The sequence below is a fragment of the Anoplolepis gracilipes genome, chromosome 1 (assembly GCF_047496725.1).
Source record: "Anoplolepis gracilipes chromosome 1, ASM4749672v1, whole genome shotgun sequence".
NCBI classification, from domain to species: Eukaryota; Metazoa; Arthropoda; class Insecta; order Hymenoptera; family Formicidae; genus Anoplolepis; species Anoplolepis gracilipes.
The window spans coordinates 16,979,650-17,095,636 of NC_132970.1; the positions used below are offsets into that span (position 1 = coordinate 16,979,650).

Below are 115,987 nucleotides of genomic sequence, written 5' to 3' on the forward strand. Positions count from 1 at the left end.
GCATGTAACTCAACAATGTGCCTAATATTTCGTGTCGCTTGCGCGCTTGCAACATTGTCAGTGCATGTATGTAATCTAATGCAGTGTGTCGAAAACATGATCGAGTGGCCGAAAGGATGTTCGATGTTTCCTCATATTCTGCAGGCCGAGATTTCGGTACTTGAGAGTTTCTATTTAACGCAATATCGAGATCGCCAGAAATTCTTTCAAAGTAATGCCGAGACTCTTTCACTCTTTTGATGTCACTGAAAAAAATAGGCAAGATAAAGGCTCCGTTCTCTTCGAACACATATGCCTTGAAAATATCGTTCTTTTTTTTCCGACATATAATGAGCAACATAGAATGATGCTTTCAGCGTGTAAGCGTCCAAAGGGCACAGTCAAAGTTTGATATAAACTAGTCACGTATCAACTTGAAGTGTTATCACAACAATATGTACAAGGGGTGGGGCTTACCTTCTAATAAAATTATTAAGATCTTTCATCACAGTCCTCGAAGCTTGGTCTAACAAAATAGTATGATACTTATTCATTTCTTGTAAAGCGTGTATCAGTTTATTTAGGAATGCCATTATCTCGGGATCATCGCTAAAGTACACAGATAACTCCCATAAACTATTAGCAAACTGACTGTTGAAGAAAAATAAAATCATTAATATCTATGCTTAAAAATATATAAATGTAGAAATGTATGATTTATAAGAGAATGGTTCTATATTAAACATTAATCATTAAAAATACTGGCGCATTATGTTTACTTGGAATTTTATACATTTAAAAATACAATGAAAAATTATTATTTTAGAGTAATTTTCTATGTAGCACGTAGCAATGTGACAACATGAGCAAGTTTCAAATATATTATGCAAAATAATAATAATAATACATATATCTTTTTCTTCTTCAATATATTATTTATTGATTTTTAATAATTTTCAATCATTAATTTCTTTTTATAAATTTTATATACAATACTTTTTTGCACAGTATTTATATACTAATAATTTCATATACATAAATTTTTCTCATCTTTACTGTTTTTAATTATTTTTGACATATTTTATATATTAAAAATTAATTATAGTATTGATGCAATAATTAAATAAATATATCAAACTTACTTTTGTTGTCCAACAAAAGCTTTCCCAGTGTCGATGGTTAGGCTGCAATTCTTTAATACCTATAAACAAAGAAAAACAGAGCAAACACTATCAAAATATGTATAATAAAAGATAATTATATAAAAAAATACTTTCTCGATACTTATGCATTATTTATAATAATTATGCACTATATACAAATATATATTTTTATTTCCTACATGCATTGACTATATTATTTTTCATCATCTTTCAATAATAAAAAATTTATGCTTCAAAAATTCAACTAATATAGATAAAATACATGCTCGTGCATCATCATATTACACAATACCTTATCTAATTTTTGTTCAAGTTGATCTATATTCTTCTCCACTTCTTCGATGCAAGATCTGTAAAGTTTATATTATTTTTTAAAATATATATGTCTTTTCATCTCGTATGTACATAATCTTATCTAAAAAAAATATATATGTAGATAAAATAAATATAGTTAAAAAATAAGTAATAAATACATAATAATAATAATAATAAAACAAGTAATAAATAATAAATCGAACGATGAGGTATATAATATAAAATCATCAATGTTCCTTTATATAAAAGAAGTTATAATTAGACTGAAGGCACACAAAAGATGTTATACCGAAATTTCGGAGTATCTCGTAAACATTCTTCGAATTCGATCAAAGGCTTCATTTTGTACTTTAGATTTTTCGAGATCTTCCAATGCAGCTTTGTCCGGTGTACTGCAATCTCGAAACGTCGTACGCGCGATATTTTCCATGAAATTAACACGTTGGGTTAACAGTCCAAGTGCAATTAATGAAAAACTATACGCGCGCGCACTCGCGTAGAACAGACTCACTCCTCACTCCTCGTCCTGTCAAACGCTTGTCTGCGTCACGGAAGTAAGAGATACGTAAGAACTGGATGACTGGACCATTAAACTCTATACATATGTATATCGAAATGCGCTCCCACCAGTATATTTGACCTATAAAAAAGCGAGCCGAGAGAAAGAGAGAGAGAGAGAGAGAGAGAGAGAGCCTCCTTGTCCTTTAAGCGCATGCGCATTGAAAATTTTGTGCGCTAAAATTTATTGATACTTCCGGTATTTAAAGTTACTAGAAATTTTCGCTTTATCGATTGATTTGATATTCGTCGCGTGATAATTCAATCATTCTCATTCCGTTTTCAAAATGAGAGAAAAATAAATTTTGAGAACGCATCTTATATACTTACATATTTCATGACATTTCTTTTTCCTCTCTATCATTTCAAGTACTGTCAATTTGTCGGTAGATGGCACTCGATGGCCATTTTAGAACAAAGCGCGAAGTTTGCGTCGAGAATTTTTAACCGCGCATGCGCCGCGTACACATATACGTCGAACCTCGAAATTAATATTTGAATTAAGAAACCTTTTCCTTCGTGAAAATTAATTATGCGTTACACCAAGTGTCTCGTTGGTTCTGTGAACTTTACCACGCTGGCGTATTACATATTCGGAAACGTGGTCGCGGCCGATGACGATTCGAATTACCATCACTTCGGACACGTGTACAAATGGAAAAATCTGTACGAAGGCTTCCAAGAAGCCAGGGTCACCAGGAAACCGATATTCCTTTTAATTCACAAACCGGGCTGTCCCACCTGCGAGAAACTCAAGCCTAAATTCACCAACTCCATCAGACTCCTCGATCTCAGCAAACAGTGAGCGATGCATCTTTCTTGTAAAGTTTATACATTATTTTCTGCAAATATTATTAATGAGCGCGCATCTATTACCGTAAACAGCTTAATCATTATATATTTTGCCTATAAAAAAAAATTTAGAAATACATTTGAAGAAAGTATAGAATGTAAAAATGTATAATATATGAGAATCTTTTTCGAATTTAATATTTTTATCCGAATTTAGTATTCTTATTTAAAAAAAAATGCAAATATCGGCAATCTCGAATTATAAATAAGACAATTTTTTGCAAACCAAACTTTAAAAGTGTATATTTAAAAAAATTGCAACCAAGTAATAGAAAATTAAATAACGAACTGGATCTAGCGCGTATACAAGTAACGTAGAATTTTTTTTATATCGAATTGATGGTACGCGTAACAATGTATAGCTTCGTCATGGTGGATATAAGGAAGGGCGAGATTCCCGCGCAAGACGAAGCGAGATTTCAACCAGACGGAACGTATGTTCCAAGAATTCTTTTCTTCACTCCGGATGGCGAATTTATGGAAGATGTTTATAACCGTCATCCGAAAGCCGACGATAAATATAAATATTTCTACAGTAGTACGAGCCAAATAATAGATAGCATGATTTTAGCGTTGGAACGTTGCTCCAGAGAATCGCTGCTCGGAACTTTTGACGATAAAGCTAAAAAGAAGTAAATTTTAAATTTATTAAATTACAGTCACGACTATATGTCTCACTGTCACTAAAATGATATTTGCAGAAATAAATTCATTTTGCTATATATAAATATATGTAACATTTTGTTAAATTATAATAATAAATAATATTTTAGAATTAAACGGATATAATAAAAATCTATAAAATTTTTTAATTCGTCAACTGAAGCAAACAAATTATACATTTTAATAAAGCCAAAGAAAAAAAAACTTAAATAACGTGTTTTTGTAAATGCATATGTGTATGGTTCATGTAATAATATTAATGATGAATGATTCATTATTTCTCTTTGTCTTTCTTGAATGAGATATACAATTTTTATTAAAAAAAAATTTTACCCATACAGCATAGATGATTGCAATGAAACATTACAAAAACAGTGCAATGATATAAATCCACAAAATATCAGTACAGTTGTTGCAACATAACATAAATATTTCGGAAAAATTTCAAAATCAAAATTCTATAATTATATTTTTTTAGGGTAAAACGTACAGGAAACATAAAATATGAAAAAGTTGAGCTTAAAATAAATGTTTGCAATAATATATTTATCTGAGAAATATTATATTATAAATTTATATATAATATTTTATATATATAATTTTATGCAAATTTATAATATAATATTTTTTAGATAAAAAAAATTATTACAAACATTTAAGTTCAACTTTTTTATTTTTTATGTGTCCATATGCCATATTTATCTGAGAAATATTATATTATAAATTTATATATAATATTTTATATATATAATTTTATGCAAATTTATAATATAATATTTTTTAGATAAAAAAAATTATTACAAACATTTAAGTTCAACTTTTTTATTTTTTATGTGTCCATATGCTTATGATATTTATCTATCAGAAAAATATTATATGCAATGTTAGTCGACGATTGCAGTAACAATGCATTATTGCAAATTCATAACATTGCAATATTGCTATAATATTTTGTTGCAATCCCGTAGCAATGATGCAGCAACATTTCGCAGTGAATTTGCAATATTGCGGTGAAATAAGATTGTTGCAATGTGTTTCCAAACTTTCTGTGCTGTATGGGTTATAAAATTTAAATTATATAATAAATAAAAGTTTAGTTTGAATTTTTATTTGACGAATATAAGAAAAATACTTTTAATATAATTATATAAAGTAAAAATTGAATCGTTGTTTTTAACGTTAAATTTTAAAAAAAAAACGAAACCAATATTTTTAGCGTTACATATTTAATATGTGCAATCGTTAAAATTTATATCAAAAATTTAATTTATGCATCGTATATCTTTCTATTTATACTGTTCATGTAAATAAGCTATTGTATATCTGTATGTCTCAATTGCGTGACAGAATCTTCTCTCTTTTCTTCTTCTTTATACTTCTTTTTCGCTCATTCCCTCTCTCTCTCTCTCTCCCTCCCTCTTGCTCTTTTATTTGTTTTTTTTTTTTTTTTTTTTTTTTTTTTTTTTTTTTAAGACAGCATTCGAGTCTGCGCTTGTACGTCGTCAGATTCGGTGCTGTATCCGATATACGACGGCCTATAGCGAGCTCGCAAAGGTAGGCTTGACGGCGCTTGCGTTTGCAACAGTTGCCAGATGGTAAAGCGGCCCCTCATTGGCCAACGAGATCGTAACCAAGAACTCGCAACCCCTCGTAACCACGCCCATTTCATCCCTCTTCCGTAACACGCGACTATTATATGCATATATATGTAAATACGCATACGCCGTAAATTAAGTCTCGTCATTGTTTTTTTGGCAATAATTGGAAAGTGAAAATCAATTATTAGCAATCGTCGATGTGAATAAAGTCGATAACGCGAGAATGTTAATTTAAAGCCATATCGTGATTGAATGAATCCGAATATCCATCCTCTTGGATGAAAATTTATGGAGACATACAGAATATAGTCTCTTTTTTGAATTTCTATTTTTTTTTAAATCTCCTAAGCAAAATTGTCACAAAAAATAAAAGCCCTTATACGTAATTTTATTACTTTTAATAAGTATCTATTAATAGAAAGATGTATATCATCTCTCTATTCAAAAGAGTGAGAGGAAGAAAGGAGAGAAAAGAGAAAAGAGATTTAATAATAAATTTTTTAATAAAAAGATTCAATAATATAGAGAACTGTGTGAGAGTGAGCAAAATAAGTTCTCGTTATTTTTCAGTATAAAAAATACAAGAGAAATACAGAAAAACAGAAGGGTGAAAATGCGCGAACGATCCGACTGATGCGAGACGCGAGTATTTAAGTAGGGGGGTTTAAGCATATATATGTATATAGGCAACGCGACGAGCGACGACTTCTCCGGACTGGCGATCTCGCAGGACGCGAGCGGAGCTTACGCACACGTTATACGTTATCTATGGATCTCTCCGCGGACGGTGCTCTGTGTTTGAAGGGTTGCAGATAATATATAGCCCGTTTCGGCGGAGAGTGCTTTTTAGCTTTGACCGTTTCACATCCGGCGACGGACCGAACCGGACCCGACCGACCGGCCGGCCACCCTGTGCTGGGCTATTGCGGTATAATATCGCACCCGTGCGCACATCTATATCTCTACGCGTCCGTCACTTTTTTTTTTTTTTTTTTTTTTTTTTTGTTCCCCGCAGAGTCCTGACCACCACTCCGCCGACGAATTCCAGGGGGAAGAAAGGGGAGGGGCGGGGAGGGTTTTAAAAAATGAGCCAGGACATTATTTCTGCTCGCCCCCTCCTGCCGCCAACTCTTCTCGCACAGACTGACCGATCCAGTCGCGCTCGATTCCTCCCTCTTCCCGCCTTTCTGCCCTCCCCTTTACTCTCCCGACGTCGTTTCCGCCGGCGCAGCTTGCAATGTGCCGCATCAGCGAATGTGCAAAAATGAAAAGAGAGAAGAAGAATTCACGCGTCCGCGGAGGGTGGCGGAATTCGACGGAGCGAGCGAAACGGGAGGGGGCGGGAGATGGAGACGGGGTGAGAGAAAGGGGGAGGAAGGGTGGAAGAGAGGAGGGAGGAAGAATTATATATCTTTCTCGCATGTCTCCCTCGTCTGTCCGCTCGGTCGTTTCGGTTCGGATATGGATATGCGCCCGATGGCGGATATATCGGGAGAGAGAGAGCCAGGAAGAGCCATTTTCAATTCAATCTGTTAAAAGCACGTCAAAAAGTCATACGGTATTTCACCGGCGTGGTAGATCGCGACGATGAGGTCGCGCGAGCTTCATCCGGACCCGATAGCGCCGATGTTAAGTGTACATGTTACCTAAATTTCATTTTTACCAATGATTTTGTGATAATTTTAATAAATTTTATGTATATATAATTATAATATAATTGGAATTTGATAAATTTTAGTTGTGTAAAATTTCCGGTAAAAATAATTATTTTTATGAAATTTATATATATATTATATTATTATATTATTTATTTATATTATTATATTGATAATTATGTATTATAATTACCGGTAATGATACATAATAATAAATCATATTATATACAATAACATACACACCGGTATACAAATTGGTATACAAATGTACGAGATTAACAAATCCAATCGTTTTGACAATCACCGAAGAAACCGATGTACTTGATTATATGTATATTTTAATGAAAAAAATCGTCTTCAAAAAGATTATCATTATTTGACAGAAATCGTTGTCTCTCTGAATTAAATTTCATTGTCCAAATATATTCGTTAAATTAATGTTCTAATCGTTAGACGATACATAGCACCGTTTATTTTTAAATTTGCATACACAATAATAATCCTGTACACATGTCTTTGATAATTGAAATCTTACAACGAGCTTTCTATTGTAATATCCACTTTAAAATTATTTGGATTTAATATATTTTTTATCCTTTATTATTTGGATATATTTTGAATTAGCGTTAATGTGAGCTAATTAAATAAATCTGTATCAACAATTTATCATCTTACCGTCCCTTGTAACAGGTGTATTGGAGTTACATAGAATTTCGGATAACCTTCGGGTCTCTCTCTCGAATTATCGTATCCATCGAACAAACAGTTACATTGTAACTCGGTGCACGAGGAAGAAAAGCGGAAAAGATCGAAGTGCCTCGTACAAACGCCTCTTACCTGCGATTTCTTGTACCTGCGGCTCTTACGTGGCGACTATAATCTAATCTCGATTATCCGATCGCGACGCTTTTTATTCGATCGACCGGCCGAGTCTAGTGTCACGGGGTTAACGCGACGTTTGCAAACATCGTAACGCGATATTGCCGCGCGATCTCGATCTCGATCGCCCTATTTACCTAAGGGTAGTAAGTACACAGCCTACGGGGAAATCTCGAGTGCGTGTGGGCGCAACAATACTCCGCATCGAGCCACACTCGAAGATCAAAGATAAATCGGATACTCTCGGAAACGTTTACTTTTTTTTTTTTTTTTTTTTTTTTTTTTTTTGCGAGAGCAAGAATCAAAGACCGTGGGAGAGATCACGATAAATTTTGTCATTTTTCCTTTGCATTTTTTCAAGTGTCAAGGAAACACGAGCTATCTATAGAGACGATGCTCGAGTTTACGCAAGTATCTGTATATGCGTGTAACAATTGTCAGATTATGATTTGTAAAAAAAAAAAACACAAGTTATTTTTTTTTCACATTGATATTATCGCGATTTAATCTGAAGAAAACGATCGCGAATTCCGATAGACGCTTAATGTTTTTTTTTTTTAATTCGCTTCATCCGATGATGGTTTCTCCAGATTTTGCGTTTCGGGTTGTGTACGAAGAGTACCGCGATACTTTAAAAGCGGGCATGTATTGGCGTACCTATTGGTTTATCGATCTTCCCATCGGTGCGTACATTCGCTTTGCGAGTGGCCGAGGTGCGAAAATAAAAAAGGTCCATGTCTGTGCTATATATATTGAATCACGTTAACGAATACGTTCGGAATACTTTTATTATTGCTCGAATTTTGCACGCCGTCAAATGAAAAATACCTTCACGGATGTCATCGAAAAAAAAAAAAAGTGATCCTCGCGATTGTATTTATTACGCACCCTCGTGTGTGACATTTTCGATGACGCTCGCGGCGTGTATTATTCAATTCTATCGATTGCTAAATTACAATGTGGATAATCTGATCGAGTGGAGATTGCGCGTGACGCGTTATGACATGGTGATAAATAACATGTGTATTTTCTCATAATAATTAATTCCGTTCGCCAGAAAAAAGGCGTATGGAAAATGTATTAAACGAAAACGCACACCCATACGTATACGCAAAATTGCGTTTTTATACTTTCTATCTTTCAACTTTATTGTCGAAGAACCAGTTTTGCAAATTATATAGTCTTGATATACATGTATATAAAGCTGCCTTTATAAAGAGAGGGAATGCCACTTTTATTACTTATACGCCCCTTTTTGAACGAACCCCTCAATTTGTACATTCATAAACAAGTATATATCGGAGTACTTATTCGAGATAACCGACACCACCAATTGTTACTTTCTGAATTTAGAGGCACATCGGAAACGAGAGCGCCTTCCACGCTACTTCTACATTACATATATCACGTGTTGGGTAAGTTAGGTTTGGTTAGGCAGAATAGGTAGGTAGAAACGTAGAGAGATACGGGGATCCAAATCATAATGCGTACAATGCTTTTATTCTATTCTCATTGCGGGGTAAATAACATCTGTACATTAGATCACTATAAAATCGACCGCCATTGGTGAAATGACAATAGGACCCTGCTCCTTCCTCCCCCCCCTTCTCCACCCTGTTCTATTCAAATCTCATTGTACAATATGATTCAAAAAAGGTTCGTCACGATGACGGTGTTGGTTGCGGTTTATAGACCGTATCCAGCGAAAGAGAGCCAAGGGGTGGAGGCGGGAGGGAAGGCGAAACAGGGAAGGGGAAGGAGGGGGGAAGAAAGAGAGAGAGAGAGAGAGAGAGAGAGAGAGAACAGAGAGAGGACTACTGAGGTATAGCACGGTGCACGAGAGGGGACGAGAGGAGAAAAGAGAGAAAAAAAAAGGAAAGGTAGGAAAAGAAAGAAAAAAGACACGTTTCTCGAGAGGGAGCGAAACGCGAAAGGCGTGCGTGGTTAAGAACAGTCGGTCGAAACAAAAGGCGGAGCGTGGAGAAACGTCTGAGCATCGCTCTCCGCATTGTGTTTTATGCCAGAACGGGTTTTAAATAAAAGAGTAATGTGTTTGTCCGTTGCCACCACCATCACCACCACCACCATTAACCATCTCGCCACCACCGCCACCACCATCACCGCTACTACTACTATCGCCATACAGTCGCTATCACGATCACCAACATCACCACAATCACCACCATCGCTATACAGAAGATACACACAACCGACGCATACTTACACCCTCTCCGATCTCGGGGTGAGCGGGTGAAGGTAGATAGGTAGGTGGATACGCGGCTAGGTATGTCCCTCTTTCACTCCACGGTAGATATAAACTCTTAACATCTCCGTTTGGTACAGCGCGGGCCTGCCAATCGGCGGTAAACGGGGGCGTGGTCGCATCCCAGCGAGGCCTCGCGTTTGGCCGAGGCCCCGGGGTGGAACACTGTGGCACAGTGTTTTATTTCGCGTTTACGAAGCGTGGAGGGGACCGTTAGTTTCTGCCCTATTCCTCCCCCGGGGGTTTTCGTCTCTCCGTCTCTCGCCCTCCCCGCCCTACAGATTCTCTCTCCTCTGCTCTCTTCCTCACCTGTCTCTCTTTCACTATCGTCGACGAGAGAGAGAGAGAGAGAGTGAGAAAGGGAGAGAACGATCGCCGCCGTCGCCGTCGCCACCGCCGCCGCCACCGCCACCAACTGCGGCCCCCTTGTGAGCTCCCACTTTGCTGCCGCCACCGCCGATACCGCCGCGCTACCGCCTCTCTGTCTATCCGCGCGCGCTACCTGAATCGACTCACCCGGGATGCTGCAATTGTTGACAATGCCGGCGAGCGAGAGGGAGTGAGAGGGGGCGAGAGTGTGTCGCGGGGTTCCGCGCGATTCCGCATTTCGGCCCCCGACAGCCGAACGAGCGGGTGCCGTTCTCCGGATGACACTTTAGCGGTCGCCTCCAACGAAACCTTACGAAAGTGCGGGCGCGTGCGCGCGTTAACCGGGAAGTATCTACCTATCGGTTCTTACCGCCAACGGTTAGCGTCGAATTTCGCAATGTCTCGACGATGGTGCGCGTAGAAACTGCGGGGACGTGACGCGATCGTGGCACCCAGTGTTCGAGCAGTATCGATTCCGCGCCGCCGCCGAACAAATACGTGACAGAGAGGAGGTCGGTTGGAGCGCGATCGCGCCCGGGGAAAAGCCTCAGAATCGCCCAAACCTCTCCGGCATGGGTGCGAGCATCGTCGAGTACGCGGCCCCGCGCCCGGTCCCAATTATTCGCGGTGCCCGGTGATCGCGCGGCCGGTGATCGTCGTCGTCGTCAGCATCATCAGCGTCGGGAGATATACCTCTCGGTGCGGCGTCGCGAGTGCCGTTAACGTCAACTAAGCAGAGCGGACATGTCGCTTCCCCGCGGCGTCGGCCTCGGCGTCGACGTGGGCCAACTGATGCAGCACCAGCAGCAACAACAGCAGCATCACGTGTTGCCGGCCGCGTTTTTCCTGCGCGCCAGTGCCGAGAGATATCAGCGGACCCCCAAGTGCGCGCGTTGTCGCAATCACGGAGTCGTGTCCGCCCTCAAGGGGCACAAACGTTATTGCCGATGGCGGGATTGCGTGTGTGCCAAGTGCACCCTCATAGCCGAGAGACAACGCGTCATGGCTGCTCAGGTAAGATCCTGGGGGAGGTCGTCGAACGCCTTTGTCGCCTTCTGTCCCGCGATCTGTCATTATTTCAGTTCTTAAACGGAGGAATTTATTTTCAAAACATCCCTTTTGGAACTTGTATGTAAGAATTACTGTGTTGATGAATTTCAGAAACGATGCTCAACGAGATTTTACGTGATTGGAGACAAATAATCGGGATGGATATATATATATATATATATATATAGAGAGAGAGAGAGAGAGAGAGAGAGATTGTAATCGATATATGTAGTTTCGATGAATTAAAGTTTGAAGAAAGATTATTTTGTGCTATTTATATATGTTTGTTTTGCTATTATCAGGAATGAATACATAAATTATTTTAAATGTTTGTAGTAACGCGCAAATTTAAATTTATCGAGATTATACTAATCTGTAGTTTTAATAAAATACATGAAAAGTGTGATTGTCAACAAAAAATATAAAGATACTTTGATTTATAATTTTATTAGAATTCTATATTTTTTTAATAATTTGTGCTACAATTTCCGCAAAAATGTGATTATTAAAAGATATCAGTTATAATTACCAGATATCCCTTATAGCGGATTTTTCGGCCAATTTGAAGACGATTGATGATGCCTCAGTAAAAATGTTGAAGTATGAATAATTTTCAAGTTATAAGCGATTGAAAAAGAAGGATCTTTCATAAACTAAACTTTATGGAGTAAAGAGATTAATATAATTACATTCTTCAGTTAATTTCGGAGGGAGTTTACTTTAATAAATTTTTAATTTAGAGCTTATAAAAATATATAATGATAAAAATTAGAAGTTTGCAAAAAATTATGACCTTTTTCAACATTTTCTGAGGAAAAATCGTCTCCAAATTAATCAGAGAATCCCTCTATTAAAAGAATAGTGATTACGATACCTCCTACACAATATTATGTGTGTATATTGAGATAGAATATACTTTATTAAAAAATCAATGTCAATTAATATAACATTATTTATGTCAAGAGAAGTTTCGAGTTTATATCGTAATTATGTCACAACGAGAATAAATAGAATTTTGTAGGATGAATTAAATTATCAATTAAAGGAAAAATTAAATTTGTAAATTACATTTGCGGCTATTTTTATGTTAATTCTATTAATATTACATTTTTGTCTAAAGCAAGAGAAAGAGAGAGTTTGTAACTTTAATTCGTATTATTCTCTCTATAAACTTCTTCTCAGTTTATCGTATTTCATACATGTGTAATATTATACATATATATTGCATTATTTATATTTTTATTTATTGAAAATAATTTAATTTGATATCTCTTTAAGAGCTGTCATTCAGACAGTTTTGCGATTTAACACAAGCGCGGATCGCATTAGGGTAGCTCATAGATCAGATAAAATTACCAGCTCATGTAACATTTCAGGGTCGTAATACTATATATGTACCCGAGATTTCGTTTCGAGCTCCCTCGGTACGATCGACTTATTCGGCCCGATTCGATTTCATTCGAAATTTCAATATTCTATTTCTGTAAGTTCCTAATTTTTTTTTTATATTCTTCGGCTAACAAAATAATCAACGTACATTTATTATGAATTTGTGATACATGACAGAAAATGTTATAGCACGATGGAAAATGCTATGACACGAGATCTAATCGCGGTTTGCAATTACGAGAGTTCCAAGTCATATAATATTGCGACGCGTATTCTCTAGAAATATATTCTATAGAATATTTCATCTACACGCGATATCATTTATTAAGTATATCGTTGCCCGGTTAAGTAAGATCACTGTGAGGATGTGCATTTTATAACCGGAGACTTGCTTATCTTCTAGCAGTTGTCTGGGTGATTCGCCAAGAACGAGAACGGGGGCGAGCGAGATAAAATGACATTTTTCTAAAGTCGACTATCTGGCTGTCCACGCCAGATATAAGTCACGAGACTCACTCGTTCTAGAAATGAACAGAGAGAGGGAGAGAAATAATTCACGATCTCTTTTTTTGCACCAGAATGAAAAGCGTAATCTTACAAATCGGGAAATATCTCACTAGGGAACTCTCCTTCCCTAAAATACATTTTTTTATTTTCAAATAACGAGATAAAATCGTAAAGAATTTTCACGCCATCCCAGGTTTCCCTCTACGTTTTCACAAGCGGCGGACGAATTGTTTCAGGTCGCGCTCAGACGGCAGCAGGCCCAGGAGGAGAGCGAAGCGCGCGAGTTGGGCCTGCAATTGCAATACAATACCGGCAGCTGCACCACCGCTCCCGTTCTACCGGCGACCGCCGGCGCGACGCCAGCTGGTAGCCCGCCCCCGCACCCGGCGCACGTAGCGAGTCCGGCGGGCCTCGCGATACCCGCGGCAGCCGCGGCGGCCGCCGCCGCCGCTGCCGTGCATATCCAGACGCAACTTCAGCATCAACCTGCCGAATGCGGCCTTTTGCCGAGGAAGAGGTCCACCCAGGACGAGTACCGGCAGCCCAAGGTCGAGAAGAGCGAGCCCGTCGTCGGTAAGTGTCAATCGTATTAACTTTTCAGCTTGGATTATAAAAATCTCTCTCTTGTCTTTTTTTTTCTTTTTTTTTTAAGTTGTGTATGTAATTGTAAAAAACGTGCAATTTTCGATATAAACGCAGGCGGAAATACTAGGTTGGAAAGTCGGGCCGAGACCGCAAGAAAGAAAAAAAAAAAAAAAAAAAGAAAAAGAAAGTTAGCGTATCGCTATTTAGCGAGGAGTGCAATAAAACCGCGGGCGTGTAATCGGCGGCACGCGACCAAGAAGCGGGCGCGCATGTGCGTTCGGCACACGCGTGACTTGCGGACGGAGTGCCCATTAGGAGCGTGCGTACCACGCCTTTAAGTAGGCCAAGTGGCCGCCAGGGCCTGTAATGTTGTTAAGTAAATAATGGCCCACAAGCTCGCGGGCCCTTATTATACCACTCGAAGCGAAAGTCGTACTCGTTAACGATGGTCTTTAATTCTCTGCGTTCGACCCTTCCGCTCTCCTTCCGCGAAAGGACTTCTTTTCCACGGCTCATTCTCACCCCATACTTAAGTGGAATGCACACGCGACCTGACATAAGCCCTCTCGGTTCTCTGATTAATACACCTTGCCAGCATCTTTGCATTGGCATCGACGAATCTGATAAAATTGCTAGCTCGCGTTTGATCGACATTCGATACTCGAAAAATATATTTTAGGGTAAACTCGGGTAAGATGGCCATAGTTTTTTAAAATGCAAAAGACATACTTTTATTTTTCTTATTTTTTAATAATGTTTGACATATTATCTTCACTGAAGCTTAAATTACGTAATATTATCGAAATTAAAAGGAAAGTATTTAATAGAAATTTTATATTATCAAAATAGTACAACGTAAGCATTGGCCATCTTACCCAACTTTTAAGGAAAAAATGACCATAGTGGCGGAAAGGTGGCCATAATATTTATAAAAAAATAGTGAAAACGAAAATAAAAATTATAGGTCATGTAACAATTTACATATCTTTATAATATTGTCTAACGTCGATTACGATAGCTTAACTGTAATTTATTCGACGTTATAACAGTTTTTAATGGACAAATGAAAAACTTTGCAGGTAGTGAAAAGTAAAAATATGATATAAGCTTTACAATATCGTTATTTCGAACAATGTATGCACATAAGCTACTGTAAATTTCGATTATCTTTGATAATCAGTAAAAAAGCGCATTATTTAGCGATTATTGAAAAAATTAAAGTCTATGACCATCTTTTCCGTATGGCCATCATATTCTAGTTTACCGTATTCTTAACGTATATTTAGACGTGAATGCCTACATCTTTGAATATTTCGATATTTTGCTTACTTTTCATTAAACAGATAGAGTTGGAATTGTAAATGGATTACGGGTGACATTTAATGTTAAATGCGCAATGAGAATAATCATGTTTGAAACATCTACTCTTGAATATCAGTTCTTTTTTTCTTTTGGCCAGTATCACTTTTTAACAATGCGGTTACAATCGATTATCGGTTTGTAACGACCACTTTATGTAGCACTTTTCTATCGTTCGCAATTGCATTTTATTTGTTATCTCTGGCGGTGACGTCCGGCAAAAGATTGCCCTTCGTTGCGCTCTCGTATCGCGAATAGTTGCGGTTAATAAAATCTACCTGTATCGTGACACATCTCGTTACACGCATGTCCATTCAGCTCGCGCTTGCAACAAAAGTGTACAGAACAATCCATTCAACTGCTCATACATATGGCATTTTATCGGTTACATCTATCTTTTCTCGAATAAATGCCAAAATACTTTTGACGTCTTTTTGATATAAATTCTGAAAAAAAATGATTGACATGTTTTCTAAATAAATTATTGGCGAGAATAAAGAAATAACGAGAATAAAAATCTTATTTAATATATAAAATAAAAACGTTATATATTGTTAAATCTTTAGTTTAGAAATATTGCACAATTTAAACTTTATAAAATATTCACCTTTGTATACGCGCGTACGATTTTATTATTGCATGGAATTTTTATCTGAGCTTCCTGCAATGTATTTCTGATTATATCGCTTAAAGAAAAAAAAAGGAGGAAGAGATGAGAAAAGCACTAAGTCTGATAGCGATCGCCGTGCAGGTGAATCCGAAGCGTGCAAAAAAAGACAAACGGTGTCGACAAAGAATATCAGGAGCGAACATTTTCTTCGAAGTGGAGGTGCTTCTTTACAGAACACGGATTCTGTCGCCGATAGGAAAAAAGGAAAGATTGTGAGGAAGGATGTCCTTTGACTTTCACAAGTAATTAAGGATTAATTGAAAGTGAAATTATTTCTCTCTCGTATTCATCGACGCATAAATTCGCAAATTCGTAAATCTGTCAAGTCCGATATCTAAACCTATAAATTTGTATCTGTAGACCGACAAATTTTTAATAATGATCAGTGAAAATAGATTTACTCACCATTTAGAGAGTTGTGAATCATTAACTGAGATTAACTGTCTCATCATAGCATTATTTTTATTCACTGATGAATTTGAATTTGTCTCAATTTTTTGCTTTTGATATCAAATATGTACATTGATGCAATAAAATTGAAACATAAATTCAATGTCTATTAAAAGAAAATCTTTGAAGAGTAAAAATCTATTATTCTTCGTAGATTACGCTAGTGAAAATAACTTTTCGCGTCATAGTAACTTTTCATTAATCCATTATAAAGTATGCTTTCGCTAGTTTGTTTAATTACACAAAAATTTTAATCATTAATACCGGTATCGTTGAAAACAGTAAAAACCGCGAAGAACGACGAAGACACTGTCCCAGTACGACAAGGATGAGGGAAGCCCTCGGGTGCACCTGGTTTCAATTACGATCCCAAGTGTACCTGCCTGTCTACGTCTTTGCGGGATGAGGGAGAAAATGTAAGATGTCTCTCTGGCCGATCTTCGAAACAGAGTGCTTACAGTAGTATATAGACGCGCCGGGGAGAGTCTTCGGTCGAGAAGTTTAGCAGTAATTGAATTTCTCGGGCCAGTGCCTTCGACCGCGGGGGATTCTGGGTTGGTCGGTAGTATACGCACCCACACACACAACCATACACTCCCCATCTTTTTCTCTCTCTCTCTTTTTGGGTAGGTCGGAGAGATCACGAAGTTGCCCTGCTGCCAAGTGGGTGGGTGGCACTCTCGGTGGCGGAGAGAAACTCGACGAGCCCCCATTATATCGCGAACGGGGAAAGAGATATCCACCTCTTTATACTTAATGTTAAGGGAACGGACACTCGCGCGACTTGGCAAAAAAGGAGAAAAAAAAAGGGATCTCCCTTTCTTCGAACGCGCGGAGAAAACTTTCGACGAGAAACGCCGGGAGGGACTGTGGTTTCTTTATTCCGTTATTCTTTTTTTTCCCCCAGGTTAATGCTACTTTTCCGTTTTGATAATTTTTATCGTCATTGCGATAATGCGAAAAAACCGTGGAATGTCATTAATCCTCTTTGTCCAGAGATATTTCCGCGATTCAAACAGAATGCATTTATCTGATCCGCTTTATTTGTTTCGCAAAATTTAATAATTGTCTGATTCGACATTTTTGTTATTACAAATGTTAATTTAATTAATCCTCCGTTAGTCGCAGTATCCAATAGATACATGTTCAGGCTAAAGTATATCGCTCTTGTTATATCTCTAGGTCAAACTTGTCCTTTTAGGTATTCTCTTATCTCGATCGCCTCCACGCTTTATGACTGTCTAGACTCGGCTAGAATCCAAACGCGAATCTTGCAAAAAAATTTACTTTCTATTTTTTTTTAGTTTTGAATTTGTTATTGTTTCCTTTGTTTTCTCATTTATTTGCTTGTTTTATATATTTTTATAGTAATACTGTTATTTAAGTCTGTTTATTTTTATGTTAGAACTCTGACAAAAATTATTTTGCATTTTTATAAAAATTGTTTAAAAATAAAAGTTATTTTTTTCATCCTATTTATTTTAAGATATTTTACTACTTTAATTTTTTCATTCATCCTAATACTTGTTAATTTGCTCTTCTGTCTTTTATGTACACTTTAGTGTCTGGCTTATTAACCAAGTACTAATAAAAAAAATTATTTCAAGAAGTAGAGGAAAATAATAGAAAAATTAGCACATTTGTGAGATACATACTACCATTCATGGATCGAAAAATATTTCGCTTAATAAAGAATTAAATCGATGATTTACTAATAATTAGAACAGTAAAATAGATAATAAAGATCATGTATTTTAGTCATAATGTGCATATATCTTTAATATTTTTAATATTTGTAATTTTGAAGATTTCTTATTCATATTCTCCGATTCAATTTTTCAAAATATATAAAATATATCTATATATTTCATATATAGCGACATTTATCTTTTAAATAAAATTATTTAAATAAAATTAGACTCCCTTCTCTTACACATGTACATAAATAATATTCGACCTAACACTTAATTGTACTTTATACAATATAGTCTATAATAATTAATCGCTACAATGTGTAGGATAGTTCCAAGTGTTATTTATCCTTGATCGTATCAACTGACATTTACTGAGGGATTAAAGTGCACGAGTCGTGGATTTTGCGTAGCAAAGGGCTAAACGCCGCGTGGCAGTCATTATGTCAAAAAGGATGTGGATGTAGAGATTTGGTCTTTCCGCTGAAATTCTCTCCGTATGGAGGAGCAGGGAGGATATACCGCGGCGTCTTTGTAGGAATACGCGCAATGACACACACGCACACGCGGCAGGCGCCTTTTGTACGTACGTGTGCGACACACCCTTTATCCCGTAAGGATCACTTGGTCGCTCCGTCTACCGGAGACCATTATCCGGCAGTTTCTCCAGCAAAAGAGAGAGAGAGAGAGAGGGAGAGAGATAGAAGGTTCTTCGAGTGTCCAAGAAACTTTGTGAAAGACCAGTTCGCTTCCGTTCTTCGTCCTTCGCGGCTGCGGAGGACACCAGGAAATTATTTCGTTCCCGTTGTAATACGGTCGGTCCCCTTGGATCGTCCGCAGTCCGCACCCGCGCTCGTGTGAATTCACGCGGTGTGGAATAAGCGACGCAAGAAAGATTCCGATCGCATGACTGGATTTCTCTCAGAGATGTCGAAAGCTTCTTCACCTGTCTGTCCGTATTTTGGAATTTAATCCCTCGTGTTGCGGGTAGATCAATTTAAAAGCCGAATTCTTTCCGGACAAAAAGTCAAATTATTCTCACAAAGGGGTATGACGGCCATACGGAAAAGATGGTTGTAATTTTTTCAATAATCGCTTTTTTAGTCATTATCAAAGATAATCAATATTTACAGTAGTTTATGTGCTTTTCATTATTCGAAATAACGATATTGTGAATCTTATATATTTTTACTTTTGACTACCTGCAAAGTTTTTCATTTGTCCACTAAAAACTGTTATAACGTCGAATAAATTACAGTTAAGTAATCGACGTTAGACATATTATAAAGATATGTAAATTGTTACATGACTTATAATTTTTATTTTCGTTTTCACTATTTCTTTATAAATATTATGGCCATCTTTCCGTCACTATGGTCATCTTTTCCTTAAAAGTTGGGTAAGATGGCCAATGCTTACGTTGTACTATTTTGATAATATAAAATTTCTGTTAAATATTTTCCTTTTAATTTCGATAATATTACGTAATTTAAGCTTTAGTGAAGATAATATGCTAAACACTATTAAAAAAATAAGAAAAATAAAAGTATGTTTTTTGTATTTTAAAAAACTATGGTCATCTTACCCGAGTTTACCCTATATATAAATTCCATTAACCATACACGCGATTTTCGTATAAATTAAAAGTAGAAATTAAAAATTTATAAATTTAATAAATAAATAGATAAATCTTGCTTTTCTAATATAAAATAAACTAGATAAAAGAAAGATATATCATCGCTCTAAAGTATTTAATTGTAAAATGTGCAGCAAAGAGAATTAGTAACGGCGAGAGCCGATGCCGTTAATCGATCGCGCATTTACATCAGCTTGTGGTACATCGAAGTACACGCTGCGCAGGAGAGAGAGAACTCGGCAAGACAAACACATGGATTTAAGTAATCAAATCCGAAGCCGGATAAGGCAGGATCGCGCGGCACGCTCGCACGGCTACTTATGCTCTTACGACGTGCCTGGCAACATTGTTTGCAAAGAGTCAGCGGGACTTCGGGGAACACAAACGCGGACAGATAGGTAAGGCCTGGCCCGACCTTACCTATTTGCATAGGTGTACCCGCTCTTCGGGGTCGAATGCATGTACACGTGCAACGCCGCCGAAGGAGCACGTCTCTAAGAGTGTTTGAACAAAACTTCTGCCAGCGTTCTCCGACTACGCGTTTTTCCCCTCCTTCCTCCCCCGTCGCTCTCCCCGTCTGCGATTCCCCCAGGATCTTGGCAGCTCGATCTCTGTTGATCGATATGAGATTTGCGGGAATGTCGCTAAATACCATCTTGCGAAGACGTGATTTCAATGCCGGTAACTCGGCGTGAATGCAAAGCGAGTAAGAGAGCTGATCCTCTTCACATACAAAATGATATGGAGATGCGCTGCGAGCGGCTGTGAAGTTGTTGCTCGGCGTTTCAAAATGTTTGAAAATTTGGTATGAAGCTTCTGAGGAGAAAAAAAGGTCTTAAGACTGTTGTAACAGTGTGTACAGATAATAATCGAACGCGTTCTCTTACAGCAACCTGCTGGATTAAATTCTCTTCTCTTTGCATATTTCGTTGTAAGATTTTCCCTCTTTTTAATTCAATTTTCTAAAAAGGTGCACGCGTCCTTCAAAATTTCAGAAGTATTATCATATCACGCATACATGATGTATGATTGACTCGATGCAACCTAGTTTCGACGAAGACCGGTTAAAATAATCTTCGGAAGCCGTATCAGCCCTCTCGAAAAGAAAAAAAGAGCGGTGGAGAAATCAGACACTTAACGGCAGCAGAGGCTTCGCTCTTCTGCTACTTCCGCGAGCATAAAAGAATCATTCCATTCAATCAATCGACTGAATTAATTTAACAGAAGGACGTTCAATTATTTGATTCGATTCGTAAAAAAATATTTGCACAATATGTTACATTTATTATAACGAATATAATTATTATTACAGCTTTAATGAAAAGAAGTCTTAACAAAGATTCTGCGTAATAATATTTTTTCTCAACCAATAATAATTTTAAAGAAAAATTTTTATATAAATTTATTTATAAAATATATAAATTTATATATAATGAAAAAATTAAATAATAATGTGACCTCTTAATCGAATAATAAAAAAAAAAAAAAAGAAAAAAAAAACAATTGTATAAATGTAACTCACCAGAGTCGATGGCAAGGCAAATCTTTCCCTTCACGCGACAACATGGCGGTTTAGCCTGGCGTACGTAACGCATTGGCGAGCATCCAGCCGAGCGTGAAAGCCATCGTTGTAGAACCGGCACGGCGGGTAGGAAGGAAAAACTAACGATCACGTTATATTCCTCGGGAAATAAAAAGAAGTGAGACGCGACGCGCGGAAGGACGAACTCTCGAAGGAACCCCTGTGGGGCGGGGAATGGAAGCGCGACAGCGCAGGAAGGGCGAATCGCGCCCCCTCTCTCCCGGAGGAAGCCGTTGGAGAGAGAGAGAGAGGCTCGGGCAAACGTTTACGAGGCATAAACGCCAAAACAAAAGGTGGCTGGGTGCGAAACAATTAAAAACGTTACGCCCGATCGCTCTCCAACGTTTCTCCTCTCCTACCCTCGGTTGTCTCTCTCTCTCTCTCTCTCTCTTTCTTTTTCTCTTTTTGCCTCCCATCTTTTTCCACCTTCTTCTCTCTCTCTCTCTCTCTCTGTCTCTCTTCATCTTTCGACTCTCACCCTATCCATCATACACCCTGTGGTGTATACACAACCATCCCGTATTCACCCCTTTCACCGCGACACACAACGAAAACACACGGACGTTATAAAGCGTTGCTCCCACGCGCATACATACACACACATATATTCAGACACGCGACCACATACATACACGTGTGTACATACATGTATACAGGCTTGGAAATAAAAGGGAATCGCGACGATTTAATGACTGATCGGGCTGTTGCTCGCTGTTGCTGTCGCTGCAAGCTGAAGGGCTCTTCCTCCCCCACCCATCTCGTTCCTGCTTTTTCTCTCTTTCTCTCTCTCTCTCTCTTTTTCTCTTGGTATGCCTGATAAGGAACTTGCCTTTTCTTCGAGCCTTCTCTCACCGGCCTCCCGAATCAATTGCGTCATTTCTGCGCGGCAGATCGGGCGGTGCTATTTTCCGGGCGTATCGATACGTAATAATGAGAATCTTTTCTCGTTGCTCAGATCCCGTTCCGGGGTTGAAGTCGAACTGCTGCTGCAGCACGTGTATATCGCGGTATCCTACTGGCTGTGCAATTCTCTCCCTTTCTTTCTCTGACTATTGTGTTTTCTCTTCCTTCCAAGCCACCCTGTTTCATAAATTTAATTGATATCTTGTATGAAAACACATATGATCGGTTTTCGAATTAATTATTTTCAACCTAGATTCTCTATTTACTCCGATTTTGATTAGAGTCAAGATTCAGTATACATATATATTTGACATATTATAGATAAATAAATTATGGAAAGAAAAGAAAAAAATCTCGCTTTTAAATTAATATTTTATTATGGTCTTGACTGTGGATTTTTTTTACGTGATAACAAAGCAAATTGCGAATTATTGGGAAAGCAAGTTTACGATAGCTATATTTATTATATATACAATATATATATATATATATATGTATACAATTTTTTTGCATGTACATATATATAATTACAATTTGATTCTTCTGTCAAAAATTCTTTTTTTAAATTATTCAATTTAAGCATCTATTTTTGTACATATACATATATGTATATATCTATAAATTTTCGTACCTTGGTCGATAAATATTAAATCGCTAGCAGGATTTCAGTTTATAATAGGAAAACTTTCGGCGTAAATTATCTTCAGCTGTAATTTAATAGACCCCTTCCTGAAATTAACATCATTTACAAAGGCCGTTTATCAATCGCATGCGCGGTCAAAGAAAGAGAAAGCGTTTCCGAGTTTCACGTACACACTCCAGTCACTTTACGGTCTCTTACGAACAATAGAAACTGATAATTCATTCAGTCATCGTCTCCCTCGCAAAATTTCGGGGTCTGAACTGGCAAATTCGAAATTCATGCCGTTACAGGATTATATTCGAAGAATAGTGACAGAAGACTAGAGGGCTAACTAAAAATAAGATATCTTTTCGCAACATATATATATATATATATATATATAAAATACACATGTATTTTTTAATAAAAAATATAGCCAGATTTTAAAGACAATCATATTTCCAGCTTGTTGAAAACTTTTAGTTTTCTTTCTTTATAATAGCTAAAGGATGATGATGACAGTACAAGTGCACTCCGTTTCCACGACAAACGATTTGATATAACGCTCCAAAGTGGAATTACCTACTGTAGAGGTATCCTTACAGAATCTTGAATCGTCTTGCCCAGAAGCAAGGAGACGGGTTTGTATCAAGGAAGGCGAGCGAGCGCGCGGACTCGGGCTCGGGCTCGTTTCGCCTAAGCCTAATTTATAGGGATGTTTCGTGTCCTCCACAGTTGCCCCGCCAGGCTCTGTGTCCTATTACTCCTATTCTCTATTATGCGCCGCCGGCGCCGCCGTAGGCCGCCGGGAGCCTCTCCCGATATCTATGTGCCATTCTAAATTATTCGGTATTGTCCTCGCATGATTCCATTGTCCGCGTCTGTCTCCACCGTGCGCTGATACGCCACGCCGCCGCAGGTTAGGGCGTAGACCTACAACAACACCCGGCCGCCGTCCGGGTCCGGGTTGTGTGAGCGTGTATCTGCTTCGAGTGCGCGTCTTGTCATCGCGTCGCGTCGGTCAAGAGAGAGATCCGCACCCGCTCTCTCGTATGTACATTGTCGAACACGTCTAATTAATCGCCGCCACCGATCTCGCCGTCGTAAGAATGTGCGGGCCGGCAGGACCTGTCCGTGACGGCTGCGTGATCGGTGATCGCGAATGACATAATCGTCGCTCGTGTGCCAAAGGCTACTGTGTAGAAACATAGATAAGTTTTCTCGATATCGTGCATGTTTGCTTTGAAGCGACAGCCTCTGATGGCTGATAAGAATCGGAGACTCTCGGCTGAAGAAATGAATGAGTTTTAACCATGTGATTATAATGAGCTTATAGTTAAATGTTAGATTAATATCAATTTACAAATTATAATTAACATTTAGTTTCTGATATTAGGGTAAAGTAGGGTACGATGGCCATAGGCTGTAATTTTTTCAATAATCATAGTGCGCTTTTTTAGTCATTATCAAAGATAATCGATATTTACATTAGTTTATGTGCATACATTGTTCGAAATAACGATATTGTGAATCTTATATCATTTTATTTTTGACTAGCTGCTAAAGTTTTTCATTTGTCCACTAAAAACTGTTATAACGTCGAATAAATTACAATTAAGCTATCGTATCACTATTTTTTGATAAATATTATGGTCATCTTTTCCTTAAAAGTTGGGTAAGATGGCTATGTACTATTTTGATAATATAAAATTTCTATTTTAATCATTTTCCTTTAAATTTCGATAATCTTACATAATTTAAGCTTCAGTGAAGATAATATGTTAAACACTATTAAAAAATAAGAAAAATAAAAGTATGTTTTTTGCATTTTAAAAAACTATGGCCATCTTCCATCACTCGAATTTACCCTTATCATTTTTAGCAACAAGTTGCTTTCGTAATTTTTACGGCGTACAGAAGAATTTGAAAAAAATCCAGTTTCTTGTTTAAAAAAAATAAATATGATAAAATCGACATTTTTATTTAACGAAAGACACTTGATTATCCAATGATATTTCTCAATATTTACCGTCACGTTTACGCTATTCGATTTAACATCGACGTTTCTTTGCCAAGTCGTGGATGAGTATCTGTGCTGGCGCTTCTCTCTTCTTCACGGCGCGAAACGAGTTTTATTAACTTCCCTGCGTCTCAAAATACACGCTAGGTATACATATACGGTCGTCCTGCGTCGAAAGACACACCCAAGAGAAGTTAGATCTCTCATTCGTGTATGTATGTGTATGCGTATGTGTGTGCTCGGGACGGGAGAGATTACAATAAATTGCACACGCACCCTTCTCGAAATTCAAGACAAGTACCGGGAGAAAAAGGAAAGAAGGAGGGAGAAGAAAAAGATTCCTGTTCGCGATACTGTGTTCTCTATATTGCCGTTGCTTTGCCTCGCACAGAAGGGCGTTTTTTCACAACGTGTTCTCGTTTTTCTCATCTCTTCCGCCATTGATTAGACGCGCACTTTCTAAGGAGAAGGATACTGGACATTTTGAAACATATATATATATATCGCATTCTCGCGGTATTCTCAGTGATTATTTTCATCTACGAATTCATGGATCAACTTGCTATATTTTGCAATTCAAGAATTATTATACATGTTTCCGAACGAATGTTTTTGAATAGTAAATAAAGAGGGATCCGTCGAGAGAACTCTCGAGTTACTCATCCATACGACATCTCTAAAAGTACACATTAAAGGATAACTCTTAAGTTGCATTTAAAAGATCGGGCATAAATCACCGGTAATTTCGCTGTCATTGTGAATCATGATACAGGATCGTAACAGTGTTTGCACCGGGCGTTACCTGAGACACCCTGTGTACATTCGAGGAACGCAGCACCGACACTTGACACCCTCAAGGACCCGGCAGACATGCACTTCGTTACGCCGCCGGGACTTTATGAAGGTTACGGATAGATATAGGGATATATATGAGTTTCAACGTCGTGTTAGAGCATCGTGTGGCACGCACGAAGAGAGCCGGAGGGGTTGATCCTGCCGGGGGTATAGTGGTATAGGTCTCCCTGCGAGAGAATGATATTTTAATAACCGCTGGTAATATCTACCAGCGATTTTCTCTACCCGGTGTCCGCGGACACGTGTTCGTGTATATCGGTGTACGCGACACTTAGCTTCGAGGCATGTCGGAAAGGGTGGGGGAGGGGGTGGGGAGCTTAAGAGGCTTCTCTTGGTGCGCCAGCAGCTACATTAACACCGGCCCTCGATATTGCATTCCTTTCCTTTGACGTCGGCCGGATGTCAATTATTAATGTTATTATCTGGATGCCGGAAGGGCGGGAGGAGGGAGGGAAGAGAAGCTGTATCCCGCTGTGGAATTTTTCCCTCGAGAGAAAAACCCGTTCGCGCTCGATATTACCTGGATTTATTCAGCGTCGCCGACAAATTGATGAATCGCGAACGGATTAAAGATTGATTAGCGGCACAATTAATGAAAATAATTCGTGAACGCATTTAAATGAAATAGCGAAAAATGTTTTCGATGGAAAAGAGAATGTTATCCCGTGAAAGTTTATTATGCTTACTCTCCGATTAGGAGAACCCGAGAGAAACGGAGCAAATAAAAACAGATTAAAATGTATACCGTAAATAAGATTAAGTAATTGCTACTAATCGATAAATCACATCGTATTCATCGGCCCATATCGCGTCGAGGAACGTAATTCACCGTACACGGGGAAATCGCGGTTAAGCACACGCTAAAGAGTCCCGCGTGCTTGAACGGCACGAGCGAAGGGGCGCTCTAATAAAAGGGAGGGTCGATAAGGGTGGGGGCGGAAGAGGGGAGACGAAAGCTGTAGACGTTCGCGTAGCCGCTCCTCTGGCTACATATTTCCCCGGTCTATCAATCTCCTCTCCCTTGCTAATAAACGAACGGTTAAACTTTTTAACGAGCGGTCAGAGACTTGCACCACGCGCGGGATTCTTTCACGCATTTCACCCACGCGATGCTCGTGTGCGCGCGTGCATACGGTAAACTAGGGTACGATGGCCATGGGCTGTAATTTTTTCAATAATCGCTACGTAGTGCGCTTTTTTAGTCATTACCAAAGATAATCGATGTTTACAGTAGTTTATGTGCATACATTGTTCGAAATAACGATATTGTGAATCTTACATCTTATTTTTGCTTTTAACTACCTGCAAAGTTTTTCATTTGTCTACTAAAAATTGTTATAACGTCGAATAAATTACAGTTAAGCTATCGTAATCGACGTTAGACAATATTATAAAGATATGTAAATTGTTACATGACCTATAATTTTTATTTTCGTTTTCACTATTTTTTTATAAATATTATGGTCGTCTTTTCATTAAAAGTTGGGTAAGATGGCCAATGCTTACGTTGTACTATTTTGATGATATAAAATTTCTATTAATCATTTTCCTTTTATTTTCGATAATCTTACATAATTTAAGCTTCAGTGAAGATAATATGTTAAACACTATTAAAAAATAAATAAAATAAAAGTATGTTTTTTGCATTTTAAAAAACGATGGCCATTTTACCCGAGTTTACCCTACACGAATGCTGGCAGCTCGAAGGTGCCGTGCCCTGCTTTACTTTTCGCCGGAATAAAGCGTCGGAGAGACGCGTCTCTTCGCGTTTTGCGCGACCTCCATCAATTATTTTCTAATAATCTCGATTGATAAGAACAAGAGAAATTGCGATACTCTCGAGTTTTTCTTCGCTGAGGAAATTATTGTCAAAGACGCATACTGAGAGAAGCGACGCTGTTCTATTTGCAGGATCGAAGCGATCCAGAGTCTCCGAGAGCACGACGGCAACGATCCTGTCGACCAGCGATATCGGTAACGAGGACGATCGTGATTCCGATTCTGGTGGCGAGCTACGAGTCGATCATTCATTAGGTAAATTAAGATCATTAATACGTATACGGTCCGATAATATAAATATATATTAACAAAGGCATACTTGGAACATTCTGGCCATAAATATTCACTAACAAAAAACTTAAAAATAATTTTTAATCACCCTGGCTATTTCATTCACTTGCCAAACTACGACCAGTTGATAGAAGACAACAACGTTTGCATTATTATTCTCTTCCCGTGTAAGAATACACGATGATTTCGAGATTACGTATAGAGATTATTTTATAATCAACGCTTATATTCCTTTATTATTGGTCCATACAAATGTAAATACATTTAAAAATTACACATTTTATCTTGCTTCTTTCTTTAATCTGGAATCTCCTACATCTTTGGCTCTCGTAGAGGTCAAATATAAAAAGATTATCTTTTCATTTGCACATTGTATGATAGAAGAGAATGTAGAAATTACAGTTAAATTAAACGCTAATCACATCAAAGAATATATTAGAATTTTAATATCTTATAAAAAAATATATCTCATTACTTAACCATTTCTTTCCATTTCCGTCCATCAATTGTAAGTCCGCTGCACGTAACGTCAAATATTCGAAATACCCCTCGTTGCAATTAACTTCAAGTTCCCCTCGCATTCCGACACGTCAATAAGCTGTTGAGTTCCCCGTATAAAGTTCTCCCGCAAAGTGGCGAATGTTACAGTGGTGCCGACTTCTTCGGGGATACCAGAATCCGGCGAGGCGACGCTGAGGAAGCGCACCAGCAGTCTCAACGACTCCGAGGACGGCAGCCCCGAAGCGGGCTCGCAGAGCCCGACGCACACGCCGCCGTTGACGCCGGCCTTGACGCCCCAGAGGGAGGACACCCCGGCGCCGGAGAACCTCAGCTTACGCAAGAGCGACAGCCCCCCGCAGCAACAGACGCAGCAAACCTCCCTACAACCGGTGGACCTGGTGCAGCCTAGGCCCAGTCCCCCGCTTCCCCCGTTAGCTGTGAGTTCTACTCCTTATACCGAGTGTATCTTTGTTAAATCTAATGATTGATCTATCGAAGCAATATTTTAGTTTTATAGTTGAGTTCTATTCAGAGATGAAAGACGCATACAATTTTCTTATTATGAGTTATTAAAGTTTTCTTCTTTATTTATTATGAACAAGATTTTCTTCTTTAATTGGGTATCTACTCTTTCAAAAAAAAGAAGAAACCTGAAGGTTTTCTTTTGTACCTAGAAAAATTAGGGAATTTTATTGGGACTCGGAGGATTTTTTTTTTTTTAATTCTTTCTTTAATAATTTTATTCTCATATTATATACAGTCGGCAACGTAAGTAAATTATGTATTTAAATATATATTATAAACATATATTTGTTTATATATTTAATGTAATAATTTCAATAAAATATATATTGGATACGCAATACATATTCTTTATTATAAGTGATTTTTAGTGATGAAAAAATGAAAATGTTTACGAAAGCTATTCAATTTTTTCAGTACATTTGCAAATCTAACACTTGAAACTTGCGGCTTGAAAGTGGCTGTGTATTTTTTTTTTGTATGAGTAAGAACATTAGAAAACACATGCAATAAAAAAAATTACTTTAGAAAGTTGTACGACCAAAAAATCTGTAAGATATTTATTTTATCTGGAATTTTATGAACAAAAATACCTGAGGAAAGATTAGAGAATTTTTTTCACAAGATTCGAGTAGACCTGTTGAAAGAAAAACGCGCGGTGTAACATCAAAAGGGGGGAGAGAAGGAAGGAATTATTATTTTTTTTTTTTTTTGATCTTCAAACGTAAGATCTGATTCGCGACAATTCACAAACTAGTTCTTGCGATTGCAGGCCGCGGCGACGGTGCACTTTCCTCCGTACGCGCCTCTTTACGGACCGACGGCGAGCCCGCTGGCGTACTGCACACCGGCGCTGTATCAGCATCAGCACCACCATCACATACCCGAGCCGCGAGAGATTCAGATGCAGATGCAGATGCAGAATCTCCAGCAGACCTGCGGGTTGCAGCTACAGCAACAACAGCAGCAACAGCAGCAGCAACGTTCGCCGGTGGACGTCCTGCTACGAGTGTTTCCCGGAAGACGTCGCGCCGACGTCGAAGCGCTTCTCCATCGTTGCAAAGGTAGGTCCTTTTAGTTTTGAAGCATCTCCGATGAGAGCGAGTTTCACTTTTCGAATAATCATGCAAAAGTGTATTTTAAAACGATATGACGATGATTATTAAATGTTTTTTTTTTTTTTACGATGCGTGATGTAATCTAAGCACTTTTAAGATCTTAAAGAAAATTTCAAGCTGCCTTTTAAAATTGAATATACATTTTGATCATTTTTTCGCCAGAATAATTAGGGTAAACTCGGGTAAGATGGCCATAGTTTTTTAAAATGCAAAAAACATACTTTTATTTCTGTTATTTTTTAATAGCGTTTGGCATATTATCTTCACTGAAGCTTAAATTACGTAATATTATCGAAAATAAAAGGAAAATGATTAATAGAAATTTTATATCATCAAAATAGTACAACGTAAGCATTGGCCATCTTTACCCAACTTTTAAGGAAAAGATGACCATAGTGACGGGAAGATGGCCATAATATTTATAAAAAGATAGTGAAAACGAAAATAAAAATTATTGGTCATATAACAATTTACATATCTTTATAATATATCTAACGTCGATTACGATAGCTTAACTATAATTTATTCGTCGTTATAACAGTTTTTAGTGGACAAATGAAAAACTTTGCAGGTAGTTAAAAGTAAAAATATATAAGATTCACAATATCGTTATTTCGAATAATGGTATGCACATAAACTACTGTAAATATCGATTATCTTTGATAATGACTAAAAAAGCGATTATTGAAAAAATTACAGCCATCTTTTCCGTATGGCCATCATACCCTAGTTTACCCTATATTTAATTATTCAAAAAACTGCGCAAATGCAATAATGTTGGACGATTTTAGAAAACTCACAAGTTGGTGCTCGTTATTTAATTTCTACCTCAATCGTTCTTTTTTTTTTTTTTTTTTTTTTTTAATTTTCTTGACACGCGAGCTGCTTTCTTTTCAAATAAATTACAAGCTCCTAACTCGTACTAAATTCTCTCCTCTCTTCGCGACGATATTATCTCCTGGTGATTAAACTTAATCGACAACGACGGATAATAACGTGATCGCGATGCCAGAAAGAGAAAACGAGAATCTGCCTGTTTGTCGGCAGGCGACGTGGTGTCCGCCATGGAAGTGCTGGTCTGCGAGGACAGCCTGCAGCCCAAGTCGGCGTTCTCGCCGCTGGCGGGCGCCCTGGCGTCGGCCGCCGCGGCATCCGCCGCATCCGTCTCGGCGTACGCGAGCCGCGCCGCTTACTGCACCACCCCGATACCGTCGACGCGACATCGGTTCCTGGCCGCGCCGTACACCGGCACGGGTTACCTGCCAACTGTCATCAAGCCGCCTAACCAGAGCCTGCACGCCAACGGCACCGCCGGGGACGCCTACCGGGAGACCAGTCCCGACGACGCCAGCGACAAGACCAGTTACTCCGAGTGACCGGACGAAAGCCATGCCGCCGTCTGGTCGTATCCCTCGATAGTCCCATAACGGACGACGACGTGTGTTCCTGTCGGATAAACGGCCGCGCCGCTGCCGTTAAGAGAGAAGCTTCGACGCGATATCCGGTGGTCTCGGCTCATCTTTTGGTCAATGAGCGAAAGATTGTTTAAAATCGCTGGTAATCGCGACGACAATAACGCGATCGTGAAAATTTCACGTTGATCGATCGTTGGATCGGAAGTTATATACACTGGCGGAATCGACAATCCTCCTATCGAGAAACCAACTGCTTGGAATAATCGATCGGCGAGTCTTCCAGCATCTCCTAGCAAACGACGTTGAATATTCCGGGGATAATGTATCCACGAATTTCTCAATACGCGAAATAGACGAAAGTTTGCAGTGGTGAGAAAATACGGAATACCTTAATAAATATATCTACGAAGCGAAAGAGATTCTTTTCCGATTCCTTGGACTGGACATCGTTTTTAAATCATCTTTACACGGCGGATAATTTTAGTGACTGGCCGTCCTTTCGCTAGCAAGAATATACGTAATTTCGATGGTTAGCAAAATATGTGTCAAGGAGAGAAGTTTCTACTTCGAAAAGGAAACTATGATTTTGAGAGACCGATAAACTGTCGTCTTGAGGAAAAACTCTAGATAATCGAAGAATCGGAAAACTCATTATCATTATCGACGCTTACGGGCAATATGTAAGTCAAATGACGGTCGCAAATGAATGAAGCTGTTCCAGTAGACAATAAATGAATAAATATCGTCGCTTTTTGCATCTTTGCGAGGGCGTCGAGGACTTGGCGAGGGTGTCTGACAATCCGTTTTAATATCCATACACGTATACATTTCTCTACACGCGAAAAAGATGCTCGGATTAATCAGATATCTCCGCGTTAGAAATTTCCGCGCCGATTCCGTACACGATTTCGTACACGACGATACGAGGAACGAAGCGTCGGAAGATAAAGGGATCTGCAGTCTGCGTTCATCTCCAGAGTATACTTTATACATGTGTAGATAAAGACGAAAAAAATATAGACAGAGATATGTGTGTGCGTATGTAGGTAACAAGTTCTCGACAAGTATATCAACCAAACGAAGAGGGAGGTGAGTCTGTAAATACAACGTCTATATAGCTAATTTTATCTTGCATTAATCTCGAGATTTGCCGGAATATGTTAAACGCGTACACACGTAATATACATGTAAGTGTTTGCCTGTAAGTAAATAACGCCTGCAAGATATTTAGATTTTAGCCGCTAGCGGACCGGAAGCATCGTTTTACCGTAGTTACCACAAATGACATGTTACTCGAAAAAAATGTATAGACCGAAGATACATCCAATAAATAAGATATTGATATTCCATTTTACGTCTTCACTCACATTCGCGCCCCATTTTTTTCGATCTATTAAATTAATTTTCATTTCGTGAGAATTATGGCTATTGGGTGTGGAAAAATATCTTTCGATAAATGACGCGCTAATTTATCTCGCCTTAATCTACATTTCGATACAGATGACTTATTGTTAGTGTGAAATTTTTCTCTCTTCTATTAATATGTAATTAATAATTTAAAACTATTTAATTATTTAAAACGAATGCTAATTTAAAATGCTTAAGAAAATGCGCTATCATTAAATCTTGACAATAATATCTTCTCACAGGTTTCGTAATTCAGATTACAAGTGAAACGTTGTTGCGCTAACGTAATTCGTTATGACAGAAGGAGATGCGGAACACGTGTCTTTTCCAGATGCGGGGGATAAAGAACAAGGACTGATTTGACGAAAGACAGGTCTTCCAGCTGAATGAAAATTTCACAGCGACCTTCGATCAACGAAAGGAAAAGGTATCGGATGACGAGCGCCGTTCGCAGGTGAAGAAATGGGATATGCGACGTCGTTGAATTCCCGAAATCGTTTCACGGTCGATCGATCTCAAATCGCGCTGCGCCGTTTCCAATAAACCAATCTCGGTCAATGTGCGAGTAGTCAATTCTGCCGCTCGATTTACGCGGATACAGTCGCAGAGGGGTACGTCATAAAATTTCCCACACTTGCATATCGGAGAATATTTTTGGACAATTTTATATCCTCGTATTAAATTGTGCATAATAATCTCTCTCCAATTCAAGTCGAGTAAATTATAGTAAAACAAAATAAAATCCAAAAATTCCTTTCATACTTTATATATTTTTAAAACTTAAACTAACGTAATGTAACTGTATAATCTTTAAAAAAATCGTTGAACAAACAACGTGTTTTGAAAACACGTGCAATTGGACCGATCGAATTTTGTTCAATTAATGTTTCTTCGGCCGGTTCTCTGACGGAGGAGAAAAGTCCACCCACACGTCGCGAATACTTCGGCAATTACGTCGGCGGCGTGTTCCAGCACGCTTAGGTACACGGTATCGATGGAATACCGATAATCGACTGGCCTCTACAAGGCGCATATCCGGATAGGTCGATGCCTGAACACGCGCCCAGCGTTATATAACCCCGGCAATTTGTGCCCGCGCGCCGGTGCACATAATGCCCCGGTTATTATTTACGAGGCATGGCCGCCTGGTTTTCCAGGGATGGCAATATATCGACACCCCACGGAGTTTCCCTTCCTTTGGCTACTGGTTACCATTCATAATAGAGCATAATAGCACTCTCCCCACCTCCCTCCACTCTCCCCCGTTCCCCTCTCCTGGCCCCTTTCCGTTCGCTCCCACCTATCTGCCCTTACCTCTGCCGACCGGGCTTAATTCGCAGTCGGAGAGTGCAACAACCCTCCCCTCTTCGCCTTCCTTCGTCGCGTCTCGCGTTCACATCCAGGAATTTTAAGCCACGGGGATGGGGAAAGGGGTTGTTAGAGTTGGAAACCGATCCGATTGTTGCGAAAGGGGGTGCGCCGGATGATAGGAGCGAAGTAATTTCAGGTACTCCCTCGAGAGTGAAGGTGAGGAGGTGAGGTCGAGGTGCCGAGATTTTGTTCATCGAATTACGCTTGCGTCGATGATCGGCTTTTAAAATTCTTTTACCACGCTATTCAATTTCCTTTTATTAATTTCTCTTGATCCTGGCAAACTCGATTCGATCTGTAAGAAACGCACAGTCAAAGATCATTTTAATATTCTCAAGTATATCATTCAATCAAAAGAAATTATTTTTATGTTTTGTCATAAAAAAAATGTAAAACTGCAAATATGTAAAAAATTTAAAACTTTGTACAAGATGTGAGAATATCTCGGACTGAAGCGAAAATATTGCGGTGTCTTTTATTGGGCATTTTAAAATACAAATCTAGCAGGGAGTAAAAATGATTCGATGATTGGCTTTAAAATCCTTTTACCACGCTATTCAATTTCCTTTTATTAATTTCTCTTGATCCTAGCAAACTCGATTCGATCTGCAAGAAACGCACAGTCAAAGATCATTTTAATATTCTCAAGTATATCATTCAATCAAAAGAAATTATTTTTATGTTTTATCAAAAAAAAAACGTAAAGCTGCAACTATGTAGAAAATTTAAAACTTTGTATAAGATGTGAGAATATCTTGGACTAAAACGAAAATATTGCGGTGTCTTTTATTGAGCATTCTAAAATACAAATCTAGCAGGGAGTAAAAATGATTCGAGAAACGAGATATGACGACGTTACATAATACCAATGAGGATTTTTACTTCCTCGACTGCTTGTTCCTTTTTTTCTCTTTTTTTTTCATCGGACCATGAATTTTCGTCCTCGACTATAGCTGACCGAATAACGAGTCGAATGGCTTTTAACATTTTTTCGACTTCCATCAATATTTGCTTCCTCGCTCGCTATTTCTTTTTCATATTCTTCTCCGTATGGGAACCGAGAGTTCCTCTACCCTATGCGTGGATCCACACGCTCACCCACACGCGTGTTTTTATGACATACACACCGGCTCGCTTAAATATACATACGTACGAATGCGTGGAAGCCAATCAAAGAGAGACAGAGAGAGAGAGATATTTTTGGGCCTTTTCTACGGATCGTGCGGAAGAGAGAATAAAGTGTTGCCGAACGTCGGCAAACATGGCGTCGTGTTTGCTCGCCCTGTGAAGCGATCGCTCTCGGTTGGTACCACCAACCTGTATGCACACATACACATAAAGAAGTGTCTCTGTGTGCGTGATTCAATGTGTGCGAAGGATGACACCGGAGATCACATGTCTCTTTGCCGCGCGGCAACTGTCAACTTGGTAACTATAATAAAATATTCCATTAACTTTCTTTGCACGGTTCCGAGTAATCCGTAGAAATTATTAATATATTACGAATTTTTTTCTCTCTTTTACGTTATCAGTTTTTTACTTAATTCTTTTATTTCTTCTATTATTATTATTTCTTTGCCGATTATAATATTTGATAATATTTTTAACAATACTTTATATCAGTATTCATATAAATGTTGTGTCATAATAATTATTAATGTACTCCATTTTTTACTTAATAACATATAATGACGATAAAATTCAATAATATATAATAATAGAAATAATAATTACTATTATACAGTTATTCTTTGTATTCATATTAGTTTTCACGTAACTTTAACAAAAAAAAAAAAATCATCTGATTATATTATTCATACATAAAACCGGAAAGTATTTGTAACGAAAAAGTTTAATACAAGAAACGAATGAGTTGATCAAACTAATCTGCGTACTCTTAATAAAGCATTCCTCTCGAGCATTTTTATTATATAGGTATCGAGAGCATTTTATCGAGTCGACTATTCTTTCGACGTTGGGCAGAATCATTCGCGAGAATAGGAAGGACGGAGTAATAGAGTCCAGGGGACTCACCGCGTCGGTGCAAATCGAGACCCTTTCTTTCCCCTTCTTCCCCCGAGGGGCGTCGCGAAACAATTCCCAACTGAATAATATTAGTATCTAACAATGGACGTGCTAAATTGAAATACAGAGAGCACCACGCTGTTTCACGGTAGCTCGCGCCGCCCCGCATTCTCCGCGCTGTTATAAACGTCCGCTCCCCGGTGATGTGTATATGTATATACGTGTATATATATATATATATATATATATATATATATGTGTGTGTGTGTGTGTATGTGTATCAATGTCGAGGTGCACGTAGATAGATCACGTAGCGGCTGATACTCCCTTCACGCGTCCGGGTGTTAGTTCTGTAGCCTGGTGGCGGGGATCATACTTGGCGTTACGAAGCTGCTCAAGGCGAGAAATAGCATGCAAATGAAATATTAATTAAATCTAGGAAAATTTGTCATCCCTCTCTCTCTCTCTCTCTCTCTCTCTCTCTCTCTCTCTCTCTCTCTCTCTCTCTCTCTCTATCTTCTTCTTCCTCCTGGCCGGCGGACCGTTCCTCGACAAGCAACCTTTTCAGTTTCCCGTATACTATCCAGTCTCCTTAACCACTCGCGTCCGTCGTTTACTCGCAGACGTTGTCTTGAAAAATCTGTCTGCTTCTTACATACCTTGTCCATCATTGTTTTACAATACGAATCTTGACGTACAGGCAAATATTTATATATCGTTCATATATCAATTTATAATATTTAATATATCTTTATTACTGAATTTACAAAAATTTAAAGCATTACTTTATAAATTAAAATGATTACATTCATAATTTTTAATTTTTATTCAGATTAGTGAAATATGCATACTTCTTCTGTGCTTGTAGTATTTTTTTTTTTTTTTCACTAATTAAAAACTAAAAAATTTCCGCTTGTACGTTTTACCCTTCCTCGTATCGTTACTGCATCTCTCCGCACACTTGACTCATTCCAATTTTCTTCCCGCTTTTCCTCTCCGCTTCATTCTCATTTGTTCTACGCACAATTCTCACCGTTTCTCCACCTCTCCGACCTCTCCTACGACGCTCACTCGCGCTTCGCGCTCTTTAGAAACGTCCAGGGGCCACCCACCCTTCGTTCTCACCCCCTTAGTATAGGTACGTGTATCTCGCTCCGCGGCGACAATGGCGCCAGGCATCGAATTCACTCTATCGCTCGGACGTATTCCATTAATTACTTTCACTTTGCGTCAATGGCATTTCCATTTCAATGATCGTCTCGTCCTGCCCTCAGTATCCGGCGGCTCCACCGCGAACATTGCCGCCTCGATCCCTGCGAGTCACCTCATCTCGCCCCCACCGCCCCCTTCTCATCCCTTCTCCCTGCCCATTCCAACGCCGGATTCCATCGCCGCCCGTTCATTGAAATACGTTTCGCATTGTAGGCGGAATACAACGCTTGCGCGTATTGCCTGTAATTGTTGGCATCAAGTCGCCAGAAGCCGAAGCCATTCGCGAGTTTGACGAGGAATCTCGACTCTACGACAGCGAAAGCTCAGTCAGTAGTTTCCGCGATATTCCGTTTGCAATGGTTTTTTTTTTTTTTTTTTTTTTTTTTCTAATTGTAAGTACGACGAACAATCGGAAAGTGTAATCTTTATTTTTCAGACGTATTCCATAAATGCTTTTTGCAACGTAACAAATTGCGTTGTAGCAATAAATTAAAACAGATATTTAAATTTGTACAAATACAAAGTATGTGTATGTGTATGCGCTAGAAATTAGTTTGAACAAATATAAAACATTGAATTTTATAGGACTTGTAATCTTAAGAATTGTAAAGAGAAAAGCTCTGTTTGCATGTACTCAATATATAATTTGGCCTCTTCATTTCTTTCGTAATAATTCTCTCCGGAATTTCGTTCTTTTTTTCCTTTTACATGACTCATATCCATATCAATGCGACGTTAAAGTTAAAAACCCTTGGCTTCAAGTTCGTTACTGTCACATGTCACCCCGTGGAGGCTCTCGGAACGTCGAGATTCCAGCTAACGAAATAAATATTTGCTCGTGAAAGGCATCGCGGATCTGCCTGCTACTCGGACGATTAATTATTCGTACGTATTCACGAAGTGGACGTTAACCGCGCCCGCGCGCGCGAGCGCGCGCGAGCGAGCGAGCGAGCAACCCCGTACGCAGGGCGACGGCAAAACCATTTTTTTATTTTCCGCGTCACGACGACGAGTTGAGTAACGTTCGACAAAACATCGGCACGAAATAATGCGCAATATTTGCCGAGTAATCGGACTCGGTGCGGGTACACGCGGGCCCGTGTGGGCCCGTTTTACCTGCGGCTTCCGCCGCGTGTGTGTCGCTATGTTTGCCCATCCATTATGGCTACAATAACAAGGAGCGTCCACTCCGTCAGCTTCTTTCTATGCCTCCCACGCCTCTTTCATCCGTCGGTACTTGCAACAGTCCCCTCCGCGCCCTCCCCCGCTCCCCGTCCGCCGCCCCCTCCCCCTCGTCACGTGTGCACATGTATATTATATTATGCGCGGTGTTGACCCTATTCCTCTTAAGCAACGTCCATCGGGTGTCTTCATTCGCCTCGAGAGTCTTGGCGGTGAGAAAAATGCTTTCGGCATAGAGAGTACGGACATCTCTCGCGAATCTTTGACGTGTAAAAAGTAAAAATCTTGGCGTATTCGATTCGTTCGTTCGTTCGTTCTCGTCGCGCAAAATATCAATCGCAAACACGTGAAATTTTGTTTATTTGAAATGCAAGATTTTTAACCACAATGCGCGTACTTTTTCAAGACTTTAATTTAATTTATTTAAATTATAGACGTATCGTATTGTAAAAAAGTATGTCGTCACTTTTAATTAGTTATAGACGCTATCACCTAAAATATAAGTATAGATATGTCTAGGTATAATATTTTTCATATTCTACGCAAAGTCAAGGTTTATGTATACAAGATCTGAAGGGATTAATCCCGCTGCAATATCGTGTCGATTCATTATTCTATATCGATTTCATTGTTCTTTTCACAAGCTACGTGATAGCTCGAAATAGTTTCACGATGACAATGAACACATACCTACTTCTCCTCCTATCCCTTTCCTCCTGGGGGTACCAAAGATATTGAATACCGTTTCATATGCTCACCACGTAGCCAGCAGCCCACAGGAGCGGGACAGTCCTCAAACTCTTCCTTTATCAGCCTCTACCTCCGTGACCTTATACCCGCCCGAGTTTTCAGGACGCACCCTTGTCCCCGTCGCCCCTTCTGCGCTCTCTATTATTCGACGATATTAAAATTGTCTTCTATAATCGAGGGTGGCGGTGGCTTGAATAATTCGCAGTCGCCTTCTTAAAACCTCGATGCATACTATAAGGATAGTCACGTCTCGTTCACGCGCCAGTTACGATTGAATATTCTTCAATTTTTTAATTCGACAATGTATCCAACGAAACGTTTTGTATTCAACGCAAGATACATCCTGTTTTATTATTATTAAAACTCCTGTTAAATAATTTTTCCGATAAATTAATCCTGCAAATTTGATGCAATTCTTCATCGCCGTTCTTTAGCGTTGTAATTATTTATTTTTATGTAAATCTCTGTCCACGCAAGGATAAATGTATAATTAATAGTTTTGTCAATCCTTCTATCAATATAGTATTAACATCGAACAAACGTGGTATTACTTTTAAATTTGCCATGTTGAAAAATCAAACAATCTCACATAGTTTCCAGGAGGGGAGCGTGAAATACTACGTGCCCACCCCATGTATATACATATTAATCCGGAATTACGTTCCGATCGCGCGACGAAGTATGCCGATTCACGGATCGGGCAATTTAATTTAATTTTTCGCCCCACATCCACCCCCTCTTCGTCCTCCCTGTCGCGCCCCTTTCGGCCATCTCTTCTTCCGAAGGCTTCGTGACCCTCGAGTCGTTGTCAATTGCAGGTCGACACCTTTGCCCCGTCGCGTGCGCCTAATCGCTTTAGAATTAACTGCACCCCTGCGCGCTTCCAAGGGGCGACCTCTGATATACGGGGGTGACAGCGCACGGGTTACCAACGCATCCGACGTTGATTGTGATTTTTTTTAACACTCTTTATCGTCTTCTTTTCTCGTCTCCTATAATTGTTTTCTTCCTATGCAATAATTGCACGAAAAAGATGCCGCCCTTGGAATATATAAATCTATATTTAACAATGCAAATGTTTATTATAAAGAAAATAATTGTCTATTGTTCGAAATAAAGTGTAACGTTGATGTACAATCGATCAATTAAATATCTTTCATCAATATTACTAAAAATATATAATTTCTCTGTCAAAGATTAAAATATTCATTATCGATGCCGCGCCTTTATATCGCAACGGCCGTATTTATCGGTCGCGTCAAAAGCGGAAACTGGGTTACGCTCTCTCGATCGCGTTTCGGCGAGATAACGAAGGGGGGAAAAAAAAAAAAAAGAAAAAAGAGAAAAAGATGAACACGGACGCGTCCGCGACCAGTAAGCCAGCCAGCCAGCCAGCCAGCCAGCCAGCCAGCCAAAGCGCCGAATTCGCGCGGCTGCCATTTGGTACAATTTTTTCGACGAAGTTAATGTTAATCAGTGGCAGACGTGACGTGGATCGAGTGGTCCTCGACTGGATTTCATGTCCGGCCGCTGCCAGGCCCGCCCGGTGTGCGCCGAGCGTCGCGTATGTGCCATAAACGCGCGTTGCCATAAGTACTCCGGCGATATATGTATATACACGCCGATTATACTTGCGCGGGCGATTCGTCCATTACAACGGGCTAGCGCGATCCCGCTCGGCGGCCACTCGTAACGGCCAGCAAACCACATAGCGGAATATACAAGCGACATGCACGCATGCACGCATGCACGCACGCACGTACGCACGGACACACGCATCCGTCTCTGCAAATTATTTCGCATCGTTCATTTCAGAGCCAATGTCACATGCCGCGATAGAGTGATAAAAGTTCTCCCTGCTTTTTCAGGCTGGCCGTTTCGTTTTGTTTTGAAAATCGGCCGGGGTAATCGCGATACCTATACGGGAAAATAATTGCAAATTTCATCGTTTCTGTTTTCTCATAAAATGATGTCATTTTGTTTATAGCACGATAACAAATACGTATGTGGAATGTGTTTGGAAAAATACAACTCGTAAAATTCATTCGATATTTTAGGAGAGAGAGAGAGAGAGAGAGGGAGAGAGGGAGAGAGAGAGAGTTTTGTTCGCTCACACACACATTACTTTTCGTATTGTGGATATTTTAATTATTATTTAATATGATGCAAAGTTGACCCTGATAGAAAGAGAAATAAAATAAAATAAAATAAAAAAGGAAAAATGACAGAAATTGTATAACTATATAATTCCTATTCTCTCCCGTTCTCGATTATGAATAATACTCAATTTTTCTCTCTTTATTCCTATCCTTCATCTTTAATGCGCGATCAGAAATCAAGAAATTAATAGTTTTTGTGATGTAGTCGACCGCGGCAGGTAGGCGCATTCATGCGGTCGAGGGTTGCCGCGGGTGGATCTCCTCGTGGTTCGTAACGATTCTACCGGATAACAAGAGAGATCGTTGCACAATGAGAGACCCGCATAAGAGGCATTAGAAATGCGTGTGTACACGTCGTGAGTTTCTATGTACACGCCAGCGCTTTTCACGTACTGCCCGGCAGTAGTACGTATATCTCTCGTGTCTCGGAATATACTCGAGATAAAAACGTTGCATTGCATACGTTGTGCACACGATATTGTCCAACTCTTCAAACATGTGAAAAGACTGTCAATACCAATCTAACGAATTGTTAATTCAATGGATTACCGACTGTCTCTTTACTGTAAACTACCTCTTTACGAAATAACTGTCTACAATCTTTTTTCTAAATTGTTTCAATCAAGAGCGAATTTTTAAAATGTAAATTTTTTTATACACGGAAAAGATTTTAAAAATATAAAATATATTATATACAAATTAAAATAAAAATATTCATATTAAAGAAGAATTTTTCTTCCGTATATATATATATATATATATATATATATATATATATATATATATATATATATATATATATATATATATATATACGCGTAAACTAATCAAATGTATTGATTTTTTTCTACATATTTTAGGAGGAGACAAAAACATTTAAGAAGATAATGAAATTGAAAGTATAAAACACGAGAGAGAGAGAGAGAGAGAGAGAGAGAGAGAAAGAAAATTTCTCGCGATTGTAATTTATCCGCTAAAGGGTGGCGACAATTTCGGATTATAAGGTGATGCGTCACTGTCAATTGAGAGCGCAGAAAGAAATAGAAAAGAGAATGCTACCCCTCTCTCGAGCCCTCCCTTCCCGCGATACATAGAATCGCGCGCGCGCGCGCGTTCTTTCACGCACGCGGCTTTTTGAGGCCGCGCAAAATGCACACGCGCTCTCGCACGTCTCTCTACCTCTCTGAAAACGCTCGCGCTCCAAAACCGTTTATGCGGCCGCGTTTTAAGCACAGCGTCGCGCGTATATATATATATATATAAGTATAATAAAATAAGAACGTTCTCTCTTAAGAGAGAGGAAAGAGAGAGAGAGAGAGAGCCATTGTGCATGATTGTTTTCAATGGGCTTCGTCGAAAACGACGAGGCGTATCAACGGGGTGCCCACCACGGGGTGTACGCACACGCACACATACACGCGTGCTCGTTCTGTCCCCTCCCCCCTCCCCCCTCCCCAGCCCACCGCTTCCCTAACATATCGAGACCCTCCTCTGCTATCCTGTTTTAGTCTCTTCCCCCCTTGCCGCGTCTATTTCTATTTTTTTTTTTTTCTTTTTATTTCCGCAAAAGTCTCTTAAATACTCTTTCATAGCTGGCGGGCGGGAGAAAGAAGCTCAGCGGGAATTCCCCAGAAGCCAGCCAGCCGGGAGCTGGATACTCGGTCACAGTAATATGGTGCCTGCGTGCTCACCATTCCGTGCACGAGTGGCCGAGCACTTACCGGGGGTAGGCCTTCTTCTTCTTCTGCCAGTAGGTCGCTCGTAAGACGGCACTTCGCGGCATTCCGCGAGACTTTCCGGACGATCGGGCAGCCACGCTCTTTTCTCGCATAGGTATTATACGTACATATATGTATATATCGTTGAGTCGTATACTCTTACGTCTCGTATATCGATCCTCTAGATCCTCCCGCAGAGAGAGTTCATCGATCCCTGCCTGCTCGTTGAGAGCGACTCCGCTCCGATGGAGATACAAAATCTCGTTGATCCCTCGATCTCGCTTTGTTTCCTTACCATTTCTCTTCCCGAGGACTCGCATTCTCCTTTTAGATTATTTGTACGCGTACAAAATGTAGAACGAGTTCTCCAATTAATTCTTTTTTTAATTCGAAAGAATGCAACAAAATATCGATAAGACTGTTACAACCTTTCAGTGTAATTTATTATTTTCTCTCAATTTAAAGAGAAAATGTTAAGTCCACTTTAAATTTCTTATTGTTTCCGACTAAATTTATCATTTTATCATATATATTCTAATCTGTATATATCATATTCAACTTGAATTGCTTTATGTTACGATGCATAAAAAACTTATAAATAAAATTCTGTCCTTACAAATCGTCTAAAATTTATGTATAGAGAACAAAATTTTTTATCACATTAGCTCTAATAATCTTCAATAATCTCTCTCTCAATTTGTTCTCGATATAAAAAGTGGGACCAGATTGCTCGCACAATTCAGTCGAGTACACGCTTCGTACTTTGTAAAAAAAAAATGTATAGCGCAGACCACGTGTCACGCGACATAATAATATTATCATAAGGCGGCGATAAAGAACGAGCGCGGGGTGGCAAAAAAGAAAGAATCTATATAATCTAACTGCGAGGGGGCGCGGTGCCATTTTTTTCCTCCCTTCGGCGAGAGCACGATATGGGTGGGCAATGGCTGTCACCTTGCACCATCCCGGTGGTGCATTACCAAAAGTAGAAGCTACGTTGAAGATATAACGGATATGTGTGTGTGTGTGTGTGTGTGTGTGTGTGTTTATGTATATGTGTATGTGTTTATAGACGACGCGTAGCCTTGTGGTACTCGTGTCACCGGCGTACGCGAGCATTACGGTCGTTTCCGCTCGTCTGTTATTATCACCGGCGAGATCTTAAACGCGTCTGCCGGATATTGCCCCCTCGACCGAGCCGATAAAAATTTCCATGCAAATTATCACCGGCTACGCCCACTACTTGCGGCTTCCTCACCGATGCTCCTTATTCGCGATCTTCTTAAGCTTCACCAAGTACACACACGTTGCTTTAAATTAAGATACTGGACTTGATTTAAAACACTGCATTAGAAACCCTAAGGAATCCCCTCTGCTTTAAGATTTAGAGATCCCGAAGAATTATTCGGAGAAGAATAGATGTGAGAATTTGATATCCTACATTTTTTTTTTTTTTTCACAAAGGATTTTATTGACAAATGTAAAAAATATAGATGGTAATAAAATATAAATATGTATAATATGTAAAAATATAATTAAAAGATTTATTTTATTATTAATTTATGTTAAGCAGTTGTAATAGTAATTAACTTGATATAAACCTTTCACAAATAAAAATCTATGAAGCAATATGAAACATTGATAATATTATAAGATAAACTGAAAAAAGATTATACAATTATCGGAAAACCATATAAAATATAATAGTCAAATAAAAATCTATGAATCAATATGAAACATTAAAAATATTATAAGATACATTGAAAAAAGATTATACAATTATCTAAAAACCATATAAAAATATATATATATAATAATAGCTATTAAATACTATATAAATTAGCAGAAAGTTTTCACACAACTCGCCGGATTAAATGACGTGAACGGGTCGTAATTTAAATTAAAGTAGAATATCATTATTCAGTCGTTATGCACTTATATACTCTATTATGTGGAGGTTATACCTTTTGTACATGGCCGGCAACGGCCAATCAGCCGAGAGTCGCCCATTGTTTCCAACAAACACACGAATGGGGTGTACCCCTAATCCTTGCCGGCTATCCAAAATCCATGATCGAAATATATCTCTTCTGTCAAACGCATGCGTACCTAGATCTGGCTACCCTTTCGTCCAACAAGGATTTTTACGGCTTTCGATCCTGTCAGGATGAAGGACGTGTCGCATGCGGACTTGCCATCAGAATCTTTATTGCGCCCGTAACCGCATTTCGTGCCGTAGAATAAATCAATCGTAATCGCGCTCGCGTAATCATCACATTTGAATCGTCGTTTCCAGAGGTGCGCAAGATATTTTAATATTTTCCCCGTTTTATATTATCTGTATTGACTCGTTAATGCCAATCGCTCATATTCCGAGATCGATAATTCCAAAATAAATGCGCCGAGTGTACAATCAAGCCTATTAATACGGCTAATTAACTATGACATTAAAGAGCCGAATTTTATCTTTTTAAGTTTAGATATATGTTAAATATTTATAGTAAATATTCAATTTAATTCGTTCTCGAGAATTTTTCTAACTTTTCACAGATTTATATTCTATTCTTATATTAAATTTAGAAAAATTATTTCTTATTAAAAATCATATTTAATCTTAGCCTTTTATCCTTTTATCTTGTTATTTTTTTTTTTTTTTATTACTGTGCTGACTAATGAAAATATTTCAGCTTTATAAAACGAAACAGCAATAATCAGCCGTATTTAAGGAATGGAAATTTTATTTAAAGATGAAAGTTTTGCAAAATTTTGATTTTACTTTTTCAAACTATATATAAATACAGCAAATTAATATAATACTGCAAATATTCTTGAATATTGCTTTGGCATTGGAAATAAATTTTCAACGACAGGAACTCTTTCCAGCGATTGACTGACACACATATTCATGCATGATTCATGAATTTGAACGTCCGATTGGAGTCGCTCGAGACTCGCATCCGCGGACGATCTATCGGCCGTCGAAACGTTATTAATCGCGGTTAGGGTTGCACGTCCTTACGACGCTTCACGGCTGAATTTTCGCCCTTCAACCCCCCCTCGACAATCGCCGAGGGGGTCACGTGCTGGCCGTCGCGCCGATGGCAGAACTATCGTCCCCGCGACCGGTAACGTGGGATTAGCCCGGCCAATAATTCCGCGGGGTCGAATTTGTTTGATATACTATATCCATTGTGTGCGAACCACAGAAGGAGGCTTCCCACTCTCTATTGTGGCCGCTAGTAGCTGAAATGGGACGGGGGAACCGGGGAAGAGACAGAGACGTTCGCGGGAAGGAGGGAGAAGGACGGCGGAAGGGTGATTTTCACCAGACTCATAAGTGGTGGCTTTTAATCTCTTCCAGGGATAACTCGACTCGGCCCGTTGAATTGTGCCTCGTTACCAGCGGTTTAATTGCTTGTTAATGGACGATTCAAGTGTGTTTCGTTTGATAATATACATGGATAAGCTAGTAGCGAGTAAGCTACTACTACTATTACTATGCGAGAGCAACTTTTCGACGCCTCGCGATAATTTCGATCGTCTGTTGAGAAGAGCCGTGCACTGACTTATTTTGTTCTCGTGACAAATGTAGGGTAAACTAGGGTACGATGGCCATAGGCTGTAATTTTTTCAATAATCGCTACATAGTGCGCTTTTTTAGTGATTATCAAAAATAATCGATATTTACAGTAGTTTATGTGCATAGATTATTCGAAATAACGATATTGTGAATCTTACGTCATATTTTTACTTTTGACTACCTGCAAAGTTTTTCATTTGTCCACTAAAAACTGTTATAACATCGAATAAATTACAGTGAAGCTATCGTAATCGACGTTAGATATATTATAAAGATATGTAAATTGTTACATGACCTATAATTTTTATTTTCGTGTTTTCACTATTTTTTTATAAATATTATGGCCACCTTTCCGTCACTATGGTCATCTTTTCCTTAAAAGTTGGGTAAGATGACCAATGCTTACGTTGTACTATTTTGATATAAAATTTCTATTAAATATTTTCCTCTTAATTTCGATAATATTACGTAATTTAAGCTTCAGGGAAGATAATATATGCCAAACGCTATTAAAAAATAACAAAAATAAAAGTATGTTTTTTGCATTTTAAAAAACTATGGCCATCTTACCCGAGTTTACCCTATCGACGACGTAGCGGTCTAATGTGTAAGTGTAATTTCGATGTCTCGTCGTTTCGATTCTCGATTAAACGAAGGAATGTAAATGGTAGAATGTAATGGCCCAAAATAAGAAGAAGCAACGAATAATGGTAACTGCCGTGTTTGGCTCGTTTTATTTTATTAAGGACATCGCGTAAAAGACAAGGAGACGTTTTATGTGAATGGCGATAAAAAGACTCATAGCTACAGAGTTTAGTAGAATGATAGATCATACTTTATCGTGAAACGTGAGGGATATACAATTAAACTCCTGAAAAGTTGAATAGACTCTTGGAACCCATTTCTCTATCAAATGCTCATTTTTATGCTGATTTCTTTTAAATATTAATAATTATTAAAATGTGAATTTTATTTTTCACTCACGTAAAATATAAACTTGAATATTCTTTGTTCGGAAACATGAAGATGAGACTCAAAGGTAACACCGTCCGTTCCATAATTGTATTGCAAAATGTGCATCTTTAGCGTTAAGGAAACGTCAACCGAGAGATGATGCGTCCAATACGACGGCACTAAATAAAGAGACAAACACGCGATGGGCGGCCGGTGCTAATTGGCCGATCAATCTTCATTAGAAAACGGCTTAATTACAGTACAAGCTCGTTCTTCCTCTCTCTCTCTCTTTCTCTTCTTCTTTCTTACTCTTCCTCCCGCTCTCCCCGCGTCCCCGCCCTCGCCTCTTTCTTCCGGGTGCCGGAAAGTTTAATAATTCCGAAACCTTCGCGAGATATAAATCACAGAGGGTCCTCTTCGCGCGCCACCACCGTCCCCTTCCCTCCCTCCTCTCGCCATACTACGACCATAATTCGAAAAACTTTCGAGGGAACAAAAGTGAGGACTTTTGTTCCAAGTTTTAGTTCTCTCTGTTCCTGCCCCCTCCCCTCTCCCCTTCTCTCTCTCTCTCTCTCTCTCTCTCTCTCTCTCTCTCTCTCTCTCTCTCTCTTTCTCTCTTCTTCTCGCCAAAGGGGTTCTGTTTGCGGAGCGACGCCCCGACAGTGTTTTGTTCGCTTTGTCTCTCTTCCTGTTAGGTATATAATGCCGTAACTGCCCGGACCATCTCTCCTCTCTCGTAGCCTTCTCCTCCTCCTCCCCCTCCTCCTCCTCTTCCTTCTCCTCCTCGTCTCCAACCACCAAAAGGTTGAGACCTCTCCAACCCCTTCCTTGGCTCTTCCCCGCGCGCGCCCAACCCTTCTTCGTCGTGTATTCTTCTGTCTTGCTCACGACGAGCTCGCAAGCAAACGCGGACCGTAAAGTGCGCGCGAGAACGCGAAATGTTGAGAGACTTGCGGCCTTTTGTTGGACCGACAGGCGACGGGGTAAATGCGCGACCGCGGAACCGCCTACGCGAGCGAAGAAGACAAACGATTTCTTTTCGGATTTCTTCGCGCGTATCGTCTACCCAACCTGTCGCAACCGAAGAAACTCAAAACTCTTCGCGTTGATAATTTTGAAATTATATGCAATCGTATCGTGGAATCAAACGAAACGTGTTTCGATCGCGTAAATAAATCAAAATAATATTACATATATGAGCCTGAAAATCTTGCCCAATTTTTTCTATTATCTTGAATTTTGACAACTAAATTTTCCATTATCAAAGATTTATTTTCAGAAAGAAATAAAATAAACTAAATAAATAAAATTTGTGCCGCGTATTTTATAGCGGTAATATTAACCCTTATTTTTGGCACCTTCTAACTGTACAGGTGGGTCAGCGTATTTTCGACAAGTTTATTAATATGTAAAAGTGTTTTAAAAGATCTGAAAAAATGTATATACCTTCTTTGAACATTCTGAATAAAGACTAAAATAATAAATTTGAAAAATAATTTACTTAAATATATTATTTTATGATTATTTGTTTTCGAGAAATTAACGTTGTTCGAAAAATCACAGACAAAAATGATCCATCGGTATAATACGGAATAAGGGTTGGGTACCGTCTCTCGTTCTTTTAACGAAGGCAAAGATCGAATATGAATTTGATTTCCGTAACCCCCAGCCACTAGTAGATAGTCTTCTTGCACCGGGATCGCGCTCTCGTCAATTTTTCCCTGGCAGGTATATACACCCACGGGGACGTAAAGGGGATGTTAAATGTCACGCGAATTACGCGAAGCAAGAAGGAGGAAGAAAAAAGGGAAGGACACGCGGTGGAGCCCGATGACATACGCGGGAAGACACGTAAAATAGAGGACGTCGATCTCTCGTTTTAGCCGCGGACCGTAGGAAGACACGTAGAATGGACGTTGTCGATATTCACTTTTCACGCGAACGACACGTACGTATAAGTTACGGTGATGTGAGGCGGATCCATTAGACTATGCAATTGTCCACGCACCGCGGCATTGTCAGCCGCCATGGAGATTTCTATTCAGAAATCGCGGAAGTTCCCGGGACGCATTGACGAGAGATGGAGGATGATCGAGGGCCGCTCTTGTTGCGAGAAAGAAAGAGATACGGTGGAGAGAGAGAACGTGCGATACGAGGGAGCATACGAATAGGAAGGGAAAACGAGAGAAAGAGATGAAGGGAGATTGAAAGAGAGGAAGGGAGGAAAGCAGAGCGGTAGATAGGTAGGAAACAGTATGGAGAACTCTCTATATTTATATTAGAATAATCCGTCAGGCGTGTCAGTTTATATAACAAGAGATTTTTATACGATGGCCGCTCGAGTGTGTATCCATATATCCATTCATTTACTAATAACTCTCGATATATTCCCGACAAGAGATAATAAATAAAGATTTCGATGGTTTAAACGCGCACGCCAAGCGCTTTCGAGCTTTTTATTCGCTTCAGATTCGATTCGAAAAGCAGCCTCGTGATATCGTGAATGTGCGTTCCATCTATAGGGAATATCTATCAATTATATCTTTACACTAGTGTGTACCTCTCGCGCATATCGTTATTTTAATTTATGTAAATTAGTTTCAATTATATTAAACACAGGGTGAAAATAAGCAATGTACAAAATTTAAAGACATTAACAATTTCTCGGTGATAACGATCACTACTACACCTTGCGTACCTTTGTAAATAAATTGATCATTCGCATTTCTTTTTAATTAATTTACAGTCGCGAGAAATTTTATTTCAGGAAATTATCGAAGTAAGATAGTGCGATCTTACTTCCAAAATATTCGAATTATTTTGTATCGCTTATAAAAAAAAAGAAATCAAAATGTCTCATATTTCTCTTCCAAAATACTCAAACTATCTCTGTTGCAGAAGAGTTTTCTCTCTCTCTCTCTCTCTTAATATTTAAACTATCTTAAATGGTTTCCAACATATTAGAATTATTTTGTATCGCTTATAAAAAAAAGAAACCAAATATGTCATATTTCTTCCAAAATACTCAAACTATCTCTGTTGTTTATTCGGGCCGAAAAAGCAATAGTATCATGCCCCGACAATTAAATCAGGCAAATATTATATGGTCTTTATATGGACCTTATTTTAATTTTTAGTCGGGTGGTTTCCAAAATATTTTGTATCACTTTTAAAAAAAAGAAATCAAAATATCTCATATTTTTCTTCCAAAATACTCAAACTATCTATGTTGCAAAAGAATTTTCTCTCTCTTTTAATATTTAAACTATCTTAAATAGTTTCCAAAATATTCGAATTATTTTGTATCGCTTATAAAAAAAAAAAAGAAACCAAAATATCTCATATTTCTCTTTCAAAATACTCAAACTACCTCTGTTGCAGAAAAGAGTTCTCTCTCTCTCTCTCTCTCTCTCTCTCTCTTAATATTTAAACTATCTTAAATGGTTCCCAAAATTCTGTACCCTCTCCAAGTATCTCGTGTATTCTTTTCGCAAGTATATCGATACTTGTGGCATCCGATAACGAACGAATAAAAATATCGATGACCTATTAAATTCCAGCAACCCCTCTCTCTCTCTCTCTCTCTCTCTCTCTCTCTCTCTCTCTCTCTCTCTCTTTCACCCCCTCCCCCCCCCCATTCATGCCGTACGCAACAGTTGATCAAAGACAGACGCAGTCTGGGATGAGAGACGCATGAAACGCGACAGAGAGAAATAAACAGACAGACGGGGGGGTTGAAGGAAGGGGGGAAGGGGGGAGAAGAGAAAGGAAGAAAAATCTCGGATTTCCTCGAAGCTGGTCGTCGTTGTTCCGCGGCCGCGGCCACCGTTGTCTTTCGGGCGCTCTCGAGTTTCCACTCACTCGATCGTCTCGTTCTCACCACGCCCACGTCAATTTACCTCGCGCTACAAACTTTGCGATCGATTATAGCCCTCTTTCCCCACCCTCCTCCGCCGATTACCAGTGTAACGAGATATCGCGCGGTCTCCGAATGCGATGCGATGCGTGCTTACACACACGATGCTCCTGACCCCCCCCCCCCGTTCCCTCTTCTCCATCCCCCATCCCTCTCTCTCCCCCTTACCCATTGTCGAGGAGGTACGGGTACCGGTCCGTTTCTTCTGTGCGTGTGTACCCGGGTTATGTTTTTACGCACGTGCGTGCGTACGTGTGCGTAAAAACACGCACCGCATAAGGACTGGCCCGCGGTCGCGTAATAATTATCCGATGGTAGGAGGGAGGGAGAGGGCGGGGGAGGGGGAGGGGGAAGGAGGGCCTTTGCTCTCTTGCATTCACTCTGAATTACACAATGTGTCGCGTCCGCCATTGTGCGATCTCCGCTGATTGACAGAGAAAGGATACGGAGAAACGGGCATAAAGGGCACAAAAGAGACGCCTGGCCTCACGTCAGTCTTACACGTTCGAGGAACGCAATCTTTCTCTCTCTCTCTCTCTCTCTCTTGATATAGGTAACGTTAATACGCCGCTTCCGAGTAATACCTCGGTAATCGTTATGGTTAAGAGTTACGCCCCCCCTTCCCCCCTGCTCCCATTTCTTCCTCATGTATTTCCGGCGTCATCTCGTTGACGGCTCAAATTCTGCGGTTACAACTGTAACTTGTTTACGCGTGCAGCGGTAAACATGGAACCGGTTTTGTGACGACGAGAAAGGGTTTTTTTTTTTTTTTTTTTTTTTTCCTTCAAGTATTACCATTCAATAAATTTTGTCTGTCAATGCTTAAAAGCGTTAACAGCTACGTATATCCTTTTACTATAGCTGTAACGCTTTCTGTAACGCGTAGCTGTTACGTTTCCTTTCTTTTGATAATATATTTCAAAGTTGGAGGTGACACTTGACTCTCTACCAACATTGAGATAACGCAATCGGGTTTTTTTTTCCTCTTCCCGCAAATCACCGTGCGAACTATCGCAGACGCATCAAAGACGCAGAAAAAGGAATCCCTTGAAGCAGAACTAATCGTCGAAAGAAAGCAGGATCGAATAAGCGCGCCTTCTTCGATCGAGATCGCCCGAGGTGTGGCTTTGCGAGTGATTCGTATTTTTTATTATCGTCGATCCCCTTCCCACCTTCCCCTCCTCCCCCCCCCCCCCAGAAGATACATAATGATCGAATCCGTTCGATGAAAGGGTTTCGCGATCGCGCCAAAGTACGCAGGATATATTTTCGTAGAGGGGCACAGGTATATCCGGCGCCCCCTCCGGTCTAGGTATAAGCGCCATTTGGCCGTGCCCGCGGCTTTGTCCGTGAATTTCCAAACTAGTCATTGTCCTCACGTTATTGTTTGAAAGGACGCGGGGGATGACAAGCCCACGCCAAAGAGCATCCCACCCTCTCTCCTCGGGCCACTCGTGTCAATCTTTCGCGACGCGGTTAAAAAAACCGTCCCGGGTCCCGGTCTTCGTAGACGTCGCGCGTCGATCGAATGGTGGGCTGCATCGATTGGTTTTGGTATCTTTATCCTTACATGGAATGTATAAATATATATATATATGTATTTAATTTTCGTTCTTTAAAAATTTTTTCAAATTCTTTTTTTTATAAAGAAAAAAATAAAAAGAATACAAGAAAAGAAGAATATTTCTAAATATGATTTTTCTTACGAAATTAATTAAAGAATTGCTTCATATTTTGAAATTAAGCAATTTAGATAAACTTCTTATCTTTTAATTAATTTCAAAGATCTTACTTTAAAAAGATTTTAATTAAAAAGGTAATTATGTAAAGGAAAATAAACATTAAAATAAATTGCTCCAAATATAACGTCCAATTATACTCTTGTTAAGGAAACTTTAGAAATGGCAATATCTCTCTCTCTCTCTCTCTCTCGTTACGAAAGCGATTGATTCGGTGATTAATTTTGAATCATCGAGAGCGTCGATTCAGGTAGCCGAGAGATCTCAATGGGCGCGAGTTGAAGGGACGACTTACAATCATTCGATCTAAACACATATTCTTTTCGAGCGAACAACGCGTTCTGCGGGATCGGCGCGGAAAGATCAACCGTAGATACGTAATACAAATGGAAGCATCTCTTGAAAACCAGTCGCGTTGGTATCATTTCCCTAATTCGGACCGGCCAATTAAGCTTGTTGTATGTACTTGGAGAAAGCCCCTTTGACGATGCGATGCACCGCGATGTATAATCGTCTCTTGGCGCGGCATATTAGTATAATATGCCGATTGTCGAGCAACAAAAGAGCGAGCGAAATAGGGGGGAGAAGGAGAGATGTAAGCGGGGGCACGGTTTTGCCCCTTGATTTTTAATGTGTACCCAGGTGTATGCCGGGATTCGCGCTTCACTAAATTATTTCATATCTTGTCGTATGCTCGCTAGATCTCTTGATATTGCATAGTTAATCATTTATGATTGTTTAACCGCTGCGATCGTTTTGTACTCTGCTGATGCGATGCAGCTTATTGTTAGTAATTTACTATAATCTCACATGTATATATATATCAGAAATGGGAAAGTTACTTTTAAAAAGTAACTAGTTATCGTTATCGTTACTTAAGAGTAATTATTCTTTACTTTTTTAATGTTAAAACAAGATTTAAAATTAAATAAAAAATATACTTTTGTAATATATTTTATTAAAAAAATTAATAATTAAAATATTAATAAAGTATCAATAAATTTTAAAAAATTGTTCATTTTAAATTTGTAAAACCATAAATAATAAGGAGAAAATTTTAAAACGCTCAAGGTATAAATAAAAAAATTTTAGTTTGCATTAAATTTATAACTATAGTCAAATACACGATATATTTTTTGTACTCTCATAATTACGGTCCGTGTTCAGAACGCGCTTATAAAGATGTTAGCACGTTCTAAATACCTATATGAATATCTGTTGATAATTGAAGATTGAATATACGAAAATAGGAAATATAATATGTCATAAATAGGTTCCATATATAAAAAGTCACGATAAAAGTAACTGTAAAATTCGTTACCATTACTAAAAAAATGTAACTAAGTACGTTATCACTACAGTTATAGAAAAAAAAATAATAACGCCGTTATCACTTCTTTACCAAAAAATAGTAAATGTAACGGTAACGGCGTTACAAGTAACGCGTTACTTCCCAACCCTGATATATATATATATAAGTATTTCACAAGTATTAATTAAAATAAATTGTACTTAACTATTTTTCCATCTTTTTTTAAGTAAGTCTGTCTTTATATAGTTTATATTAATTTCAGTTCATTTAATTCTTTTTACTTTCTATCTATTTTTTCTTAATTATTAATTAAAAATCTTTCTCTCTTTCTTTCTCTCTCTAAAAGACTAAATCAATCCTCATAACAATGAAATGGAATTTTTAACAAGAGCGAGAGAAAGAAAAGACATTTTTGAGGAGAATTAAAATTTTATCGCGCATCTCTTTTCTTTCTGTTTGCATCTAACAACTCGGTCAGTTCGACGGTTGAAAAAATGCTTCTTTCGATTGGTGAAAAAATTGAAAACTTCAAAGTCTCGAATGTGTCTTTCTTTCTTCGTTCTATTAATGATTTTCGATAACAATAATCGCGCAACGACGTTTCAAAGACGCTGTCCAGGATGGGGTCGCGAAACAGGTATAGTTCAGTGGTCGCCATTATCAGCGTCGCGGGGCAGACAGGGGGGGAGGGGGAAGGGGGAGGAAACGACCTCCGCGGCCTCCTATAATCCGAGCGCGATCTTTATCGTCAAATTCTGTAGCGGGGGCCGCATCGGTGCCTCGATTGCGCAATCAAGATGGCATCGAGAAAGGCATCTCTCGCCTTCAACTCAAACTACCAACAAGTATTTCAATATCCGCTCCAATATATTCCCATCGACCCTATAAACGTGTGTGCAGTTATATTGGATTCTCTCTCTCTCTCTCTCTCTCTCTCTCTCTCTCTCTCTCTCTCTCTCTCTCTCTCTCTCTCTCTCTCTCTCTCTCTCTCTCTCTTGTCAATCTTTCCCTCTTGCTCACCCTCTCGTCCACCCTCTATACGTCACGTTTTACTGACGTATGTGCGCGCGCGGGCGGACACGGTCTCACGCGGCGCGGAAATGTTCGTCCAGTCTCCGGTTAAGATCGCGCGTTCGTTCACACGCGCATTTTTGTAACCCTTTGAAAGATTCTGAGGTCGGAACCGGCGTCTCCGAATCGAGATCCTCTCCTTGCGAACGGTGCCCAAACGACGCCGTTAACGAGGCGATAAAGTTAATGGCGCGCGCGTCCAATGCTCATCGGGTCCTAGACTATCTGGCTCCTTATTTATTTCCGAGAATAGTGGTACCCACCTGTGACGCCGCGGTGCAGAATCCATAGATTCCGCTAACTAGCAGATTTTTCTTCCAACGTCAATATCGAGGCACTAATAATCAATGAGACTATTAAACTCCTAGAAATATATACGTATTTTTAAAAAATTGAGACTTTTAATTCAATAAATCTGGTATTGTAAGACTTGAACGTTTGGTTAATTGAAGAATAAAAGAGTTATAAAAGATTACATTTAGATTATATTACAAGATTGTGAAAAAACTTGGTATTTAACCAAGATTGAAAGAAATTGACAGAAAGATCAAAGAACGGGAGAAAATTATGCAAAAAGATCCCTTTATATTTTACACGATTGTCATCAGATTTGCCATTATTTCATCTAAATTCGAAACTGTAATGCTCGAAAATAAAATTTCGAAAAATTAAAAATGCTTCGACAAATCCAACAGAGACAATTGCACCCGTGTAAAACTTGCTTCCTGAAAATTTGCATAATAAGACGATTAATCGTTATAATATTCTCATAATCGGGATTGTGTAAATAAAAAATAAATTATACATAAAAAACACGAAAAAAAAAGAGAAAAAGAGGGTTTAAAAAAAAAGATATATACATCTTAGATATTTTAAATTTTTATAGAGAGAAATTCCAAGACTCGTGAAGAGAATGAAACTCGTCAAGACACATAACTTTGCACTTTATATACGACATATTTTCATGATACGAAATGGCGGGGATTAAAACCACGAGGGAAAAGGAAGAAAGGAAGGAAAGAAGGAAGGAAGGAAGGAAGGAAGGACGGAAGGAAGGAAGGACGGAAGGAAGGAAGGAAGGAAGGAAGGAAGGAAGGAAGGAAGGAAGGAAAAGTGAGGCGTGGGAAGGATAGAATTCTTTGGGGGCGCGAGAGCGATATCGCCGAACGGGAAATGCAATTCGTGGTAGCGTCGGTGGCGGTGGCGAGTCTCAGCCTCGGTCGACAGATAGATAGAGTCAAGATTCAATTAGCTCTAGCTGTCAGCTGCATGATACTCGTCGATTCAATACACCTTGTCGCTCGTGTGTGCCTTTGCTTACTGCTACGTGCGCGCGCGTATGTATGTGTTAGCCCGTCGCTGAAGTTATGCGCGTGTGTTTGCGTGCATGCGTGTGTTTCCGCCGCGCCCTCGTTTATGCGCCTCTACATTAACACGCGGAAAACCCGGCGAATTTCGCGAACCGAGGACTCGCTGCATCGCGACACTATTTCCTTCGGCGATGGAGATAGAATTTAGTCTCTTTGGAAAGAGAGAGAGAGAGAGAAATCTTTATGTGTATATAATTAAAAACACCGTATGTAATGTAATTAAAAACAAACTAAGGAATAAAATTTTATTACATAGAAAAAAATGTGAAAACATGAGACAAGATAAAGATTGGAAACACCAAAATTTGGAATCTTTACTTCTTTGAAAAGATACAGAAATTTTGAACGGCAATACGTGGTATGCCTATAACTATAAAAATTATGTAAAATTAATAAGTATTGTAAAATTAAGTATATGTAATTCTAAGGATCTAAAACATTTTATTATATTAGAACTCAAATCTCAGATTCTTCGTATTTTCTGTGAACTGCGGGACTCGCGTCCAGAGATCGCAGCAATTAACAAGTTTTCACTTTTCCGAGGCGCAACACGCGCTCTTTGTTCCTTTCCTCAGCCCTCTCTCCCGTCTACCCTCGATTGAATTAATTGAAGCGATTCGAATGGATTCCGATGCCGATTCGAACGTCGCGTTTCGAATTCATGAAGGAAAACGAAGGGGGAGAAGGATAGATAGCAAGAGAGAGGAAGAGAGAGAAATAGCGGTTGATGTGCGTGTAGATGATGTAGGTATCACTTATCCGGGAGCGGGGGAGAGGGTGGGGATGGAAAAGGGGGTGGCAGAGCGATACCAGCCATTTTCAATTTATTTCAAGTGCCTTTTCGTGGCGGAGAAAAGAAGGGTGCCGCGTCGCGTTTGCCTCCCCCCCCCCGTTTCTCTACCTCCCCCCTCCCCCCTCCTCCTCCTCCTTCTCTCTTGGCACAGAGAGATACCTCTCTATACCATATCACCGTCTTCTCCATCTTATATCGCCGCCCGCAACCGATCTCGCACGCGGATTCGACACGACGATATTAAGGTTTTAGAGTTTATACGTCGTCGATTTTCCGCGCGCATCTCGCGTACATATATCTTCCCCTCCGGACGCGATCGATACGATTCCGCTCGCGAGCGAATCATTGTGTGTTCGGATCAATCTTCTTAAATATTTTTATTCGTCGAACGTGCTCCCATAGATGAAACAGTTTAAGGCTCATTTATACTTATCCGTACCGTATCCATACCGTACTGGCAAAATCGGATTTGATCGTTTATACATATGGTATATCCGGATCGCATCCGTGAATTTTTTTAAATAGCACGTCAGTCTTGAGATGTACGTGATCATGGCAAATCTGTCAGAAGATGAATTGTATTAATTTTGGATAAAGGAGAGCTTTAAAAAAAAAAAAGAAAACAAAATTTATAGGCCCCCAAAGCATGTATACAGAAGAGAACGTAAAACGGAGGGTGCATTTTTCATATTTATATAAAAAATCTTGTTGATTAACAAATTTTGTAATACTAGTTATTGAATTGTATGTTACATATTATCATATTGTTTGAATATAATTAAATATTAGATTTATTAACAGTTATATTATTTCGTTAAAATTATTTAGTATCTTATATAATAAAATATTCTACAAAATATAATAAAATGTAATTATATAACAAAATATAATAAAAATATTCCTACAAGAAAATGTTATTTCTACACGGATGCTGTAGGGATACATGTCCGTATAGATACGTTCAATGTCGTCCGTTGCGTGAAAGTTTGGTCGCCAAATTTGGTCTGTGTTTATGCTTGAAAGCTGAAATATTGTTCAGAAATTAAATCGCGATTGTCTCTACCTCTCGACTTGTTTATCTGATAACGATTCGGCGAAAGAATTCTCTCAAGAACACTCTTGCGCAATAATTTCAGCTCCTCTTAATTTTGATTGTTATATCGAGTTTTCGTCTCCTTCTTCGACGCGGCGTTTATATAAAAGCTGACGGATAAATATGTAAAACACGGAAGTCCGCGAAAAAATATTGAACCTCATCCTCAGCGTCGCTGAAAGATGAAGGAGATGGGGGGAAGGAGAGGGAAGCAACGACGTGAACGGAGAGTTGTTAAAAAAAATAACGCAGTTAATTAGCAGGCCACTTTAACGGGCTCGCGTACACTGTTAACGTGGAAATAACTCGCGCGGACGTGAAGAAAAAACACGCCCTCGAACGCGAGGCAACTGAAACTCACCCCATAGAGAAAATCGCCTGCTCAATCTCTTTTCGTTTACTGTTTATTTTCTCTCTTTCTCTCTCTATTTCTCTTCGTGCGGCTTCTTCGCTTCTGCACATTTTTTTTTCCCCTTCTCTTCTTGCTCTTGACGTCGAGCTGTTTCATTTGTGAAGCGAAAATTTTACGTAAACACAGAAAACCCCGATCATCAATGAATGACTCGACGGATTTATGCTTACTTTATGATTCTCTTCAACGACGTTTCAACAATACATCGAATAATGACACAAAAATAAGCGCGAAAGTTTGTATCTCACAATTACAGGCTCGCATGCGTGCGTTGAGGAGGAAGTCGTGAAGCCTTTTCTTCGAAGCGGGAGAGAAGGAAAAAGAGAGAAAGAAAAAAAAAGCGGAAAGGATTCTGAATCTCACGAGCTGTCACGCGCACAATCGCGAGAGATAGAGAGACGATTCCCTCTGCGGGACGCAACCCCTTCTGCGGTTTTTCCCCCTTTCTTCTGGACAATGGTCCGCGGGCGAAAGGAGAAATTGAATTTGCAACATCAGTAAACTGCGCGGCGTCGTCTCCGCTCCCGCAATCCGGGAAGGAGCGAGAAACGGGAGGAACGAAAAGACAGGGGAACGGGAAGGGTGGAAAGGAGTAGTCTCTCCAGAACCAGGGGGATAAGGGACGAGGAAACGGGGAACGGGCGCGCGAGGGAAAGAGAGAGAGAGAGAGAGAGAGAGAGAGAGGGCGGATCGCGTTTCACGCCTGGCGGATTTCGAACCGTTTGAAACCCAGGTGGAAATAATACAACTTTGTGTTCCTTGTTAAGGATCAAAGGAAATCTACCCCCAATCTCGATGTCGAGACTCTTGGCTGGTCTCTCCGTTCGCCTCTCTTTCGGTCTTTCCGACCGGCATGAAACTTAGGCAAAGCGTTCATACTAACTGTATGCTTTACTTAACAACTTTTGGTAATAATACGTAAAGTGGAATCGAGGTGCAGCTTTTCTTTCATAGTAACTCGAGATTTTATAACGTTGAGCTATATCACTGAACACATCGATAAACAACTACTAAATCTAAGAATAAAAAGGAAAGAAGAAAAGAAGAAAATTGCAATACTTTTGTGCAATAGACTCAGATAAGAAAATCTCGCAATATACTTATTATAATTAATATTGTGAGAAATAATCATTTATATATACATATATCACTTATAGACATCATTTTTTATTTTTCTCTATTGTATTTGTGTAACATCGAGTTTGTATCTAAAATAATATTTAAATGTATATGAAGTAAAAAGCCATGTGTAAACGTTAAACATAAATATATTATATTTCATTAGAATTTAATCATTTATAGAATATTCGCGTATATAATATTTTTCATATTATATACATTGATATTACACACACACATGATGTAATATAGTCTTAATATGAATGACAATAAGTAGAACAAAATATTATTTTATAATTTTATAATCGTATTTTATCATTTTTATAACAAACGCAGATTGCATTTCTCTGAATTCATAACACTATACTGATACGCAATGAAAAATATTCATTGCGTATCATTGATGAAAATTTTATAATAAAAGATAGTAGATACATTATTTCAAACTACGTATTTTCTTCTTTTCTTTGTATAGTGCCTTGCATCGAACTGCAAAAGAACAATACAATGTTAGCATAAATATGAAACAATAACTTCAATGTTAATATTTTCTAATTAAAAAATCATGTTTTATCTAACAAAAAAATAATGTGCATAAATAGCTACTTACCAAGAGGATCATAGTATATAAATTCTAGTTTGTCAGCCAGCCTCTCTCGAATACGCACCAACTTATGACCACTTATAAGACTTTCTACAAGGACTAAGATGAGCCTGTGATTAAAAATAACAAAGGGTTTATATATATTTAAATTATTTGTTACACTGTTATACAGATACAATAAGTGTTTTTGATAAGAAATATAAATATTATGTTTAATCTTATTTTTTTCACGAAAAAATATTCTACTTAACTGATCTTCATTAAAAAATGCGTAATTTTTTGCAAGTGTCTCTGATAATTAGTAAAAGCAATATTTTTCTCCTTTAAATAAATCTACTCTCCATCAATATTCTAACCTGGAAATTAGGGATCGTTTAATTAAAGCTTTCTCACTTACTTGCTCTTTGTCTTTAATAACGTGTTCGTTAAGAACATGATGACAGGAATCTCCTTCGATATCGCAATTCAGAACATTATTTAACATGTGATCTATTATGAATAAATATTCGACAAACCGTACCTCCAATGCAAGTGATATTTACTGTACACTTTAGCTTTAGGTTAGGTAATGTATGATTGCCATTATCAGACCTCTGTCGATAACATTAGCAAAGATATCATCCAAGGTAATATCGCGAAAATAGAAATCTTCTTTAACAATTGTTGCTAACAATCTGCTCCAAATCTAGATTTTTTTCTTTATTATATAGATATATATATTTTTGAAATTAAAAGAATATAAAAATATATTTAAAAAACTATGATAAATACATCTTTTTTTATTGTAAAAAATTTAGATATAAAGAAAATAAATTTTAATTTTAATTAAATTTTAAATATTTGCAAAAAGATTTGAATTAACTATACTTATTTGTACATATAATTTATACCAAATTGTATATGGATATTTAATTAAGCTAAATATTCACAAACATATGAATACATTTTGTACTAGTTTTATTAATTAATATTAAGGGCAGTGCATTACATTATCAGCAATTTTACAATTCAAAAATTTCCATGATTTGATTTAAATTCTTACCATATATAAATCTACATATTGATATTTTATATTAAAAATAATATTTTTTAATATTTCAATATTTTTTTAAAAATTGAAAACATAGATAAATAAGCAATATAAAATGTTACATTCACATTTTTGGTTTATTTCATATTTTATAATTTTCGATATTCGAAAATGTTCGCATAAGTAAAGCATAAATAACTGAAATCATGATATTATAAGATGCATTCAATCATTTTTCTATTACACTCTATATCTTATTAAAAATTAAGCATGCTAGTTTTCATAAAACATAATAGTTTCATTATTATTACACATGAAAATATATAAAGTATCTTCTAAGATATAGTTTCAAAATGTATAAATCATGACGTCGTCTTGACTTTATCATTGGTTAAAACTTCTAATCGTTTAATTACCTTGGCAAGTTCAACATTTTTATCTAATTTCAGATAATTCACTTTCCGCACATTATGAATACTAGCCCATGTAGGCAATAGTTTGCATAATTGCCGCACATGCTCTTCCATTTCTTGCGACGTTAATTTTATTCTGAAAGAATTGTCTAACTTTTGTATCACTGCCTCCAATGGCAAAACGCCCTTTTTCTCTGCCACGAAAATATTTCGAAGAAATTTCGCTAACTCGGGAAGTCTGGAGTACAACGCAGCTTCTTTGTCCGCATTTGGCGTTCTTGTCATTGCTTCTAATGCTTTTGCCTCCTGCCTAGCGCGAACCTACAAATATTACAGAACAATTATATATATTAAAAAAAAAAAATATATATATATATTGTATTGTATTGTAAATGTTAAATTATTTGAGAATAATTCTTACCTTCTGGAGCAGAGCTTTAGGGATACCTTTAAATAGTGTATTCAACTGATTGATTTGTGTGGATGGCGTAGCTGGTGGAGTATCCACAATGGCAATATTAACCTTTGGAATACCATTTCCTGTAGTTTGTGTTGTAGAATCTTGCAAAGAAGATGGGGATTTAGATTTTGTAGTTAAGTTTGCTTCAGCCAACCTTTGCAATGCCTTCTCCATGCGTGTACCACAATTGAATAAAGATTTAGCTTTATCTGTAAAAAAAAAAATGAAAGATAAAAATGTAATTACAAAAAGAAAAGAAAAATATTAATAAAATATTAACAAATATTAATATTTTACGAATTTGTCTAATCAACCACTAACAAAATAGAAACTTACATATTCTACTAATAATTCGATCCCTTTTAAATAATATTTTAAATCCATTTTCTAAAATTAATTTATTGATTAAAGACGAATGACCCATAATGCGAGGATGCATAATGTAACTGTTCAAGTATTATATGTAAGTAATACTCTTATATTAATTGCTGATTAATCAACAAGGTTTTGCAATGTTAAAGCTATGTAAAAATCACATTTCGCAAATACGCGAATGCATTGCATTTAAACTTATTGTGCAACATTTTGTCCTACTTATTGTCTTTGATATTAAGATTACATTTGCATCATGTGTGTGTGTGTGTAATATCAATGTATATAATATGAAAAATATTATATACGCGAATATTCTAACTGCATAATATAACAATATAAAAAATAAATTTTCATTATGCATTCTTTTTATTTTGATGTAGATATCTCGTAATTCTTACCAAGAACATCTTTAGCAGTTGGCTTCTCAACAACAGGTGGTTGTGGTAATTCTGCTTGTTCAATTTGCTTACAAGACTCCACATCAAACTCGGGATGCCAACGTATTATTTTCTCCCTCGGTATATTCATTAATTTTGGACTTTCAAAGCTCAGTAAAAATTTCTCATGTTCATCTTTCACTTTTTCTGCAATAAAAATATGTTATTTAAATATCTATACATAATTACTATTATAAATAAATCTAGTATATGTATATATGTATGTGGTACCTAATAAAATATTATAAAATTTCTTTTTTCTTTCAAGCAGTACTGTAGGACCCATGCTACTTTTAGAGGCAGTCTTCAATACATTATCTGCGTCAGGAGTATTTCTTCCATCATTTTTTTCAACTACAGGTGTCAGAATTAATTCATATCTCTCCTGTTTAGATACTGAACCAAAATTTCGAACTTTCTCTTGATGATAAGTATATGCAGCAGGATAAATAGTTTTTATTTGAGCCAGATGTTCCAGTGTAAAGTTACGTCGTAATAACTCTTGAACTGCAGGTTTCAATTTACTGAATGTTATCAATTCCTTTCTATTAAACAGCATTGCTGAGACCTAAGACAGAATCAAATGCTTTATCTTTAATTATAAACATAGATTTAAATCATGTTAATGATATAAATCTTTATAAATACTAAGTATTTATAAACAGATTTAAAATATAGAATAAAAAGAAGTTTACAAGGTGTGAAGTACTTTTTAAAGTATTACCGTATCTACACATCTAAATACTTCAGCCAGGAATCTATAATTATAAGGTAATGCCAATCCAGGTCTCTCACTTTCAGCCAACGACATATATTTTTGATATGTAGGACTAGATTTTATCGGACTTGGAGTTGTTTCTTTAGGCTCAAATAAAATTCTCCTCTGGGGACTGGCCATCTCTAAAAGATCTGCATTCTTGGTTGGAGTTCGCAATGCCTTGATTGGAGATTTACATCCTTTTTGTGGACTTTATATATATATATATATATAAAAAAGAAGAGAAAGTTACAAAGAGTTTAAGGTCCACTCGATTATCAAGCATATAACAAACTCTTACCTCACAGGAACTTCAAGTTCTATTTTCTCAAACTTTTGCATTTGAGGTTTCTTAATATCACTTGCCTTCTCTAGTTGCTCCAGGGCGCGTTCATGATTCGCAATGCGTTGTGTTATAGCTTTCAGTTCCGCCAATCTGGAGGACTTTTGAATTCTATTTTTGATCTCGCTCAAGCTTAAATCATCATTCTTCGCAAGTCTCTCCATCATCGAGACCTTTCTCGATGACGGAGGAGTGAGCGGACAACTGCTGGCAGATTGTTCGCCCTCAATCCCCTTGATCACGGTGTCCTTATTTGGGACAACGGAACACTTTGTAGGAGTCTGCGGCTTTTTCTTCGGACTGAGCATACCCTTCTTCTCAAAAGGCACTTTCTTAGTCTCGGAGCTGCCGTTCGCCTTCAGCAAGCTATCCCTGATGCCCGGCTGACTTCCATCGGTGGAGGATAACGCGCGCGAGCGCATAGCTCGTGTTCTAGGCCTACTCGGGCTTCTCTCGAGGCTTGCTTTCGAAGAATCAAACTGGATATTGCGAACCGCTTTATTGGCACGAGTGCCCTCCTTCACGGGAACATGTTTCAGCACGATCTTAGGACTCGTTCTCTTATTCTCATCGGGCACAATCTGCTCCGAATTGTCGGCATATGTCAACGCTTGGCTACTCGAGGTATCTCGCTCCAGTAGCAAAACCTTGGACTTACCGCGTAACTCGTCGCATGCTTGCCGTTTGCGCGTATTAAAATATGCCGTTACCGATGGCTGCGACATGGTTACAATGTAACGTTGCGAATAACGAACACTCGCAGGGAATAACCTCTATTATCGTTCTCGTTCTCGTACCGAAATCCCGCCTTTTTATGAAGCAACGCCGTGAATCAGCTGATAGCAGTGAAGTAATGTAGAACTCGGGAATGTAGAACTGCGATTGTTGAAGTTCTTTACATATTGAAGCGAACTCTGGCGTCAAGAATATTTATTAATCGTGAAAGATATTCGTTGCATCGTTGTCTCTCAATACTGTCTGTAAACATGGGACGCGGTCCGTTTGATGCTTTATCAATTTTAGAGTAAAAAAAATTTTTCTTTTCTTTTCGTTCTAATTAGTCAGTCAATTAATTCGAAACTTTCGGAGATTACCAATTGTCGATATCTCTGTCTCTCGAAATTATCGCTTGAGCGCCAAAACTCTTTTCAATATATATATCGAATTCGGTCACTGTGTCCTATGTCCCATGCAATGTGCAATGTGTCCTGTGCCTTTCCCATGTGTGAGATTAAGTATAATTAATTTTTGTTGAGCGAAATATAAAATAGGATCAAAATAAACAGTGGTATATTATGAAAAAAAGATGGTAAGTGTTTCTCATTTAATGAAAATAACAGTAATTCAATAAATTTCTTATATTAGATAATTAATTTAATTTTACTTAATTTTACTTAACCTAAAAAATGTAATTCTTTCAATTGGAAGCGTATTTTTAAAAGAAAATTATAAAGGAGCTTCGTATACTTTGCTTATATGTGAAATACACAAACAATCTTCTATATTTTAATAAGTTTTATGAGATGATCCTCATCACTTTTACAGTTCTTAAAAAATAATTAACCTCTTGATATAAAATATAAAAACGGAATAGAATTTAATAAATTCAACCTTTTCCCAAATATTATTTTATTTTTTAGACAATGAATATTGCCAGAGGACTGGAACTAGTTTTTGGTAGAATAAATCATTTAAAGGAACGCATATTCTCACCTAAAAACTTACTGTATACAAATGTAGCGATATCAGTTTCTCTGTCTGCGACAGGAGACGTTTTAGAACAGCATTATGAGATATTAAAGGTTCGTTAAATGCACACTAATAGCGCTTTGCTAATTTTTATGACATTCTAACAACTCTTCTTTATTCCTTTGTAGGGTGAATGGAATAGCTGGAGCTTTATCAGAACAAGAAACATGGCCATATCTGGCATGTCTATTGGAGTTGTTTGTCATTACTGGTACAATTTCTTGGACACTAGAATGGCTGGACGCACTATCGGTGTAGTTCTAAAAAAAGTGGTTGTAGATCAATTGATTTGTTCACCTCTTTGTATAAGTATGTTTTTCTTGACACTAGCTATGCTGGAGAATAGTAGCTGGGCAGAATTTAAAGACGAAGTCCGAAAGAAAGCACATAGATTATACATAGCTGAATGGGTTATATGGCCTCCGGCCCAAGTCATTAATTTTTATTTTCTTCCTACACGATATAGAGTGCTCTATGATAATATGATATCTCTTGGTTATGATGTGTACACCAGCCATGTAAAGCACAATGTACAAACAGTTAATAGTTAATATTTTGATTAATAGAACAATTTAAATGAGATTAGAAAAAGAAACAGAATTTAAAGTAATAAATTAAAAAATAGGACTTATTTATAGAAAACTTGCATCACGTTTTTGTACCTTATACAATAATTATTCCCTGCAGGCAGGACTAAGATTTTAATTTCAGACATGTTTATTGTAACATATTTAATTGAATATATAATATATATAGTACATACTTTGTGTACATAATATATATTTATATATATCTATTATATAATTAAAACCGAATAAGTTTATAAAATTATAAATTATAGGTGATATAAATAAAATATACAAATAAATAAACAAAGACATCTAATTCTTTAATTCACTTCTAAAATGGATAAATAAAAATAAAAAAATATTTTATATTACACAATAATTCTTGAAATATATTGAATGTGGTATGTAATTTTCTTATCCTTCATTATAAGAAAAGCTATAATACATAAGTTTATTCAATTAATCTTCTGGCTTTAATTAGTCTATATATGACATGAAGTCTTTTCTTACTTTGCACATTTATTGCAAATATTTTTGATTCTTTTTTAAATGTTTCCAGTTTTTAAAACATTCCATCATGAATGCCAATAGGTACCAATACAGCTGTAAACAGTAGCAAATTACGAGCTACTAATTTCCAGTCATTTGGTACTGCATATGGTGCTAAAACATTTGTTAATCTGTGAATCTGGAAGATAAAATTTCCATTATTGATAAAAAAATCAATTGTAATTTTACTAGTATGAAAATATATAATGTTTCTTTCTAATACAACAAATATTTTAAGAAATTTACTTCATGACTGGCACAGATGAAAATGAACGATGTAACCAGCAAATTTAATACTGGGAATCTAGGTAATAAAACAAGCACTCCATGTGAATCTGCTGCCAGCCATATGTGGCCTTGGGCAACTAATGTCTCTAAACTTATTCTACCCAATCCAGCTAAAAGTGCAGAGTGTTTTCCCCGTAATGCCAATGATGCGTTTCGAAGAGCGATATATCCTATAATCTAATGAAAATAATATTGATACATCAAAGTAATAATAAAGAAGTTGATATAAAGAGAAACATAGAAGAATAATTAATAATACAAAAGTTAAAAGGATTAGAATTTACCGGAATAAAAGCGACGTAAGAATGAATCTCCTCACACTCTGATACAGAGTGGCACAAAATTGTGAAAGTAGTATATGCTATTAAAGAGATCAATGCCAGCACGGAGGACAATGCGGTGCCTGGAATATGGTCTAGTCTCTGAAGAGCGACAAGACCAGCTCCGAAGGTCAAGCCCCAAACTACGCTGTATCTGTCGACTCTCCAGCGAGACCACCATTCGCGAATGTCATCGTCAGTCGTCACGAATAACGCTTTCCAGGGCCTCGTGACGAAAACTTTCTCAAAAAATACCTGTGTTGATAAAGACAGGTGTTATACTTTGAATATATTCTCTAATGAAAGTTGTTCATTACCTCTGACATATATAGTATAGTGATTATTGACACAAGACCCAAAAGTTTCAAAGCAAAATACAGCAAGGCTCTCGGACCATATTCCGCTAAACTTCCGGAATATATTCTGGGTGGTAGCCAGGCCAGAAAGTAAATCACTAAAAACCAGAATGACACTAATGGTACAAAATGATAGAATTGATATGGCCTGTTCATGCAAAGGCATAACGATACTGTCAATAAGTTTAATCTGAACATGACCTAAAACAAAACAATTATACTTTATTGTAAACGTAAAACACAACTTGATGATTTAAACCGATCAGTTATATAACTTTTCTGATACATACTCTGGCAAATCTAACAAGAGATACGTCGCCGGTTTGCCAAAAATAATAAAAGTGTCCATATCCAGACAGAAATAAATAGGCAGAATTAATTAATCTTAAGTACATATAAATTGGTAGAACATTCTTGGCACCAGTGACATGATATATAAGAACAACTGCTTGCATTAAGCCTCTCCATTCATCCGTTTGCTCTCTATTTAACACTCTTGGTCCTCTTTCACGATCTTCGGTGAAAAATAATCCAAGAGCTAAGATATATCCTAATGGTAACCAGAAACTGAACTCACTGTAATATTTATTTTCTTTCATAAAGAAATTTGTTCTGCAAGTAAAAAATAAGAAAATAGAGAATTATTAAAAATATCTAAAGGATAAAATTACAGATTCGTATTAAGCATGTCATTACTTACCTATCGCACAAGTAGAAATATGCCAATATAATAGAAAAGAGAGCTAACGATGTAATAAGAGTGTAGAAATCTTGTATCTCAGGTTGCTTAATTTGTATAACTTCTGAAGCACCTGCTTCTTCCGTATCCTCTACTTCCTCAGACGTAACATGAGAATAAGACACTTCAGAACGATACCTGCACATTTTTCTGTATAACCATGCTCCTCCTCCTATTGTTATACTATAACAGATTATCACTTACTTTCTTTGGAAAGAATATACATTGTTATACAACATACAAATAATAAATTAAACATTTAATTACAATAATGCAAGTGCAGATAGACTTAATATCTGTAGAGTAGTTGCTGGCTCGGGAGAACTGCAACAGCTTCCATCATCGAAATTCATATGATCATTGCAGTATGTGTTTAATAGTATTTGAACTTTATGACGGAGTGATAATGGACTTGCCAAATAACCATCCGGACTTTGTTCGAGAACACCCATACCGACTAGTTTGCTGCTTTGCCATATACGAGTCTCACTATGAGACAATATCTATGTACGCGGCAATTATAGAGTATTTAGTTTTTCTCTTCTATATTTCGTCAAATGAATCGCATTTCACCATATTACCTTCTCGGCTGCTTTATTACATAAATTGATCTGTTTGTTGTCCAAGCCCGACAATTGGGCAGGCAGTCTTTCCTCGAGTACGGGATCTTGTAAGAGCCAGAGAAATCGAGATCCCTTCTTAGCCAGAAAGTCTACCGGTTGCACCAGCCGAATCAAACCTGTACTATATTCCGAGTAGAGTTGCGTATCACTATTATTGTTTGCAAGAATCACAGCTGCGGCAGAACCCGCGACGATTATACTAGGCGTATCCGTTTGCTATAATACCAGATTATGTATATAAATTTTATTATTTCCAATTGAGTGTAATCTCATATACATATTTTTTCGCTATATAATGTATAATGTATTACCATCCAGCCTCTGAGGTTTACTATCATAGTGCTATCGAGTCGTGGTCGCCATAAAAACTGTACATTTAATTTAAGCTGCCCGTCATTAAAGCCCAAGTCGGAGTTTTCTGGCAACTCCGTGAGATCTGACGCTTTGCCGTCAATTACAAATTGTGAAACAAAAGATTTATACAATTGTCTTACTCTAGCATCGCCAGTGAATACAAAATGATTATGGTGACCCATGAAAGCTAGATATCTCATACATCGTCTGCTGTCTCTACAAAAGAACACAAATCCTTTTTTATACATGGGAAAGTTAATCTTTAAAGGAAATTAGAGACCTTAATAGTCTTACGTTTGTGTATAGTGATGCATCATGCAACCGTACGGTTGCCATTCTTTATCTCCTTTGTATCTACCTTCTGTCAATAACCATTTGCAAGAATCGCTACCTATGGAAACAGATTTTTGATAAATTAATAAATTACATTTGACAAAAATAAAATATTTTTGAAAAAAATTTTTAAATGACAAAAAGTTATCGCAAAATTAAAGTAATATCACTATTTTTAATAAAAATATTCGTTAAAAAAATTGATAAGACGTGCTTATCTCAAACTATATTGTACAATGACATATATGAGATAAATAAATCAACAGTCAGGTAATACATAAAAGGCTTTTCCATTATACCATAAATAAGATGTATGACTCCATGATATATAATAAAACAGATAACAAGCGCAGTAGCTAATTTCTTTGCACTTGCTACTGTTATAAGACTAATAAAATGTTCCGCTGATGTCATGAAGGAGTCTGAGTCTGCAGCTCACGTCGACACTGTAAAATAAAACGTTATTTGTATAATCTAGTATTATATCGTATTTGCATCAATTTTACGTGCATTGTCGATATTTATACTATGAAAATTTGCATACCTAATGTGTGCGATCCGATGTTTTTTCCCTCACATGGAAATCGTTGCGATTACCGTAATCAACTGACAATATGTAAATTATTCACGAAAAAATATATTCGCCGTCGCTCACCTGAAATATATATCATGGTGTCACAGTTAAAAAAACTGCGGTTATTTTCGTTCAATATACATACTTATCGCAAAGGCGAACGGCGAAATGATAATGCATGAAAATATATCTCCACTATTCGGCACGATTCGCAATTAGTGCGGCAAAACAACGTCACGCCGCCACGCGGGATAATGCGTCTGATTGGTTCTCATTTTCTACGCGATGCGGTCCGGTCCCTATATCTCGTACTGCACCCCGCACCTGCACCCGTTGTCGCGAGAAAGTGAATCACGAAGCGAATGACGCGTTAGATCGAGAGCTGCTGGCCTTCGACTGCACTTTCTGCACTCGGGAACGGGACGAGGAGAGAAATGGGGCAAGGGCAAGAAAGGAGTGCGCGAGGAGTGCAGTGGTGAAACGTGTTTGTGTATGGACGGTGTATACGTATACTACGTACATATACGGAGGGTCTATTTAAAGGGCGTTTTGCACTTATTTTGCGCAGCGCTGATTGGCGGTCTTTCGCGGTTTCGTGACATTTGCGATTTCGCGTATTCGCGTATTCGCGTACCTATACCCTATATCTGCGTATAGGTACATACGTACGGCGTTTGCGTGAACCGTCATATGATTCTGTCAATTGGCGTTACGCGAAATTGACAAATTGTCAGTGTGCGCGAAATTGTCGTCGCTGTGAGGCGATCATCGCGGCCGCGTTTCCCGTATTCCCGTATATATACGTATGCCAGTGAGTGCGGACGGTGAGAGAAAACGCGGTGGTTAACAAGGCAACGCAACGGTCCTGATACGTGCCACGAGAAAATGTCACTGTTTGGAGTAGGCAACCCCTTTTCCACGCCAGTAGGGCAAAAGATCGGTAAGTCTACCTTTTATTTACACACGGTACGCGAGTTGAATTATGTCGTGCGTATATTTATATATACTCTCTTTCTGCGAGAGGCAATTGCCTATCAATGTCATTGACATCAATCGAGATCAAACGTGATATTCTACATATTTTCTCTCATTAACGGATTAATTATGTGTAATTAAAAGCGTTATTACATACGTAATAAGTATTATTACTGTAAAGTAAATATTGCTCTAGACAAGCTACGATAGTGAAACTAATTTTTGTAGCTCGCCTTCAGTATTTCTCTTGTTATTTCAGAGTCCGCTACAGATGGTAGCTTACCAAGCGAAAATTGGACACTTAACATGGAAATATGTGACATTATAAACGAAACTGAAGACGGGCCGAAAGACGCTATTAAAGCGATCAAACGCAGGCTTAATCAGGCAGCCGGCAAAAATTATACTATAGTCATGTATACGCTTACCGTTAGTATTAAACCGTGATGAAAATGATATGTAAAAATCATATGATCAGATATGATAAATATGATCTAGTTTGCTTTACACAATATCATGTAACTCAATGTAAGATACATTAGTCATGCATGTATCTTTGTAACATAATGTTGTAAATGATATAATCAGACATCGTTGACATTTTTGACCTTTGATCACGTTATACTATTAGTGTCAATTAGATCAGTTAGTCTGTATTATATCTATAACAAATATAATAGTATCTTTGTGATACTGTGATATGAGCATAATTTATAGCATGTTACATAATTGCATAAATAACCATAGTACGGCCATTTGTATGTAACAGGTATTGGAGACATGCGTGAAGAATTGTGGAAAACGCTTTCATGCTCTTGCTTGTTCAAGAGAATTTGTGCAAGATCTAGTTAAATTAATTGGTCCCAAAAATGAACCGCCAACTGCAGTACAAGAAAAAGTCCTAAGTTTGATTCAAACATGGGCAGATACATTCCGTCACCAGCCACACACTCAAGGCGTTGTGCAGGTTTATCAAGAATTGAAGATAAAAGGCATACAGTTCCCTATGACTGATCTGGATGCCATGGCACCAATTATCACGCCAGAAAGAGTGAGAAACATCTTCAACTTATGTTAAATAGAACATAGATTATTCATGTTTTATCAAATTAAAAATTATTTTTCTTTTTTTAAATAATATTTTTACAGAGCGTACCTGAAACCGAGCAAATTCCAGCAAGTCTGACTACATGTGAGCAGCCTGCCTCTTTGGGAACACATTTACCTCCTCAAACATCGCAATCTATTGGACAGTTAAATCAGTTGAACGAACAACAGTTGGCCAAGTTACAAAGTGAGCTTGATGTCGTTCAAGGAAACATGCGTGTGTTATCGGAAATGTTGGCGTATTTTACAAGTCCAGAGCAAAGTAGTAAACAACAACCAGATTCCGCGGATCTTGAACTATTAAATGTATGAATCTTATATGCATCTCTCTTTTTTGTTTCAAATTTATTTATAAAATTTTATATAATTACATATAATTTTTCTTTACACATATGTATATATGTTCCTTTATGAGATTATATTTTTATAACTTGTAGTGTGTGTACATAAATTTATTACAATATATTAAAACAATTATTTACAGGAACTCTATTCAACATGTAAGGCAATGCAAGAGCGTGTTGTTGATTTAATCGGTAAACTAGCCCACGATGAAATGACAGCAGAATTATTACGTATTAACGATGAATTAAACAATCTATTTCTTCGTTATTCCCGTTATACGAAGAATAAAACGCAAGTACCGGCGAGTACTATATTAGCTCAAGCGATCGGACACCCACCGAATGCCGCTGAATCAACTCCAGCTCTTACTAAACGAGAAGCGGAATCGCTTATAGATTTGTCTGACGATATGCAAGATTTGACGAAACAGATGAGTGAACTCGGTAAGCATCAAAATTAAAACAATTTCATACAAAATTAAACAATATAAGGTGTTGCACTAAATTCTATTAAGTTATATCTATATGTAATTTATTTAGATATTTTCTGTATCTCATATGTGACTATAGCTATCTTTTTTCATTGAGATTGATATTATTCTAAATAATAGGTGCAGCTGAAGAGGTGGATAAAAATAAAACGGACCAAAAGAAGAAAAAAGAAGGAGATAATGATGAGTTTGATATGTTTGCACAATCGCGCAATGCAACATATGAAACAACAAAGAATAGGTATTATATTTTATTTTGTTTTTTATAATTAAAATTTTAATTTTATAATTAAAGTTATAATTAAAATTCTGTTGTTTTTATAATAGAAGGAGATTGTTTTAATGAAAATTGCAATTATTTTAATAAAATAATATTTCTATTTTATAGTTTAGCATATTTATACAAGACATATTCTTTTTCAAGTCTTAAGAAAACATTGGAAAATATATAGTTAAATGTAAGAATGTGTAACAGAAAATATTAGAAAACATTTAATTTTTTTTACTACACAATTATTTAAAAATAGACGAATTGTATATTTTTTATTTCAAAATACACAAAAATCACATAAATTTGCTTTACAATATGTGTAAGTGTATGTTATAGTTTAATAATATATTTTAAATTAATAATAATATAATATTTTCAAACTTACAGTAGCAGCAAATACGAGGATAATTTGGAGCAGGTGAGAGGAGGTAGCCTTAGTACGGCAATTCTCAACCGCAATAACCCTAAGCTACCCCAGACTGCTACTAGTGCTAGCGTGCGTAACATTCTCTTTTTTCATTAAACTAATTAATTAACTAAAATTAATCATCAGTCTTCTCGAGTCATACAATTAAATTAGTCCATTTTATAAAATATGATTAAACATAAAAATGTTTAACAATTTATGTTTGATGTTAACTTTAAATGTGATAAAGTATTGTTAATGCTCAATACAATAGTTTCTATGCTCAGGTATCTAGGTGTTATATACTTGATATAATGATAATATCAAGTGATATCCACATGATATCCTATAAATCGGATATTCTTGGTAAATATATCCAAGATAATCAAATATTTGAGTATTGACAGCACTATTATAAATCTCTTATAAAGCAATTTTGGATATTACAGATTATCTTTCAAATTATAATTTAATAATAGATATAAATTAGAAAATGTTTGTTAATTATTAAAGAAATTTATTTAAATTTATGCAAAATTGCCTTAAACAGAGATAATAGATAAAATTAGAAAAACATGTAGGTACTAGAAGGGATCAAGGTACAGTATAACTTGGTGAATTTTGCTTGTATATGTTAAATATTTGTTATTACAATTGCACATCGCTTCTAAAAATATAAAAGTTCTTAATTTTGATTATGTTACTGTTGAGTTTTGTTTGCATCAATATGTATATTGTTTGTATTTTTTTGTTCAATGTTGTGTTTGTTTTTCGATATTCAGCCGAATCTGGAATCTGAATTCAATGAAATGGCAGCCTGGTTAGATCGCACAGTAAGTATCGTACAGGCGTAAAAACAATTTTTTTTTTAAATTGCTAAAAACAGGCCACAAATCTTTGTAAGAGTTCATAACACACAAGTTTAAGAGATAAGGTATCCCATTTTTTTTGCAATTAAATTTCGCAAGAAAACCGTTGTCGAATAACATAATTTATATTGCAGCCTGGAGCACAAGGCGACCAGGAATCTCTGACATCGTCGGAATTCGAGCGTTTCTTAGCAGAACGCGCGGCCGCGGCTGAAGCTTTACCGACTCTCTCTACAGCAACAACTGCCAGCTCAAACTCTTCGACTTCGACTGGTAATCAGAATATCCAGCGTCAAATTAACAAAGATCAAGATAAATCTCTATTTGCTCTTTAAGTACCTTGGAACTCTCTGTTGTAAAACATGGGAGGCTAAACTTTTATTGGGACTGTCGTGTTAAGTTTAAACGGCACGTATAATTTTCTGATTAAATCGCCGCTCCTGCTGTATCATTAATAATTTAAAATATCGATTTGTATTTTTAACATTAGGAGCTGGAATAAAATATAGAACATACAAAGGCACGGGAGACAAAGTACATACAGGAGAAAAATGCTTTGTGCTTGTACGTACTTAATAAGGTAACTGATATACTATACAATCATGTTCGAGATATTATTTCTGTTATAAAATTATGGTCGTAATACGGATAAGTTGCTTCAAAGTTGTGACTATGAATTATTATGCGAATGATAGCATGTTAAGGATTAATTTATGTTTGTACATAAGCGACAATATGCGTCCATGAAAATTTCCAGAGATCTTAATAAATCTCATGATAAATTTTGTCTGATTGAATCAGAATCGAATTCGATCGCATTTAGATCAAATTTCCGAACTGATGCATGGATATTCGGACAAATATTTACAATTGAATATAATCGATTTTATCTATATATTGATAAACTATTTTTCTATGTTGAAGTAAATTTTGTCTCAGCTATTTGACATTCTATACAAAGGTACACACACATTCTACAGAGTTATTATTATTGTTATTTTTACTGTAATTCCTACTATTGTAGAAACTCTATATTAATAACTTATTAATACATAAATTTTAGAATCATGAATTTATTACTGCTAGTATCCATTATGCAGTTATGTAATATTATATAACATATAAATGATTAATATATTCTCTTTGGAATCATTGTAAATGCAGCAGTAACATTGATGACCAGGGATCTTTTTTCACATCCTATTGTTACAGTTCTGGAGAAAAAGTGATATTTTAGCTTTATCCCTCAGACTTTTATTATTTACCCCAACATTTAATACTGTATTTTCTAAGTTTATGTTTCTGCTTATGTTTCTACATTGTATTTATGCATACTTAGTGTGAATAGATGGTTAAAAAATAGAAAAAAGTACACCTGCGGTGCCTGTATTGACTGAACTCGCAGTTAATAAGGATATAATATGTACTCTTCACTTATGCAGAAAATAAAACTGTGCATCATAACCAAAATTTTTTGCCTCTATCTCTCTATGTATATATTTTTTATATATTACATTTTTAAATATTAAAAAAATAACTTTTGTTATTACATTATATATTTAAAAAACATAATTACATATGTTTATAATTATACCAAAACTTGATATGTACAAAAAATCTTTTATGTATTGGAAATTAGGCAGTTTTTTAAAATTAATTGTTACAGGGATGATCGTACAATATTTTAAATATAAAAATTATATAAAGGTCATATTCTATTTCTTAAAAGTAATTTTCGAAATTAAAAAGACATTTATATATGTACACAATAAAAAATTGTGCGTCCACATGTTAAAATTTTGTGTTACCATGTTTTCATTACTTCAATGTAAAATTAACATACAACCGATATGTTATTATTATTTTTACATTATAACATTTTCATGTGTTATATTTATGTCAACTTTATAATTTAGCACTATTGTGTATGTCTCTTAGAAATGGAATATTATTTTGAATTTTTAATACACATTATTAACAATTATTTCAAACAATTAACATATATGTTATTTTAAATATTTCTAAGAAATATTTAAAATGTTCTATTAACATTTCTTACACAAGTTATTGTGCCTACTCTTTCATGTAGTTTTTAATTTGTATTTTATTTTTAGATCAACAACAGTCACATTAACAAAAATAAATGTAAAGTTTTATATCATTTATTTAATTTCATTTCTAGTTTGTCAATAAATAACACACAATAAATTATTTGAACTTGAAATTTAGGGTAGACTTTCGTTCTTTCACAATAAATGTCAAAATTAAATATTTTATTTTTCACTGTGTATATCTTACCGTAATAAGAAAAAAATAGTCTTGATATCGATTCCACAATATTCTGGATCTATATATTATTATTTCGTGATTTCGTGCATGTGATTTGAAATTATCCCTCCCCTACTCGCGCTTTTTTCTCTCCTTCTCACTTCCATCGTTCAGATGTTAGTGTTTAGTACATCCAACCAAATTCATCATATGAGCAGCACTAGCCGCCAGCCTATGATTTCGTAAGCGCGTGTCGTGTCGTGGTGGTAAGTGGTAAGCCGAGGCCGGGGAATATCGGCGATCGCCGGGCTTGCCGTGTCGCGCTATCAGCGATCAGCAGTTTGTTGGGACGATTTGTCTGTGAACACGCGGCAAACGTGACAACGATTCGCACGCGGATGATCTGGGGATCGCGCTCGCGAAAGAAGGTTGCCGCACTTATCCGAGGCCGAGGATCATGTATACCGTTTCGAAGGGACCTAGCAAGATCGTAGCGAAAACACGACGAGGTACTGATTCTGGATTTTTCGCGGTTATCGAGGTTGTCTACGATCGCGTTCAAAAAAAAAAAAAAAAAAAAAAAAAAAACTACGACTGACTCTGAAATTCTCGCGAATCTCGTCGCTTTTCGCAGGGATCAGTCAGAAACTCGAGAGGCTGGAGACTTTACGTGATATGACGAGGAAGGCCGATCCCGAGGACGATCACGAAATCACCCGGTGAGAGAAAGAGAAAGGGAAAGACAGAGAGAGAGAGAGAGAGAGAAACGATAGATGTAATCTTAACCCCCTTTTTCGAACGCTTCTTTTCCATGCGTTCTCCTACGTCTCCCCCGCTTCGCCGGGGATTACGCAATTCATCATATGAATCTCTTGATATTAATCAATTCTTTTTATAGATCTCTTAATTTTTTTCATACTTGTTGATTTCAGCATACGATTAGTGCTCTGTGCGATATTAAAATTTAAAAAATTTACAAAAAGTGGACTTTGCCTTCTCTGAGAGACTCGCGTATAATTTGCGGCGTAAAATCACCGAAATTCTATATTATTTATATTAGGTATTATAATTCGTTTATGTGACACATGTCACTCATCAATTTTTTTGACAAGCTTATCTAATGCCATACAATGTAGAAGTTTAATTATAGCTTATTAAAAATTTAATGCAATTTACATGTTCCTTTTTTTAATGCATTATAGCATATATATATAATAAAAAAAGATGTTTTATTTTAACATTTATATGGTGATAATTTTAATTGTATTAAAATGCTGGTAAATTAATTTCTTTCCATTAAAATTCTTTATTATATCATATAGCTAGTATATAAATCATGTTTTGTAATTCATGTAAAGACAAGCATTGTGTATAAATTATGCTTATATAGTACATGAGTGAAGCATAACTTTAACAATCCATTGCACATATTACATAAGATTATAAGTATGTGTAATAATGCGTGACAAAAAACCTATTTACCTTAATATTACCAATAATGAGGTTTTTATTCATATATTTTATGCTTACAGTAATATACCAAAGCCGGTCTTCCATATCAATGGGAAATCAAAGCTCATCTCACAGCGACATCAGATGCAAGAAGACATTTCGCCACAGCACAAGGAACTTGTCTTATTTATTAGACAATGTAGGTAGAAAAGTATTTTACATGTGTGAGATAGAATATAGAGTTGTTTTCTCAAGTGTGAAGTATGAGATAAATAGATTAAAGCTTGTGATAGAGAGATATGATGGAGAAAAATGTGAACTTTGCGAAAGAGAGGCTCAGTATGAAGCTCTAGTTTCAAGGAAAAGAATAAAGCTTTTACATATATATTGTGTGATATATATTTTCTCTAAAATTGAGCCAAATTTTTATTATTTTTTTAATAGCATGGAATCAAGTTAGTACGCTGCAAAGATGTGAGTGTTGCAATGGCACAGAATGTACAGAATTTTGCAGTAAGTAGTAATATGGCAAACCAAAATTAATGATTTATAATCACAATATTAGTCATCTTTGCGTATAAATACACATATATATTTCTATATTTAAAATAATTTTTTTCAACTACATTCAATACATGCTTGTAAAATAAATTTTTATTTTATATTTTATATTTTACTATTTTTTTTTTTTTTTTTTTCCCAAATAGTCATCTCATTATTTTAAACAGTCTTCCCGTCTCTGGTATTCAATTTTCCGGAGTCTACATTTTATATATAAATAATATATTTACTAAAAAAACATTCTAATATGTTGCAATATAAGTATGTAATATTTTGCTTGCTACAGATCCTAATTCCATAGTATATTACAATGATGGTGAACCAAATGATAGCCTTCAAGGTAAATGTAATATTATTTATAACCATATTTGTTATAAAATATTGTTTTAAAATTAATATCCTTGTTTCTCACATTATATATTACAATAATTAACTGTAAAAAATCCTAAAAATCGCGCTAAATTATGAATAAATTATTTCAGACTTCAAACCATTTGATTTGGAATCTTGGTGGGGCAAACGATTATTTAACAACATCACGAAGTCACTCTGAAATATTAAAAAAACTGAAAACCAGTTTCCTAAGGATGTACTTGAAAGTAGTCTATAATGGGACAACTGGTACACTATAAAAATTAGCCAGTGTTGTGTATTTTTAAGTCTGATCAGGTCTGAAAATTGATAACGCGGAATAGTTTAAATATAAACTACTCGGATGAAAGTTCAAGATACTATATCGTAATCCTGTCAAATTACCGTCATATTGCTCGAGACGTGTGTAATTATGATCGCACCACATTTATTTGTTACAAAGCAATAAATTAATATATGCGCGAGCTTTGAGAATGCACATGCGTACACAATAGTAGCAAGTATCGTTAGTAATTATAAAATAGTAACTAAAAAAATGATTTACCGTTAAATTGTTAATAACGATTGTTGTTTATATGCATTTGTTAACGCTCTTTCTACAGAATATAGATAATTCTTTTGTTGCTCTATTAGAATTGCTCAATTTTAATAGGCTGCAGAGAATGTTGTACCGACATTCTTGTACAGAGACAGCTTTGAGATGCAGTAAAGTTTTGCGAAACTCTCGGTAGACAATAAGTAGAATAATGCAAGATATGCGAATGCAAACGTCCCATCGTGTAGAAGAGATTGGATTTTAATTAGGTTTTAAAAACACAAGCAACCGAAGCCCCAAGGACGTCATACAGTGTATACCAATGCATATACCAAAATCTTTAAATACAAGCAAAGATCCTGTGCTATGTGGTATGAATCCTGCGTGAGGTTGATGAATTTTTTAATCTTAAAAAATGGCTGTACATATTGCATGCAATGATCGCGTGAATGCATGACAATGTTACGGGTATTGTTATGACGATTGTGTCTGAATATACTTTTATGTATGAGCAAAGATTTAGCATACATTTGTAGACTGATAAATATAAGAAAATTGTCATATTGTTATTCGCTGAGAGAGTCATATTATTATTCGCGTTAGCTTGCAACCAGTAATGGAAATCCATTGCAGAGTTTGCTCATGGAATTGTTGAATATTATGGCAGATTAAATTGTTTCTTCCTCGCATTACGTATTTGTCGGGCCATATACGTATATGGATCTATATATAGATCTTCGATCAGCGACAATTTAAATGCCACAATATATCACGCGTCCAACAAAGCAAAGTTCGCAGGAGTAGTCGTGATGTAGCATAAATCAAATTCGGCCATGTGCGGCTGAATTACACACGATCATGAATAAATATCTCTTTATACACGTATTATTTTCTTTTGTACCCATCGATTCTTCATTGATATCCATATACTTCCTATCGTTCTTATAATGCATGAAAAATATTAATTGATATTTAACTAAAAATATAAAGATAAGACGTAAACGAAAATTTATATTGCTCTTTTTTTAATTGTAAAATTTTCATTACGTTCCGATATTCACTGTCAGTATTTAAAATATATAGTGTACGTGACGTAAATTATAGATTTTCAGTACTGGCAGTGAATATCGGAACGCAGCCTATTTCTAAATTAAAATTTCATAACTTTGAAATTTGCAAATTAGATGTTCACTGAACAGTTATCTTTGATACAGTGTGGGTGTGTGTGTGTGTGTGTGTGTGTGTGTGTGTGTGTGTGTGTGTGTGTGTGTGTGTGTGTGTGTGTGTGTGTGTGTATGTGTGTGTATATATGTGTGTGTGTGTGTGTGTGTGTATATATATATGGCACATTTTACTTTTTAATAGAATAAAAAATAACTATTCAATATAAAAGTTTTCAAAAATAATTATCTAAGAAAAAGGTGATTTTTATTGATGAATTAAAATTATGTCGGGACATAATATAAATTTTTTTTGGAATTATGTGGCGACATAATTTTAGTTTGATGAATTAAAATTGTCGGGATACACAGACATACAGACTAATTAAAATTCAAAATTATGTTTAGGTCCAAACATGATTTTATTTCATCCAATTATTATGAATATTTATTATTATCATATCTCAATATAATTTTATTTTCATAAATTAACATCTATCTAATCCTTCATAAATATTGAATAATAAAAATTTAAAAAAATTAGAATATGTATTAAATTATCTTTTTTTTCGCATAAAAATTATTTTACGTAATAATTTACATTACCAACAATTCTAGATGGCAACAAAAAATTTATATATTTAAATCTTAATAAAAATTTGCTTTAAATGCAACATAATATAAATTACAAAATATAAAAATTAATTTATTTACAACATTTTTTGACAATGTACATTTTTAATGTGTATAAATAATTTGCTCAAATCTTTAATATTTTAATAAAATAATATTTTCAAATAATTTTTTAAATTTATTTTAAATAAAAAATTTGTTTTTAGTTTTATACTTAAAATGTTTACTATTAAAAAATAAAATGGCATGCCATAATTATCTTTATTATTAATGTTTTTATGAAAGCTAAATGATCTTTAACAGTTGTCTTTATTTTTAATACTTTTCATGAATTCTCAATATTCAATGTATATAATACCTGAAATATAATATTAATATGAATATTTTGTAATTATTACTATATATTAGTATGCTATATAAACTATAATCTGTAATTATACTATAAGTTAGTTAAACATTATGCAGATTATTTTCTTTTCTTTTAATATACTTCATATCATTGTATAGAATTAAATTAAATATTGTTCATTTAATCCAATTCTATACAATGCATATAAATATATAAATTTTTTTAATAATATAAATATAGAATTTTTTTTATAAACATGCATATATATATATATATATAATTTTTTTATTAACATGTACCAGTAACATTTAAAAAAAAAGTAATTTAAAAATATAAATAAAACAAAAGTTTATTCTGAGACATGTATAAAATATATGAATTAAAACTGATACAATATATATATACAGTTGTTACTCACTATTCAAAGGTTAATATTTCATCTTTCTACCAAGTAAGAGTTTTTAGTCAATCTTAAAAAAAAATTATTTTTCCTTTTGTAATTGTTTTTTTAGAATCCTCAAGTAATCCGAAAACAATAACTGTGTTCCTTCAAGTTAGAACGGTTAGTCCTTGAGACCTGATAAGGAATAAATAATTCAATATAATCTTATAAATAATTGCAAGTTAAAAGATATATTAGAGATGTTGTGTTTGTAATTGAAAACTACATGTAATAATTGGTTTCGTAAAATTCTCGAATTTATTTTGAAATAAGAGTAATTTTTTAAAAATATTATTGCAATACCTTATATATATCCTTCTTATTTAAATCAGCTTTTTTCAAATAATGAATAATTTTCTGCATATTGGCAATTCTTGAATTTCTTCGCTTTAATTGATGTTGCAATATTTGTACTTTTTTCCGCAAACATAATATTTTTTTGCGATCCTCAAAATATATACATGATGTCTGAGTAGAAACATCTATATTTTTTTCTCTGCTCATACTCTGAAATATATATCATTTAATAATAAATTAATAAACTAAAATTTATAGATATACTCTAAAATCTCTTAATAGTACGCAGTTCCAGACTGTGAACAAGATTCAGAGCTATAACAAGGTTGTCTGCATTGCACTCCCAAATCAACAGCTATTTGGGGTCCAAATATTCTTGCAGCCTACGACGCAACAACTCTTCACCATAATTACTCTATTAGTATAATTAGTATTTTAATTTTTTCTCACTTTCACTCTTTTTTTAATATGTCAAATCAGGAACTTCAGGAGTGTAACAATTTCGTTTTGTCCACATATTTTACATCCTTATATTTGTATAAATTTTTTCAATAAAATTATGATAATATAAGAATTATTTTTTGTTTATGAAAAAATATTAATGCTGTATTCTGTATTCTATCTCAAATTTCATAAAATATTTATAGAATTTAGATGATTTTTGTTAACATCAACTTTTCATTAAAATAAGTTGTTAAATTATAAAAAATTATTATAAGTTTGGACAAAGAAATAAATATATAAATATATATGTTATCAACATTAAATACATATTGAATTAAAACTTTAGTCAATACTATATTTACAAATTAAAGTTGTTTACTTATAAATTGTCATAATATATATATATATATACAGAATACAGATATAATATATAATACATGTATATAATATGTAACAAAATTAAAAGAGAAAATCTTAATAGAAGAAGACTCATGATAAGATTAACAATGCACCTACAAATATATACTTTGCTGCGTGATTGTATCACTATACTCATTCACATGTATCTAGCATATCAAAAAATATCAATAGATTTTGCAAGCTATTTCGAGGTTTATATATATATATATATATATATATATATATATATATATATATATATTTTAAGAGGTTGCATTGTACTTACTACTGAAGGATCATCCTTTTTATTTGATACAGACGCTTTTTGCATTTCTGCTATTAGAACCTATAATTTAATAAAGACCTTATTTGTGTATATGAATCATTCTATAGTAATTAATTCTACAGTAATAAAACTTTTTTTCTTACAAACCTCATTCAATACTTCACTTGGGTTTTCACTTAATATGTCACTTAAACAAATTTTTTTTATATTATCTGTTTCTGTAGGATTATCATTCATTATCTGAAAAAAAATATATATATAATTAAATAAAATATTACTTCTTAAAATACTGACAAGACTAATGAATTTTAAAAAACCTTACATAAAGAGTGTCTCCAAAAATAGTAGGAATTGCATCTTTTTTTAATCTTTTCAGCCTGCAGTGTTCTTCAAAAGACTGTGTGGTAAAATGTTCACTACAAATGTGTTTGGTCTGTGTTGCTTTTATGTCTTGCAACTGATCAATTAACATCCATTTTGCAAGTCTTTCCGCATTTTTTATAGGAAATCTGTTGATCGATTTCATATAATGTATATATACAAAGTGTTTGTCCATAGATGTTGGAGTAAATATCTCGCAACTGGTTGAAGTTACAAGAAAGTTTAATAAAACAAATTTGCACGGTTTTGAGTCTGCTATAAAGTGTAGGTAAAAATTTTTTTTTATCTCTTTAATATTTAAGATGCCAATTATCTCGTAAACGATGCATAGTAATAATTTTTTACTAAATATGATTTTGATTGCAAATGACTCCTACTACATAAATATGTAAAAAAAAATATAAGTATTTATTTAAAAAAACAATGATGACCTTCATAACTCGAAAAGGTCATGAGTAAAAAAAATTGTTATATACACTGTAGCAGACTGAAAACCATGCAATTTGTCTGATTAAACTTTTTTGTAACTTCAACCAGTTGCGAGATATTTACTTCGACGTCTATGGACAAACACCCTGCATATATGTAATATTATATGCAATTTAATTCTTTTAATGTATTTTATGTAAAAATCTATATGCAAATAAAACTTACTGATGATAGGTTATACAGCTATTTGGGGTCCAAATATTCTTGCAGCCTACGACGCAACAACTCTTCACCATAATTACTCTATTAGTATAATTAGTATTTTAATTTTTTCTCATTTTCACTCTTTTTTTAATATGTCAAATCAGTACACGTACACAAAAGAATCGAAGCTTGTCATTGTACGTTGACATGTCAAAATACTTGGTTATGTACTTATAGCTCATTGTAATGCGTTTTGAATATAGGGTGCGTTCCAAAGAGTAAAAAGAAACTTTTACTCTTTGATGCGTTCAAAAAGACGCTATTAGTGCGAAAAGGATCATTCTATCTTTGTTACTTTTGAAAATTAAATAAAGACAGAACACAATGTTCCTTCGAACATCGATGAGACTATTAAAAAAAAAAAAAAAACGTCGTTGCGCGTTATTATAAATGAGTAAATCTCATCGAGTTACTATTTTATTATAAAAAATGTATAAATCTTTCATGTAGCTGAAGAATAACAAAGTAAAATGTTTTATTTAAACTAATCACAGTTTTGTTACCGACAATGTTTGACAAGTTGACAAGTTTTTTATTTAACCATCATGTTTACATGCATGATTTATATATTTACATGAGACATATTTATAACATATTTACATATATTTTTTTATAGATGTTTTTATATTTACATCATTATCATAATCATAACATCATAACATTTATATGTCATTACTCTTATTGTCAGTACTTTCTCTGGTAGACTAGCTCCGTAGCAATGTTCCTACTAGAACATTGAATAAAGAATATATGTTTTATTAAGAATACATATATGTTCTTTATTTAATGAATTAGAGATACCCAGAAACTTGCTTTGTGATGAAGTCCGATGAAATAACACCATATAATGCAGAAGGCCAAAGCTCACAGGTAACTATATTATATAAGTTAAATATATTTTATATATTAATTGTAATATATATATATATAATTATATATTTTTGTAATTAAATATTTTGCTATTTCTATATATAATATGTATAATATGAGCAGTATTATAATACAATTTTTTAATTGCAGACTTTACACAAGAATATAGGACCAATGATACAATCTCAGAGTGGTCCAAAATTTCTTGTAATCTTAACATTTGCATGCGAAGCTTTAATTGCATGTGTTAGACAGTTAAACATAATGGATGAGGAATGTGGCGATGGAAATTATGGAACTACACTTGCTCATAGTGCCAATGTCATAAAAGTAGCAATCAAGGTGGTACAGAGGATAAAACAAATGTGGTTTCAATGATAGTAATTATTTCATGTATTGCAGGAAGGCAGAATTTCAGCAACAAGACCTTCTATAGCATTTACACAAATAAGTCAAATTATTGAGAAAAAAATGGGTGGCTTAGAAAGTGGAATATACTCATTATTTTTTTATACTATTGCCAAGGTGAGACTGTCAATTTCTATTTATTTTTAAGACTGAATAAGGAAAGCTTGAAAAATATTTTAGAGTTTTCTTAAATTTCAAGATGATGAGCAATTAACTGCAAACATGTGGTTAATTGTCTTAACATCCGCAAACGAGGTGATATCTGAAGTCAGTGGAACATTAATCGGTGAACGAAGTATGTTAAATGCTTTGATACCTGCGCAACATAAATTAAGAGATGCGCTGAATTCGGGATTAAGCCCTATCAATGCATTCGGAGAAGCTGTTCAAGCTGCTGAAACTTCTGCTATGCAAACTGTGCATATGTCAAAATTGCATCCTATTGATTCTACAAATTGCAAGGTACTATTTAACAGTAACATGTTATACACATCATGATATTAACTTACAATTAGATACTGTATAAAATTATAATTTATACATTATATATAGACGTTCAAGTATCCAGATCCTAGAGCACATGCTGTAGGTATATGGATGAGGGCTGCTTATGAAGGTTTCAAATTAAAATTTGGTTGTGAATTCAATGTATAATAAGGAAAAAATAAAATATCTTTTTCTGTCTTTAATACATTCACATACATGGTTTTTTATCCTAATAAGTTTATTTATAAGAATTATAATATATTGTAACTGACATCTGGCCTCTATGAGATCATTTTGACATATGTCAAGCACCTTTCCATTGGCAACCCAATGTGCAATTGTGTAAATTTAGTTTGCATATGTGTAGTATGTGTACATATACACGTATATATGTGTTGTGTGTGTGTGTGTATATATATATATATATTCTCTTCATCTTGAGCCAATGTCGAGATTAGCTATCATAATGTCACGTGTCTCTGTGTCGACTTCATTTTTGTTTTATCACGTGAAAAGGATGAAAAAAATTAACTTTGTGGAAAAGTTTTGTTGAACATTCTATGAGCAAACAGGTGATGGGATTATGTGTTATAAAAATGTCTTAGTTAAGGTTATGTCAGAAATTGTTACAGGTTTTTTATAAATTATATGCAAATTGATTTAAATTTGTGAATTTGTAAGCTCATTTTGATCTCTAATTCGCAATAAAATTTAGGATAAAATTTCATTATTTTATGTACCATGTATTTAAAGATATATTCTGATATAACGTTTCTATTTCATTTGATTCTAATTATTTAAATGTCCTTGTAAATACAATTCTATCATAAATTACAAATTATCTAAAGTAATCTAACATATCACAATTATAATCATATTCAATTAACACATATGTTTATATGGATCATATTATTCTCTGGAAATATTATTCTTGTGAGACTGTATGATAGTTACATATATATTTAGGGAATATAATAATTATATTTCATATATTATATATTAAAAAAATATATATATACATATATATCATTCTTTGTAATAAATACATAATTATTTTATTATTTTAATATTATAAATGCTCAGTGAAGATAATTCAGTATACATACTTATGTGGGATATAATTTTAGGCTGTGCAATCTGTAAATCAATAACTTAAGACCATGGAATTATAATACTGTGGATTTTTCATTTCATATAAATAAAAAGAATTCACAGAAACCCTTGTGTCTTTTAAAAGCAATGAATGCTGCAATTGCATTGTGCACCTTTTGTGAAATGCATGGACCTAAAGTGATATTTACTACACAAACGTATCGTAACTATGATACACAAAACGTAGAAAAATTGAAATTTTATGGACCCAAAGAAGTGTTAAGACAGAGCCATAATTCTTTGGAGGATGTACAGGATGAGTGCGAAGGCTGCCAAAGTATCAGAAATATTAAATATTTGAGTAATGAACATGAAACAAGGACATCTTTCCTATCTGCTCAGCAATCATTGATGCAAGATATTGGAAATTTGTTAAAACATGCTTGCATTAGGTACAATAATTATATTCAGTTAATAAAATATAAAATATATAGTTTTAAAGTTATATTAAGAATTATTACATAAATTATATATCAGAAATTTATTATGAATCATAAATCACAAATTTAATTTTATTATAGTTTTTTTTATCTGATTTATTAAATATATTATTTAATATATATAATACTTCAGAATTTTTTTTTCATTACTGTCAAATTCTTTTTTCAAGGAGTCTAAGCTGCGAAGTGCATCCTGGTAAAGAAGGTGTTTGCTACTTTGGAGATGAGTACAGGGGGCATGTTTTAAGTCATACTTTTACATTGAAAGATGCCCAGGTGAATTATGCAACGAAAAAGCATGTTTGGTAGTTATTACAACAAATTTTTCAAATCATGTCATTATTTAAATATATTAGAGCTTAACATCTTGTTATAATATTATGCAATTTTTTTTATATTTATTGGTACATATTTCTTTAATAGGCAAGAGGATTCAGAAGATGGTGTAGTTTTATTGTTTTCATGAGAGATAAGCAATTCTTGTTGAACATGTGGCCATTTTTAATCGACAATTTAAAAGAAGTAATTAAAGAACTGCAAGATTTTGCTGAGAAAAGATATAATGCGGAAGAAGCAGAATGTCCACAGAGAGCAATGAGGCTAACAACGGCAAATAGTGGAGCAGGTTGTCATGGTCCTACAACTAAACAATCCAGAACACTTACTGATATAACAAATGAGAAGCATGTTTTTGTAAGGTAACTTATTATGTTTATATTATATATAAATTGATATAAAAAAAATATATATAGACACAAAAATAATATTATTTTTTTGATCATCTTGCATAATGAATCTGTTTCAGAATTCACATGTGGTTAGTATGGATTCTTAGTGCTGGAGCAAGGCATTTCATAGAAATTTTCCCAATGAGTTTATTAGATAATGAACTTGATTATAATTTCGAACATCAAATTGGTTAGCAATTATAATTATATAATTATCTACGATAATATAATTGATATTATAAAAAAATATATTCTTTTAATGCGAAATTATAATTAATATTGCAAATATATGTTAATATCCGAAATAATTTGCAGAAACTGAAGAAAACTTTACTTTAGTAAACGCAAAATTGCCAATAAATTTAAATCTTAATTCGGACGAATCGGAACTTTTGCCAGAATTTGCTGAAATCGCGGAAAAATCTACTACCGTTATTTTACGAGATCTGAAACAAGTATTGGGAAAGGATCAATTTAGACAGCTGTTGTATTCCTGTCTAACTGGTGTGCAAGTCCTAGTGAGAGGCCCGAAAATTCAAAGATTGGAATCTTTATACGGACTTAGCAGTCTTATACCAAGAGCATGTCGAAGGGTAAAAACAAAAACATCGGAATACATGGATCCCGATACGTGTAACTTTATCGGTATCGTATTATTGTAGAAAAAATAATTACAAACATGATTATTAGAAAAAATTTTATAACAATATGTATGTATAATATTAAAATCTTTAGGTGTAGATGCCTCGGTAGCGATTCCTTTACCTTGTGCAAGTGTGTGCAGGCTCGATATAATACTCAATGAACACAAACTCGAAAACTCAAAATCCCATATAGTTAAATGGACCGGTGCATTACCACCCAAATTACCGACCTTGTTAATAAAGATTGAAAAATCACTTGATAATGAAAAACTCGGAAATTCTGTTCTCAAAGCACACTTTGCAACTCTTTTGGAAGAATGGGCCAAGTATGAATTCATTTATCATTATGCAGAATGTTTCACAATTATATATAAAGAAAAAATTAATATATACATATATAATTTTTCTGATAAAGAATTCTAAGAGAATTAATAATTTTTAATATTATAATTCTCTAATATTAAAAATTAATGTGATTATCGAATGACAGAGTATTTTAATTGTATAAAGTTTTAATATCAAAAAAGCTACTATTTCTCTGTGGGATTGTATATACTATTTATATCTTAAAATATATATTATTTATTAAATTACTGAATGTTAACAACATTTTTATTATTATTGCAGTATTGCGAAAGTTGTTCACGCGATGCGCGGACGGGGTCATCGCGGTGATCTCTCTGGACTCATGCTCAGTTTAGGCGCTGGACCTCAAGATAAAAAATTACTGGATGCATGGTCTATGGGATTACCATCTAATCCAGCATAGTCTCATAAAAATTTAATGCATTCTTTGCACGCGTGTAGTATATTATATATATATTAGTATATTATATATATATATATATATATATATATATATATATATCATTGAATAATGTAATATTTATTGCAGATCGTATATTTCTCTATTCAGATTCCTCTTTTATCCGAGAGGAATGCTTACGTGTGTTCAAGGTTGTGCGTCTTTTTTTATTTATGATTTAGTTAAAACAACAAGAACTTTAAGTATCTTAGAAATTTATTAAAATGTTGCATAAATAATCGTATTTTTCGTATAGTATCATTTGTTTCAAAACAGATGTGACAGTTTAGAATACATTGTGAATGTTAATAAATCTCATGATAGTTCTGGAGGTGAGATGATGTTTCAAATTGTATAGTTTTGGATATATATATGTATTTGTTTATAATTTATTTATATGACATAAAAAGAATATGTTATTATGCGAGAATGTAATATATTCTACAAGCAAATTTGTTTGTGATTGTGTATGTGATGTTTTCTTGAATAAGAGTACTGAATTGATGTTGTCTGTTTGTAAAAAAGAAGTCTAGAATTTTGAATTGGTTTTGAATTCATTGAGTTCTATATCCATAGATATATATCTTTTTTTTTTTTTCTTGAAAGCTTCTACTTCCGAGAGTTATCTCACACACAATTACATCTAGATTTCATAGATATATATATCGTGACACGTTCGTTGACACGTAGACCTGAGACCCCCTTCTCTTTCCCTTCCCCCACCCCATACATATATAAATTCACGCAAGCGATGTGGAGACCGCAGTCAACTGTTAACTACAGTTGTGATAGTAGAATAAAAAGTGGGAGTGTGTACGAATTTCAATCATGAATACCGTTACTTGCATTGCACCGGTCAATATCGCAGTCATTAAATATTGTACGTATTTACAAATACACGTTTAATTATAAATAATTAATCTGCGATTAATTAATGTCTTCATAAAATATAAATTCACTACATTATACTTAGCCGTTTTGAAATTGTATTGTACAAAAGTATTTGCATTTGAATAACTATCAGCTAAAGCAGTTACAATGATAATATGGAAATGTCATTCCTCATACATACATGACCATTTTTTATTCATATATTTTTCAGAGTTAATGATTTTTTTAGATCTGTATGATTTTAGGGGGAAAGAGAGATGAATCTTTAATTTTACCAACTAATGATTCTATAAGTGCTACTTTAGACACGGATCAGGTAAATAATTTAAACTGCATAATCAAATTAGAATATTTTAAAGCTCTTACAATAGTAAGATATAACTTTTTCGTTTTATTTTTTTCATAGCTGCATGCAAAAACTAGTGTTATGATCAGCCTTGACTTCAAAGAAGATCGTATTTGGTTGAATGAGAAGTACATCGAGATATGATTTTCATTATATATAAATTATATTCATATTGTAATATATAAAAATTTGTATCTTTCAGGGAAGAAGATATAAAAAATCCAAGACTTCAAAATTGTTTGAAAGAAAGTAAGTTAATGCATAAAGAAAAGCTGTTATATTAAGATCTTTTTAAATTTTATTCTTTTTTTTCCAGTTAAGAAACGTTCACAACTACCTGGATATATGAATGATTGGAAGATTCACATCTGTTCAAAGAATAATTTCCCAACAGCTGCTGGTCTAGCTTCCAGTGCAGCAGGATATGCATGTCTTGCAGTAGCACTAGCCAAGCTTTATAAAGTAGAGGTATACAACTTCTATTTAATACATTACAGAAAAAATCATATTATATTATTAATATAAACATTTCTGTAGGGAGACATTAGTGTTATAGCACGTTCTGGTTCTGGTTCAGCTTGTCGTAGTATTATGGGTGGTTTTGTAAGATGGCACATGGGTCAAGACAAGTATGGAACAGACAGCATAGCAAAGCAAATTGTGCCTGCTTCTCATTGGCCGGAAATGAGGGTTTTAGTGTTAGTTGTAAGGGAAAAAATATTTCTGTGAAAATAAAAATTGATAAATGTTAAGGAACACTTAATACAACTTATAAATTACAAATTTGTAGGTAAATGATGAACAAAAAAAGGTCTCAAGTGCAATAGGTATGAAACGAAGTATAGAGACCTCTCAATTTCTGCAGTATAGGATAACACATACAGTTCCGGAAAGAACTAATAAAATGCAAGAGGCAATCGTCGAAAAGGATTTCAAAATTTTTGCCGAACTCACCATGAAGGATTCAAATCAGATGCACGCCGTGTGCCTGGATACATACCCTCCATGTGTTTATATGAACAATATCTCTCACAGTATCGTGAATCTTATACATTCCTATAATGATGCAGTTAATGATGTGAAAGTACGAAATATCTTTGTTATATTTTACTTATACTTTTCTGTCAATTATAACATAAAATAATTTGACTTATACACAAATTTTTAACAAAAAATTGCTAGGTTGCTTACACTTTTGACGCCGGGCCGAATGCTACATTATATTTATTAGAGAAGGATGTGTCAGCAGTGATGGGTATTCTGAATCATTTCTTTCCTCCTCTTGAAAATGTCACGATTGAATATAAAAGAGGATTATCTGTTGAAGAAATCAAACCTTCAAAAGTATGTATTTTGTGTACTGTGATCAGTTCAGAATATTAATCATTTGAATATACACTCATTATAATCATATTTCTGTACAGGATTTATTGGAGAAATTAAAGGTTCAAAAACATCCACTGGGACAACTTAAATACATAATATATACTAAAGTGGGAGATGGGCCTAAATATCTTGATAGTCCACAAGCTCATTTATTAGATAGTCAGGGTAATCCTATTAATTTTTCTTGATATATTTGATATATATTTTTGTTATCTACTATTCTAATAAGCAGAAATAAACAATTTATATTTCATTTAATTCTCTGTATTATTTTCACCCTCTGTTCAATCTTTGTATATACATATATATATATACACACACTTATATACATGTCACTATATGTGTATGTCACTGTCAAAATATGTATTTAATTTTAAATAACAATTTCCAAATTTTTTGCACAAACATTAATTACAAATTAAAATCATAAAATATTCTACATATATGAGATATACATTTTCGGACAAGTATAAAACAAATAAATGCATCTTTTTAATTTGACAGCGCGTAGCAAAGCGATATACCACGTGGCAATTGTCATATTAATGTCATTTTACGTAGTTTTACAATAATATATATTAATAATTAGTACATGCAACGTCATCATGCCAGCGTGCGTGATGACGTTTTATACAATCGGACTTCTTATCTCTTATCATATGACCCTCTTATGTTACGAAATCACAGTATAAGTACATACTGTGACGAAACCTCTTATCTTACGACAAAAAATCCTCTCGTGCTACGACCGCGAAAGGGGAATTATACCCCCACTCTCAAATTTTTGTCGTAGGAGAGATTTAAGGGGAAGCTTCTGGACTGAAAATGTCGTAGATAAGAGGTCCGACTGTATGTAGATGAGCCTATTCTGCGATAAAGAGTGAATTTACGGAAAAAAGCCATATACTATTCACAACTTCAATTTTATTCATAACATAATTGCGATGCATCATGACGATGCATAATGCAGATTTTGAAAAATCGACAGAGGAAATTTATATAAACTCTTAACCTCGTGGAAATACGTACTTATTTAATTTAATTTAGACGACTGGAAGAAAATATATAATAACTATAAGATTCAAGGGCATCAATCATGTCGCAAAAAACGAAGTTTGTGTTAGCTATTTGGGAGAAAGTGATAAACGGTAAAGGTTTTGATCGGTGTATGAAAAATGTAAGTATAAATTTCATTCACTCTATCAATATTATCTATATATATAATTAGATGTAATCTATACACCAATGACATTTATAATTCAGTTGTTTCCAAGTTGCATAATTTATATCCTAATTTACCTCGAATATGACTTTGAAACGATATACAAATTTTTATTGCTAGACTGAAATAATTATAAGATTTTTTTTTAAGTCACGTTTCTTTTTTATATAACTTACTATTATATCTTATCTTTCCTACTTGAGATATTACTATATTTGATCTTTTTAGCAGAATTCAGTGCAACTTTTTAATAACAAAAAAAAAAAGTTTGTTATGACTTTAGTCCTTTTTTTTCATTTATTCATAATTTGATCATTTTTAAGAAAAATTTTAAGAAATCTATGTTTAAATAAAATATAGATAGATGTTTACAATTGTAATTGTACTTTTATATAAAAAAATTTCTAACAACAATGATATGAGTGTGTTATTTATTTTTTAGCAGTATTGATATTATTATCTATAAATATATATATTTTTTTAAAAAGATACAAATACTCTCAGCTGACAATGGAAAATGCAAAGCACAATTTACTGTGGCCGAAGAACATTTAAATTCTGCTGGTTTTTTACATGGTGGTTTCACTAGTACTGCCATAGATGTTATATCAACGTGTGCTCTTATGTGTCATGGAACTGATAAACCTCCTGGAGCTTCTGTAGAACTGCACGTGACGTAAGAACCTAAATCTCAAAATATTTATTATAAATTTCTTTATTTCATTATATTTTAATTTTTTATTTATACATATACAATTAATATAATTGTAATGTTTTTCATACATTGATATTATTTTGTCAATATTTTGATTAATTAAATTTTTATTCTTGGCAGATATGTATGTATATATAGTCTAATTGTAAGATTAAATGTATATTGGTCGAAACTTAGAAATTGAAAAACATGAGAAATATAACTTGGTCATATTCATTAATACAAAACATGTACAAATGCTTATAATATACAGTAAAGTGATTAATGGCACAGGTTTCTGAAGGCTGCGTTTCCCGGTGAAGTAGTGACAATCGACGCTGAGACTATACGTGCTGGAAAGACCTTAGCGTTTCTTGCAGTAGAGCTTACGAAAAACGATGGTAAGGATGTCGTTGCCCGTGGACAACATACCAAGTATCTTGCGCCAGTTAAACAATAAAATTATTGAACACTAACTTGTTGATCTATCAATGTCTTAATAATATGTACATAATAAAAAGAATAGAATACATTATAATATTTCTATAGTCTAAAATGTATCTTCTTTTATCAAATTGTAAAAATCATTTAAGTTTTGTTGCGATTTGCGCACGATATAATTGCAACTTGATAATAGGAAATGGATTAAGAAACGATTGCTACATTGCTTCTATATGCAATGTATTTCTATATACAGTGTGTTTCTAATAAATGCACGAGAAAAATATATCAGAGACAAAAGCGCAAGAGAATTCGCAGTAGAAGAAGACTGAAAGCATGGGTATTTATGCGGATTACCTATTATCGTTTTTTGACGTCTTCTAGTAATGAACTAAACTTTTCTAGTCTGCGCAATAAGTCGTCAACCTGCCCTCGCAACATTGTAGCCTCTCTATCACTTTGCTTTAACATATTCTCCAAGTATTTCATTTTTTCGTTACAACTTAAAGATTCTACGTTCTTTACATTATCAGGCGCGAGATACTTTTCAGCCTCTCTGCGCACACGAGAAATCGTGTTGTCGCGATCCTCGCAATTGTCGCAGCAATCAGACCACGCGCTCAGATCCACGTAGGGAATCTCGTCACAGCTGACGAAGTCGTTGCGGCTCTCGGGCAGCAGGAACACATCAGGCTGCACGCGAGTGATGTTATCGCCGTTGTCGCACAGGATTCTGGCGAGCGACGTTTGCTGGATCTGCGCGAGTTGCTCCTCGCGAAAGACTCCAGGATTTTGATACCAAAATCGATCGCCATCCCGAGTGCGTCGGAATTGTTCCAGCAGAAGGCATTTAAATAACGGGCCGACTTTCGCGCCCGGCAATTGATCCTCCAGAATACCGCCGACCCAGACGTCTATGTTACCTGGGTGGCCGTACAATTCGCGTAGCTTCTGCCGCACTCGACCGCTGCTAATATCAGTAGCCAGATGCTCGAACGTCTCCGTGTACGACATGTTGCAGTAATCACGCCATTCCAGGTAACCGGGTAGCCCGTGATCCCGTCCCCGTTGAATATTCATCGCTGCCAAGTCCAACGCGACTGCATGCGCGCTGCGGAATAGCTGCTCGGTGAGCTCGACGTTGAGATTCTGTTCGGGTAACTTCAACTTCGCTGCGGTAGCGTACATACCGCGAATTAGAGGATCAACACCGCCTTCTTCCACCAGTCGCCAAGGCGCAAAGAAGGCGTCACGTAGGTCAAGAGCACCCTGAGGAATCGGCTGAAACGAGGCATTTAAGCGCTCCAGACGTGGCTGGATGAGCGAGTGACCAAAACGCAGAGCGGCGGTAGCGAAAACGTTAGATATACTGGCGTCGACATTGAGATCATAGCCGCGATAAGACAACAAAAAGTTGTCGATTGTCGGACCAAATATCCGCGGTAACCAATGCTGATAAGTAATATGCTGCATCTCAGCGCCAACAATACGTCTAGCCTCTTGATACAGTTTCTCGCCGTTCCAATGCGGATTCATTTCGCGTAATGTGCGAGCGATGCGGTTGTGCTCTCGTAGCCATATGGTGTGCATGGCCAACAAGCCGACTTGCTCGTTTGCGCGAATGTCACCGGCGACGAAGCAGTTGATCGAGCTCTCCAACGGATTCCTGCGACAGTCGACAAACTGTCCAGACGCGTATGGCAGCAAAGGCTTGTGACCGGGAATCGTAGGACCCTCTCGTAGTAATCCGTGATCCGTCGTGAGATCACGGAGGTCGCGCGCCACTTCATCATTGTAACCGTAAACCTGCGACGCGTCCAGGTAGCTGGTCAACTGATTTAGCTGTTCTCGTCGTGTCAGGCCACCCCACAAGATGCTGGTCGCGCCCGAGCCGCACACGGCGCTAGTTCTTATGAAGTCAATGCATCGTCTATTGTTGACCCGCGGATCACCCGGCGGCACCTCCATCGGGAAACAGGGCGCGGCATTGTCGCATGATTTCTTACAGTCAATCCCATCCCAGGACTCGCTCGATACCGACGGCAATGCGTGGTCAAGATCATGGTCTAAGAACTGGCCCCACTGCATCACCATATGGGTGATCTGATGATCGGACGTGATGTCGTGCGTAGATATCAAAGTGGTCGACACGAGACGCGCGGCTGGCTTTGGATAACCGTAGTATCGACGTTCCTTCTCCCAACCGACCGGTGTCGAGAAACCATTCTCATAGATGGGCTGCAGTACCCGACGGAATCCCGTGTGCGACGAGCCCCAAGTAGGATGACGTAGATTGTTGCAACTGCCGTCTATGGTGCGGTGCTTGCGGTGGAAACACCTGTTGGTGCAATTCTGCCGATGTCTATGACCGGTACATCCGGATAACTGTTCAATTTCTCTGACCTTGAAAAGGGAAACGAGATCTTAGATTAATGATTAGGCTGTAACTTGATGCACAAGATTCTATCTGTTTGTTTTTACCTGCTCGTGTGTCAAAATCTCCTCGTAATGAAATTCATCGGTCACGTTCGCTCTAGCACCAGCATTCACCATACGTCGAATGTTGACGAGGGTCCTCTCGAAGAGTTCCGCAGGTCTGGCAGCTGCGCGACTGAAGGCATTCGGGAATCGTGCTAACTGAAATGGATTGACGTGTTTGGATGAACCGTCGGGATTGAATAAGGATAACAACGTTTTATTGATGGCACGATCAATCTCCATGGTGGCGCTCTGGAAAGCTCGAATGACAAGTGTATCTGCCGCACCGGGTTGCCGAACACGTATCAGAGCATCGGCAGTCGCGCGACCGTAATCGTTTATGGCTGAACACTCATATCTGCAAAAAGTAATGCAGTTATTGAACAAGAGGCTTATATCAAAGGAATGTGTCTTAATATTTATTTTTATTATTTAAGATTAGAGATTGCGTTAGAAATTGCTTACAGTCATCAATCTCCGATCTGAGATTAATGACTAGCAATTGACGATTAAACTTATTACATTACTCCAATCTCACCTGCCGCTATCTTCCGGAATCACGTTGAAAATGAGAAGACTCCCGCCGCGCGTGATCTTAATCCTGTTGCCTTCGAGCGCGCTACCGTCCTTCTTCCATTGTATCACCGGCCTCGGCCTGCCCTCGGCCCGACATGGTATCTCGATTATGGCATCCGGTTCCGCTTCCATGTCTTGCGGCTTGAAGATCAGTCGAGGTGCAGTGAAGTCGATAACATGTAAATCCGCGAAGAGAACCACACTTTTGTCGATGCTTTTAAGATGACATTGATATTTGCCCGCGTCAGTTTCCTTAACCGCGAGGATGCGCAGCGTGCTATCGTCGTTCTCGAGCGAGATTCTGTCGCCGAACGGGATCGGTCGGTTGTCTCGAAGCCAACGGATATTGGGCTTGAGCTTGCCCAGCACTCGGCAAGAGAAGGTCACGTTGGTGCCAGCGGTTACGTTCTGCGATTCCGGCTTCTCGGCGAATACTAAACGGGACGCTGCCGTGATCACCGCCCTCGCCTTCCTCGACTTGGTCGAGCCCATATCGCTGCTTGCCACGCACTCGTACACCCCGGTGTCTTGCTCAGTCATGTCGGTGATCACCAGACTGCCGTCCTCCCGGATCACATACTTCTCGCCGTCCTCGCGGATCTCGTACTCCTCGCTGTCATCATCGTCCTCCTCCGAGTATCTCCATCTGTCTTTCATCCATTTGATCTTCGGTGTCGGATCGCCCGTTACTCGACACGTTAACGTCATCGTCTCGCCAAATCGCACCACAGTATCTTCCGGTCCTTCTATTATGCGCGGTTTAGCTATAGAAACATTAAATAAATAAATTAATATATTATATTATTTATATTTTATTCGCGTTACTCTCGGTTCCTAATTCGTTATTATTTTATTCCACATTATCAAAAATTCAAGAAATAAAAAAAAAACAGATAAAGATCTGAATCTTTAATCTTTAAAAGGCAAATGTGGTGATTATGATCATCTTGTAATGAAAAATATTCTTCGGGGAAAAATCTTGAGAAAAATACAAACGAGATACAAAATCTATCCTTCAGTCCTTGCATAATATTTAGCTGCGTGTAATTATTTTTTTCTTAAAAATAAGAGACCTGCAAAAAATGTATGCTAATGTAGTTTCGGACTATCATTCCGTCGATTCGATGAGGAGACCTAGTTTTAAAATTGGTCAACGACAACCGATCGAATGAAAGCCAACCTTCCGATGAAGGATCACGCGACAGACACCGCGAATTATGTTAGCGGCAGGCGTCATCACGCGATGTCATGCCCGCAGCACCAGCGTGTGACCGCAAATGATGTCAACGACCGCGGCGACATAATCGTCAAGCTGACAGCTTACAACAGCAATAATATCGAAATCCTATGAGACGTAAATGATAACAGATACAGTACACAAAAGTGTTTACAACAGAGTGGAAATAGCATGCGAAGGAGAGAGGAGGCTGGAGCCTTGGCTTTTACTCAACTGCAATGAAAGTCCTCGGGCAACATGGTCGTTAGGGAACGACCCTTCATCCTGTGGGGGGATTGGCAAATCGCTGCCACCTCCGTAGACCTGCCCCGCGTGCGTTCCACCAGCCAGACCAGATTGCAGTCGCAGACGAGAGCGTTGCTGTCGAGACGCAGCCGCGTCATCGGGCCGACGTTGACGAACGCGTCGGCCGGTAGCTGGTGCAGCTTGTTGTTGTGCAGAAACAGACGCTCCAGCGCCGGCAGATCGTTGAACGTGCCGGCGCGTATCTCTCGCAGATGGTTGTGATGCAGATACAGCTGCTCGAGCCGTGGCAGCCGAGCGAACGCGCCCGGCGCCACATATTCGATCCGATTTTTGTACAAGTAGAGCACCCGTAGATTCGACGCGCCCTCGAAAGCGCCCGCGGCCAGTCGTCGGATGTGGTTGTCGTTCAGCAGCAGGGTGTGCAGCTTGTCGAGACCGCGAAACGTCCCAGGCCGCACCTCCGTGATGCTATTAAACCGCAGATCCCTGGAAAAAGATTTTTTTTTTTTTTAAGTTTCAACGATTCGTGAAAAAGAGATTTTGCAAAAAAAAAAAAAAAAAAAAAAAAAAACCTGCTAATGGCAGATTCTTGAGATCATTTGGAGACGATTTTTCCTCAGCGAAAATGTCGAGGCATCAATAATTTCCGACTTATAAGCGATGGAAGAAAAAGGCGCTTTTCGCAAACTAAACTTTTTGAAGTTAAAAAATTACCGAAACTTAATTACAAAGATATATATATATATATATATATATATATATATATATATAATGATAAAAATTGGAAACTTGCAAAAAAATTGATGACGTCTCTCGATATTTTCGCTGAGGAAAACTCGACTCCAAATCATCTCAAGAATCTGCCATTAACAGGTTTTTCATCAATTACCGGACACCCTGTATATTATTATTAAAATATTTTCGTACGTGTCAAAAGAGAAAAAAACTTGAAGCAAGAATGGAGTAAACACGATCGATTATAACAATAAATCACATCCTTACACGATTATGTGTGGGAAAACCACGCATATATGTATATATATACAATATCCCGGATTTAGAATTCAGGCGGTTACGTTAAGATGACCGCATTCTGCGCTACATGTGGGATTTATAGATAGATTGAAATAAAATTTTTTTTTGCATGGGCGAGAATACCGTAATTATGAACCCGCTAACCGCCCACCCGCCAAGTAGAATGGACGAATAAAGCGAATGCTTTTCTCGGGTGTAGAACGGGATAAGTAACATAGTCGTCATTTTTCTCGATAGATAAATAGCATATTAATTACGGCGAATAGGAGTAATAAATTATATTAGCGGAACTCAAACCTACGCGAATCTGCTTACTATATATTATACAAAGATCATTAAAATCGCTGAAATAAAATATGGTCTTATTAATGGTACTTCGAAGGATAATTCAACGTTATAATAATAGATACGCGATGTCGACAAGGAAATCAAATGCGAGTATGCTGATTTATAAGATTCAGAAATTCATCAAGCTCGCAAAGAGCGTGTTGCGTAATTATTACATACTTCGCTCGCCGCAACAAAGATGTTCCGTTCATTATAAGGCTCTTAATTAACAATTATATTCGGCCCGTCGCACATTACTTCCTTTCTAAATTATGGCCTCGAGAATTATTCCCGCGCTCGACCCGACGGTATTTCAATTCGCCTTATCATACCAGCGAATCGCCGGCGTGAGCGCGTGTTCCGCGAAAAAAGTGGAAGAAGTCCCCGACATCTAACTAGCGTAAATTGCCCGCAATGCGATATCCTTGTGCTTTTTCATTCAAATTACACGCGAGCATTAATTCAAAGTGTCAATCATATGGCAATTAATGTAAACATTTTTATATTACGTTTTAACGTTCTAAACGTTTAAACAAATTTCCATTTATCAGACGTTTCAGCAAATTGCAACGCCAATCGACGTCAATAAATTATAGCGTCGTTTCATGTCAAAGAAAGTAATTCCAGTTCCCCCGTTTCTTCAATGCGAAAAATTACTCCTCGTAATGATATAATATGATATAACTACTTCTCACGGTAATTCTTTTAAACACCTTAAACATAGCCTTCATAAAATGTCATGTTAATGTTGACAGCGAAATTTTCAATGTAAAGTATCTAAATATATCTTTATCCGATAAACAACAGAGGTAGAAAAATCTAAAATTATCGAGAAATATATTTAGATCGTATTAAAAATGAGAACAAATTAAATTAATATATCTTATTAATTAATTTAAATGATAAAAATGCATCTTTCTTTAGCAGATTTGTTTTAAAAGAAGCGGAATTGTTGAGTTTATGTTTTTCTCTTTAATTTCTCACACGTACAAATATATTTCTGTATTATATTATTTATAGGGCCAGCCATTAGCGTGCTTCCCCTTTGATTTTTCTTTATCATAGAAATATGTGTGCATGTCAGTATGTATATAAATATCGGCGGTTCATTCATTTAATGCGGTGTGATCGAAGGCTCGAATTAATAACTGCAAATCACGCGAGCGAATTAATGACGTTAATAATGGCGGGTAGAAAATATAATGAAAACAGTTTCGGGAAGAGCATTTGATCTCTTTATTTTTTTTTGCATATGTTCCGCAACCGCATGTCTCAGATCTCGTCGAAATCGTGGGGCTGTCGTTCGATTCATCGAAATGTACGAATATCTAAAATTATAACGATGACACACAATCTGTCCTGTCTTGTATAATGAGAATCTAGAATGTCTACTTAAATTTTGTATAAAAATTCTCTGAAAATTTCATTCTAGATTTTTGTGTTCAAAATTCCAAGCAAAGAAATTTTTTAGAGATTTTTTTTAGATGCAATTTTCTAAAGAAAGTTTTTTTATTGTGTACATCTAATACTTTTTATTAATACAAAAAAAAAAAAAAAAAAAAAAAAAAAGAAAATAAAAAGCCACTTATGCTAGATTTGAAAATGTACTAAAAAAACTGACAGAGAGATTGAATAACTTTTGTAAGATGAATACATTTTTTATCTGCTTGACATTTCTATTTTTTATCACTAAAAATTACAATAAAAAATATGTACTGCATATTCGATATTTTCTTAAGATATATATACATACACACACATATATATATATATATATATATATTAAATAAGTATAAGTAAATATATAGATAAATAAATATATGTATAAAATAAAACAAACTTAGCTAATTAATGGATTGTCGATTTATTTAAAATATAAGAACAAAATTATTTAAAAGAGAATTATTTCTTTTTTTAAATTCGCTGAGCTTTAATAAAGTTCCCCGAAAATTTCCTGATTTTTTCAGGTATAAATAATCTCTGAAAATTTCAGATTTTGCATATTTTTTCAAGGATACTCTGAAATTTACACTCTCTGATGTGTAAACATCTCTCTTTTGACGCAGTCAAAAGTCTTCGCATGAATTCATACAAAAATAGAAGTTTTAGATGACACTAATGTATTATTTACATATTAAAATAAAAGTAAGTACATGAATATCATTCAAAATAAGCAAATAAGGAAATGCGTAGATTATATGTAATAACTTTTATATAAACTATTATAAATAATAACTTTTTCAACTTTTTATAGCAGAGAGAAATTTTTAAATATCTGTTGAAATATTGAGAACCACTGATATATAATGCGCCCTGTGCATTGTGCATTTAATCGAATTCAGGTAATTACATATAATATATCGATATCGAACATTAGAGCGCGGCTAGTTTAAGTGGGCGCATAATTTCTGACCTGTTTTGCAAGACGGTCGCAATTTTTTGTGCGTGCTAAAAATTTTAACATGTAATCAAAGATTATGGCAAAGCATGTACGAGGGATGATGTCTCGTCGGTTATCGAGATATCACGCGCCGGACAAGTATATATTTAATCAACGAAGAAACGCTTATTCCCGAAAGACAGATACTTAAAGATACTCGAGACTACGCATTCATAATTATGGTATTCTATCCAATCATTGAGCGACCGCGGACGATCGTCTATTTCTCGTAATTTTAAATGATCGCACACAAGTAATTATTCATAAAGCGCGATATACGCAGCGAGGATTTAACGGTAAAACCGGATATGTTAGAAAACTCTGTCAAACGCAAATATCGTAATTTTCGTAATAATCGTAATTTTTCATTATGCAATCAGAGATAGAAAAAGAGAGAGAAAAGATTAAATAAAATCTCTGAGAAAGAGAGAGAGAAATAATAAAACAAATAAAGATCCAACTCTGTAGTTTGATGTAATGCATCGTTGAAATCACATTTTGAATTATTGCATATTGTCGAGAGATATAATTACGATAACACTTGACTCACATCGTTTGACATCGCTTACGCTACGCTCGGCGTTTCTTTGTATCTCTGAATCTCTTGTGCAATGGTCACGCGATGACCGAGCCTACGAACTTTTTCACGCGTATCATTACCCATGCAGTCTCTTTGGCATTAAAATTGCCGGAGTAAACATATCGAACTCATTTATTCATAATTTCTCAATAACAGTTGGAAGGTCCCTTTACTCGCGTTCGCCTAAACATTGCTTGAATTCATAGTGCATAGGGAACTGCAGTCGGATAACTAATTCGTTACAAAAATAGCAGAAAGAATAATATAAATTATTATGAGCACATTTATATACAATATAGAGCCCGACTCAAGGAGAAAGGACTTAACGCCGGAGAACTCTCCTTTCTTTAGCGTTGCAAACGTGTGACTCATGTCCTAATATATACGTATTATAATCTTTAGGGATCGTATCGTTTACTTGTTCTTTATTTCAACAAAATTTCGTCAACATCGCACGAGTAATCACCGAATTAATCAGCAAGTTATCTCGAACTCGAAAATATGTATGTATATATCGTCGAACGCTTTCTGCCATTATATGCATTCTTTTTTTAAGAAAAATTAATTGAAAATAGTCATCATTAAAAAAAATAAAATTATATCAATTATTCTTTCTGAACTTACTATTTTTAGATACTAATTATTTTTAAATACTAAGATTGCGAAAAAAATAGAATAAAACTTTGTTTATATATGTATATATGGAATATATAATGAACTATTTACCAAATAAAATTGTGCTGCAATAAAAAAATTAAAATTATTTTTTATCTTAATAACGCAGACAAGAGAAAAGTATTATTTAAACAAAGCAAATTAAACGCAAGCAATTCTAAATAAGCTCTAGCCACATTATGTCTTGTGATTCCACAATGCAATTGCAAGGTTACAATGATCTGTGTTATCTAATGGAGACTAGGTCATGGCTAAAAAAATCCCTATTAAGTATAATTGTTTAAAAACATACTACTTAAATTTAAAAAATAATTAGACAAATATAGCAAAAATATAGTAAAGTTAGAATAAATAATAGCAATTGTTAATGTAAAAAAAAAGTAACATATCTTACTTTTAAGACAAATAAATTGCAACGTTATTAAATTGCTCGTTGACAATACTATATTTAAATTCCTTTATATAAATGAAAGAAAGAGAGATACGATGATATGATACATCGTTTCGAAGTCACATTAAGACAAACGAAACTTAATAACGTATATCCATTACTGATTCACAGAATCGTAAACTGATTTGCCGACATATTACTCCGTGTTTGTCTGAGAGATTTTGCGCAACAAAAATGATAAAGAGTTCTTCATACAGATTATCGCCGGTATTTTCTTTTTTTCTCCAACGAGACCAACCGTTGAAATTTATAGATACCTATGCGGTATCAATGACAGATATCGGAACTCGAGCTAAATTGGGGTGAAATGATAAAATAGTCGGTCGTCCCTACACGTCAAGATAACAAGCGTGTTATCGCTTTCTTTAATTCAAATGTTAAATATTTTTTCGGGATACTTGCGTGTGTTTCACGCAAAGTAGAGGAACGATTGCCACAACGAGGCCGGTTCGGTATATCATCCTTATTTCCATCGGAAAGACACGTTTGTTGATAACGTTGACGGTACTACGTGTTTCTTTGAGTCGAACAAAAACAATGCAAAGTTAAATAGACATAGGATCGTATGTTACAGCTCTATATAGTGCTTTATTGTTCAAAATGTACTTAATTTTGTTGCATTTTTAATTAAACTTTTTCTTTCGATTTATATGTATTATTCTTAAATGCTTATAACATTTAATAACATATGTTAATTTTAGCAATATTTAATTAGTCGATATGTATAAAAATAAAATTTGATATGTGTATATATATGTGTGTGTGTAAATATATAATAGATCCCCAATATATTTCAATCCAAAATGTAAATTAAAATATATAATTTAATATATTATAATAAAAATATAATTTAAATATATATTATTTATATTACGATATCAGAAAATATTAAAATTAGCGTGCGTCAGATTAAGTAAATTTAGCTTTGTATTGAGATCGCGTTGCTTTACTGCATTCTCGTTTATTCCTTTCTCCGAAGTTCCACTTTAGCATTGCATCGTAACTTATATATAGTTTTAAGCGCGATTTTCTGTTTCTTTTTATTGATTCACTCTCGAATTAATAAAAAGACTTTATTAACTAAATGTGGTTATAAATTATTTTTATCAATTATTACAATCAACTTTATTCTAAACCTACGATGCATCTCAATTGTAGATAATTGTTACACAGATTGATTGCTATGCAATTGTTACGGCTCTTATCATGATTATCTTATAATACAATCAATTCCTTAAACAAGTTTATACCACTAGAATATACAATGTTATCTTTCTTGTTGAATATTGCGAAAAGAACGAATGCATTCTCTACTGAAAGCGCTGTGTCAGTCTGGATCTTCTTAACTGGGATGATTATACATCTCGATTATACATCTCTCCCATAAGCGAATATGCATCTATATAACATACTTTCTCTTGACCTTTTATCATACTTGTACCCTAATATTAATTGCACCGTTTATCAAGCAGCGATTATTATGCATTTTTGTGTAATAAAGCTTTCACATATATGTGAGGAAAATACATATTTCCCTCACATGTATTATAGAATATATCTATGATTATTAACTGTAGCGTCAAACGAAACAATTTATTAATCATTAAAATAAGAAAAATAAAAACCCGACATGCAGAATAATTTAGAAATTTTTTTTGCCATTAAAATCTTATCTTCAATGACAGGCGTAACGCTTATGGATCTCGACAAGGTATCGTAAAACGATCGAGATTTTCGAATCGAAAAAAATCGCGACAAGTGAGACAATGATGGATTCGCATAGAGAACAAAAAGGGTGGTGGAACTCACAGAACGGTGGTGTTGGTAGGCACCCGCGGCATCTGGCTCAGCTTTTGGAACATGCATCGCACATGCATCATAAAGCACACGCATTTCTGCGGGCATTCTGTCGCAGTCTGCGTAGAGGAGTCCGCCGCTAACAGGAGCAGCGGGGCCAGCTGCAGCCAAACCAAGAGGTCCCCGAGCAGCCTCATGTCCCTCGTTTAATCGCGATGACTCTCGCACAGCGTATCCCAGAAAAACAGCCTCTCGCCGCGGCACCACGTGGAGTTCATCGGACGGTCGCGCGCGCGCCCGCGCGTGTACTCACGCGCTCTCTCGGGTACTTTCACCGCGATCGCAGGGAGATCAATGAGAGAGAAAGAGAGAATCCGGTCGGCTCGGGATACTCGATATAATACACACCGGTCGGCACTCGCGTTCCGCGAGTTCAGCGGAGGACAGAGGAGCCGGGAAGATGGAGAGGAAGAGACCACGGCCGCCGCGATCGTCCCGTTCAATTCCCGCGCGGCGGCAGCCACTATACTGTAGCTCTACGCGGCTCCTACTCGCGCCTGGACCCCGGGACCCCGCATCGCGCCAGCGGGTCCATCGAGAATCGAGACCCGAGACCCGAGACCCGCACGTTGCGCGGGAGAAATACAAAAGGTTCCTCCCCAAGAGCACACGCACACGCGGGGGACTCTCGCTCTCTCCTCTCTCCGCACCTTCCCGCCGCGCGTCCCTTCCTCTCCGGCTCCGGCGGCTTCTCGCACCGGAGAGGAAGAGGCCACGCACTACGAAGCGGAGAGCAGCGAGCGTGCATCGTATGTAAAGTCTATAAGGGTATACCTATCTCACTCGCGACATTTCCATACTAACGATGGTTACCGCCGGCACCGACGCGACTTTGATAGTATAAAAAAAAAAAAAAAAAAAGAGCCAACGTGTGCGAGAGCCTATGATAAGAGAGGGAAAGAGCGCCGAGAATTGTGTATTGCACCAATCATATCTTGACGTAGCCTAACTAGCTCTGTAAAGATAACAGTATTTAATTGAATCGACTGTTTGGCGACTGTCGAGGCGATCTAGTTTATAAATAGCGCTGCGAAACAGATACTTACATCGAGCTGTTAAGATTTTGTAGAATTTTATTACGAGTCTCGCAGTATGATAAACTGAGATCCGGATTAGTCTTCCGTAGATATATATAATCGAGCCCATTTCTTCATTCCGTCTGAATCCTTTCTCTCCAAACAATAATGTATCCCGTATCAAAATCTGATAGAAGAGAATCAATAAACTAGTATATATCCTAGACATATATCCGGAAATTGTATTATCGAAGTTTGCAATTTATTTGATTTTTTCTTGTATTTTCTCAGATCCAATAACTCTTACAATTAGTTTGAAAAATTGCTAAAAAAATTATTTAAAGCACAGATTTTTTGTAATAAAAGAAAAATCAATATTTCATAAAAAATCTTTTACAGAAAAAAAATAGATTTTTGATTTCTCTTTTATTTCTCACGATTGATTTTTGTTTTATATATAAAATAGTAAAAAATTAAAAAATTATAAAAACTTATTATTTAAAGAAAAAAATGGTTTTTTTTCTTTACTCTCTTAAAGCCGAAAATGGTGATTTTATCGTTAATAATGTTTTCTTATTTCATCTATTTGATACATGGAGTAGTTTTATAAAAGTTGATTAAATATATAATTTAATTAGTTTATAAGTAACTAAAGTTATTAGTAACCACAAGAGATAAAACATTCACTGCTGAGACATCTGAAAACAAACGATTGTTCGTCTCTCGAAGAATATCGTCGAGTGGCGAAAGAAACAGGCTCAAGCATTCTTCTGTCATTCATAATGTTGTCCCTCAAAGAGGCAACGATAAAGGGGTCGTTGTCGCCTGTCATTGAACATGCTGCATATACGCATAGAACAATGCAAGGTGCAATGACGTACGGAACGAGAGAGAAAGTATTAACATACTGGGTCACTGTGTAGTGAACTGCATGTAAATAATTATATACAATATAGTCTGAAAGTTATTATACAAATATCAAAATTATCATCAAATTATCGTCAAGTTTAAACTGATGCAGCATCCACGTGTTTTTTGTAATGCGCATGTATCTGTACATGTATATCGCATTATGATAATGACATAAACGTAAAACTGATATGAAAGAAAATAATGCGCACAGTTATTAATTACTAGCATTTTTGTAATGCAAGTTATTTTATTTATTTTCTTTTAGGTACTAATAATTTAGACAGTTATAACTGAATTATGTCATAGTACTATATAAACATCATCAATTTTAATTTATATGTAACAAGATGTATTTAAAAGCAATGCACTTAGTTTCACAATCGATCAAAGTTGTTTGTCTACTTTTTTATCTTGTCAACAATACATAAATAATACGTACAATTATTTTCAGTGACAGAAACTAATTACTTTCTTTATTATGCCAACAGTTTTACATCTCTTATTACTTTATGTATAAAAAGAAGCGCGCAACCGTTCGCGACATAAGTAACTATAATCTATTTACTTACTGGAAAATCGAGATTTTCGAATTTCGTCATGTGTGCAATGTCTCGGCAATTAAATCGCGACAATATCACTTATCAAATATCAAAAGATGCGTTAATCGCAATGGTGTGGAATAATAGACGCATTGACATTCGTTCGCACGCAAAATTCATTTTTGACGCTTTTGAACAATTAAAGAGACGCGGGAAACACGGAACACGTGTCGATCTTGACTAATGTCACATCACTGTAATGTCATAAGATTATGAAAAATTTGGGAGTGAAGTATAGGTGAGAGGACTTTTCTGTCATTTCTGACAAAAACCATAATATAAACAAAATTACATATATGAGCTATTAAGATGTCGATCAATTTCATGGCAAAAACGATAACAAAATAAGAATAATTTTTAGGCATGACGCTTTATAACATTAATTACGTTTTGCGTGAGAAATTGTTACGTGCAACGGTATAAGAGTAGATTATATTTCGATGCTGCTTAAAATATGTATATTGGAAGATAAGATATCCTTATTACGAGGAATCGCGAATAAAGTCTCGGCATCAGTCTGAGCTTCTAGCCAGCTCCGTGACGGCGAGATACGTGCTTTATATTAGACTTTATATTAGACTTTATGTGCGCCAGACGTCCCGGCTAGAATTATGCGGAGGAAAATTTGTTGACCTTATTATTACAATTTTGCTCTCCGCATACCATGCTAAAGATTGCAATCCGTATTACTTATTATTTAAGGAAAAAAGAATGCGCGTACATTTACGTGCATTATATTAATTATTAAATTTAAATTATTATATCTACCGTCTTAGCCTCTAATCAAAATTAATCCCGGAACCGCAAATAAATTTTTGCGCGTCATATAAATACCGAAAAATATAAAAAATAATGCAACTGTTTGGCGTTAAAGAAAAGTATCTCGATTTTATAATATATCTGTTTATTTAAATTACAACTCAAAAATTTATAAAATTTAAATAAAATACTATTAAAAATTAATAATTAATGATAAGAGAAACTAGTTCCGGCAATTATTGTTTTAATTTAATTTTATTTTAATTGGAAATAAGAACATAAAAATTAAGACAAAATATCGCACCTCACGTCATCATTAGAAAAAAAAAATATTACAATATATTACACAATATCACATTATTCTTTTTTTATCATAGGTTTAATAAACGTAGTATTTAATGATTATTTATATTAATGATTGATTGCAATATATACGCATATATAATATATCTAATTTTATCATCGCAGTTGTGTAAAGAACTCGGAATATACGCTAGTATCAGACTTATTCCGAGACGCGCGTTCAACCAGATGAAAACGTCCTTCGTAGCGAAAATATCCAGTTTGGAATCGCTGTGCTAGCACAAGAGTAAGGCGTTCTCGCTCTCCTGGTTGCGTCGCTGAAGAATGGGTATGTTTCCTGGGCTATAATCAATTATCGTCCGCTCTCGTCGGTCTCTTTTTAGCGTTACGCGGTATAAAAGCCCTCGGCAGGTGCGTTCTCTCTTCTTCATTCCTGTACTCGATGGTTTCTCCTCTTCCTCCTTCTATGATCTACTCTCCGCTCGTTCTCCACGCTCTTCTTCTTTACGTTCGCAATCTGGACGAGTTCCCTATCTAAAGTGTCGAGAGTGATATGAATCACTCGGAGCGTGGAATACATTATTCGGAAAATTTAATGCAGGTAGATTTTTTTATTCATATTTTTTCCTTTTTTCATATTCAAGATTCTCATCGTGTTTTGAAATCTGTTTTACTCATCTTATAGATATGTTGATAAATTTGTATCAACTTATAACGATGTTGTTGATCCCCTGTGTGTCTCCTATAAATACGTCCTCAATTAGCTTTGGTTTTCTAAACCTTTTGTATTTTGCTTCTCAATATTTATAGATTTATAGTCAGAGATGTGCAAAATGGGTGTCTAAATTTATTTGAAATAAAAAATGCAAAATAATTGCAACATTTCCATTAAAAAATGTAAAATACAAAATAATTTTTAAACATCCATTTAAAGTAGGAAATGAAAAATAGACATTTTTGAAATGGTTTTTAAAATAAAAATGACTTTTTTTAAATATTTATATTTATTTATATTTAAATTCTTATTCTCATTATCTATTTATTAGATTAGATTAGATCTTATACTATCCGTTCTTATTTTTTACGTGAAATTAGATCTGTATTCTAGCATCACTGCTTGATATACGATTGCATGAATGGGTGACATTAGCTTGGTTATACACACAATGACTAAATTAAATATTTAATGTAGGATTTATTTTACAATGAACAAGTGCAGTGCAATGTTACATAAATATCTATTTATTAATATTTATAACTAATATTATCGATATCTCGATTAATTTTTGAATTTATAAAAAAAATTTATCTGAAATAGAAAATGGATAATGAAAACTATTGAAATGGAAATGTAAAATGGCTTTTGAAAACATGTATTTTAAATACAAAATAGACATTTTACATTTTCATTTTAAATGCATTTACTTCAAATAATACACATCTCTGTTTATAGTATTCTAGTTTCAATAACTTTGCAATTACCTTGTTAAATTTTCTAATCTTCAGAAAAAAAGTTAATCAGCTTGTAGGTATTTTCTTTTCGAATTTAAAATGCTTTATAGATATTTCTTGCTTTTTATGTCACTCTTTCTTTGCCAGACTGTTTACATCATTAACACACGCAAATGGTCATCATGATCAAGCTCCATCATTTTACCAGACGACCAAAATTCCTTGAAATACTTGTCATCGATAAACTCGCAATGCATGCGATGATATTGCGTTACTTAAAGTGGTAGATACGTAATCCCGAGTGGGCGCTGACACGAAATACAGCGGATGAAATTTTCTTCGCGAGTCACGATCGAGTCGTCGAAAGGAGGGGTTTCGGCGGGATAAATCATTTTATGACGCAATTATATCTGCTAAAATGGTAACACGATTCTTCTCTTATGTTATACGTACAATCATATGATAATTTTATCGATTCCACAAAAAAGAATGCGAATTTATATGTAAAAAATGAAAAAGATATTAATTTGAAAAAAGAAGAATGTACAGTATGATTCTATCAAAAAAAGAGGAATCCGTCAGATAAAAGGTCAAAAGATTTCAAAGCCAATCGCTCTCCTCCAACAGCGATTAAGTAATGGGGTGATGATATATTATAGAAGTGATTATTTTCAACCGTGTTAATTTTCTAAGGTGCTCGAGTTTGCTTTATTTCCTTTTTTGGATTTCACTGTATGTGATTGGAAAACGCAGCTGGTGATCGACTATTGAAATCTTTTGACTTTTTACTTATATCGTAACAGATCATGAATCATTATTCTGCTTTCTTCACTACCTATTCTTCTCCGTTTTTCTCCGCTTCTAAATTTATGTTACTCTGGGCTTTCTGTTAGTATAATTACTCCGAGCGTTCAAATCAATTGAAATAACAATGCGGTAAAAAAAAAAAGAAGTTTTTTACAGAAAAGAACAAGTTCTCCTGAAAAGGATATAATGCGAAGGACGAAAAAGACGATAGAGGCGGTGCGTTTGCACTGCGGAGCTGCATTTAAGTCTGCGCGAAGCTGCATGTGCACAATTTGTTTTTGTTACTTCCGGAGATCCCATCTGTTTTTAGGCTGGTGCAGAGCGAACCCGTTTGTCACGCCTTCACCGACAGATTTCCGCTCTTTGTTCATCGGCTCTATTTCAGTTTTGTCCTTGCGTTGCATCGGTCCGCAGATGTACGTGAAGGGGCGTAGGTGTAGGTATACCGTCAGCGCCGTAATTTGCATCGTGATATCGAATATCGATTACATAATTCGTAACGCAACGGGAGATCTCTCGTTTTGTTAAGTCCCGATCATATGTATAATAGGAAGCAATTATTGTTACATAACTGTAACAAATGTACGTCTGTATCGGATATAGAAACTAGAGACACAAATTAGATTCAAAGTAGATGAACGTGTTTCTTAATTATATATATATATATATATATATATATATATATATATTTATTATAGCTTTATAAACATAAAATAAGCGTATGTCTTAATTCTTTAATGGAAAAATCTAAGGTAAAATCGAACTCTGTTCTTTTGTTTTTCGTTTTCGCTCTTTATTCAAATGCGTTTCGGACATAATGTATTTATAGGTAAAGTGGTGCTTCCGCTATTGACAGTAAATCGAACAAGGCTAATCGCAATCTTCCTGTATGCAATACGCACTATGATGGAAATCGTTGGAGATCGCTGAATCCAACGAATCATTCGTTACATTAGCTATACTTCTAGTTATTAGAAACAGACTGTCAAAAACAAGATCGATAATACCTTTTTGCATGATGTATATTTTATTTATTGCATTATTACAAAAACAAATTAAATATATATATATATATATATATATATATATATATATATATATATATATTTAATTATATTATACTAGTACATATATTACTTTAGCACGTAATGCTAAAAGTAAAAATAAAATAAAATAAAATTGTTTTTGCACGTTTTCGCAGAGTCATAAAATGTGCAATATCATAAAGATATGATTAGTGAAAAAATTTATATGCAATAAAACAAGTTTATTGTGATATATGTGCATTCGATATTAATACTCAATTTTATAAATTCGATCTTTCGTCGTATATTTGCTTAGAATAAACGTTTCTGTCTTGGCAATCGTGAATTTAAACGAGACATGCACCAGCCGGTATATTAAAGTATAATAATCATATGTGTACGCAAGCTAGCAAAGTGTTCGGGCACTCAAATACTCGAACACTCTTGACATATGAATGTATATGAATATACCACAGCTGGAAAGCAGAAAAAAAACAAGTAAATTTAAAGAAAATTATTTCGGTTTTAAAATATTTAATTGCTGTAAGAAAATAAGTTCTAGGCTTAACAGAATAAATATATACATTCTCACGTATTATAATATATACATTCTTACATATTATAATAACAAAAATATATATATGTATATATATATATATATATATATAT

At 35.9% G+C, this 115,987-nt stretch overlaps 14 protein-coding genes across 23 annotated transcripts in view; 8 read left to right on the plus strand and 6 right to left on the minus strand.

The window, feature by feature from the left end:
• Cenb1a (Centaurin beta 1A) overlaps positions 1 to 2,029 on the minus strand; it is a 6,641-nt gene extending 4,612 nt beyond the window's left edge. The window contains exons 1-5 of the mRNA XM_072893913.1: positions 1,747 to 2,029; positions 1,435 to 1,492; positions 1,122 to 1,180; positions 457 to 630; positions 1 to 245 (exon numbers count right to left, since the gene is read on the minus strand). The exon at positions 1 to 245 is cut by the window's left edge and continues 400 nt beyond it. Of these exons, the coding sequence (XP_072750014.1) occupies positions 1 to 245; positions 457 to 630; positions 1,122 to 1,180; positions 1,435 to 1,492; positions 1,747 to 1,799 (589 nt within the window). The 5' untranslated portion in view covers positions 1,800 to 2,029. The remainder of the gene's footprint in view (positions 246 to 456; positions 631 to 1,121; positions 1,181 to 1,434; positions 1,493 to 1,746) is intronic.
• Positions 2,030 to 2,547: 518 nt separating this feature from the next.
• On the plus strand, positions 2,548 to 3,503 carry LOC140663384 (thioredoxin domain-containing protein 12). The gene is made up of 2 exons (XM_072887528.1): positions 2,548 to 2,816; positions 3,230 to 3,503. Exons 1-2 carry the CDS (start codon positions 2,548 to 2,550, stop codon positions 3,501 to 3,503), a joined length of 543 nt encoding a protein of 180 aa, XP_072743629.1.
• A 7,043-nt stretch (positions 3,504 to 10,546) lies between these two features.
• Positions 10,547 to 32,577, plus strand: Dmrt99b (doublesex-Mab related 99B). Of its 4 annotated transcripts, none has more exons than XM_072911472.1 (6): positions 10,547 to 11,308; positions 13,477 to 13,813; positions 27,525 to 27,647; positions 28,317 to 28,621; positions 29,464 to 29,770; positions 30,872 to 32,577. In XM_072911472.1, the coding sequence occupies exons 1-6, from the start codon at positions 11,039 to 11,041 to the stop codon at positions 31,198 to 31,200; spliced, it is 1,671 nt and encodes a 556-aa protein (XP_072767573.1). In that variant the 5' UTR covers positions 10,547 to 11,038; the 3' UTR covers positions 31,201 to 32,577. The 4 variants fall into 4 exon arrangements, with proteins under 4 accessions (XP_072767573.1, XP_072767594.1, XP_072767583.1 ...); XM_072911493.1 differs by having other exon boundaries at positions 29,479 to 29,770; XM_072911482.1 differs by having other exon boundaries at positions 28,332 to 28,621.
• Positions 32,578 to 60,732: 28,155 nt separating this feature from the next.
• Mrpl33 (mitochondrial ribosomal protein L33) lies at positions 60,733 to 61,586 on the minus strand. Its single transcript, XM_072897004.1, has 3 exons — positions 61,424 to 61,586; positions 61,033 to 61,136; positions 60,733 to 60,911 (listed from the first exon to the last, which is right to left on the minus strand). Exons 1-3 carry the CDS (start codon positions 61,459 to 61,461, stop codon positions 60,859 to 60,861), a joined length of 195 nt encoding a protein of 64 aa, XP_072753105.1. The 5' UTR covers positions 61,462 to 61,586; the 3' UTR covers positions 60,733 to 60,858.
• A 609-nt stretch (positions 61,587 to 62,195) lies between these two features.
• Positions 62,196 to 65,713, minus strand: Dup (chromatin licensing and DNA replication factor double parked). Its single transcript, XM_072896826.1, has 6 exons — positions 64,800 to 65,713; positions 64,466 to 64,709; positions 63,973 to 64,309; positions 63,703 to 63,888; positions 62,891 to 63,138; positions 62,196 to 62,790 (listed from the first exon to the last, which is right to left on the minus strand). The coding sequence occupies exons 1-6, from the start codon at positions 65,564 to 65,566 to the stop codon at positions 62,419 to 62,421; spliced, it is 2,154 nt and encodes a 717-aa protein (XP_072752927.1). The 5' UTR covers positions 65,567 to 65,713; the 3' UTR covers positions 62,196 to 62,418.
• Positions 65,714 to 65,802: 89 nt separating this feature from the next.
• Positions 65,803 to 67,380, plus strand: LOC140668427 (mpv17-like protein 2). Its single transcript, XM_072897457.1, has 3 exons — positions 65,803 to 66,150; positions 66,482 to 66,643; positions 66,719 to 67,380. The coding sequence occupies exons 1-3, from the start codon at positions 66,148 to 66,150 to the stop codon at positions 67,139 to 67,141; spliced, it is 588 nt and encodes a 195-aa protein (XP_072753558.1). The 5' UTR covers positions 65,803 to 66,147; the 3' UTR covers positions 67,142 to 67,380.
• A 111-nt stretch (positions 67,381 to 67,491) lies between these two features.
• On the minus strand, positions 67,492 to 71,611 carry LOC140668073 (N-acetylneuraminate (7)9-O-acetyltransferase). The gene is made up of 13 exons (XM_072896688.1): positions 71,441 to 71,611; positions 71,266 to 71,376; positions 71,021 to 71,167; positions 70,683 to 70,779; positions 70,346 to 70,604; positions 69,993 to 70,250; positions 69,679 to 69,914; positions 69,373 to 69,594; positions 68,963 to 69,284; positions 68,634 to 68,873; positions 68,281 to 68,571; positions 67,955 to 68,173; positions 67,492 to 67,847 (listed from the first exon to the last, which is right to left on the minus strand). The coding sequence occupies exons 3-13, from the start codon at positions 71,133 to 71,135 to the stop codon at positions 67,722 to 67,724; spliced, it is 2,385 nt and encodes a 794-aa protein (XP_072752789.1). The 5' UTR covers positions 71,136 to 71,167; positions 71,266 to 71,376; positions 71,441 to 71,611; the 3' UTR covers positions 67,492 to 67,721.
• Positions 71,612 to 71,961: 350 nt separating this feature from the next.
• Positions 71,962 to 77,228, plus strand: LOC140668176 (TOM1-like protein 2). Of its 6 annotated transcripts, XR_012047144.1 has the most exons (10): positions 71,962 to 72,235; positions 72,530 to 72,699; positions 73,040 to 73,321; positions 73,420 to 73,683; positions 73,862 to 74,165; positions 74,333 to 74,453; positions 74,871 to 74,979; positions 75,672 to 75,722; positions 75,893 to 76,166; positions 76,249 to 77,228. XR_012047144.1 is itself a non-coding variant. In XM_072896961.1 (9 exons), exons 1-9 carry the CDS (start codon positions 72,181 to 72,183, stop codon positions 76,091 to 76,093), a joined length of 1,557 nt encoding a protein of 518 aa, XP_072753062.1. In that variant the 5' UTR covers positions 71,962 to 72,180; the 3' UTR covers positions 76,094 to 77,228. The 6 variants fall into 6 exon arrangements, 5 of the variants coding, with proteins under 5 accessions (XP_072753062.1, XP_072753273.1, XP_072753193.1 ...); XM_072896961.1 differs by having other exon boundaries at positions 75,893 to 77,228; XM_072897172.1 differs by having other exon boundaries at positions 74,871 to 74,901; positions 75,893 to 77,228.
• A 994-nt stretch (positions 77,229 to 78,222) lies between these two features.
• LOC140668500 (MAPK regulated corepressor interacting protein 2) lies at positions 78,223 to 81,831 on the plus strand. The gene is made up of 6 exons (XM_072897587.1): positions 78,223 to 78,535; positions 78,661 to 78,745; positions 79,559 to 79,677; positions 79,923 to 79,991; positions 80,326 to 80,379; positions 80,522 to 81,831. Exons 1-6 carry the CDS (start codon positions 78,484 to 78,486, stop codon positions 80,590 to 80,592), a joined length of 450 nt encoding a protein of 149 aa, XP_072753688.1. The 5' UTR covers positions 78,223 to 78,483; the 3' UTR covers positions 80,593 to 81,831.
• Positions 81,832 to 82,959: 1,128 nt separating this feature from the next.
• Positions 82,960 to 86,585, minus strand: LOC140670778 (uncharacterized). 2 transcript variants are annotated; one of them, XR_012047619.1, is made up of 7 exons: positions 85,992 to 86,585; positions 85,279 to 85,465; positions 85,104 to 85,196; positions 84,957 to 85,016; positions 83,834 to 84,037; positions 83,507 to 83,665; positions 82,960 to 83,097 (listed from the first exon to the last, which is right to left on the minus strand). XR_012047619.1 is itself a non-coding variant. In XM_072901532.1 (6 exons), the coding sequence occupies exons 1-6, from the start codon at positions 86,060 to 86,062 to the stop codon at positions 83,606 to 83,608; spliced, it is 675 nt and encodes a 224-aa protein (XP_072757633.1). In that variant the 5' UTR covers positions 86,063 to 86,585; the 3' UTR covers positions 83,449 to 83,605. The 2 variants fall into 2 exon arrangements, 1 of the variants encoding a protein (XP_072757633.1); XM_072901532.1 differs by lacking the exon at positions 82,960 to 83,097 and having other exon boundaries at positions 83,449 to 83,665.
• Positions 86,586 to 86,646: 61 nt separating this feature from the next.
• Positions 86,647 to 92,766, plus strand: Bhd (folliculin). The gene is made up of 14 exons (XM_072901555.1): positions 86,647 to 86,900; positions 87,051 to 87,242; positions 87,303 to 87,425; positions 87,489 to 87,765; positions 87,877 to 87,924; positions 89,161 to 89,162; positions 89,193 to 89,338; positions 89,557 to 89,662; positions 89,810 to 90,084; positions 90,192 to 90,304; positions 90,430 to 90,759; positions 90,850 to 91,084; positions 91,386 to 91,895; positions 92,684 to 92,766. The coding sequence occupies exons 1-13, from the start codon at positions 86,850 to 86,852 to the stop codon at positions 91,525 to 91,527; spliced, it is 2,040 nt and encodes a 679-aa protein (XP_072757656.1). The 5' UTR covers positions 86,647 to 86,849; the 3' UTR covers positions 91,528 to 91,895; positions 92,684 to 92,766.
• Mvd (mevalonate diphosphate decarboxylase) lies at positions 91,929 to 94,444 on the plus strand. The gene is made up of 9 exons (XM_072901502.1): positions 91,929 to 92,443; positions 92,700 to 92,770; positions 92,861 to 92,928; positions 93,003 to 93,049; positions 93,117 to 93,268; positions 93,338 to 93,505; positions 93,591 to 93,884; positions 93,983 to 94,144; positions 94,225 to 94,444. The coding sequence occupies exons 1-9, from the start codon at positions 92,392 to 92,394 to the stop codon at positions 94,372 to 94,374; spliced, it is 1,164 nt and encodes a 387-aa protein (XP_072757603.1). The 5' UTR covers positions 91,929 to 92,391; the 3' UTR covers positions 94,375 to 94,444.
• Positions 94,445 to 94,984: 540 nt separating this feature from the next.
• Positions 94,985 to 96,650, plus strand: LOC140670789 (acyl-coenzyme A thioesterase 13). Its single transcript, XM_072901544.1, has 3 exons — positions 94,985 to 95,363; positions 95,897 to 96,084; positions 96,397 to 96,650. The coding sequence occupies exons 1-3, from the start codon at positions 95,283 to 95,285 to the stop codon at positions 96,560 to 96,562; spliced, it is 435 nt and encodes a 144-aa protein (XP_072757645.1). The 5' UTR covers positions 94,985 to 95,282; the 3' UTR covers positions 96,563 to 96,650.
• An 82-nt stretch (positions 96,651 to 96,732) lies between these two features.
• Pxn (Peroxidasin) lies at positions 96,733 to 109,232 on the minus strand. The gene is made up of 5 exons (XM_072901470.1): positions 108,398 to 109,232; positions 101,049 to 101,566; positions 99,560 to 100,361; positions 99,025 to 99,379; positions 96,733 to 98,946 (listed from the first exon to the last, which is right to left on the minus strand). The coding sequence occupies exons 1-5, from the start codon at positions 108,580 to 108,582 to the stop codon at positions 96,904 to 96,906; spliced, it is 3,903 nt and encodes a 1,300-aa protein (XP_072757571.1). The 5' UTR covers positions 108,583 to 109,232; the 3' UTR covers positions 96,733 to 96,903.
• Positions 109,233 to 115,987: the final 6,755 nt, after the last annotated feature.

What these genes read in the sequence shown, in the direction of transcription:
- LOC140670778 (XM_072901532.1), bottom strand. Translation starts at nt 86,062, where the DNA reads ATGGTGAAGAGTTGTTGCGTCGTAGGCTGCAAGAATATTTGGACCCCA. An exon ending in CAAGTGAAGTATTGAATGAG is followed by an intron (nt 85,017 to 85,103) that starts GTTTGTAAGAAA and finishes ATTAAATTATAG; the next exon opens with GTTCTAATAGCAGAAATGCA. An exon ending in AAAAGGATGATCCTTCAGTA is followed by an intron (nt 84,038 to 84,956) that starts GTAAGTACAATG and finishes TATATATTTCAG; the next exon opens with AGTATGAGCAGAGAAAAAAA.
- Pxn (XM_072901470.1), bottom strand. Translation starts at nt 108,582, where the DNA reads ATGAGGCTGCTCGGGGACCTCTTGGTTTGGCTGCAGCTGGCCCCGCTG. An exon ending in CCTACCAACACCACCGTTCT is followed by an intron (nt 101,567 to 108,397) that starts GTGAGTTCCACC and finishes ATCTTTTTCCAG; the next exon opens with GGATCTGCGGTTTAATAGCA. An exon ending in ATTCCGGAAGATAGCGGCAG is followed by an intron (nt 99,380 to 99,559) that starts GTGAGATTGGAG and finishes TACTTTTTGCAG; the next exon opens with ATATGAGTGTTCAGCCATAA.
- LOC140668176 (XM_072896961.1), top strand. Translation starts at nt 72,181, where the DNA reads ATGTCACTGTTTGGAGTAGGCAACCCCTTTTCCACGCCAGTAGGGCAA. An exon ending in TATGAAACAACAAAGAATAG is followed by an intron (nt 74,454 to 74,870) that starts GTATTATATTTT and finishes TCAAACTTACAG; the next exon opens with TAGCAGCAAATACGAGGATA. An exon ending in CAGCCTGGTTAGATCGCACA is followed by an intron (nt 75,723 to 75,892) that starts GTAAGTATCGTA and finishes TTTATATTGCAG; the next exon opens with CCTGGAGCACAAGGCGACCA.
- LOC140670789 (XM_072901544.1), top strand. Translation starts at nt 95,283, where the DNA reads ATGTCGCAAAAAACGAAGTTTGTGTTAGCTATTTGGGAGAAAGTGATA. An exon ending in TTGATCGGTGTATGAAAAAT is followed by an intron (nt 95,364 to 95,896) that starts GTAAGTATAAAT and finishes TTTTTTAAAAAG; the next exon opens with ATACAAATACTCTCAGCTGA. An exon ending in TCTGTAGAACTGCACGTGAC is followed by an intron (nt 96,085 to 96,396) that starts GTAAGAACCTAA and finishes TTAATGGCACAG; the next exon opens with GTTTCTGAAGGCTGCGTTTC.
- Dup (XM_072896826.1), bottom strand. Translation starts at nt 65,566, where the DNA reads ATGTCGCAGCCATCGGTAACGGCATATTTTAATACGCGCAAACGGCAA. An exon ending in TATTTAGATGTGTAGATACG is followed by an intron (nt 64,310 to 64,465) that starts GTAATACTTTAA and finishes ATTCTGTCTTAG; the next exon opens with GTCTCAGCAATGCTGTTTAA. An exon ending in CTAAAGCTCTGCTCCAGAAG is followed by an intron (nt 62,791 to 62,890) that starts GTAAGAATTATT and finishes TAATATTTGTAG; the next exon opens with GTTCGCGCTAGGCAGGAGGC.
- Dmrt99b (XM_072911472.1), top strand. Translation starts at nt 11,039, where the DNA reads ATGTCGCTTCCCCGCGGCGTCGGCCTCGGCGTCGACGTGGGCCAACTG. An exon ending in GAAGAGCGAGCCCGTCGTCG is followed by an intron (nt 13,814 to 27,524) that starts GTAAGTGTCAAT and finishes TTCTATTTGCAG; the next exon opens with GATCGAAGCGATCCAGAGTC. An exon ending in ACGAGTCGATCATTCATTAG is followed by an intron (nt 27,648 to 28,316) that starts GTAAATTAAGAT and finishes TCTCCCGCAAAG; the next exon opens with TGGCGAATGTTACAGTGGTG.
- LOC140668073 (XM_072896688.1), bottom strand. Translation starts at nt 71,135, where the DNA reads ATGACATCAGCGGAACATTTTATTAGTCTTATAACAGTAGCAAGTGCA. An exon ending in CTATACTATATATGTCAGAG is followed by an intron (nt 68,572 to 68,633) that starts GTAATGAACAAC and finishes TTATCAACACAG; the next exon opens with GTATTTTTTGAGAAAGTTTT. An exon ending in CTTACGTCGCTTTTATTCCG is followed by an intron (nt 68,174 to 68,280) that starts GTAAATTCTAAT and finishes TATTTTCATTAG; the next exon opens with ATTATAGGATATATCGCTCT.
- LOC140668500 (XM_072897587.1), top strand. Translation starts at nt 78,484, where the DNA reads ATGTATACCGTTTCGAAGGGACCTAGCAAGATCGTAGCGAAAACACGA. An exon ending in CGTAGCGAAAACACGACGAG is followed by an intron (nt 78,536 to 78,660) that starts GTACTGATTCTG and finishes CGCTTTTCGCAG; the next exon opens with GGATCAGTCAGAAACTCGAG. An exon ending in AGAATGTACAGAATTTTGCA is followed by an intron (nt 79,992 to 80,325) that starts GTAAGTAGTAAT and finishes TGCTTGCTACAG; the next exon opens with ATCCTAATTCCATAGTATAT.
- LOC140663384 (XM_072887528.1), top strand. Translation starts at nt 2,548, where the DNA reads ATGCGTTACACCAAGTGTCTCGTTGGTTCTGTGAACTTTACCACGCTG. An exon ending in CTCCTCGATCTCAGCAAACA is followed by an intron (nt 2,817 to 3,229) that starts GTGAGCGATGCA and finishes AACAATGTATAG; the next exon opens with CTTCGTCATGGTGGATATAA.
- LOC140668427 (XM_072897457.1), top strand. An exon ending in AGCATTATGAGATATTAAAG is followed by an intron (nt 66,644 to 66,718) that starts GTTCGTTAAATG and finishes ATTCCTTTGTAG; the next exon opens with GGTGAATGGAATAGCTGGAG.
- Mvd (XM_072901502.1), top strand. Translation starts at nt 92,392, where the DNA reads ATGAATACCGTTACTTGCATTGCACCGGTCAATATCGCAGTCATTAAA. An exon ending in CTACTTTAGACACGGATCAG is followed by an intron (nt 92,771 to 92,860) that starts GTAAATAATTTA and finishes TTTTTTTCATAG; the next exon opens with CTGCATGCAAAAACTAGTGT. An exon ending in CGTATTTGGTTGAATGAGAA is followed by an intron (nt 92,929 to 93,002) that starts GTACATCGAGAT and finishes TGTATCTTTCAG; the next exon opens with GGAAGAAGATATAAAAAATC.
- Mrpl33 (XM_072897004.1), bottom strand. Translation starts at nt 61,461, where the DNA reads ATGTTCTTAACGAACACGTTATTAAAGACAAAGAGCAA. An exon ending in TTATTAAAGACAAAGAGCAA is followed by an intron (nt 61,137 to 61,423) that starts GTAAGTGAGAAA and finishes TTTTAATCACAG; the next exon opens with GCTCATCTTAGTCCTTGTAG. An exon ending in TATATACTATGATCCTCTTG is followed by an intron (nt 60,912 to 61,032) that starts GTAAGTAGCTAT and finishes GTTCTTTTGCAG; the next exon opens with TTCGATGCAAGGCACTATAC.
- Bhd (XM_072901555.1), top strand. Translation starts at nt 86,850, where the DNA reads ATGAAGTCCGATGAAATAACACCATATAATGCAGAAGGCCAAAGCTCA. An exon ending in TTTTTTATACTATTGCCAAG is followed by an intron (nt 87,426 to 87,488) that starts GTGAGACTGTCA and finishes AAAATATTTTAG; the next exon opens with AGTTTTCTTAAATTTCAAGA. An exon ending in TAATTTCGAACATCAAATTG is followed by an intron (nt 90,305 to 90,429) that starts GTTAGCAATTAT and finishes AATAATTTGCAG; the next exon opens with AAACTGAAGAAAACTTTACT.